At 42.6% G+C, this 143,682-nt stretch overlaps 3 protein-coding genes and 1 long non-coding RNA gene across 7 annotated transcripts; 2 read left to right on the top strand and 2 right to left on the bottom strand.

The window, feature by feature from the left end:
• Positions 1–1,376: 1,376 nt before the first annotated feature.
• On the bottom strand, positions 1,377–26,659 carry C15H11orf88 (chromosome 15 C11orf88 homolog). The gene is made up of 6 exons (XM_003253116.4): positions 26,376–26,659; positions 25,834–25,875; positions 25,276–25,346; positions 4,591–4,650; positions 3,937–3,989; positions 1,377–1,636 (listed from the first exon to the last, which is right to left on the bottom strand). The coding sequence occupies exons 1-6, from the start codon at positions 26,599–26,601 to the stop codon at positions 1,579–1,581; spliced, it is 510 nt and encodes a 169-aa protein (XP_003253164.2). The 5' UTR covers positions 26,602–26,659; the 3' UTR covers positions 1,377–1,578.
• BTG4 (BTG anti-proliferation factor 4) lies at positions 26,660–79,721 on the top strand. 4 transcript variants are annotated; one of them, XM_003253115.2, is made up of 6 exons: positions 28,967–29,172; positions 42,704–42,902; positions 43,360–43,497; positions 44,085–44,283; positions 46,183–46,334; positions 79,567–79,721. In XM_003253115.2, exons 2-6 carry the CDS (start codon positions 42,730–42,732, stop codon positions 79,574–79,576), a joined length of 672 nt encoding a protein of 223 aa, XP_003253163.1. In that variant the 5' UTR covers positions 28,967–29,172; positions 42,704–42,729; the 3' UTR covers positions 79,577–79,721. The 4 variants fall into 4 exon arrangements, with proteins under 4 accessions (XP_030684880.1, XP_003253163.1, XP_030684881.1 ...); XM_030829020.1 differs by lacking the exons at positions 28,967–29,172; positions 79,567–79,721 and adding an exon at positions 26,660–26,719 and having other exon boundaries at positions 46,183–46,682; XM_030829021.1 differs by lacking the exon at positions 79,567–79,721 and having other exon boundaries at positions 46,183–46,682.
• A 10,939-nt stretch (positions 79,722–90,660) lies between these two features.
• LOC100597467 lies at positions 90,661–95,918 on the bottom strand. The gene is made up of 6 exons (XM_030829013.1): positions 95,848–95,918; positions 93,659–93,834; positions 92,899–93,020; positions 92,175–92,300; positions 91,385–91,506; positions 90,661–90,751 (listed from the first exon to the last, which is right to left on the bottom strand). Exons 2-6 carry the CDS (start codon positions 93,684–93,686, stop codon positions 90,727–90,729), a joined length of 423 nt encoding a protein of 140 aa, XP_030684873.1. The 5' UTR covers positions 93,687–93,834; positions 95,848–95,918; the 3' UTR covers positions 90,661–90,726.
• Positions 95,919–128,957: 33,039 nt separating this feature from the next.
• On the top strand, positions 128,958–132,905 carry LOC101177348. The gene is made up of 4 exons (XR_179445.3): positions 128,958–130,777; positions 131,104–131,225; positions 132,167–132,310; positions 132,407–132,905. It is a non-coding gene; the product is annotated as an uncharacterized LOC101177348 (long non-coding RNA).
• Positions 132,906–143,682: the final 10,777 nt, after the last annotated feature.

Below are 143,682 nucleotides of genomic sequence, written 5' to 3' on the forward strand. Positions count from 1 at the left end.
CAGGTAAACTAATGCTTGCATTGGCCTGTTGAACACATTCTCTCCCTCTGGGCAAAAAGATTTATCAGCATGGAATCAGAAGGAAAAGAATTAGTTATATGATTTAATAGTTTAGGCTTTGATAGCCTGCTGTGTCCACCTTCATGACAAAGACCTCCCTGCCAGGCAGACAAATACATCAACCAGACAGGGTACCTTTTATTCTTGCTGGTGCTAGGATGGGGCTGCCAATTTATAACTTTAAAAATTTTCCTTTCCTAGGCCTGACTACCTTCCTTTTGTTCCAAACATTTTTCTTCAAGTAGTGTTGTGCCAGAACCTTGTCATTGTCCCCTAATATCCATTCTCCACTACTTTTGGCGATAGAATCCCTGAATTTTAATTAGACAGAAGCCCCCTCCCCGTTTTCTAAAGACGATTTCCAGCCTCCCTCACAACCTGATGTGTCCTTGTGATTAAGCTCTGACCAATGGGCCACCCAGTCTTCGGTTGGCACAGTGGATGGGGGCTGCGTCTTATGAAAGCTGTGTCCAAGAGTTCCAAGTGGAGGCCAGCAGTGATGGAAATGGTGGTCCTAAATAGAGCTGCAAACTCTGGGTAGCCCTCTTACCCTAAATATATGTTGCTTACCCAAGAGTCAGACTCCTGAGATTTCATCATTGGTAACTGATTTCCTTGGATTACCCATTGTTCCTTTTATTCAGCCTTCTTTTAAAATGCAAATATTCCTGGGTGGATAATAAACATATTGCTACTAAAGCCTTACTATAAACACACTTTCCAGTTCTTTCTTTCTGACAGAAGGGGGCCTGGATTATGCTAAGATCTCTTGAAGGAGTGATGGGGAAGAGCATCTAACCCTGAGTAGGACTGCCATTTGGACAATGCAGAAGGGACAAATCCTTAATCTTTTCTTTTCCATTACATGGCAAAGGGAATGAAAGTGAGGGGGTTGGCACTGGGTTTACGTATGTGTGTAAAACATAGGCACGTGGCGCCAGTTATTCTCAGAGGTAGAAGCAACTCATTTCTGACTTCAGACATGTTCCAGAAATGAAACAAACCAAATTTTGCTAAGTGGTTTTCTTATTAAAGCAAGTAGACTTGAAGTTTTCAAAACTGCCCTTTCATTCCTATTTCCTGATTGTTTTTACTGGTGGTCTACAAGTTAAGACACATAAAGCCCCTGTTTCTTGCTTACCTGATATTCATAATATAGGTCTAGAATAGAAATTCTGGAAATACCCTTCAAATGAAAACAAGATAAATAGGAATTTGAGAATGTGGTAAGATGAAAGAGATGTATGATGTGGTGTCAAACAGTAGTACCCAGTAAGTAAATGGACACAAATATTCAATAGCTGGTAGAATTCATAGAAGTCTGCATATTTAACCTTTAGTTCTTTATTTTAACACAAGTACTCACTAACTGGTAAAATTCCTGGAAATCTGCATATTTAACTTGTATTTCTTTGTCTACTATAATGTTGCCGGTGATCTCGATGTTCCTGATCTAAGAGAAGGTTGTTTCCAAAGTGAAGGTATAAGTGAGCCATCCTCTGCCATGTGTCAAGCAAATCAGTCCAAAGCTTTGACTTCTTCTTGGTCCTCTTTGTCTGACTCTGATACCACTTTCCTGTTGGTAGTAATATCAGTCACTTCCAGTACATAGAACTCTGCCATTGTGAACATGATGTAGCATGCAAACAACTTTTGAAAGTTCTCCCAGTAAAAATTCGCTGTTGTGGATTCTATGTGTTGGGTTTTGCAACCAAGTATAAACTTGTATGTGAGAGAAGTGGTTATGATACTGTGAAGTGTGGTTTGGAGGTACAGGAGCCCTCCTACCCTAAATGTGTTTTATTTGTTCGAGAGTGAGACTCCTGAGATTTCATCATTGGTAATTGATTTCTTTGGTTTACCCATTATTTTATTTATTCAGACTTCTTTTAAAATGCAAATATTCTGGGATGGATAATAAACATATTGCTACTAAAACCTTACTATGAACACATTTTCCGGTTCCTTCTTTCTAACAGAAGGGGACCTGGATTATACTAAGAAGACCTGTTGAAGGAGGGATGGTAAGGGGGAGTCTGTGTATGTAGGGGAGTTATTTTACAATTGTGTCTAATAGAATAGTTTTCGAAGTTTATAAATTAATGTATAGTATGCAAACATCGCTTTCTAAATTGGCTAACATTGAATTACATGATATTTTTCAACTAAACTTTTTGTTATAAATATTTTCTGAAGTCCAACATGTAAGCAGTATGCTGGCACTTTGGGTGACCCAATTCCTCATGGAGCTTACAGTATAGTTACAGACAATACAAAAAATACGAGAAAAGTTAAAGAATGAAAGCAATAATAAGAGTTAAATAATTATAAAATATGGGCACAGAGTAATGCATGATTAGTTGCCCAAAGAATGTACAAAGAGTAACTAGAGGCCAGGCACAGTGGCTCACGCCTGTAATCCCAGCACTTTGGGAAGCTGAGACGGGTGGATCACGAGCAGGAGTTCAAGACTAGCTTGGCCAAGATGGTGAAACCCTGTCTCTACTAAAACTACAAAAATTAGCTGGGCATGGTGGTGGGCGCCTATAATCCCAGCTACTCGGGAGGCTGAGGCAGGATAATTGCTTGAACCTGGATGGCAGAGGTTGCAGTGAGCTGAGATCGCGCCATTGCACTCCAGCCTAGGTGACAGAGCGAGACTCCGTCTCGAAAAAAAAAAGAGTAACTAGAAGAATTTAATAGTAAGAAGATAATCACAGCAGAATAGAATGAAATTCAAGGCTTCAGGATGCAGGACAAAGTTAATTTACAAAAGGAATTAAGTAAGCATTTAAATTATTAAGAGAATTATCTGTCCAAGCTGTGAAATGTTTTATTAGGTGAGTCAACATGGGTAGTAGCAGGAATGTTCTGTAAAAATACATGCAGAAATCTAAGGCACCCAGACATATCTATTGATGCTATTTAAGTAGCAGTCTTCATCCACTTTTGGTATTGTTAAGTCACTCTTGACTGGGCTAGTTTTGCTTCATCTGTAGAAGCTAAGTCAAATTGTCTGGTTAAAAAGCGAGAAATTAGGTTGCTGAGCATTGTGTAGATGATATAGCTAGGTGATTAAATGATCTTTCTATTTTTTTTTTCCAGAAGTTTAAAAAATTAGTGTAGACATAGTCTTTCTTCTTTAAGGGTATTACTTTGATAGCATTAAAGGCAGTTAGCCTCAATACCAATGAGAGAAAAATCAAAATTCTATCACTTTCTGTTTCTACCTGAATGTAGTATCAAAATAAATATTTGTCAAATTAATGTTGAGTTAGCCACATTGGTTTTTAGTCATAATACAAAAATGGAGAGATTTCTTATTAGGGATGCGTTAGTGATTAACTGTTGCTTGCTTATTTCCTTTAAACTCTTCTAGACTGTTAAACTGTTCCTAGTCCTGCTCTAGCATTATTCCAGAGATAAGGCTACTCCCTTATCATTGAGAGTTTGCTACATGAACTTAGTTTTAGCGACCTTAGCCCACTCAGAGCTGGTGAGCTACAAACACCTGCTGATTCACTAAAGAAGTGGGCCAAGTGTGGATAGGGGATAGTGGAGTCAGGAGGGCATGATGGTGGGTGAATATAGCCCAGGATGAGAAGGGAGGGACAGAGAATGTGCACAGAGCTTCAAGGCTGAGCTGCTTTCCATTTTGCACTAACTTATGCTTGCATATTCCACAGACAGACAAGTTCGTACACAGGCTTTAATAGCTATGCGGAGAAGAAAGTTTTTTCAAGGCAAGAAATCTGTAATACACAGGGGTGGGTTTCTAGAAGATTTAAGGGTAAGTGGCAAAGTAAGAAAAAAGAAGTGCTTCCCTACACAGTAAGTTGAAAGGTAAGAGAATATTTTTGACATAGGTAAACTTACTTTGCTTTGTGTTCTTTGGCTTTTGGTTTATACGGAAGGGAAATCAGTTCTTTCTGAAACAAAACAAAACAAAAATCAAAAAGGTAAAATTTTACTTCTTGCACTGATTGCAATTTACTCATTTGAAAAAAAGCTGAGGTAAAATCATCACAGAGTTTATAAAGACTAGCTTCTTAAATCTGGAAACTGTGGGGTCAGAAATGTTGTACATTAGGGAGTTTGGGGTTTATTCAGGAGTGTTTGTTTTGTACATCCACAAGTTTACATGATACTATTACTATTTTTATTAGGTTTGTTTCTTTTCATTTAACATTTATTTTTGTATGATCTAGGCAATCTTAATCATTGTAAACAAATATTAGCACCGAAATAGCCCATGTTAATATCTTACAGCTTTATAATATGTGAACAGTAAACTCCACTGACAATAATACCTCATTTCTTATGCCAGGAGGGCTGCAAACTCTGGAGATAGCTTTGATTGATCAAGGGTTGCCAAATTATGTAATGTCTATACCTTGCCCCACTCTGGTATATCAATGGCTCTGGACTATAGCTAGCTAGATTTAAGGGTTCAATCTATAAAACCTCTGCAAATTTGCCACAATTCATCCATTCAGATAGATTATCCAAATGCCTCACTATTGGTCTCACCGTGATCCTTTCTTCTCTTTGTTTTCTTAAGAGTTGGAGAATCTCTTCTCTTGTTTTAGCCTGTTTAAAGAAAGAAAAAAGTGGGTGTCTTGATTCAATAATAAAGACTTGTGCCTATGGAAGGTAGAATTCTTCCATTTTCATCTTGTATTGGCAGAATTTTAAAATATTTTTTCCTAAGATATATTTATACATTTTTGTTTGTGGCAAAATCCTGTTTTTATTCAAGACAATGCTGCTTTACAAAATGCTTTTGTAAAATATTAAAATGCTACAAAATTTTATTGTGAAATAATAAAATGCTGCTTTACATAATTGATCCTAAATGGAGGGATTTTTTCCCCACCTAATAATGACTAACTTTTAAAAAACAACTAATATTTATTAAGACCTTACCACATGAGCTATGCTAACAGCTTTATAGACATTATGTCATTATTTTCTTATAATAACTCAGAAGTTTGACACTACTATTACTCCATTGTATAGGTGAGGAAACTGAAGCTTAGTAAGGTTAAATAACTTACCCAAGCTATTAAGTGGCAGAACCGGATTTGATCCTAGCTCCATTTAGCAACAACGTTCAAGCTACTGACCATCACACTAAATTGCCACTAATGGTGGCAAGAAGCAGGATTAGCAAGCTCAAACAGCATGCCGCTTGCACAGGGCAATTAAACCTTATTCCTTCATCTCTCCTATTTCTAGCTTAGATCTTGAGACCTGCACATTCTCAGGTAAGTTTTCCTAAGTGCAAAAAACTGACTTAGTGCAGGCATGAAGATTTATCAATATATAAACTATAAAAATAGGCAAATATGGTTCCATTTTTTTTTCACAGAATTCATCTGTATTAAGTTTTGGAGATAGCCAGGCAGAAAATCACATCTGGTGTATTTGAGAACAAAAGAAAAGCCTGATAGTCTAACATCTAACAAATAAAACTTGTAACTTCAAATGGCCAGATAAAATCACATAAATTCTGTTTAGATCAAGCTGCAAGAAAGAAATAAGAAGTGAGAATAGACACAGATTTGTCATAGCCAGGTGCAGATTCTGTCATCTATCTAAATTTATTGAGCACCTTCCTAGGGCTGCTGTAACAAAGTACCACACACTGTGTGGCTTAAAACAATATTTATTTTCTCACAGTTCAGGAAACTAGAAGTCCGAAGTCAAGGTATTGGTAGGGCCGTGCTCCCTCTGAAACCTATAGGGTTTGTTTGCTTCTTTCTAGTTTCTGGTGGTTTGCTGGCAAGCTGTGGCATTCCTTGGCTTGCGTAACCCCAATCTTTGCCTTTGTTGTCACATGGCATTCTCTCTGTGTCTCTGTCTTCACATGGCAATTGTCTTAGGAGGACTCCAATCAGACTGGATTAGGTGCACAACCTACTCCACTATGGCCTCATCTTAACTAATTTCATCTGCAAAGACCCTGTTTCCAAATAAGGTCACATTCTGAGGTACTGCTGGTTAGAACGTCAATGTAATTTTTGCATGTGGGGGCGCATATTTCAACTCATAATATAAGCGCCTATGATGTAACATTATGTGCTAGTGGCTGAACATAACACAGTTTCTGCCTGTAAGGTGACTGCAGCCTTATGTAGCAGAAGACAGTAGTTTCAAGTGTGCTATGTGGGGTTAATATAGGGTACAATGAACAAACTGAAGATCAAGGACCCTTAATTAAGACAAAGGTGTGTATGTGGAGTAGGGGTGGGGACTCAGAAGACGTCCCAGGAGAGGTGATGTCCATGCTTTAGACCTGAAAGTGGTAGTCGTCAGATAATGTTGGAGACAAGATGGGGAAGAAAGCTTTTAAGGCAGAGGAAACAGCGTGTGCAAAGCCCCAGAAGGTGCTGGGTGGCTAAGTACTTCTTCAGGGCGGTTCCCCAGTCCTGATGGCTCATCTGCTAAAGAAGCTAGAAACCTCAGGCGTGATCCATCAAGACACACAGAGAAGGGGCCCACGCTGGGCAGCTGTAATCAGTGTCTGGGCTGGTGAACTGGGTGCCTTGGCTTTGCATCATTCTGTTTAAGTGGTATGAATCTTGCCTTTTATAAGCCTACAAAATTTTAATTTTATTTATTTTGAGGTAGGATTTCTACGTTTTACTTGAGTTTTAGGCACCATATATCATAGTTACTGAAAGAAAAAAATTCAGAGTATGTTTGAAAACTGTTTCACAATATCTGTCAACTTGCATAGATTGAGTAAAATAATGTCCTTAAAGACCTGGGATATTTTCAATGCAGGTATCCAATGTTAGTTTCTTTTCCAACTTTTCCATTACACATGTATTCAATCAGTATTAATTGCTGTCATACTGTGATTACATAGCACTTTATACCTTTATTATCGTATTGATCTTACTGTTCCTGCTTTATCTCTTAGTTGCTACCATGCCTCTTTCAGAACCTTACTCATCTCTTTATCCTTCCTTAGAGCTTAGCAGTGCTTTGTATGTGATACTCAATGAATTTTTGTTGAATTGAGTTGATTGAGTCATAATGTATGAATGCAATCATTGTACTGTGTAATCCACAATTATTGGCCTAAGCAAAAAACAAAAAGTTTTGGAAACTGAAATTAAACAGTGGGTAAATTTAGTTTTAAAAATCCCCTGTGAACAAAATTATATGATTATTTTCCGTGTAACTATTGGGAAATCATGGACAAGTTATATTGTCCTGTGCTTCTAATATAGAAAGACAAATATTTAGTTACAAGATTCAAAAATAATAGTAGAATAACAAATATATTCATTCATTTTTTTCCTTGACTTCAAGTTCTTTTTTAATATAAAAGACTTTGGTGCCTTTAAATATCACATATCACATAATGCACTATAAACAAATATTTCAAATATGAGCTGATTTCTGCTTCCTGGACATGTTTCCTGGAAATAAATAACAAAACTAGTGTAAACAATTGTGTCATCTAAACAAAAACCTTGTGGAATATTCTAGGAAATCTCTGCCAGGAAAGCTAAATACAATTCAGTGGTAAGAGAAGATCCTTATAACTTATATTATTAGTAAGGAAGCATAACTTACTTCTTAATTTCATATCGACAAAAAATTTTCATTTCTAATTATAGTGTTTTGGTTGGGCTTGTTAATGGAATTTTATAAGACTTTATAATTATTCAATTAATTGTTAATACAAGGGGGTCAGAATTTATATTTATAACATCTTTAACCATTGACTATTGACTTATACTTATATATTTTATTTATGATTTATATTTATACTATTCCTGAAAAAATAAATTGTGAAATAATACTGATTCCAGAAAATTAGGATGTGATATAACATATACATTTAATGTCTCATAGATGGTTAATGAATTTTAGTGTCACCTCAAGAGTTAAATTGTCTGGTTCTCTCTTTTTGGCTCTTCAGAGCCAAACGACTTGAGTGGCAATATGTATTAGTGGAGTCAAATACATTTGGTTCGAATCCCAGTTCCGCTGTGTGTTGAATAGCAAGTTCTAGCTTAACTCTCCCGCCTGGTTCCTCCTTTCCCCACCGCAACTATGCAGTAATCACTGACCTGTAAGTTAGAGCTTTGTGATCTTGGGTAAACCAAAGAATCCACAATCCCAGTTGTGGATTTCTAATCTGTGAGGAAGGTTGTTGTGAAAATTGGAGATAAAAATTGCTTAATGAAATGCATGACATATGGTGAATATTTAATAAATGGTAGCTATTATAACACTATTATTATTAGAAAATTTTTCTTTCAGTGCTTTTAAAATCTTGAAAAAAGTAAGAAAAAAGAGGATAGATTGTCTGCTTTTTGTGTACAGGCATGAAGGAATTCTTACGATTCAACCTTTGACCTATGGGTCAGTTGGTGAATACAGTTTGAGGGAGGAAAGGAGAAACAAGGAGAGATGTTAAAGATATGATTTGTTATTAAATATGCTGTGCAAATTCTTCTGACCACGAATTTTCTGGTGTGTTATCAACTTTCTTTTCAGTTAATATTCAATTATGAAAAAAGCTCTTAATAAACACTAGACTTTAGAAGAAAGGTCCTTTCTTCTCAAGACCTGGTTCCCATATACAAACTGCATTTCTTTCGTGGATTGTGATTGAAATTTTTGGACTGAAACATTCATCAAAAATAACACCAGGGGCCAAGTGTGGTGGTTCACGCCTGTAATCTCAGTATTTGGGACGCTGAGGCAAGAGGATCATGAGGTCAGGAGTTCGAGACCATCCTGGCCAATAGAGTGAAACCCCATCTTTACTAAAAATACAAAAATTAGCTGGGCTTGGTGGTGCTTGCCTGTAGTCCCAGCTACTCAGGAGGCTGAGGCAGAAGAATTGCTTGAACCCGAGAGGCAGAGGTTGCAGTGAGCCAAGATCGTGCCAGTGCACTCCAGCCTGGGTGACAGAGTGAGACTCCATCTCAAAAAAAAAAAAAAAAAATTAGGTAGTGTTTTTCTCTGATTATCTATCTACATAGCCAGAAGAAATTTTCTCTTGATTACCATAATATGAAAGCTGAATTACTGAATATAATTTTAAAAATGTCTTACAAGAATATTGAATTGATTCCAGGATCAGTTCTTTGCTTAGATACTTGGCAATCATCTCAACACATAGAGAATCAAAGAACTCTTGAAATCAGTATGGGATAGTAGTTAAGCCCCTTGGCTTCACCGTCAGATGGACCTGAGTTCAAACCCTTATACTATAGTTTAGATGTGTGACCTTGAAAAAGTCACGTTATAGCTTCAGCTTCCTCATCTGTAAAATGAGGGCAATCATTGTGCTTTCAACAGAATTATTCTGAGGATTAAATAAGAATGTGAGTAAGATGCAATGCACACAAAATATATTTAGTGCATGCAGTTAGTTCTCAAAAATATTATGTAGGGAGATGAGCAGATATTTGGAGAGAAAAAAACATTAAGAAGATAGACTAAGAAGTACTGAGGGAAATGTTTTAACTCAAATGAGAATTTAAAAACATTTAAAATTCTTTCCATGGATTCTAAGTGCAATAGATGTACATGGTATAGGCATCAGAAAATCTGAAAAAATACACAAAGGAAATGATGTTTATGTAAATCCAACTGCTAAATCTAAAATATTAATATAAGTTTTAATATTTTAAACATGTAAAAATTTCAGAAGACCCTTAAAGAAGCTCCAAAATAAATAATCTATGGACTTAAAAATAATTCATCAAAAGGAGAAAGGCAGCTAAAGAAGCTGTGGGCTAGCTTAAAATGATTATAACACAAACATTATGCACAAAAGACATGGAATCAAGCTAGGTCCTCATCAACAGTGGACTGGATAATGAAAATGTGGTACATATACACTATGGAATACTATACAACCACAAAAAGGATCAAAAACATGTCCATTGCAGCAACATGGATGCAGCTGGAGGCCATTATCCTAAGTGAAATAAAGCAGGAACAGAAAACCAAATGCCACATGTTCTCACTTATAAGTGGGAGCTAAGCATTGGGTGCACATGGACATAAGCATGGGAGCAATAAACACTGAAGACTACTAGAGGGGTTAGGAAGGGAGGGGCACAAGGGCTGAAAAACTACCTATTGGGTACTATGCACACTACCTGGATGACAGGATCATTCATACCCACATCACACAATATTCCCATATGTGTGGGAACAAGCCTGCATATGTACCCCCTGAATCTAAAATAACAATTGAAATTATTTAAAAAATTATACACAGGGATGAAAAGAAGATAGCAGTCCACTTAAAAATAAATAGAGACATGGAAGTAGGAATGAGCTTAAAGATGCTTAATGATGGTGATAAGCCTTGCTTGACTGAAGCAAGGTGTGTGCTTTGAGGACTAGAGAGATGAAGGGTAGGATAGGTTAATGGGATGTTGAGAACCTTGACATAAAGATACCTCTGTTTAAACTTGATTTAATAGAAAATAGGCACTATGTTTTTTACCTCAATATAATGAAGTTAGAAATAAAAACAGTTAACATAAAAAGACCTCATACACTGGAAATTAAAAAGCATACTTCTAAATAATTGATAGGACAAATTAGAAATCTGAATAGAAATGTAAAATATTTAAAATGGAATAATAATGAAAATACTATATAGCTTATAAGATGCAGCTAAAATAGAACATTGAGGTATATATTTATAGCTTTAAATTTGTATATTAGGAAAGAAAGTGGACAGTTAAAGTGAAAAGAGAAGGAAGTTGAAAGGAAAAGAACTAACCCAAAGTTGAAGGAAGAAGTAATAAAAATCAACTATGGATAACTAGAAAATAAAAATATGGTGGAGGGCAATAAAGCTAAATGTTGGTTTTTTTTTGAAAAGACTATTAAAATAGATAATACTTTGGCATAATTACTTATGAAAAAAGATACAAATGATTAGAAATGAAAAGAGGTAATAACTAGAGCTACAGCCGAGATTAAAAAGGTGTTAAAAACACTATGAGTCTTTTGCACCAGTAAATTTGAACATAGAGATGAAATGAACAATTTCCTAGAGAAAAAAAAACCTACCAAAATAATTTAAGAAATAACAAATAGGCCAATTTATCTACCCAACACAAAAAGTAAACGGGCAAAAAACCTATAGGCTTATGCAGAGTAGGACCATCTTTATCACCTCAACTAATTTCAGTTACCATTGGCTAATCAATTGGGTTCGTCTTGGGTTAACTTGGGTATAGTCACTGTATTATTCATCGCTTCCAATAGTGTCTCAGCTTCAGTAATTTAGCCTTTTCATAGGTTTCCGACAAGTGTTGTAAAGCCAGTATATGGTTGAGAATTCCTTTCCCAGTTGATTTTCAATGGGGTTTTATTTGAGACCACTTCTAGACTTTCAGAATCATTATGATGTTCATCTCTTAATCTATACTTGCAGAGGGAGGCATTATGATAAATGTAATTACTTTTTATTTATCTGCAAAGGTTTAATTAACTTTGCCCACACATTTCTGCTCTGTCTTTGAAATTTCAAAATATAGCTTCAGTGGTAATTTTTCTTTTTCAGGCAATAACTAAAGATATGATTAAGGGGGCTGGATGCGTTGGCTCATGGCTGAAATCCCAGCACTTTGGGAGGCCGAGGTGGGTGGATAACAACGTTGGGAGATCGAGACCATCCTGGCCAACATGGTGAAATCCTGTCTCTACTAAAAATACAAAAATTAGCTGGGCGTGGTGGTGCATGTCTGCAGTCCCAGCTAATTGGGAGGCTGAGGCAGGAGAATCGCTTGAACCTGGGAGGCGGAGGTTGCAGTGAGCTGAGATTGCACCACTGCACTCCAGCCTGGTGACAGAGTGAGACTCCATCTCAAAAATAAATGATTAAGGGAAAATAATATGAGTCTCATTTTAACACTATGAGCAAGCCAATCTTGTGTCTTTTAATCAGGATGTGGATACTTGAGTGATCATGCCTTTAGTAATCTAGTCATCATCCTTTGAGAGTTACCCTTTTAGTCAAAGCATTTCCATTTAATGCTAATGCTTATTTTGAACCTGCTAAATTTTTATTTTTCAATCATGGGTTTGGAAAAAAAAGGAAGAGGGGGAAGCAGAGAAGATAAAAACAAACTTTCACTGAGTAACTACTAGATGTCGGGCCTTGTGTGAGTTCCTTATAAGTTATCTCATTTTATCTTTATAGCACAGTGAAGTGGGCATTGTTATTATTATTACCTCTTTACAAGTAGAAGAAACTCAACCACGTAAAAATGAACAACTTTTATCAGCGTGACTTAACTAACTAGTAACTGGCAGAGCCAAAGATTCAAACTCATTTCCAGTTCTGTTGGACGTCATTTCCTGTGCTTCTTTTGCCACACTTCAAACACACAGACTTCAAACACACACACAGACTTCAAACACACACACACACACACACACACAGTGACAGAATGGTTTCTTCATTCCATCTTTACTCTAAAAATGGTTAGCATCAACCATGCTGAAGAAGAAAAATAGAGTCTCTGCTCTCAAAGAAACATTCTTATTCTTGTAGAAAATACATGCTTATAGGAATACAGCAAGTGGAGCTAATCCAGCTTGAGCTCAGCCTTGATCACAGTTAATTTACTTATTTGAAGGTATCATGTAGCTCTTTGCAAAATGTGGCTAAAGGGTAAAGATAGTTGAATTATAGTGGTATTTATAAACTGAGGAGCTTTCTAAGATCGTAGTGTAAATGAAATATTTATGCAAGGATTTTAAATTATAAATTAATTATAAAATGGGAATTACATTCCAAATTCAGAATATTACCTAGGCAGAGCCAAGGTTCTATGGTTTAACAGAAATTGAGAACACTATCTGATTTTTATTTCCTTGAGGCTCCAGAATTTAATTTTTTTTTTTGAGACAGGGTCTTGCTCTGCCACTCAGGTGGAAGTGCAGTGGCACGATCAGGGCTCACTGCCACCTCCACCTCCTGCCTCCTGGGCTCAAGCAATCCTCCCACCTCAGCCTCCCAAGTAGCTGGGACCACAGGCACATGCCACCACGCTTAGTTAATTAAAAAACGATTTTTTTTTTCGTAGAGATGAGGTCTCCCTGTGTTGCCTAGGCTGGTCTTGAACTCCTAGGCTCAAGCCAGTCTCCCACTTTGGTCAGCCTCCTGAAGTGCTGGGATTGCAGGCATGAGCCACCATACCTAGCCTTAATTTTTAATTCTATCCCAGTGATTGAGAGTTAACTGTCTATAGGTGTGCTAGGGAATTTCAGTTCATATTCTGCAAGAATGTCACTCCTCAGTGGGTTCCATTTCATTTTTATGTTACAAATGCAATCATGAGGAAGGTGAGAATTATGATTGACTTGAGGTTTCTGTTGATTTGTCATTTTAAAAAGTCTCATATTTGGGCCTGGTTTCAAAAAGCGGTATGCACCTTGGCTTGCTGATTTTGATAACAGAGTGCTTCAACTATGAATTTACTCTATGAATTTACTACCATTCTTTGTGCCTATTAACTGAAATCTGCTATGTTGATTCTACAACTACCATATAGGAAATTTATATCTACTCTAATAGTAAGATACAGAACTGTTGGACCTCTAATTATCTACTATGCACTTTAAAAGACAGGCTGAATAATCAGTGAGAAGGCTTTCCCCAGTATAATCTGATTTTAAAAGATAGACCTAACTATAGTAATCTATGGGAGTGGATGGAAGATGTTACAGGATTATTAATCAGAGAAAGGAAGAATGCTGACTTGCAGGAGAAAGATGCAGATCTAAGCATCTTTCTATACCTCCTGGAAATTGCTTGATCTTGGCTCAGTTCCTAGGTCTGACCTATATACTTTTCATTTGAAAAATAACAACTTACTAAAATGAGAAAAAAATTAGTCATTACATAAGAGGGAGTCAATACAATTTTTCTTAAATGCAGATTTCAATCAAGTATGAATTTATCTGTTGTGAGGAAGAAAAAATGTGTATTTTCTTGGTTCTGTTACATATATTTTCTTAGATCTGTTACATATATTTTACCAATAATAATTGCCTGAAGAACGTACATTTTAAAACATTCATGCACACACAAAATGCATGCAGAGCAGAAGTATAAGTGATGTAAAAAACTGCTTTAATATTGCTTTAAAACGCACTTATTTTAAAAAAGTGATAAGTGAGATTTGTACTTTAACATTGAGAAAATAGCATAAAATGAGCATTGCATTTTAAAATTCAACAAAGTATACATATATTGAGGATAACTCTATATGATTGAATTATATGTTATTGATGATTCAATTTGCAATAATTATCAAAGCTTTTCCTTAGCAAAGACTACTGAGTCTTGAAGATTTTCATTGTTGCTGGTTATACAGATATGATGAGTGGGTGAATGATACTGACCTCATCTTTCAGATATGTCTTTCCTGTTCTGCCCATAATGACTTAAGAAGGAGAGGTTAGGGATTCCCCACACAGATGACCTCAAACTTCATCTCTGGCTCATACTTCTTCTTTGAGTTTCTAGCCCATATATTCACAGGCTTGTCTGACAGTTCACTTGCTTTTCTCAAAAGCATCTCAAACTAGGCAAGTCTAAACTAAACTTGTAGCCCCTCCCCAACAAAACCCCCCAAACCTGATCTTCATCTAATGTTTCCTGTTTCAGAGAATGACACTACCCATCCTGTTATGCAAGCAGCCAGAAAACTGAGTTATCTTTGATACTTTGCTGTACCTCACCTCCCATATCCAGTATATAACCCTAAATACTAGTTATTTTACTTCCTAACTATCCCATCAATCTATCTGGTCTTTCTCATCTACCTGCATGATCCTAATTCACATCGCATCACCTCCTGACTGAAGTTTTGTGATGGCCTCCAGTCTGGTTTTTCCACTTCCGCTCTGGCCACTTTCAATACATTCTCCATATTACAGTCTTCCGATCTTCCTATCTGTCTCAAGCAAATGTGATATTCTCATTCCCCAATTTAAGCCCTGCAGTAGCTTCTTACTGTTCTTACTGGAGCCTAACCTTCCTCCCACATTAGCACATTGGCCATTCAGCTTTTGACATGCACAGTGCCTGTTCCCAGCACAGGGTCTTTGCACATGCTGTTGTCGCTGTCTGGAATGCTCTTCCAATGTTCCCCCCACCACCTCCTTCTGACCTAGTTAATGCCCACTCTTCCTTCAAATCTCAGTCTGGTTAATCTTTGTAGAAATCCTCCCTGATTCCCTTGATTGGATCAATACCATCCTATTAAATTATCCTAACATCACTGTAATTCTTTCAGAAATATTTATCTCCCTGATTAGACTCCAAATTTCATATAAGGGCAAAGTTCGTATCTTTGAGCCATTTCCCATTTGCCCCAAGAACACTGTGCTGGCAGCGACCTGCACTTCTTTTTCTAAATGGGAAATGGGTTAAAACATGTTTTGTTGTTGTTGTTCATCATTGTATGCCAGTGCCTAGCACAATGCCAGGCACATAGAAGTGCTCAATAAATATTTGTTGAATGAATCTTGCACAATTCTTCCAAACAAAATTCTCCCATCTTTTGGGCCCATGATTCATCTTACCGTTTATGTCTTTGCTTGGCCCTTCTTGCTTGAACTTGACATTGCCTTTTCAGTGTTGACCTCTAACTTGCCTAGATTTCTTTTGAAGCCTACAGAGTTTTCAGTTGCTTCTGGCCAACATTCTATAAAGTTCAGCTTGGCTCCATGATTTCAGTGCAGAGCGCCCACATGTCTGGAGTAAAACCTAAACAATGTCCAATCCAACCTCACACATACAGACTAATGTCTATACTTATATTACCAGCTATTTTATCTATTGGCAGCATTTATGACCAGAAACTCCAGAGAATGCAAAGATAATATATAAAATGTAACCACAATTAAGAACTACCGTTATATTTTTAGTTATTCAGTGCTCTAAAAATGTGTCCTTTATAATGAAAGTTTCAAAGTTTAGATACCCTATCCTAAATAACTTTTAGGGTTTTTTTTTTTGAAACAAATTGCTAAATTACTTTTACAACGAAAATAGGCACATTTTCCTGTCCTGTGTGGTGGCTCATGCTTGTAATCCCAGCACTTTGGGAGGCCGAGGTGGGCAAATCACTTGAGCTCAAGAGTTCAAGACCAGCCTGGGCAACATGGCAAAACCCTGCCTCTACAAAAAATACAAAAAATGTAGCTGGATGTGATGGTGTGCACTTGTAGTCCCAGAAACTTTGGAGGCTGAGGCTGAGGTGGGAGAATCACCTGAACCCGAGAAAGTTGAGGCTGCAGTGAGCCGTGATCACGTCACTGCACTTCATTCTGGGTGACAGAGGGAGACCTTGTCTAAAAAAAAAAGAAAAGAAAAAGAAAATATGCATATTTTCTTTAAAAACCTATTCATCAAAGCTTATATCAACAATAAAATCAACTGTTTGTAAACTGATTTTTGAATATTTTTTTGACTTGGCCAAGAAAGTCAAAATAATCATAGTTAGATCAATTTGTCTCCTATATTGATGGTTCTAAACTTTCTGGGTTTTCTACATATGGCAGTAAAGAATGACACAAGCATTTAGCAATGTGATTGGAGTTGGGGGAAGGGTATATGCTTCTAGGACTTTGTTTTCTTTCCTTCTTTTTTTGGCCAAGCCTCTCTTTGGTACCAAAGTTCTAATATATGGAATATTATCTTGTCCCCTGTGTCCAATTCCTAGTCTCAATTTCTTGTCTAGCATTCCAGATTCTCTGGGACAGGGGTTCTGCTCTATTTTCCACTCCTGACCCTACATTCCAATGCCCATGGCAGGGCTTCTCTTACATGCTGTTAAACCTTGGCATACTGTTTTTAAACGTCTATCAAATTTTTCTGGAATCACTTCTTTTGGAGAACATGCAATGCTCTGCTCATCTACTGTGACTTTCTTCTGTGACCTACAGAGCACAATGTACTTCCATTCTTTTCTGTTGCTCCCACATCCTTTTGTTCAACTGACTACATGTGTGTTCAGCACCTACGAGTCTGTGAGGCCTCTGCGTCTTAATACTATTCTTGCAAGTTTTCCTATTAAATGAATACTTTATATGACATCTAGCTCAAGGAACTGGGCTATCATGCAGAATTTGGCCCAGACAAGTTAGATAATCCATTTATTCATTCATAATATTTATTTGGTATGTCAGGAGATCACCTATTTGTAAGGCTCTGTGATTATAATGTCAAAAAAGCCATGGTCCTTCACCTTAAGAAACTTGGAACCTACAGGAGAAACAGATCAATGACACCACAGTACTATATTTCAAGGATGATGACGGGGATACCCAGGGTCCTAGAGAATTAAAGAAAGAGGCATTTATATCAGACTAGGAGATATGTGAGAGTGAGAAAAGGCTTGACTATGACTATTGAACTGTAAACAGCTAAATGTAGTTATTAGCTAAATGGGAAGAAGTGAGAGAAAGGCATTTTCAGGCAGAAGAAACTGTAAGTTTAATGTTACAGAACACCTTGGTGGGTTCTTGGAACTACAAGTGGTTCAAAATGGCTGTAATATGAATTGCACTTAAGGGTAATGGTGGGTAGATGAGGCTGGGGAGGTATGGCAGAAGGCAGATAGTGAAAGTCTTGGTATATTAAACTGTGATTCAACCAGTTTTAGGAGTACAGTTGATTCTCATTGTTTGTCATAGTTATGTTCTAGAATGTCACCGCAAACACTGAATCGGTGAATACTAAACCATTGTTCCTAGGTTCCTGCCAGCTGCTGGTCATAATGTTTCATCAATGGAACAATACATAACCTTGTTTTATGTGTGTTTCTGTTTAAAGACACCTTAAAATATACTGTTGATTTATCAATATTAAACTCATGGTAATAGCACTCTAACTCATGCCTGAATAAAGCTCATCTAATGCATATATTTTATCCATAAGGCACATCACAACCTTCTTGCACTTAGGAACATTAGCACTTTAAGGCTGTTTTAAACAGCAAAGTCACCAAAAAAGAGCACAAAAAAAAAAAAAAAAAAGAACACTTAGCATGAAATAACAAAGACTCTTGTTTGGAGTTATGAGAGTGAAACACAAAGGCAAAACATCACCTTGTTCAAACTCAGCTGTGAACGTGTGTGTTGAACAACTCATTTTTTTTTCTTTTTTTTGAGACAGAGTCTCACTCTTGTTGCCCAGACTAAATGGCGCGATGTCGGCTCACTGCAACCTCCACCTCCCAGGCTCAAGTGATTCTCCTGCCTCAGCCTCCCGAGTAGCTGGGATTACAGGCGTGCACCACCACGCCCAGCTAATTTTGTATTTTTAGTAGAGACGGGGTTTCACCATGTTGGTCAGGCTGGTCTCGAATTCCCGACCTCAGGTGATCCGCCCTCCTTGGCCTCCCAAAGTGCTGGAATTACAGGCATGAGCCACCGTGCCCAGACTCAATTTTTTTTTTTTTTTTTTTTTTTTACCACATTCTGCATGTCTGCAAATGACCATGCAAGTGCCATGGGTATTGATTTTAGCGTTGTAAATAAACTATAGCTAGTAGGCAAATTTGCACATAAGGAATCCATGAATAATGAGGATCTACTATATTGCCAATATAGTGGCTTGGGAACTGCCCAAGTGGCTTGGGAAGAGGCAGCTAGACAAACGACTGTATCATCCGGCTCTGAGGCTTTCTTGACCACACTTTATGTGACTAGAATACATTATCACAGAAAATGACAAAATGAAGTAAATATAGATACATCAATCATTTATTATCTGGTTCTGATATAATTGCCTAAGAACGTTTTCATCTTGCCTTAGATAGAAGCAAAGTACAAAGGTGGATAATGACTTTAATTTCAGATGTGCCATGGTTATTGTCTGAGTTACCTGATCTACAGAATCGTTCCAGTTCTTCAATAAACTCGATTTGATTTGCCCTGCTGCTTATAAAGTGTTTACTAATTTGAACAATAAGGATTCATGTAACTGGAACCAAATTAATAGTTCTGCATTAATTTAAAAAAGGAAAAATGTACATGATCCTTTTTTGCTTCATTTTGCATTTAATAGTTTCATTTAATTACGTTTTATACAGATAATGAGCGTGGATCCTTCCCCAATATTATCTCAGCATTTAAAGTGTTTTCATCTTGTTCTTAAGGTGAAATGTATAGAAGATATAATACACAGATCTCTGGAAAAAAGAGAAAGAGATGCATTTGGAGAATGTCCCTGTGGAACTCTGAGGCTGGGTCTATATGGGACAAATGAATTCAGCATTTTTTTTCCTACTCTTTGCAGAGCAGGGCTACCCCGTAGGCAGTGTGCCCAGAGTAGCCGAATTCAGCTGTTTGATCCCAAATCTCATTCCTCTTCCAATTATGATTTTACGGACTGTAGATGTTACTAAAGAAGATTTAGAGGGGAACCTCATCTGTCAACTGAAAATGTTCCCCAACATTGAATAACTTTTGAAAACAAAGTGGTACTTATGGGTGATATAAAAGCATAAAACATATGTATATTAATATCATCTTTTAATTATCATTTACTATCAAAATATTTGCTTGTTACTATAAATGCACAGTCTGTTTTTATGACTCTTCCAGTTGAATGCCTTGACAAATTAGGAAGAGAAGAACAAGAATTTAAATGACTAAACAACTTTTATTGGTGAAGGGGAAATCCACCACTTCCTATTGGTATTCCTTTTATTGAGGAAAGGAATTTCATAAATATTATATTAGGGTGGGAAAGCAAAATCAAAAGCCAGGTAACACTTACTGGGAAATTTTAGGTTTGTCTCGGAAGCCAATCCCTATCATTTTGACACAAAAGAGGATTTTCTTTTATCTGAGCATCTTGGCAATGACACTGAGGAAATTCCCTACATTTTTGCTTTGGTTCTCTGAAGTTGACGTATAATGATTCAAAGTATCCCTTTCACTACTTTGAAAGTGATAATCCAACAGTTGATAATGCTAAAAAGTTTTCCACTTTCATGACTCAGTGTCTAAAAATACAACCTTTTGAAGTTCTAAGATTTTTTTTTTTTCTTCTGAGAATACAGATTGCAGTTCAATACAAGTAAGTATTAGCTAAATGGGAAGAAAAGGGAGAAAGGCATTTCCAGGCAGAATAAACTGTAGGTTCAATGTCACAGAAAAATGAAACACCTTGTTGGGTTCTTGGAACTACAAGTGGTTCAAAATGGCTGCAGCATGAATTTCATTTAAAGGGCAATGTTGGTAGATGGAGTTCCAAGACCCTCAGTGGTTGCCTGCAACTCCCGATGCTACCGAATCCTAGATATACTATGTTTTCCCTTATATATACTACCTATGATAAAGTTTAATTTGTAAATTAGAGACAGTAAGAGATTAACAATAACTAATAATAAAATAGAGCACATAACAATATACCGTAATAAAAGTTATGTGAATGCGATCTCTCTCTCGGCTACTAAGTCACTAACAGGCACGTAGTGTCTACAGCATGGATCCACTGGACCAAGGGATGATTCATATCCCAAGTCGGATGGCACAAGATTTCATCACACTCTTGGAATGGCGAGCAATTTAAAACTTATGAATTATTTATTTCAAGAATTTTTCATTTAATATTTTTGAATCATGGTTGACTGCAGGTAGCTGAAACCAAGGAAAGTGAAATCATGGGAAAGAAGGCTACTGTCATGTTCTCATCATAGCATGACTTGCTTCTTCTGGTTCAAGGAAGTGACATATAACAAAGTTTTGAGGAAGACTTATACTATGGACATTATTGGTTGTGTAGAATGTGTAATAGAACAGATTAAAAACCCATACCCAAATAAGGAGCATACCTGGGATATTGTTCTGCAGATTGCATATTTTTCCTGTAAAAACCTTTGGTTTATATTCATTCATGTTAAAACTTTGATTACAGATAATTTCCAAATCTGTCATTTACATATATGCCTTCAAATACTGCTCTGACCTCTTCTTCCTTCTCCCAGCAAATGAATTATTTATAATTCTTTTCATAAAGGGATAATCAGCTAAAGAGCTTTCTTAAAGGTGGCAAAACTAAAAAGCAAATTAGTTTTATGATTTCAAAGAATTAGCTGACTATCCACTTATTATAATGTTTTCAGACTACTTTAGAACTCTCAGAGGAGGAATGATGGTCCAGTGTGGGGCTGTGAGGTTTCCTTTATGGACAGAGTAAGCCATTTAATCTTGACAGGCTCAATTGTTTTTGATTTCCTGCCATGGATATCCATCACAGAAATAGCAGTTGTGATTAATAGCATTTTGATCACTAACCAAAATCATTTGTTATAATGTATACCTGGAAAATATTCCAAAATGGAGAATAATATTCAAGTGCAAAAAACTGTAACAACTGAAAAATCAATATCCGTTGAGGAGAGAGGGTTAAAAAGGTACTTTCAGAGAGAAATTAATTTCTAGATTTTCATTAATTTTAAGGAGAAAGTGGAAGAATAAACCTTAAAGAGAATTTATGGGTAATCTTTTTTCCCAATTTAAGATGAAAATTATACCTGGAATTTACTTATCAATGTATATGTTCAAAACATGTAGAAGATTCTCTTAAATAGATCATTGTAAATGTTTTGTTAGTTAAAAATTTACCCTCCCCTCATCTATTTTCTAACATCAAGCTAAAAATTCTAGAATGGTGGTGGCAGCAACGCAGAGACAACATTATCGTTTTAGGAAAAAAAGTGGTATCCAAAACCAGATTCTGTTTCAATAATTACAGGGAGTTACGTTTCCTCCCATTATATCCATAACCCATGAGATAAAGCAGAACTAGGGAGAGGTGATGTGCTAACAGATTAGATTTTGGGAGTATTCTTGTAAAGATTATCAGCCTAGAAAAATTTGCCAGATGAGTCTATGTGGAAAAGCTAAACAAAATTGAAATATCAATATATAGGGCCTTCATTACTCTTTAATTCATTTAATTATGCATTTATTTATTCAATAAACAAAGATTTACTGAGTTTCAATAACCAAAAAGGCACTAGGTTAGGCAAATAAGACATGACCCCTGCCTTTATAGAGTGCATTTGTTGAGGGTAAACTGTGGCCAGGCGCTTCACATACCTTACATCACTCTATGAGGAGGATATTAAAAAAATTATTTCTCTTTTTATATATGAGGAAGCTGAGCATCCCAGGAGTTAAACCACTTGCTCAAGGTCAAACAAATAGTATGTGGCAGAGTTAGGCTTCCAAACCCATCTTGTTGTCTCCAAAATCTACTATACTATGGTGCCTGTAATCTAGCAGGAAAGAGAGAAACATACACAATTACCTACAATACACATCAGAGACTGTACAAATACTATGAGAAAGGATATGTGGCTTGCCGTGGGAGCACAGAGAAGAGATCTATTCATTCTGCTAGTCTCTGGGTAACCCCTGAGAAGGCTTCACGGAAGCTGGCATTTGAGTTAGGCCTTGAAGGTAAATGGGGAAGAGCATTTCAGGCAGACACATGAAAGTGCACTGCAGAATGAAGAACCAGCTTATAGTTCCAGAGCTGGAAACAGTGCTTCTCACATTTGTATTCATACCACAGTTTTGAATTTTAGAATATTTGGCAGCATACGTGAACAATGCCATAGTCAGCAATCATTATGATACAATGAATCTATTATGGGATTAATTTCATGGACTTTGGAGTAAGGATTGCAGGCTTGGAATCTGCTCTGCTGCTTACCAGTTGTGGGGACTTTGGAAAATCATTTTAAGCCTTGTTTGGCCAAATGGTGATAATTATAATGGGCTATTTTAAGGAGTATATGAGTTGATGTATGTCAATTGCTTAGTTTAGTGTATAGTACCTAATAGACATTCAATAATTGGTTGTTATGAACACTAAATTATGTTATCTCACTATATCTATAAGACAATTCAGTTATTTCAGGATTCTTTTGGTTGCCCTTTTGTATTTTGGCATTGTTCAAATTGAATTGTACTAGATAGTGCTGACTAAGTTTCCCCATATACTAAGAAGGCACAGTTTAGTAACTTCTCTTTCTTTCCCACTGCCTTACTGTTCTGTTAGGCCTCTTGTCTTCTACTGTCAACAAATGGAATCATCTTCTATATTGCAGTGCAGGACCACTAGGCTTAATGAACAACTTGGCAGATACTATGCATGTTTAGGTATAATAATAATATACTTTTCCTGTTCATCACTTTGCAAGCATATATTTGAAGGTGTAAATAGTGTTCCTTGGCCTGCATGGTTGAGATCCAACTATACAGAGTTGGGGTGAGAGCATAGGAGAAAGTGGGGAGAGTGATAGGAGAAGACAGGTTAGGGTTGGATTGGAAAGGAATTCGAACATGCTAAGGAGTTTGTCCTTGATCTTGTAAAGGAAATGGGCAGTCATGGGGAAAAAAAAAAGCAGGAGGGCTAGTATAATCATATTTGGATTTTAGGAAGACAACTAATACATTGTGAGGGATTGCTTTGCATATTCTTTGTCTAACAAACTATAAATCCTTTAAAACCCAGCACCTTTGGGAAGCTTTCTTGATTTGTTACACTTGATTTTGATGTCTCTCAATGTGTTCTCATAGTATTATGTGCATACATCTATCATGATGTTATAATATATAATAATTATTGACTTTAATTGGCTGTCTCCTCCACTGGATTGTAAACTCCTTGAGATAAGGGACCACATCTTATCTTTGGATCCCCAGCAGCTAGTATAGTACTTGCAGGTTCTCAATAAATATCTGTGGAATTTAGCAATTAAGACGAGTTCATAGAAGGAGCCAAGACAAGGAAACCAGTTCCAAGATTATTAGCCTAACAGTCTATCAGCATAACCTCCACTGGTAATTCACATCATATTGTCTTATTGTTTGACAAAAGCTGATAGAAATTTATAATAGTTTGTCTTTAACCTTTTACTTCTAATCCTTTCCTAAAATGAAATAAAATGAAAATTAAATTCCAAAAGCACTGAAGTTGACTTTTAATGACTTTTAATTCACTGAAAATTAGGCTTTTCCCCTCCCTATAAAGTCTGGATATAAATATACAGTACATAATATTCTAAAGAGAGAATAAAATGCTGACTATTTCTAATTACCTAATTTGTTTGAGGGAATCACCAGTAGTCCACAAAGTGAATTAATGTGATAAACAAACTCAAATGCATTGTTTTGTAATTTATGTAGAATTCCCGATAAGTCTTTCAGAGTTTGCCAATATGTCCAATGATTAAAGATATTCAGCCAAAATGAATCCTCTATTTTTGCTTTTACAGTATAGGAACAGTTACAGGAGTATAATTTATCCATTAATCAAACTAAGTGTTTCTATAAATCACTGTATTAATTGCTGAGTTAAAGGCCATGCCTGTATCATGAAAAGCAAACAAAGGATGTTGCCAAAAAGAGAACTGCTCAGCTGATTTGACTACACCAATGTGTTTAATTCCAGCCTTCAGTCAAAACAGGTCTAGATGACAGACTCATTCCTCTGATCGTTTAATTTTGACCTATTATGACAATCAATTCTATTTGATTTTTCCTGTTCTTATGATTTTTTTTTAAGACAGTGTCTCACTCTGCTGCCCAGGCTGAAGTGCAGTGGTGAGATCATAGCTCACTGTAGCCTTGAATTTCTGGACTCAGAGGATCCTTCTGCCTCAGCCTCCCAAGTAGCTCGGACTACAGGTATGCACCAGCAGGCCTGGCAAACAAAATTTTTTTTTTTTTTTTTTTTTGTAGAGATAGAGGTCTTACTACGTAGCCCAGGCTGGTCTTGAATTCCTGGCCTCAAGGGATCCTCTTGTCTGGGTCTCCCAAAGCACTGGGATTGTAGGTATGTACTACTGCACCTGGCCTCTTATGCTGTTTCTGTTCTTAGAGCACTGTATATGGTTGGGGACCTTACTGGATGGAAAGTGTGTGCCTCTACCTCTTTCTATTTCTCTCTGGTTCTGTTGTTCCTATACATTCTTGGGCTTTTGCTGAGATTGATAATAGCCAATGTTGAAAAGAATTTCTTAATTTTCAATTAAAATTCTCATAAAGGTTTCCTTAATTTGCTCAAGCTGATGCACTAGAAGTAGCAGATTTTTTAATATACATGTGTTTAAAAAATCAAGATTATTTAGAAATTTAATGATGATCAGATGACCTTCTGAAATATTGGCCTACCTTTTGGAGATACTTTACTTTCTCCTCAGATTCCTGTATCTTTAGGGCTTCGGCAAAGATGTCTCTATTTTCTAGAGGGAATAAAGTCAGATTCAATCTGAAATAATTTTATTATGATTTTATACTAAAATTGATATAAAATTGGACATGGGTTGAAAGGGAATACATAGAGTAGGAAGGTAAACAAAAATACATGTGGTGTATTGGAACTTTATAAACCAGATTTGCAAACAGTTGGAGACTGAGTTAATTAGCTATGGCTGCAGGGAACCTCTAATATCTTTAGAGGATGAGTAAGCTTGAGTCCAGAGACAAGAAAAAGTCTCAAAAGAGAACATATCTGCAGGATCAGAGATTCCAATTTCCACATTTCCTGTTCAAACTGTTAAAGGAATTTAGGCATTGTCCTCTGGATAAACAGGGTGGTCCCTGAGCAGGGACTTAGATGTGCAATTAAGAAAGTTATACCACAGTGTAAGTAGTACCCTTGTACTTATTGTCTATTTCCTGATGAACCTAGGAGTCAGAATGTTGAAAGGCATAAAACTTGGTACTTACTGTTACTCGCAAGGTGAAAAGACTGCGAGGAGTGACTGTTTTCTAAAAAATACAAAAGGGAAGTAAAGAAATCATTGGAAAATCCACAACCTTAAAGGCGTTTGAATTTTTTATACTATAACAATTGCATAACAGTTTCCACATCCTAGGCCTCACTAAGGGCTCACAGGTCCAGGAAGTTCATTGGTAATGTTGACTCCACCTTCATCTTTCTCCAGGGCTGTTCGTGTTTGAATTCAACTGTGTAAACTATCCTTTCAGCCAACACATAGCATTTCCTCAGATTATTCTATACTGTTTACCAAATAGACGCCATAATTTAAGAGAAACTTACGTGTTTTTAGATGTAACAGATATACCAGTGATCCTTTTCGGGTGGAAGGGTTGCTGGAAGGGTTCAGGAACTATTTATACCTGCATTTCTATGTACTTATAACTATTTGTATATACCATTGCAGTTTCTCCTGGAAGGGGCTCTGATACCTGCAGGCCGGTTACGGTGGAGGCAGATATGACTGACAGGAGGCCGCTACTCTACTCACCAGACCCTCTGCTCCTCCCGGGCCGCGCCACCGGCAGACGCTGACTGCTGTCTCTGCGCAGCACCAGCTGAGATTCGCTAGGGGGATACATCGACGCCGAGATCCAGAACTGCTTAGCCAAGTTGACATCTTGTTCCGAGGAGCCGGCAAATACCAGTAATCCCGGGGGGCAAACTTCCTGGGACTCCTTTCGGCCGCTAGGTTCTTCGCTGGGTACCGTTTCCATGGCAACTAAGGACGCTTCTCCAAACGTCCTCTCCCCTCCCCCCGCCCCGCCCCCGCCCCGCCCCTCCGAGAACCGCCAAGTTGGTACCAGCCCCTGCCGGCAGCCCTCGGTTTCCTAGGTAGGTGTTGGGATCTGCCACGCGCGTGGGGGCCGTTGGAAGCCCACCCCTGCGGTGATCACGTTTTAGGACCAGTCCAAATCTTGGATATGGGAGAACCAAAACATCAGCTTTGGGTTATGTCCTGTCGGAGTCAGTGGGGGAGTACTTTAGCTTCTTATATCCTCAGTGGGCCTGCCACATCCTCTCCCCTCCCCTCAGAAAGATAGCTAAATAAACTTTAAATTCCTCAGCCCCATCGTCCTAATCCCCACTTCCAAACCAGATTGCCAGGGACAGCACCTGCTAGGTGGAAGTTCTGAGAACGTTGCGTTGGAGAATTCACGCCTGAAAGCCTAGCCCTTGGGAGCTAGAGGCCTGAACTGGGCGGATACGTGCCCATGTGTACAGTTTCTGTGATTTTAAAATTCTGAATCCTTTAAATCTTAGGAAACAAGCTGGATTTAAAAGGTAACTGCATTTACTAATCACTCCCACTAAAAGTTGCATAGACTCCAACAGTTGTAAATGATTACTTAAAAGAAGGGATATATCTTAATGAGTGAACAGAGTCCCTTCATAGAAAAAAGAAGTATGAAAAATTTTGTTAATGTATTCTTATAAAAGTATTAACAAGTCTGTGTGTATGAGTAGCTTTCCCGGGAGATTTTTGTCATGGCAGGAACAACTTAACCACTTCATTGATAGAAAAGTTAAGATTACTGTGGCAGGAACTGAGATGGACATCATAAAGCCAATTTAGCAAAGGAAATGGACACATGGCAATAACCACAATTTATGTCTTTATGGCACTTTATTCTTTCAAAATATTACTAACAATATAGTCTCAAGAAGTTAATAATCACATGTTCATATAATAACATACATGAATCAGCTAAGAAAAAAATCATATTCCCCATTATATCTAAAATTTTGGTTAAGAGCCTGAAGGAATATTGAAAAAAAAAACACCCCACATACATACACATTACATACATTGTAAACTTAGTAGCTAAAATGTTGATTTTTTCTTTTGGCCGAGCAATTAATAGGCAATGGATGAAATCAGCATTTTCCAACACCCCTCTACTCCACACACATTGATGATGCACAGGCAGCTCATTTGGATGAATTCCCAAATCTTTTTACCTGGCCGTGTGGTTAGTGATTGGTACTATTCGCAATCAGCTAACTACACTGCCTAGTAACTAGACTCATAGAAAAAACTGCAGTCTCAAGTTGGTACCCCCACACGTTGTGACAGGCAATTCATTGGCTGAGTTGGAGCTCAACTGAGTTGCTAGCTTGGTGAATACTCTACTAGACAATGGCAAATAGGCACAGTGAATCATAGCATACAGTATTAACCGTTACATGGGTGAAGGGGCTTCACCTCCAGGGATTTTGCTTTGCTGGTATGAGACTTGTTTCATCTTCTGCGACTCCTGGAGAGAACTAACAGTTTAACTGTATCTGGAGAAACCGCGGGTTTCCTCGCACTTGCAGCGGGCGCTCGCGGGGCAGGCTGCGCAGGACCCACGCCGACGCCGCGCTTCTCAGGCATCTTCTCTCGAAGGCTGCGGGCTGCCCGAGCCGGCGTCTTCTTCCCAGCCGGGCGGCGGTGATGCTGTGCCTTGTTTTGATGGCAGTGGAGTTAGTGATTGTAACCACTACAGTACAATCAGCTAATGACACTGCCTACAAACCGAGCACCGGGCACCCGCGGCTGCAGCTCCCGGACGCTCCGCAGCGCCGACGCGTGGTCGCGGGGTCGGGGCCGCCTCGGACCCCATTTCACTGGGGGACGCCCTACCATGGCTGGGCGCGAGCGGCCCCCGAGGACACCCCTGGGCCCAGCGGGACCCCCGCCGGCCTCGCAGCACACAGCACGCGTAGTTGGGCCAGTGGGCGGCGCTGCCGGGGACGACCCGCGCGCTCCTAGGCCGGGAGCCGCGCCCCGACCCCGGTGACCCCCGGGAGTGCCGGGCCTCCCCTTCCCGCAGCCTCCCGCTCCTCTCAGGGCCCTCCCGCTCAGGTTCCCCTCGCTTTTCCTTTCCCCTTCGCCTCCTCGGCCCGGGCTCCCACTTCCCTCACGCCAGGCTTCAGTTCCCAGCCCCAAACCCTAGAGCCGGCTCTCTCGACCCCGTGCGCCCCGCAGCTCTGAGCGGCCGAGTGACTGTGGCGGGGGCGACCAACCGTCCTTGGAACCCCGCGGGCCGAGGGGCGGGGCAGGCGCGAGACGGGGCGGGGGGGAGGGGTGGGGGAGGGGAGGAGGCTGAGAGAAGGGGCTGTGGGCGGTCCCTGAAGGGCCTCCAAGGGAGACGCCTAGAAGATGGAGGCCCAGATTCTTGAGACGTTTCTCTTTCTGATCTAGCAGGAGGGACAAAGAGCTCCTCCACTCCCTCATTCCCCAAGAAGCCCCCCAGTCAACCCAGTTTCCGTGACCATTCCGCCCTGGGAAAGCGGCTTCCCAGGTACCTCAAAGTATAGGTTTGAATTTTCCAAATGGAGGTGGGCGGATGCCTTTGAGAGTCTCATCTGCACCTTTGTGCTTTGTTGGGGACTTGGCCTTATACTCTTAGAGGGCCATGCAGCGATGCGAAGCCTGGGCCTTCTAGTCAAATAGTGAGCCAGGCAGCTTGTTAGTTACATCAAATCGTGGTCCTCTTGAGATCAAGGCCATACCATTCAAGACAGTATATATATAATAAATTACTAAACTAAGGACTGATAGAAATACAAGGGAGGCCCTCAATGAGAGCTGTAATAGGTCAAAGAAGATTCCCAGGGGAGGTGAGACTTGAGTAGATCCTTGATGCAAGAGTACCTTTGGATATTCAGGGTTAGGGCTGTGGATGCCAGAAAAACAATATCTTGTGACAGTTGGGCAAAAGGGACAGTTACAGAGGACTTCTGGGAGATCTCTGCTGATAACTTTCCTTCCCCTCCTTTGCCTGTAATGAATTAATCAGGAGAGGATAAGGAATGTTCTCTTTATCCTCACCTTGTGAAATTCAGCTGGAAGCAGCCTCCCCTAGAAATATGGTCTTCATGCACCCAGTATAGAGCACTCATTGCTGACACCAAAGGCTTAGTTCTAAATTAGTTTCTGCAAAAGAAAACTTCCCACCTATAGATTGATTCCCTAAAACCAGCAAATGTTCTCATAGATGCCACAAGTAACATGAACAGGGGCAGGTCATCTGGATCATTCAATACAAACTCCAAACTCACACTATTAAAACAACTAAAGAACTGCCCAAGGATGTTTGAATAAGTTACAGCATTTTCTTTGCATATGAAAGACAGCACTTTTTTTCCAAATGCATACTTTGTTCTGTACACCCCAAAGTGAAGGGAAAGAAACCAAAATATAAAATATATAGCACAGGAAATGATAATTGTAAAAATTAACTTGTAGAATTAAATTGTGAAAGACATAGCCATCTACAATAACTGTATTTTGTATTCATCTTATCTTTGCGAGGGGCACAGTGTTTTAGCACACATTACATAAATGACTCACATTCACTTAAATATACATACATGAAACTAGGAGCAAAATAGTCTTCATTCCATTAACAATATGCAGACTTAGAGAAATCTTGGTTAGGAGATAGTTATAAAAACGATTCTCTTCTACCAAATTGTTAGTCACTTTTACCCAATACTATATCGAACACTTCTTCCCAATTGTTGTTTTATGATTATTATTTGCATCTTAAATATCTTACCTGAGCTGGATTGCTGCCATCGAAGGCAATGGTTGTGTTAGATGCCTTGAAAAGTAGGTTTCTACAGACTTTTCTTCAAAAGTAATAAAAAATGAAACTCATATGTAAAAGTCATGAAGATGCATTGCCTACTGAAATAACTTTTTAAAATGAGTTTATTTTCTATGTAGTACAACTAAAAATTTAAATAACGACAAAAAAATGTGTGTGGCCTAGTTCTGTTGAAAAAAAAAAAAGAATGCTTGTTCTTAGGGTTGCTGTTGATTTGGCCTGCAGTTACTAGAGAAACTCCAAGGATCTCATTCCCTTTATGGTTCATGTCTAGGCATGCCTGGAGACCAGGGAGACCCATGATTTAATCTAAGTAAGAATGCTTGTGGTGTTTTAAATGCCCACACAGAAGATTGCATTTGTTTTAGACAGTACTAGGAAGGCACCTTTCAGGGGAATTGTTTACTGTTTTAATTTCTGTTCTTTTGGTGATTAGGGAGATGGAAAAGGAGCTGTCAGGAGAGACAAGGTTGATGACTAGGAGGAAGTCAAGAAGAGTGTAGAAAACAAATATCTTCTGCTTTAGCTTTGGCACATTTATATTGACTTAATTTACCACTTCTAGATACAAGACGAGATTGATGGGAATTGGGAATTAGAAAAGGTGGAGACAGGCCAGGCGTTGTGGCTCACACCTGTAATCCCAGTACTTTGGGAGGCAAAGGCGAGCAGATCACGAGGTCAAGAGATAGAGACCATCCTGGCCAACATGGTGAAACCCTGTCTCTACTAAAAATACAAAAATCAGCTGGGCGTGGTGGTGCGTGCCTGTAGTTCCAGCTACTTGGGAGGCTGAGGTGGGACAATCGCTTGAACCTGGGAGGCAGAGGTTGCAGTGAGCTGAGATCGTGCCACTGCACTCCAGCCTGGGTGACAGAGCAAGATTCCATCTCAAAAAAAAAAACCAAAAAAAACAAAAAAGATGGAGACCATGGAGACAACATATCCCTCCCTTCAATACATACAAACTTACCGTCTCCCACAGCTTTTGAAGGATGTTGGAAGAGGAAGAAATGAAGAATTAGACTAATTAGACATTACTGGATTTTAGCAGCTTCTTTTTAAACCTGTTTTTTTTTTTTTTTGAGATGGAGTTTTGCTCTTATTGCCCAAGCTGGAGTGCAGTGGCGCCATCTTGGCTCACTGCAACCTCTGTCTCCTAGGTTCAAGCGATTCTTTTACCTCATACTCCTGAGTAGCTGGGATTACAGGCGTCCACCACCATGTCCGGCTAATTTTTTGTATTTTTAGTAGAGATGGGGTTTCACTATGTTGGCCGGGCTGGTCTTGAACTCCTGACCTCAGGCGATCCACCACCCCCACCCCGCCCTTGGCCTCTCACAGGGCTAGCATTACAGGAGCGAGCCACTGCACCTGGCCTAAACCTATTTTTTTAAAATGCATATTTACTCATAGGAAATATAAAACCATATCTTGGTTTATGGATCAATAAATGTCAGATTATTAACTTTCTTGATAGTATACCTAGAAACTAGTTTATATGTTGAAGCAAGACTAAATTGAAGTCAATTCAGTGCCTTTGAAGAACTAAAAATCATTGAATCTATTTATGGGAGAAGATTTTCTTTGGAGCTAAAATGAACTGCCAGCAGTTTTTATAATTCCATATTTCTAGTTCCATTTCATTGTACTCTCATTAGTAAGAGTGCACCAGATTCTTAATTAGCTTCTTGTTTATGTTTATTGATTAATCAATACTGTGGCTTTCAGTATAAAATGTTAATTTATCTTTCAGGTAAATCATAAGCAGTCTAACAAAATAGTCTTTATAATTAAAGTTGCCGGAGCTCTTAGGTATGGCTTCAGTAGGAGCAAACAGGTTGCATATTTTCCATCTTTAGAGAACAATCTCTAGGGATTTACGTGGTCTAGTTGGTGAGATGGACAATGTGTGTATATATAGATAATTAATATGTTAATTATATTAGTATGTAATATGAATATATCTTAATATTAATATAACATAGTAATAGATTAAGAATACATGTTTGTGTTATATATTCTATTTATATTATATATAATTATTTAGTATCAAGATGGTTACATGAAAAACTGCTTCAGGAATCCTGATGACTAATACAAACTTCATTATTGCCAATATTTAGGAAAAAGGAAAAGGAAAATTGTCAAAGGTTAGGACACAGAGAAGGCTATATGGAAAAGATGAGATTGAGCTGAGCCTAGAAGCAAAAATACTAGAGATGAAGAGGGAATGTTTTGGTAGCAGGAGCAATTTGTGAAGGAAAAACACAAGCAAATCTATGGAGATTGTAATGTATGAGGCCAATTGGAAGAGCAATGAGAACCACTGGGGAAATAAAATTAAAGAGGACTTTAACATTTAAAGTCCTCCATGATCCTACTTACCTGCCTGCTTATACGTTTCTATGAAGTTCACCAAAAAAAAAAAAAAAAAAGCCCAGGGAGTTTCAATTTCATTATTCTGCTCGAGGAGCCCCAGATGTATACAATGTGTTGTTTTATAAGGATTCATAAAGTAGCATAGATTGGAAGAGGGAGAGACAGAGGAGACTGAAAGACCATTTAGGAGATTAGTAAATTTCAGTACGAAATTTACTAATGTAGAAAATACGGGATGAAGAGAGAAACTTTGTGAAGGAAACTTTGCATGACTTGGTTGGTAACTGGTTCAAGTGAACAAACAGAATAAGATTAACTTCTAGACTTCGATGACAAGTAGAGGTATTGAGGGGGAAAATCTAGTCAGAGAATAATTGTGATTTTAGGTGTAGGCATGTTTAGTTTTAGGTCATGGAAGAATATTGTGGTGGAGTTAGATACGTGGAGTTAGAACTCTGGTAGCAGGCCAGAACTGAAAAGAGATTGAAGCTCTTTTATCCTCTTGATAGTTGAAGTCACGAGGAGTTCTCCAAGAAAGGTCTGCTGGCTGATTCTTCATTGGCCTGCCAGTCCCTGCTATCAAGGACGCCAGAGTAGGTGATGACAGTAATGTATTAATCTCGAATTCTATTCTAGAGAATAGAATGAGGAAAACAGAAGGCTCAGGATCAAATCTGAGAGGATCCCTCTCCTCTTTAGGGGCTGACAGAAGGAAGTAAATCTTGGGAAGGGTTGCCTACAGGAAGCAGAAGAGAGGACTCTCACAAAAACCAAGCTGTTTTAAAATTCATACGCTTACGAATTCAAGAGAATCTGCTGCATTGGCACCACCACATCACAAAGGTTTGGTCAGTAGAGAATTAGACATAGGCAGCAGATGATTGGATTGGCTCTTCCAGATTTTTTTTGTCCAGGGCTTTATTCATTGAGTCAATGAAGGATCAATGATCTTCTCTAGGCTAGAACTAAACAGATGAACTTTCCTGGCCTTGTCCCATTACTGATTGGCCTCTGTCATCTCTCTTAAAAAAAATAAAAAATAAAAAAAACTCCAAGAAAACAAAAAACAAAAACCCTCAGGTAGATTTTCAGGTTTATAAAAGTAATTTTAAGGTTTCAATAAGCTAGTTAGTAGTCTGCACAGTTGAAGAAAGTTAATAAACTTTCCTCTTCTTAAGATCTCTAGGGTGTATTCTGTAACTCTATTAAGCCAAAAGGAGAAAACAGACTGATTATCCTGTTAATTAATTGATTTACAAGAATGAAAATACTTTATGCCATCCTCTTAAACATCACTCTGTATCTACTTATTCTTGTTTTTATTTCCACTGTCCTCATTTGGCACTTAAGCTTTTTTTTTTTTTTTTTTTTTTTTGAGGCGGAGTCTCGCTCTGCCGCCCAGGCTGGAGTGCAGTGGCGCGATCTCGGCTCACTGCAAGCTCCGCCTCCCGGGTTCACGCCATTCTCCTGCCTCAGCCTCTCCGAGTAGCTGGGACTACAGGCGCCCGCCACCATGCCCGGCTGATTTTTTTATATTTTTAGTAGAGACGGGGTTTCACTGTGGTCTCGATCTCCTGACCTCGTGATCCGCCCGCCTCGGCCTCCCAAAGTGCTGGGATTACAAGCGTGAGCCACCGCGCCCGGCCAAGCTTTTTTTTTTTAAAGTGGGAAACTTAGTTAAAAATTTTACATAATCCTCATTTGTTATCTTTATTTCCTCTATATTCATAGAATATATCTCAAGGATTTCATCATGCTTACATTTAGTAAAGTTCACATTGTCCTTCCTGCTCTTAGCTACTCTATAGTTTGTTGAAATCTCAAGCTCAAATTCTACTTCCTGGGTAAAATCTTCCCTAGTACCTTTAGTTCTTCCTGATCCTTTCTCTTCTCTAATCGCTTTGACACTTAATATTGTCACTCTAAAATTAGTATGTTCCATTAATAAGAGAGTATTATTCTATATTCTAATTGTATTTTGAATTCAGCATTTTATTATAATGGTATAGAGTGCTGATACATTTACACATATTTATTATGTTAGTATAGAGTGTTGTACATAGGAACATTTTCTTACACTCTGAATTATTTTTAATGAGTTATCTTGGTTTCTTTTTTTAAGGGGTACATATTCTTGTTTGTTACATGGGTATTACATGCATAATGTTGGGTGTTGGGCTTCTGCTGTACTCATCACCCCAATATTAGGCACTGTATCCAGTAGGTAATTTTTCAACCCTCCCCACCCCCCTTTGGAGTCCCCAGAGTCTATTTTCTCTATTTTCATTTCCACATGTACCATTTCTTTAGCTCCCACTTACAAGTGAGAATATGTAATATTTTATTTTCTGCTTCTGGGTTAGTTGACTTTGGGTAATGGCCTCCAGCTCCATCCATGTTGCTGCAAAGGACATGATTTCATTCTTCTTTTATGATTGTGTAGTATTCCATGGTGTATATATACACCATAGTTTCTTTATCCAGTCAACAGTTGGTAGACATGTAGGTGGATTCCATGACTTTGCTCTATTTGTAAATGGTGCTGCAATAAACACACAAGTACAAGTATCTTTTTGATATAATGATTTCTTTTCCTTTGGGTAGATACCCAGTAGTGGGATTGCTGGGTCGAATGATAGTTCTATTTTTAGTTATTTGAGATATCTCTATACTGTTTTCCATAGAGGTTGAATTAATTTACATTCCCACCAACAGTGTGTGAGTGTTCCCTTTTCTCTGCATACACACCAACATCTGTTGTTTTTTGACTTTTTAATAAAAGCCATTCTCACTGGAGTGAGATGGTATCTCAATGTGGTTTTAATTTGCATTTCTCTGATGATTAGTGATGTTGAGCATTTTTTCATATGTTTGTTAGCTGTTTATATTTCTTCTTTTGAGAAATATCTGTTCATGTTCTTTGCCCCATTTTCAATTGGTTTGTTTTATGTTTGTTGAGTTGTTTGAATTTCTTGTAGATTCTGAATACTAACTCTTTGTTGGAGGTGTAATTTGTAAATGTTTTCTCCCATTCTGTGAGTTGTCTTTTTATCCTATTGATTATTTGTTTTGCTGTGCAGAAACTTTTAGTTTATGTACTATTTCTCTATCTTCGTTTTTTATTGCGTTTGTGTTTGGAAACTTCATCATAAATTATTTGCCTAAGCCAATGTCCATAAGGAGTTTTCCTAGGTTTTCTTTTAGGATTTTTATAGTTTCAGTTTTTATAGTTTTACATTTAGGTCTTTAATCCATCTATAGTTAATTTTGTATATGTTAAGAAATGGGGAATTAGTTTCAGTCTTCTGCATATGGCTAGCCAGTTTTTCCAGCATCATTTATTGAATAGGGTGTCTATTTCCCATTGTTTATTTTTGTTGACTTTAATTGAAGATCAATTGGTTGTATATATGTAGTTTTATTTCTAGGTTAGAGAACCCCATACTGTACCATTAATCTCTGGGTTTATTTTTGTACCAGTACCATGTGATTTTAGTTACTATAGCCTTGTAGTATAATTTGAAGTCAGGCAATATAATGCCTCTGACTCTGTTCTTTTTGTTTGGGAGTTCCTTGGCTATTTGGGCTTTTTTTGGTTCCATATGAACTTTGGGATTGTTTTTCCTAATTCTCTGAAAAACAAGATTGGTAATTTGGTAGGGATTGCATTGAATCTGTAGATTGCTTGGGTAATATGGTTATTTTAACCATATTAATTCTTCCAATTCATAGCATGGAATGTTTTTCCATTTATTTGTGTCATCTACAATGTCTTTCATCAGTGTTTTGTAGTTCTCCTTGTAGAGATCTTTCACCTCCTTGGTTAAATGTATTCCGAGGTATTTTGCTCTTTTTTGTGGCTATCCTAAGTGGGATTGGATACTTAATTTGGTTCTTAGCTTCAATGTTACTGTTTATAGAAATGGTACTGATTTTTGTACATTGATTTTGTATCCTGAGACTTTACTGAAGTTGTTAGTCAGACCAAGGAGTCTTCTAGAGGAGTCTTTAGGGTTTTCTAGGTATACAATCATATTGTCAGTGAACAGAGATAATTTGACTTCTACTTTTCCAATTCAGATGCCTTTTATTTTTTTCTCTTGCCTGATAGCTGTGGCCAGGACTTCCAGTACTATGTTGAATAGGAGTTATCTTGGTTTCTAACTTGAAACGTTATGTATATATGTATGTATTTTTTGTGGTCTTTCAAATAATGCCACTTAAACTGTGAATGCTCAGTAATGCAGATAGAAAATACAAATTAGGAAGAAGCTTGTGGCAGATAAAACACTTGCATAGTATTATTGGTAAAGGAATTTTACTTTGATCAGGCTACACTGAAATTAATTTCTTTTGAGTTCAAATCAACATTGTATGGCTGTAGAATTTCATTAGATAATGTTTTGGGAAATGCAATTTTGTTTCAGCAATTAATGTAACTTCCTTTCATGTGGCTTGACCATAATGGAACTGAGTTTATGTGTGGGTTACAGAATCGGTTCATTGTTTTATAAAATAGTGCTACTTTCTTGCTGTTGTTAAAAAAATACTTTCTGTCAGAAGTGGACTTTTGCTGAAACATCTATATCTTTCCCCTCTTTGGCAATAACATGTATTTGGGATGGGTGAGCCTAGGGATATAACTTGTAGTTTAGGGAAGGAAGCTAAAGAAATGAAATGGGGTTATAAGACTGGTTATTACATCACAAGTCCAGCAAATTTAATATTCAATTCAGATGATATTTTAAAATTACTTTGTCTATTTTTAAACTTTTATAAGCATAAATATTTTCATTTTATAGGTGAAGTTTAGCTAAAACCAAGAAGACAAATGTAGAACCAGATTTTCGAGTTTTACGTTCATCGATGATCTTTGGGGCTTGACTATTCCTTAGCCATCAAGTTGAATTTCCTCGTTTTAAAATGAAGAATGCAATTCTAGAAACTATTACTTGTACAAGGTCATGTCAGTCATATTCATGTTTTATACCATTTGATTCTCTGTTACAGGCATAATAGGAAATAAAATATGTCTATATTTCTTCACTGCCTTTCTGTTCTTCATCCTCACTCCAAATGGCCAGAACCTCTTATTTCTTGTTTTCTGTGGTTCTTCACCCAGACATAATCCCCTCACCCAAACAGAACACCATCCTGTTGCTCTACTGTGGATAGCTCATTGGACATTTTCAAAAAGATACCCTTGAAAGACAAGGCTTTAAGCAAGGGAACAAATGTCTTATAATGAGAATTTTAGACATGACACAAGGATAGTGGGAGAGTTGTTCCAATTTCAGCAGTAATTTTCTCTTCTACTTAGCTCTGGGATTGGCTTAGGCCAGACCAGCTTGGTCTTTTTGCTAAATTCTAACATCTTGTCAGTGGACATCACTACTTGGGTATTTAATTGCCATTGAAAGCTCAGTATACCTCAATCTGAATGAATCACCATTTGTTTTATACTGACTCTTCCACTGAACTTCATTCTTTCAATGATAACATTAATCTCTTGGTTACTAGTGTTTGAAACTTGGGGTAAATTTTGAGTATTTAATTTCCCAAACTTTACATCCAATTAGTCACTTGTGTATATATTTGGTTTCCCTCTCTAGATGATAAGCCTCTTGAAAGGAAAGTTGAATTTTGTTTTTACCCCCAGCCCCACTAATACTTAGTGTCTGTGAAGTAGGTGGTCAGTAAATAGTCACTAAGTGAGTGTTAATTAAAACAGAAGGTGTAGTTGTCATTAATGTAAAGGAGGTGATTTAAATAAGGTGTTTCAAGTCATAAACAAGTAACGGAAGGAAATCTTGCATGATGTTTACTTTTTATTTGATTGTTCTTTCCTGAAATCTAAGTACATTGTTATTCTACTGTTCTATTCATAACTTTCAAGGCCTGCCTGGGCCTGTTGCAGAAAATAATGCTAGGAGAGGGTTCAAAACCTCATTAATGTACTTCACCAACTCAAAGTGCAAGGGAACAGTTTGTCATCGGGAAGATGAAGTAATAAAAGAGTTATAAAAACACCTGGCATCCTTCTATTATTGTAAATGCAAACTGACCATTCGAAAAGAAAAAAATTTTTGTGTTTGTTAATGCATCTGTTGCCTTTAGTTCAGAAGCAAAATTTCAGCAGTATACAAGGAGTTACCCTAATTTTCAGCTTTGTCCCTTGTAACATAAATTTTAAAAAATAATCTTTGCAAAAGTTACCGTAGCAAATGGCTAGAAAATATGAGAATAAATGATTCAAATTTGTCCTAATAATCTGTTAAACTTAAGGCATTATTAAGCAATCAAAAGTGTAAAATAAGCTTAAAATCTTCTTCACAGCTGAGGCGGTATCTATCTTAATGATTTCCACGTTTGCTGCACATTAGAATCGCTTGGGGAACTTTTAAAAATCCTGATGTGCAGGTTGCACTCTATACCAATTAAGTCAGAATGTCTTGGCCGGGCATGGTGGTTCACACCTGTAATCCTAGCACTTTGAGAGGCCAAGGAAGGAGGGTTCCTTGAGCCCAGGAGTTCAAGACCAGCCTGGGCAACATAGGAAGACCCCATCTCTATTGAAAAAAAAAATGTCTGGGGTAAGGGATAGGAGGCAGACATTGGTATTTTTAAAAGATCTTCAGGTGATTCCAAAGTGCAACCGTTTAGGTACCCCAGCCACTGAGGAAGAGGAATGACAACTACATCATGGACAGTTGAAACAAAGAAGGTACTATGGAGTTGGAAGATTATTAAGGTCCTACTTTCACATTTGTTTATTTTAATGTGTTCTGGGTACATAGTAGATGTTTAAATATTTACTAAATTGAATTAAATTAATCTTAATTAAATCTTAAATCATATTCTTAGATATCAAGATGCTCAGCCTTCCATTGCATAGTCTTTTTAAGCAGTTTTTAAAAATTGATACATAATAGTTGTATGTACTTTGGGGGTACATATAATATTTTAATACTTGTATACAATATATAATGATCAAATAAGGTAATTGGGATATCCATTACCTCAAACATTTATCTTTGTGTTGAGAACATTAAAAATCTTCTAGCTATTTTGAAATATACAACAATTGTTACCTATAGTTTCTCTACTGTACTAGAATAACTAGAACTAATTTCTTCTATCTATTTTTGTATCCTTAACCAACTTTGATAATCCTTATACTTACATTTCTCATACCTCTCAAGCATCAAAGACATTACAATAGCCAGCACACTACCTAATATATGTATTTCATCTCAGTTCATCACTAGTGAAAGTTTTTTTTAAATTTTTTTGAGACAGGGTCTTTGCTCTGTTGCCCAGGCTGGAGTGCAGTGACACAATCATAGCTCATAGCTTACTGCAGCCTCAAACTTCTGGCCTCAAGTGATCTTCCCACCTCAGCCTTTTGAGTAGCTAGGGCTACAGGTACATGCCACACCAAGCTGACTTTTAAAATTTTTGTAGAGACAGGGGTCTTACTGAGTTGCCCAGGCCAGCCTCAAACTCCTGACCTCAAGTGATCCTTTTGCCTGGGACCAAAGTGTTTGCATTTCAGGCGTGAGGCCCTCTGCCCAGCTCAAGAACAAGTGCTTTAATGTTATCTATTATAATCTTAATTACAACCTTATGAGTTCACTATTGTACCTCCCATTTCACAGGCAGAAAATTAAGTTGCCCAAGGTTACACAGATGGTGAGTCCTAAAGTTGCAATTCACACCCAGGTCTATCCGATCTTAATGCCCATATTTTTGAACTTTGTATTGTGCAGGAATGGAAAGATATGACAAAATGATAGCATTAATGAAAAAGAGTACTTGCAAGTTCAATGTGAGTCTGTGGTGTGATGCCATTGCCAACAAGGTAAAAGCCACCTGAGGTTGTGTTCTGGAATACAGTATTCAGAGGGAGGGAAGCAACAGTCCCATGCTAGTCTTTAGAGGTGGAGCACACCTGGAGCATTGTGTGCAAGCTGGAAAAAAGAGGATTACTCACACACCTGACACTCATTGTGATGTGAGTACTCAGCATGGTGAGCTGCATCTGTAGGAAAAACTCTTCAGCTGAGACTATTTAGGCACCACAAAGAGAAGGCTGAGGGAGGCTGAGTAGTAGTATTTGAAATGTCATCATGTGGTGGAACATTAGACACGATTGGTGTAGTTCCAGAAGGAAAAACTAGGCTGCACATGTAGGAAAATCAGAGGTAGATTTGGCTCCACACAGAAAGGAAGGTCTGGCTGTTATTTGAAGCTTTTTAGAAATGAAATGGACTTCCTTGTAAGACAGGGAATTCCTTTTCACTAAAGAAGAAACCGAATGATCACTAATCCTGAGCGTTAAAGACTTAACGTATGTCAGGTGTGGTGCTTCTTAACGCTTAGTGGGTATTAGAATCACCTGGGGGAGCTTGCTAACTACTGATTACCTTGAGAAGAGTTGCTTCAACAGATCTGAAATAAGGTCCAAGAATCTGAATTTTTAAATTTATTTATTTATTTTTTTTGAGACAGAGTCTTGCTCTGTCACCCAGTGTGGAGTGCAGTGGTGTGATCTTGGCTCACTGCATCTTCTGCCTCCTGCGTTCAAGCAATTGTCCTGCCTCAGCCTCCTGAGTAGCTGGGACTACAGGTACATGCCACCATGCCTGGATAATTTTTGTATTTTTAGTAGAGACAGGGTTTCACTATGTTGGCCAGGCTGATCTCGAACTCCTGAGCTCAGGTGATCCACCTGCCTCGGCCTTCCAAAGTGTTGGGATTATAGGCATGAGCCACCGCACCCGGCCAAGAATCTGAATTTTTAACAAGAAACACAGTGAGTCCAGATCACATGGTCACTGACCCACCCTTTGAGAACTGGTGAGGTTAGATTAACTCAGATCTCTTCCACTTATCCTACAAATAAACACTTTAGTAAAAAATGTGTAGTCAACATAACGACTGCTCAAAGTTGTCTTAACAAGTTTTGTAAGAAATCTAAGGCAAAATTCCTTAATATGTTGTCAGCTAAGTTAGAGATGACATCATTGGAATGTACGATATTAGGATATGGAAGGAGAACACTTGATTCTCACTCTGTGTTATGAAAGATAAGATTATATAGCAAAATAGAAAATATAGATCCAGTCTGAAAATTTTAAACACTTCAAATAGAGAACCCACTCCACTTATGCCAAGGGGCAATCGGATGGAGACCAGATTGGCATATGAAAAAGCTATATGATCATTTCAATAGGCAGCACCTGTGTAAGGTGAAACACCCATCAGCCTTTAGGGCCCAGGCTTATATAAACTTCAGCCCCAAACTGACGAACAGGTGTGGGTGAGAGTTGGAAACTTAAGGGATAGTGCGGTTGGTCTTCTAACTCTCACCCACTTTTCTTGGGTGCTGAAGAGCTTTTGTTGGCAAGTATAATGTGTTTGATTATTCTTAAAGCATGCAACTTGTGAGCCACATTTTGGAATTAGTCTCTCCTGAAATATTTTGCTCTGTGTTAATATATCTTTAAAAAGTGATGCTTGAGGTAATTACTGTCCCATATCAGGATCTTTTTTAAGTTGTGATGATGTTTCATTTATTACTTCAGTGCTTTAAAATTTTAAAAAGACTTTTTTTTTCCCTTTGAAAACCTTTAAAACTGGGCTATTTGAGGAATTGCTGTTCTTGGCTGTTATGTTGATTGATAGTGTTCATGTACTTATCTAGTTTACTAAGGACTTCTTTCTAGCAAATTTTCTCAGCTTTAACTTTAAGGTATGTAAAATTTCCAAATGGCAGTTAAATATTGATAATAAGTTAAACATTTCTATTTCTTCTTGTTTCCTTTTAATGATTCAGACCTCCTTATCTATTTTTCTTGAATCATGAGAGATGAAATTGCAACAACAGTTTTCTTTGTCACAAGACTGGTGAAAAAACATGATAAACTAAGTAAACAGCAAATAGAAGACTTTGCAGAAAAGCTGATGACGATCTTGTTTGAAACCTACAGAAGTCACTGGCACTCTGATTGCCCTTCTAAAGGGCAAGCCTTCAGGTGAGAGATAGTATGTGGGATGGCAAAGGGAAACAATCACCAAGCAACCAGCCGTCTCCTAGGAAAATGGAGTGATCTTGTTTTTTGCATTTAAGTAACGAAAGTTTTATGGGCTCGAGTTCATTTGTTTGAACGTGGAATTGAAAGGAGGAGACATAGTAGATGACACTGTGGCTGGAAACAACAGTGCAAAGCCCCTTATGTGAGGTAGATTAAACAATTTCTAACTTGTGTTTGCCATGAAAGATAACTAATTTTGTGACTTAGTGATGCAATATACATTCTGAGCCACTGTATCAAAAGTTGATGTTGTCTTATTTGTAAGAGTGGAGGGTGGAGGAGGCTGAGGGGAAGGTGGGGATGAGGTGGGAGCTATGTGTATTGGAACAGTATGTGCATAATGTGATTCTCCTGCTAAAGTGTCTGTCATCATGTCTTCATTTCGCTTTTTAAAAAGGTGCATCAGGATAAACAACAATCAGAATAAAGATCCCATTCTAGAAAGGGCATGTGTGGAAAGTAATGTAGATTTTTCTCACCTGGGTCTTCCGAAGGAGATGACCATATGGGTAGATCCCTTTGAAGTATGCTGTAGGTGAGTAATCTCATAGTCTGTGTGCTGTGTGATACCTGGAAACCTTAAGTTAGACAACTTTACATGCCTTCATGAAAGATGATGCCCCAAAGCCTTGAGTTAGCAGCAGGGATACTTCTTGGTTAAGATTTTAGATGCAAACTGCTGTTAGATAATGCAGACTTCTATTCAAACTGGGTGAGGTGGAAAGCACAATGATTTTGCAAAATATTTGAAATGTGGCTTTAATCACTGCACCTTATTATAAACTATAGATTGGTAGCAGTATCTATTACAAACTGTAGTTGATAACAGATAAGTATTATAAGCAATATCAGAAAGGAAGAAGAGTTATCTACCATGGGACAATTCAGTTCATTAACTGAATCAAAAGAAACTAGTCTTTGTTTTTTTCTGAACAATCAACCAAGATAGCTCTTACAGAAGATCCTCATTTATAACAGTGTAGTAGGTGAAGGTCATAATGTCCTTCAACTTTTTAAGGCAATTTCTTTTAAAATAAGTTAGCATATTTTCTCCAGGAAAGATTGGAGATCTTGTAGGAAGTTGAATCTCTAATTGGTACTTAAATTTCTTTTCCTACTTAGGTATGGTGAGAAAAACCATCCATTTACAGTTGCTTCTTTTAAAGGCAGATGGGAGGAGTGGGAACTATATCAACAAATCAGTTATGCAGTTAGTAGAGCCTCATCAGACGATTCCTCTGGCACTTCCTGCGATGAAGAAAGTTGTAGCAAGGAACCTCGTGTCATTCCTAAAGTCAGCAATCCGAAGAGTATTTATCAGGTCAAGCGTGTTCCAGTTCTTTTCTATACCTTTTTTCTATCTAATTCTAAAAAGAATGCACTCATTATGAAACAAAGAAGCAAAAAAACATGGAAAGAACAAAACTGTAGATTTTTAAAAGCCAGAATCTTAATATTTTGGCAAAACTTTTCCTGTCTCCTTCACTGCACAATGTATTCCCTACACTTGGCTGAGCTTTTAGGATCCACATAATCTTTTATTGTCCTATTTCTTCATACGGTATTTGAAGACCACAGGTTTTCTTCCACTTAAATTCCTACAGAATCAAAGATTAAGATTAGTGGGCTTTTTATTTTTTTTTTTGTCAATTGAAAATACCATGGCATTTATAGAAAATTTGGATTTAGGAAAGGTCAAAGGCCTATAAATTCTGCCACTAGAGCAGTTTTTCTCAACTATTTTTTTTCTTCTGTTTAAACCATAACCCATTCCAAGATATGCATATTTACATTTAAAAAGTTTCATGAAACAGTGCTTATCTTTACTAGGAGCAATGCTCCCAATGCTCCCAATACTTCCAATTAAATTCATTTGATTTCAAGCATCTAAATTGATTTCATGACCCACAATTTGAAAAACACTGATCTAGAGAGAATTCATTAACACTGTATGTATATATTTGTTTGTATGTTCTCTTAATCACCTATGTATTAAATGTTAAAGCAATTAAAATTTTAATATTCATTTGCCTCCCTTGTAACTTATTATTGGCAGGTATTCTAGGCTGTTGCCACATGGTTGTAATATTTTTTAAAAAGCTGGTAACTTGTATAGTGATGCCTGAATTTTAGGTTGTTTCTTGAGATTTGACTCTCAAGCACAGAACTACTGGGTCACTGAGTATGAACATTTTACTGGTTTTTAATATGCAGCCGAAACACCATATAGAAAGTTGTATTTATTTGTAGTCTCACCAGCTGTATGTAAAAGTGCCCACTTTGCATTTTTTTCTAGAATTGGCTATTCTCATTTAAAAAACAGATAATTTGATTAACATGATATGCATATGTAATACAGTATTAGTGAAATTAAACATTAAAAATTTCCATGTGCCCAAATGTTTTCGCACCTACTGTCCTACAAGTTTTCTTACTCACCCATTCATTATTTGAAGTTCTAATGTATTATTGTAGGTTCTTTATATGCCAGAATGATTTTAACCCCTTGTCATATTTCTGGCAAATGTTTTGTCCCTAGTTTTTTAAACTATGTGTGTTATTGATAGTTTCTTGGAAACAGTGACTTTAAGTAAAACGATGTATGACAAAGCCGATTTTTTCCTCAGTGTTATAACCAAACAATGTTATTCAAAGACCTGCTATATGTCATTCAGCTTAAAATTAGTTTCCAAGAACCTATCGAGGTTGTTGAGGGAAGGATTTATGGTATTTGCCCTTAATTCTATTTTTATTTTTAGAAAGGTCTTCTTCCATTTGGGGATCAGACCTGTAATTAGCTATATTCTTTTACAGCAATGTCTTTGCAAAGTGTGATCTGTAAAACATCTGTATCCGTCATCTTAGGTGTTTAAAATGAAGATTTCTAGGCTGTGGCCCCAGAGATCATGAACATGCATCTCTTGGATTGGGCTGGCAGTGGTGAGGTAGGGATGGAAGAGGGACAATTCAAGAATAAACATAAACTTGAATAAGCATATTAAAAAGTTTTTAGTTGAATTAATTTTTTAAAAAGTTACAGTATAAAGTGACTTATGTTCACGCCAAGTGCTAGGAATTTTTTCAAAGACAGTTATGCACTTTCAATTCTATTCATTTGTGCTCCCTATGCTTTTGAAGTGCCTGACTTTTGAACTATGGGTTCATATTTAGTCCTTACAGCTACCTTATTAGAGATCTTTATACTTTTTTTTTTTTCCAGGTTGAAAACTTGAAACAGCCCTTTCAATCTTGGTTGCAAATCCCCCGCAAAAAGTATGTGGTGGACGGCCGTGTTGGCCTCCTGGGAAACACGTACCATGGCTCGCAGAAGCACCCTAAGTGTTACAGGCCTGCTATGCACCGGGTGGACAGGTACCACTGGGTCAACACACACCGATGACGCAGCGACTGGGCATGTGGTGGGCGAGAGCTCAGAGGAGTGCCTTTATTCTCTCTAAAATAAAAATGAATTTAAGGTTGAGAGGCCCATGAAACAAAAAATGACCGTATTAGGGACTAGGGTACACAGTGGTAAATCCTCTCATACAGATCATGACTGTTCTTAGCTCTACTTTTAATTCTTATTTAATTTTACATGAAGTTTTATGTAACATTAGTGAATGTACCCAGTAAGGTAACAGAATGAAGATATTGACCTGTAATAAGACTCAATGAATTATGAAAAGTAATGGTGTAAATAAACGTACAGTGTTTTTAATACTTCTTAGTTTGTTGCAAGAAAAACTTTTACAAGTTTATTTTTTGTAAAGAAGGGGTCTCCCTATGTTGCCCAGGCTGGTCACAAACTCCTGAGCTCAAGCAATCCTCCTGTCTCAGCCTCTCAAAGTGTTGGGATTCAGGCCTGAGCCACCGCACCTGGCCACTATTCATTCTTTCTCCCCTCACCCTCTACCACTTGCTAGAGGGAAAGTTGATGACTCTGCAGTCCATGTCTCTACAAATTTGATAGCAGTGAGAATTGTTTAGGCTGCTACTTGTTGATGTCTATGGTATGAGGAAATGCCCATTAGGCTGTTGCTGGTGAATTTTATCTTTGCTAGATTTTATAGATTTTAAAATTAGGGAGGGAGATTCTACAATCCAGCTTCACTTTATTAGCCAAAAATAGTTTGACTCTTCTGAATTCTGGGTCTCTAGTTGTTAGAAAATTCTCAAAACCTTGTTGACTGGACCCATTCCTACTCATGCTGTTTATTCTCAGCCGGGTCCTTGCTGTTGTTTGGCAGTTCCTGTTAATCTCCACTTAAGCTGTATTGTAGCTGTCTTCTCAATCTTTTTACTCCACCTTCCTGTGCTCTCAGCAGGGGACTTGTTCTTTTTGTTTTCTCCTACTTCAAAACTTTATCCCTCCGTTCTCCTCTCTCATCTCCATTTTAAGGCTTTGCTCTTCTCCACCTGCTTGTATCTTCTCCCTGCATCTTGGTTTTCTTGCTGAGTTTCTGCTGTTAGGTGGTTCGGGATCCAGGAAGCTGGTAGCATTGGAGCAGTCACAGCTTGGTTCTCTTGTGAGTAGACTTGTGCTTTGGGCCAGTGGGTCTGAATGGATACAAAAAGTTGTGACCTTGAGTCCCAACTCGGGTATGACATGCCAGCAGTCATGCTAGTGCTGATGAAGGGGGAGGGGAGCTTGATTCTAGCCTCATTACTTTGGGTGCAGCTCTTAGTAATCATTTTTTCTTTTTTTTCTAGAAATGATGGTTCATTAGGGCACATAGCAGCATTGTTTTGCTGGACAAACTCACCTACCCTTAATGGCATATGAGGTCAAGTTTCTCTGCTGAAAAGTGAGTTTGACCTCTCTTGAAGAGCATTCTACTACAGTGTGGGAGTTGTTGTGAACCTCCCCAGATTTCTCTCAAGGCAACCACAACACTAGTTTACTGGCCCCTCAGCAAACCATCTCCTGGAGGTGGTTGTGATGTTTGCCAGCCTTCATACGTGTGTGGGTGAATTCTGGTCTCCAGAAAATGGGCAGAAACAAGACTACCAGCAATGGGTGTAAGTATTAGGCTTTAGGATGCTGGCATGTATGTGAATGTACTTTAGTTTAATCCTTAAGCATCAGGTTAGAATTTCTGGTAACATTTCATTTTCTCTGCCTCCCTTCTACCCTTGTGCAGGCAATTGTCATTAGTTACCTGATTATTGCAACAGTCTACTAACAACAGTTAACTGTTTCTGGTCTTGTTCCCTAGCCTAAGGTAATCTTTACTCTCCAGTTTAAAATGTTTCAATCAGGAAAATATTCAAATTCTAGAATATGGCTTCTGGTCTTAATGACTTGAGTTCCTGCATATCTTTTCAGCCTAACCTCGACTCTTTTGGACTCTGTTTTGTTTGTTTATTTGTTTCCTTTGAGACAGAGTCTCACTTTGTTGCCCAGACTGTAGTGCAGTGGCGAGATCTTGGCTCACTGCAACTTCCACCTCCTGGGTTCAAGCGATTCTCGTGCCTCAGCCTCCAGAGTAGCTGGGACTACAGGCGTGCGCCACCATGCCAGGGTAATTTTTGTATTTTTAGTACAGATGGCATTTCACCATTTTGGCCAGGCTGGTCTCAAACTCCTAGCCTCAAGCAATGTGCCCACCTTGGCCTCCCAAAGTGCTGGGATTACCGGGGACTCTGGTATTTGACTTCTTGATTGGGATACTTCTCACCTTGCCTCATTGTTCTCCCTTCCCTCTTGATCTTTGGGTATCACTTGAGATGCTACCTCTTCCAGGAAGACTTCCTGATCCCCAAGTCCAGTTTACAGTCATATGTTAGAGGTTCCTTACAGCATTCTATGTTAGGGGTTCCTTACAGCATTCTGCCCCTAGAAAAGCACTTATCTATTATAATTGTTTCATAGTTATCAGTATCCTCCCAATAGACTGAGTTTTCAGAGTACAGATACCTCACATTCCCATTTAGTGTTGGCATATAGCAGTGTTCAGATTTATAGACTGAATGACTTTATTGGTGATTAAATGCTTGCCTAATATATAATCTGATACACAGCATTAAATAATGCTTGTTGGTTGATCATTCTCTCAGCGGAGTAACAAGTGTTCTAGGCTGGGCATGGAGAACTAATTGCTGTAAAAATCTGAAGCTGTTTGGTCTTTACATGTACAATTTAGTGGACTAAAAAAAGAAAAATCAACCATATATAATAGTTGCTAGATAAAAAATGCAACATAATATTTGGATATGACAGAAGAATGAGTGATTTTTCAAGAACCTTTACACAGAGGGTTTTATTAATAAAGTGTCCCTTGTAGTTTGCAAGGTTGGTTTAAAAACATTTCTTCCAGCCAACAGAGGTGACACTGTACCGCTGAACCCCATGCTGCTGATGGACACTGCTGGACAATCACAGTGTTCTGATTTGGGTTCAGAGATTGCCTCATAATTCTTGTAGCACAGTACTTGAGATGACCATTATAATTAATTGTTCCAAATTGGTACTCAGGAAGAAGCCAATTCCACGATGTGCTAGGGTTTGGCTCAGAGGCAGCCATCCATGAGCATATGATCCCTGTGTAATCCTTTAGAGCCTCTCAGGAGGCTCTGAGCAAATTGTTGGGGAAAAAATATAATCAACTATATATTTTTACTGTTGAAAGGGGCCGGGCGGAGACCAAACTACACCGGTCGCGGTCAAGAGATCTTTATTGGAGGTATCGAGCGGCACCACGCAAGGAGAAGGAAGAGAAGAGAGAGAGGGCTGCTGGTGTGCTGGGTTTTATATCCCTTGGGCCTACGTGGATTGGGCTAGGGGCGGGCCCAAGGGAAGGCGGGAGATGCTTCTTTCTGATTGGCCCTCCTTTGGTGGGTTCAGACAGTGCCCAGTCAAGGAGGGGAGAAGAACCTGGAACTAGCCCCATCTTAAGGTACGGCACCATTTTAAGGTACCCCATGTTACCTAACATTCCTCCCTTTTTGTTTTCTTAAATGGGGGAAAATGGGCATCGTGGTTCATCTGGCTGCTTCCTGCTGAGTGGGGGCGCTGTGGGGAGGGGGCACAGGGAGAACTGTCAGGGTTGTGCATGGGGTAATGTTCCTTGTAGGTGTAGATCCTCCAGTGCCATGAGCCAGTTGAGGGGCAGGGATGGGTTGGCGATGAGCCAGCTGTTGGCGCGGAGATCGTTGAGAAATTTGTGGAATCGGTTGGTGGTTGTCATGACTGGCTTGGGTTAGCAGGTTGTGAGCCCGTCTGTGGAATCTCTCCCATCCTCGGTGGTGACGAAAAGTTGGTAGTTTCTGAGGAGAAGCTGGTTAAATGTTTGGTTAGATATGGAAGAGAAACTTAATGAGGCAGGGGAGTAGTGCGCAGAAAGCGAGGATACCCATTGGGGGGCCTAAAAAGGGAAGGAGCCAAGCTAAGAGGGGGGTTTTGAGGGTTTCCCAAAGGGAGGGAGTAATGCTAGCATTCATTAGTTTATATTTTATCTGATGTAGGTTTTAATGCTAGTTTCGATCACTTGGGATTCATTAATGTAATAACAACAGTCCTCCTGTAAGAAGATGCAAGTACCACCTTTTTCGGCTGTGAGTAGGTCGATGGCGTGGCAGTTTTGAAGGGTGACCAGCTTGAGATGTGATTTGTCATTGGAGGGTGGCTAGAGACTGAGCCGTTTCCTCAATGGCTGTCTGCATCTGGATTTGGAAGTCTGAAAATTGGGATACGCTGTATCCTAAAGAGGTGGCTCCTAGTCCTGTATGCAGGGGCCAGGGATAGAGGAATTAATGGATTTGTGTAAGGAGCCATTACACCAAAAAAAAAAAAAGGCCGTCTGGAGCTGGAAAGTTGGGGGCGGTGACAGTTTGTTTGCATGTTACATTGTGGGGCGATGGGGGGTGGTAGCTGGTGTTGTAACAGGTAGGAATAGGGATGCTGAGGTTGGCAAGGAGGGGGACATGGGAGATTACAAAGCTGGTGGTCGGGGGGGAGGAGTTGCTTGTGTTTATGGAGCTAGATAGTGGAACCGCAGCAAGAGGGGGTTTGTTGATGTTTGCACATAAGAAACAATTGGAAGTAGGGACCTGAGAGGTGTTGTGTTAATTTCGGCTAGAACCTGTTGGGAGTCAGTTTTTAGGGTATTTAATTCATAACACAGCTGGTCCAGGGACACTCATAGTTTTGGGGCCATTCAGTTTTACAGGCACTGAGGGATTGTTGGTGTGGAAAGCAAATGGCAAAGTGGAACATGTGGAAATAAGGGTCCTAACCGCTATCTATCATGGTGAGTTTAGGGAGGGGAAGGTCTACTGAGGATGCGTCGATGGAGCATCGGGTGTAACTGATGACATTGGTGTGTGACCTCCAGTTAGCGTTGTAGGTTTCTTTGAGGGTGAACAGGTAGTAGGGTTGTGAAGGGGGCCTGTTGGCGGAGGAGGGTCCGTAGAAGAAGATGTAAGAGGTGGAGAGCCAGAAGAGCGGGCTCGGAGCAGGCATGAGGGTGGCAGCTTACGCCTTAGGAATAGTAGGAAGGGAGGGCATTTTAGAAATGTGAACTTTGAGGGGGTTGTGGGGTATGGGCATGCCTGGCTTTAGAGGGGTTTGTGGGTTCATGTTTAAGGAGAGACAGGCAGGAGGGTGGCGGGATTGAGGGGTGCACATGTTTGGAAAGTTACAGCAGAATCGTGCAGGAAGGAAACTAGGAGAGACAGTACGGCAAGGGGGAAGGGTTTGTAGACTTTTGTAGGTCAGGAGTTCCTTGAGTTGATGGGGGAAGGTAATGACAACAGCTGCCTTAAATGTTAATTTATTTGACTCTTGAAGTAGTAGGTAGGCTGCAGCCAGGGCCTGAAGGCAGGGGGCCCACCCTCGCATGGTGGGATCTAGTCAGCCGGCAGGGATGCAGAGCCTCCCATGGTGAGAGAGGAAGGGGTATATGTATATGGCGGCTGGCTGAACAGGGTGTCCCCTATTAGCCGATGGCCGTGTTGCGAGTCAGAACCTTCGAGCTGGTCGTCACCAAAACGAAAGAACTGATGGGCCTGTGTAAGGCCAAGGGCTGTGGGTTACCTGGTACCAGGATTTTTTGAGTGAGAGAAGGGAGGAAACCCAGGCCGGACGAGTGAGGAGGGAAAGGAGAAAACTCAGTTCCCTGTGGGCCGAGTTCGCTCTCAGAATTGTTTGCATAGGAATGCAACTGCCGCCAAGGTGGGTCCGTGCATCTGACCTAGGACTCCAAGAGCCAAGCCATTGTGCTCATGTACATATAGAATGAAAGGTTGTTGTAAGTCTGGAAGATGTAGGGCTGGGGCTTTGAGTAGTGCCTGTTGGAGTGACAGGAAGGGCTGCTTGACTGTGGCCTCTACAGGCTCGGATAGAGTACCTCGGGAGAGATCATATAGGGGCTTTGCTAATAAAGAATAGTCGGGGATCCAAGTTCTAAAGTAGCCTTCTAGTCCTAAGAAGGAGAGTATCTCTTGTTTAGTTTTTGGGATGGGAAGACTTCTAACGAATAGGGAAGTGGTGTCAGTTTGGGAGGCGACTAGAGATGGACTGCATAAGAGGAAATCATCTACATATTGGAGGAGGTTTGACTGGGGAAGATTTAGTTGTTTTAAGTCTGAGGCAAGAGTTTGACCAAAGATATGGGGGCTATCTCTGAACCCTTGAGGGAGGACTGTCCATGTGAGTTGTTGTGATTGTTGGGTGTCTGGGTCGGTCCAGGTGAAGGTGAAAAGGTCTTGTGACTGAGGGGAGAGGGGAATGGTGAAAAAGGCATCTTTAAGATCTATGTCTGAGAAATGTGTGGCACTAGGAGGAATAGAGGATAAGAGCTGAGGTCTTGGACGAGGCGGAATGTACCATTGGGTTTTTTTACTGCTAGAATAGGGGTGTTAAATGGAGAATGGGTTGGCCTGAGGAACCCTTTTCTTAAGAGGTCTAAAATAATTGGTTGTAATCCTTTTAGGCTGGAGATGGGGAGAGGATATTGGGGTTGGCTGGGGAAGTGGTGTGGGTTTTTAAGGAATATTTGTACGGGAGGACAGAGTGCTAATGAGGGGGTGGTGGTGTCCCACACTATGGGGTTGATGCTGGCTGGGAGCGAAGGCAGAGTAGGAGCAGGAGTTTGATCTATGGAACTTGCCACCAAGGCAATGAGTGAGGTGGATTGCGGGAGGGTGATTGGGTTGAAGGTGATGGAGGTTTTAAATTTAGAGAGAATGTCTCTTCTTAACAAAGGGAGTGGGCATTGTGGGATGACTAGGAATCGATGGGAAAAGATGTGGCTGGAGAAAGTGCAGGAGAGGAGAGGAGTGGCTCTTGGACGTATGGTTTGGCCTCCGACCCCGACTATGGGAGATCCAAAGAGGGAAGTGGTGCCCCCAAATTCTCTTAAAACTGAGAAAGTAGCTCCGGTGTCTAGGAGAAAGGTGATGGGACGTCCATCCACTGTTAAAGAGACCCCGGGCTCCTGTGTGGTGATGATTTGTGTCGGGAAGGAAGTCCCAAGGCCCCGTCAGTCTTGAATGGCCAATCCTAGAAGATCGGGATTTGGGATGGTGGCCGGCCTGGCCCCGCTTCGGGAGCCGGGGCAGTCTATGCCCCAATGGCCAGATTGGTGGCATTTAGGACATGGCCAGTTGGGGGGCCTGGGATTTGGGCACTCTCGGACCCAGTGCCCTTCCTTTCCGCATTTGAAACAGGGCCCTGGGGGCTGACGTTGGGATGGATGGGCAGACAACAACTTATGGCCGTGTGATCGAGGGGAGGCTTGAAGGGCTTGTGCCAGTAACTGGTACTTTTGCCTCTTTGCCTTCTCATCTCGATTGTGATACACCTTAAACGCTGTCGCTAAGATCTTGGTTTGAGGGGTGAGGGGGCCTTTGTCCAGTTTTTTTAGTTTACCTTTGATATCAGGAAAACTCTGAGGAAAAAAATGGGACATGAGGAGTTGCCTACTGTCTGGGGTTTCAGGATCTATGTTGGTGTATTGGAGTGCCTGTGTAAGGCGGTCTAGAAAAGCGGACGGGTTTTCATTTTTAAGCTTGGATGAGGTATTGGAATTCTTTGATATACTCCATTTTGGGTGTTATAATCCCACTTGGGCTCATGCTCAGGTACTGCCTGCGCTCCTAGCGGTAGGGCTGGGGTTGTTTGATGAACCTCATCTGCATAAGTTTGAGCTTGTTCCTAGACTTGCCTATGCTCCTCAGGGAGGAGGGTGTTAGAGAGCATGGAAGGTAAGGCTATAAGCTTAGATGAGGTAAGCAGAATTGGAAGTGTAGGAGCCTAGGCATTTTTCTATTTGTGATAAGTCAGCCATAGAAAACGGGACGTGGACTCAGACAATACCTTCAGCTCCTGCCACCTCTCTAAGGGGGGCAAGGATGGGGGGGTGTGAGTTTGAGTGAGTGGTGGGGGAGCTGAAGGCCGGGGCTGATGGGGTAGGTGGTTGAGGGTGTGTGTGGGGGGCAGTGGGAGGCTGGGCAACTTCCAGTTGGGTGGCGGCTGGAGGGTGCGGCGGAGGGTGGTGGTAGGAGGGGTTCGTCAGCTGGGTCGAAGTCAGGGGCAGAGGGAGAGGTTGGCGGTTTAAGAGTGGCAAGGAGCTGCTGCGGTTTGCAAGGGAGACAAAGGTTAGGTCTATCCCGTAGGAGAAAGAAGCCGTGGATATATGGGATCTCTACCCATTTTCCTGTTTGCTCGCAATAATTGTAGAGATCCTGGAGAATGTTAGGATCAAGAGACCCATAAGTGGGCCATTTGCTTTGGTTGTCTAGGGGATATGTGGGCCAGTTTTGCTATTTGGGGTCTACCATGGCCTTAGGGGCTTGAGGCGAGGCGCTTCGTGGGGTCTCCTGCCTGCCTAGAGAGGTAGACCCCAGAGGGGAAGACTTATTGAGACGAGGCTGGTGTTGGGCAAACAGCTTGGCGAACAGGAGAATGAGCGAAGACCAGCCGGGGTCTGGACTGAGCCTGAAAGGGATCGGGGTCCCACCAAGGGGGGTGAGGAGTCCCGATCCGAGTCACGGCACCAATGAAAGGGGCGGGGCGGAGACCAAACTACACCGGTCATGGTCAAGAGATCTTTATTGGAGGTATCAAGCGGCACCAAGGAAGAGAAGAGAGAGAGGGCTGCTGGTGTGCTGGGTTTTATGTCGCTTGGGCCTACGTGGATTGGGCTAGGGGCGGGCCCAAGGGAAGGTGGGAGATGCTTCTGATTGGCCCTCCTTTGGCGGGTTCAGACAGTGCCCAGTCAAGGAGGGGAGAAGAACCTGGAACCGGCCCCATCTTAAGGTACGGTGCCATTTTATGGTACCCCATGTTACCTAACAACTGTGATTAAAAGTAGTCAATATACTTGAAAAGCCCCTAAATATATTAATTGTCATATCTATTAGTCTATTTGTATAGTAACCAAATTAGATCTTCCTAATCTACATTTTGAAAATTTTCTGTGATGAATATGTAACACTTATTTTTCTTTTCTTTTGTTTGTTTGTTTTTTTTTTTTGAGAGCAGGTCTCACTCTGTCATCTAGGTTGGAGAGCAGTGGTGCAATCGTAGCTCACTGCAGCCTTGACTCCCTGGCTTGAGTGATCCTCTTGCCTCAGCCTCCTGAGTAGCTGAGACTAAAGGTGCCTGGCTAATTTTTGATTTTTAGTAGAGAACGAGGTCTTGCTATGTTGCCCAGGCTGGCTTTGAACTCCTGAGCTCAAGGAATCCTTCCACTTCGGCTTACCGAAGTGCAGGGATTACAGGCATGAGCCACTGTGCCTGGCCTTCTCTTTATTAAAAAATTTTTATCTTGTAATTATAAATTCACATGCAATTTTAAGAAATAACATAGATCCCATGCATTCTTTTACCTAGTTTTCCCCCTTGGTAACATTTCGCAAAACTTTAGTACAGTATCACAACCAGATGTTGACATTGCTTCAGTCAAGATACAGAACACTTCCATCACCACAAGAATTCCTCTTGTTGCCCTTTTATAGTTGCACACACTTCCTCCCACTCCCATCCCTTTCTTAACCCCTTGGCAACCACTAATCTTCCCCCTGTTCTTTTAATTTTGTCATCTCAAGAATCTTATAAATTAATCATACTGTAGGTAACCTTTTGGGATTGGCTCTTTTCACTAAGCATAGTTCTTTGGAGATTCATCCAGGTTGCTGCATGTATTGGTAGTTTATTCCTTATTGTTGCTGAGTAGTATTCCATGGTATGGATACATCACAGTTTAGCCATTTACCTGTCAAAGAACAACTGGATTTTTTCTGGATATTAGGAATAAAGCTGCCACAAACATTTCTGTAGACAATGTGTGAACATAGGCATTTATTCCAGAGAAATAAAAACATATGGGTGCAATTAATGGGTCATATAGTAGTTGCATGCTTAGTTTTTAAAGAAACTGCCATTTTATGTTCCCATCAGCAATGTATGAGTGATTCAGCTTTTCCACACACTTATCAGTCTTTGGTATTGTCATAATTTTTTATTTCAGCCTTTCTGATGGGTGTGTAGGATATCTTAGTATGGTTTTAATTTACATGACCCTCGTGGCTAGCGATATTGAACATCTTGTGCTCATTTGGCATCTGAATATCCTCTTTGCTGAAATATCTGTTTAAGTCTTCTGGCCATTTTCTAATTGAGTGTGTTGTTTATTTTTCCACTGAGTTTTGAGAGTATTTGATATATTTTAGACACTGGTCCTTTGTCAGATGTGTGGCTTGAAACTATTTTCTTCCAGTTTGTACCTTGTATTTTAAAAATTTCTTTATTTTTAATTATTATAGGTACATAATAGTTATATATGTGGAGTACATGTGATGTTTTGATACAGGCATATGATGTGTTATAAATCATGGTAATTGGGGTATTCATCAACTCAATCGTTGATCATTTCTTTGTGTTAGGAACATCCCAATTTCACTTTCAACTATTTATTTATTTATTTATTTATTTATTTTTGAGATGGAGTTTTGCTCTCGTTGCCCAGGCTGGAGTGCAATGGCACGATCTTGGCTCACTGCAACCTCTACCTTCCAGTATCAAGCGATTCTTTTGCCTCAGCCTCTCGAGTAGCATGTGCCTACCACCAGGCCTAGCTAATTTTTTTTTTTTTTTGGTATTTTTAGTAGAGATGGGATTTCACCATGTTGGCCAGGCTGGTCTCAAACTCCTGGCCTCATGTGATCCACTCACCTTGACCTCCAAAAGTGCTGGGATTATAGGCCTGAGCCACTGCACCCGGCTACTTTCAGTTATTTTAAAATGTACAGCAACTTATCGACTATGGTCATCCTATTGTATTACTAAGTACTAGATCTTAATTATTTTAACTGTATTTTTGTACCCACTAACAATCCCCACTCACCCAACCCCTCCCTGCTACCCTTCCCAGCTTCTGGTAACCAACCATTTTACTCTATTTACATGGGTTCAATTTTTTTTCACTCCCACGTGTGAATGAGAACATATAATATTTGTCTTTCTGTGCCTGCCTTATTTCACTTAATGTCCTCTAGTTCCATCCACGTTGTTGCAAATGACAGGATTTTACTCTTTTTTATGAAGGCTTTTGTTCTTCATAAATGATAGGATTTTATTCTTTTTTATGAAGGATTTTATTCTTTTATATGGTTGAATAATATTCCATTGTGTATATGTACCACATTTTCTTTATCCATTCATCTGTTGATGGATACTTAGGTTGATCCCATATGTTAGCTGTTGTCAATAGGGTTGCAATAAACATGGGAGTGCAGATATCTCTTCGATATACTGTTTTCCTTTCTTTTGGATATGTATCTAGCAGTGGGATTGCTGGATCATATGGTAGTTCTATTTGTAGTTTTTTGAGGAACCTCCATACTGTTCTCCATAGTGGCTGTATGAGTTTGCATTCCCACCAACAGTGTATGAGGGTTCCCTTTTCTACACATCCTCACCAGCAACTGTTATTACTTGTCTTTTTGATGCAAGCCATTTTGATGGGGTGAGATGACATCTCATTGTAGTTTTGATTTGTGTTTCTCTGATTAGTGATGCTGAATATTTTTTTCATATACCTATTGGCCATTTGCTTGTCTTTTTTTTTGTTTTCTTTGAGATGGAGTTTCACTCTTGTTGCCCAGGCAGTAGTGCAATGGGGTGATCTCAGTTCACCGCAACCTCTGCCTTCTGGGTTCAAGTGATTCTCCTGCCTCAGCCTCCCGAGTAGCTGGAATTACAGGCATGCAGCACCACACCTGGCTAATTTTGTATTTTTAGTAGAGATGGGGTTTTTCCATGTTGGTCAAACTGGTCTCGAACTCCCAGCCTCAGGTGATCTGCCCACCTCAGCCTCCCAAAGTGCTGGGATTACAGGCTTGAGCCACCGTGCCCGGCCTTGTTTGTCTTCTTTTAAGAAATCTATATTCAGTACCTTCTAAGCCAAATAAAAACAAAGAAAACAAAAGAAATGCCTATTTGGATTTTTTGTCCAAAAAAATTGAATTGTTTTTCCTATTGAGTGGTTTGAGCTTCTTACATATTCTAGTAGTTAATACCTGTCAGATGGGTAGTTTGTAAATATGTTCTCCTATTCTGTGAGTTGTCTCTTCACTTTGTTGATTATTTCCTTTGCTGTGCAAAGCTTTTTAGCTAGATGTGATCTCATTCATCCATTTTTGTTTCGGTTGCCTGTGATTTTGAGGTCTTCCCAAGAAACCTTTGCCCAGACCAATGTTCTAGAACATGTTCCCAATGTTTTCTTCTAGTGGTTTCATAGTTTCAGATCTTATATTTAAGTTCTTAATGCATCTTGACTTGATTTCTACATATGGCAAGAGATAGGGGTCTAGTTTCATTCTTTCGGGTATGGATATCCAGTTTTCCCACCACTATTTATTGATGAGACTGTCCCTAGTGTGTGTTCTTTGCACCTTTGTTAAAAATGAGTTGACTATAAATGCATGGACTTATTTCTGGGTTTTCTATTCTGTTCCATTGGTCAATGTGTGTGTTCTTATGTCAGGTACCATGCTGTTTTGGTTACTATAGCTCTGTAGTATAATTTGAAGTCAGGTTATATAATTCCTTCAGTTTTGCTCCTTTTTTGCTTAGGATGGCATTGGCTATTCTGGGTCATTTGTGATTCCATATACATTTTAGAATTTTTTTTCTATTTCTGTGAAGAATGTCATTGGTATTTTGATAGAGATTGCATTGAATCTGTAGACTGCTTTGGGTACCATGGACATTTTAACACTATTGATTCTTCCAGTCCATAAACATGGAATGTCTTTCCATTTTTTGTGTGCTCTTCAATTTCTTTCATCAATATTTTATAGTTTTCATTGTGGGTATCATTCACTTTTTTGGTTAAGTTTATTCCTAGGTATTTTATTTGTAGCTATTGTAAATGGGATTAGCTTCTTGGTCTCTTTTTCAGATTGTTTACTGTTCGCATATAGAAATGATACTGATTTTTGTATGTTGATTTTGATATCCTGCAACTTTACTGAATTTATTTTTCAGTTCCAATAGATTTTTGGTGTGGAGTGTTTAGGTTTTTCTAAATATAAGATTATATTGTCTACAAAGAAGGATAATTTGACTTCTTCCTTTCCAATTTGGATACCCTTTATTTCTTTCTCTCATTTAGTTGTTCTGGCTAGGGCTTCCAGTACCATGTTGAACAAAAGCAGTGAAAGTGGGCATCCTTGTCTTGTTCCAGATCTTAGAGAAAAGGCTTTCAGTTTTCCCATTCAGTATGATCCTAGCTGTGGGTTTGTCATATGTGGCTTTTATGATTTTGAGGTATGTTCCTTCTATACCCAATTTGTTGAGTATTTTAAACATGAAGGTATGATGAATTTTGAGTGCTTTTTCAGCATCGATCAAAATTATCCTATGACCATTTGACCCAGGAATCTCATTACTGGGCATATACCCAAAGGAATATAAATCATTCTATTATAAAGATACATGCACGTGTATGTTTATTGCAGCACTATTCACAATAGCAAAGACATGGAACCAACCTAAATGCCCATTAATGATAGTCTGGGTAAAGAAAATGTGGTACATATATACTATGGAATACTACACGGCCATAAAAAGGAAAGACCATGTTTTTTCCAGGGACATGGATAGAGCTGGAAGCCATTATCCTTAGCAAACTGAGAAAGAAGCAGAAAGTCAAGCACTGCATGTTCTTACTCATAAGTCGGAGCTGAACAATGAGAACACATGGACACGGGGAAGGGAACAACACATACTGGGGCCTGTCAGGGAGGAGGTGGGGGGAGGGAGAGCATCAGGATAAAGAGCTAATGCATAGGGGGCTTAATACTTAGGTAATGGGTTGATAGGTGCAGCAAACCACCATGGCACATGTTTACCTATGTAAAAACCTGCACATCCTGCACATGTATCACCAAACTTGAAATAAAATAAAATTATTTTAAAAAATCAATGAAAAACATATGGTTTTTGTCTTTGATTCTCTTGATGTGATGTATCACATTATTTTTTGCATATGTTTAACTATCCTTGCATCCCTGGGATGAATCCCACATGATCATGATCATGATGAATACTTTTTTAATGTGCTATTGAATTCAGTTTGCTGGTATTTCACTGAGGATTTTTGCATCTATATTCATCAGACATACTGCCCTGTAGTTTTCTTTTTTCTGTTGTATCTTTGTCTGGGTTTGATATCAGAGTAATACTGCCCTCATATTATGGGTTTGGAAGTATTACCTTCTGCTCAATTTTTTAGCCCAATTTTTTAGAATAGTATGAATAGTATGTATGTATGTATGTATGTATGCATGTATGTATTTATTTATTTGGAGACAGGGTCTTACTCTGCCGCCTAGGCTGGAGTGCTGTGGTGTGATCTCGGCTCACTGCAATCTCTGCCTCCCAGGCTCAAGCAATCCTCCTGCCTCAGCTTCCTGGGTGCTGTGACTACAGGTGTACACAACCATGTCTCATTAATTATTGAGTTTTTGTAGAGATAGGGTTTCACCATGTTGCCCAGGCTGGTTCTTGAACTCCTGGGCTCAAGTGATCCACTCACCTTGGCCTTCCAAATTGCTGGGATTACAGGCATCATAGTTCTTTAAATGTTTGGTAGAATTCAGCAGTGAAGCCTTGGTCCTGGGCTTTTCTTTGATAGAAGCAGTAGTAAAAAGCTTTCTATCTCATTACTTGTTATTTGTCTATTCAGGTTTTGGATCTCCTCAGGTTTCAATCTTGACAGGTTGTATGTCTAAGAATTTATCCATTTCTTCTAGGTTTTCCAATTTATCAATGCATAGTTGTTCTTCTGTGGTATCAGTTGTAATGTGTCCCTTTTCATCTCTGGTTTTATTTATTTGGTTCTTCTCTCTTTTTTCCTTTTTAGCTATCTCCTACAGGAAAGATCTTTTTTCTTAGTCTGGCTAAAGTTTTGTCAATTTTGTTTATCTTTTCAAAAAACCAACTTTTCATTTTGTCCTTTTGTATTTTTTTTTAAAGTCTCAATTTCATTCACTTCTCTGATCTTTCATTTCTTCTACTAGTTTTTGAGTTTGGTTTGCTCTTGCTTTTCTAGTTCTTCAAGGATGCATTGTTAGAGTGTTTATTTGAAGTTTTTCTTATTTTTTGATGGAGGCATTTATTGCTATAAACTAGCACTCCTAGTACTGCTTTTGCTGTATTCCATTGGTTTTGGAATGTTGTATTTCATTTGTTTCAATACAGTTTTATATTTTCTTAATTTCTTCATTGACCTCATGGTTGGTTAGGAGCATATTTTAAAATTTCCATGTGTTTGTATAGTTTCCAAAGTTCCTTTTGTTATTGATTTCTAGTTTTATTCCATTGTGGTTGGAAAAAGTAGTTGATATGATTTCATTTTTAAAAAAATTTTTGAGACTTGTTGTGTGGCCTAACATATGGTCTGTCCTTGAGAATGTTCCATATGCTGAGGAGAAGAATGGGTATTCTGCAGCTGTTGGATAAAATGTTCTGTAAATGTCTGTTAGGTCCTTTTGGTGTACAGTACAGATTAAGTCCAGTGTTTCTTTGATTTTTTGTTGGGGTCATCTGTCCAATAGTGAAAGTGGCGTGTTGAAACTCCCAGATATTATTGTATTGAGGTCCATCTCTCTTTGGCTCCAGTAATATTTTCTTTAAAAATCCGGGTGCTCCAGTGTTGGGTCTATATATATTTATAATTGTTATATCCTTTTGTTGAATTGACCCCCTTATCATTGTATAATGACCTCCTTTGTCTCTTTTACAGTTTTTGTCTTGAAATCTATTTTATCTGACAACTGTAGCTTCTCCTGCTTTTTTGGTTTCCATTTGCATAGAATATCTTTTTCAGTCTATGTGTGCCTTTATAGGTGATATGAGTTTCTTGCAGGCAGCATGTAGTTGGGTGTTTTAAAAATTCCATTCAGCCACTGTATGTCTTTTGATTGACGAATTCAGTCCATTTAAATTTCGGTGTTGTTATTGATAGGTAAGAACTTATTACTGCCATTTTATTTGTTTTCTGGTTGTTTTGTTGGTCCTCTTTCCTTCCTGTCTTCCTTTGTGTAAAAGTGATTCCCTCTGACAGTATGTCTTAATTTCCTTTTTTTGTGAGTGTATCTCTCATAGGTTTTTGCTTTGCCATTACCATGAAGCTTGCAAATAGTATTTATTAACCAATTATTTAAAAATGGTGACAACTGTGATTACAAAGAAAAGCAAAGCAAAGATAAAATTAAAACACTACACTTGAACTCCGTCTCCTCCCTACCCTCTGCTTTGACTTTTTGTTCTCTTTATCTTTTTATACTGTTTATCTATTAAAATGTAATTGTAATTATTTTTGATTTGTCTTTTAGTCTTCCTGTGAAAGATATGAGTGGTTTATATGGCACTGTTAGTGCAACTATACTGTTAGCGCAACTACAGTGTTAGTGTATTTATTTTTCTGTGTACTTACTATTACGAGTAATTTTTATATCTTCAGATTACTTCTTTTTCATTAACATCCCTTTTTTTCAGATTGTATAGTTTTCTTTAGATTTCTTGTCAGGTGGGTCTGGTGTTGGTGAAAGCCCTCAGCTTTTGTTTTTCTATGAAATTATTTCTCCTTCATGTTTGAAGGATAATTCTGCTAGATATGATAGTCTAGGTTAGACTTTCTTTTTTCTTTGGCACTTTGAATGTCACTCCACTCTCTTGGCCTGTGAGATTTCCATGGAGATGTCTGCTGCCAGATATGCCAGAGATCCTTTATATGTTATTTGCTTATTTTCTCTTACTACTTTTAGGATTCCTTATCCTTGTTCTTTAGGGGTTTGATTATTGTATACCTTGAAATAGGCTTATTTAGGTTGAATCTTTTTGGTGTCCTATGACCTTCTTCTACTTGGATATTCATGTCTCCAGGCTTGGAAATTTCTGTCATTTCTTTGAATGAACTTTCTACCCTGATATTTCTCCCTGTCTCCCTTTCTCTGTCCTCTTTAAGGGTAAGAACTCTTAGATTTGCTGTTTTGAGGCTATTTTCTAGATCTTGTAGGTGTGCTTCTTTTTTATTCTTTTCTCTTCTCTGACTGTTTCCATGTAGCCTGACTCAAACTCACTAATTCTTTCTTCAGCTTGGTCAATTTGCTGTTGATTCTGATGCATTTTTCAGTTCATCAGTTGAATTTTTTAGCTCCAGAATTTTTGCTTGATTTAAAACAAATTATTTCAATCTTTTTGTTGAATTTTCTGAAAGAATTCTCAATTCCTTCTCTGTTATCTTTTTATCTATGTTGCTGAGCTTCCTCAAGATGGTGATTCTGATTTCCTGTTTGAAAGATGATATCTTCATCACTGTGGGATTGGTCACTGGTGTCTAATATAGTTTATTTAGTGAAGTCATGTTTTCTTGGATGTTGTTGATGCTTGTGGCCATTCATCAATGTTTGGGCATTGAAGAGTTAGGTGTCCCAATCTGTGTAATCTGGATTTATTTGTACCTGCCCTTCTTGAGAAAGCTTTCCACATATTAAAAGGGGATTGAGTGTTGTGATCTAAGCTTGCGGTCACTGCAGGTGTATCAGCACCGGGATGTACCCTAAGCACAGGAATGCTGCAACTTCTGCTGACTCCTCGAGGAACTGCCTTGGTGGGCTGGGTTATTTTGGTTCTTGTGAAGGTGCTTTCTTGCATGGGTAGTTGTTCAATTTGGTGTTCCTGTGGGGGGATGCTTGCTAGAGGGTTCTATTAGGCCATCTTGCTCACACTTCTAGCTTGTGTTTTTATCCTCTTAATGACATCTTTCACAGATCAAGATCTTTTAATTTTGATGAAGTCCAATTCATTCGTTTTTCTCTTATTGATCATGATTTGGCGTCAAGTCTTAGAGCTTTTTGCCTAGCTCTAGATCCTGAAGTTTTTTTTTTTTTTTCTAAAGTTTTATGTTTTACATTTAGTTCACCATCTATTTTGAGTTAATTTTTTGTATGAGATACCAGACTTAGATTAAAGTGCTGTTTTCCCCTCTATGAATATCCACTAACTCCAGCACCATTTGTTAAATGAAAAGATTATCTTTCCTCCATCGAATTGTTCTTGCATCTTTGTGAAAATTCAGTTGAGTATATCTCTGTGGGTGTATTTCTGTGTTCTGTGTTCTTGGCCTGTGTGTTTATTCTTCTGCCAACACCACACAGTTTTGATTACTGTAGCTGTGTAAGTCTTGAAACTGGATAGATTCCTCCCACTTTATTCTTTCTAAAAATTACTTTAGCTATTCTAGTTTCTTTCCCTTTCCATGTACATTTTGGAATGATCTTGTCTATATCTATGAAAAATCTTGCGGAGATTTTGAAAGGTATTGTATTCACCTTATGTATCAATCTGGAGAGAAAGGATGTCTCTACTATGTTGAGTGTTTCAATTTATGAACACCATATGTTTCTCCATTTATTTAGATCAAGTTTTTCCTTCATGTGTGTGTGTGTGTATGTATGTTATACAACTCTTGTACATGATTTTTAGATTTATATATAAGAATTCCATTTTTGATCAATTATAAATTATGTTATATTTTTAGTTTCAGTATCCATATGTTCATTGGTAATATATAGAAATACAGTAGATTTTTGTATGTTTTCCTTTTATCCTTTCTAGATGTTGCTGAACTTACTTATTCCAGAAATTTTTTTTTATCTCTGTGTAGATTCCTTGGGATTTTCTGTATTGACAATCATGTCATCTGCATAGGGATAGTTTTATTTCTTTCTTTCCCAATATGGATGCATTTTATTTCTTTTTTTTGTGCTTTTCGTGGGTGTAACTTTTGGCTGTATGTTGAATAGGAGTGCTGAGAACAGACATCTTTGACTTGTTCCTTTTTTGGGAGAAAGCAATCCTTCACTATTAAGTAGATACTCATCAATTTTGTAGATACTACTTCTTAAAAAAAATCAAATTGAGAAAGGTCCCTTCTAATCCCATGTTTTGAGGGTTTTAATCATAAATGGATGTTGGATTTTGTAAAATGCTTTTTCTGCATCCATTTATATAATCATATAATTTTTCTTCTTTAGCCTATTGACATGTGGATTACTATGATTTTTTAAAAAAAATACTGAACCAGCTTTGCGTCCATGGAATAAACCCAACTTGATCATGGCATGTAATTCACTATATATATTGCTGAAATTTATTTGCTAATATTTTAAGGGTTTTTACATTTATATTCATGAAATATATTGGTCTACAGTTCTAATTTTTTGTACTATTTTTGGTTTTGGTATCAGAGTGATATTATAAATATATAGTACAATATGTAATTTATTATATACATACTATAAACATTTCATAAAGTAAATCAGAACGTAATCCCCTTCTATTTTCTGGAAGAAATTGCATAGAGTTGATGTTAATCCTATTTTTAAATGTTTGGTAGAATTATATTATGAAGCTATCTGGGCCTAGAGACTTCTTCCTTGGAAATCAAAAAATTATAAATTCAATTTCCTTAATGGTTTTAGGATTATTTAAATAATACATGTCATATTGGGTGAGTTGTAATACTTTGTGTTTCTTAACAAGTTAGTCTATTTTATCTCTGAAATTTATGCATATAGAGTTGTTTATAGTGTTTCCTTATTATCCTTTTGGTGTCTGCAGGTCTGTAGTGGTATCCCTACATTCATTCTTGATATTGGTAATTTGTGTCTTTGCTTTCTTTTTAATTATCAGAGGGTTTAATTCTAGAGGGTTGTCAATTTTATTGACCTTTCCAAAGAAATAGCTCTTTGCTTTATTGTGTTTTTTTCTCTTGTTTTGTGTTTAGTTTCATTTATTTTTGTCATTACTTCCTTTCTTCTGCTTGCTTTGGGTTTATTTTACTCTTTTTCTAGATTTTTGAGGTGGAAGCTAAAATTGAGTTGACACTTTCCCTCTTTTCTAATGTATATACTTAGTATTATAAATTTGCCTGTCAGCACTGCTTTAGCTGTGTCTTGTAAATTTTGATATGTTGTATTTTCTTTGATATTAAGTTCAATGTATCTTTTATTTTCCTAAGACTTCTTTAACCATTGGATTATTTAGAAGTATGTTGTTTAGTTTCTAAGTGTTTGGAGATTTATCTGTTTTTGTTATTTATTTCTAATTTGGTTCTATTCTGGTTGGAGAATACACTCTGCATGTTTTCAATTTAAAAAAAAATTGTTGAGGTTTGTTTATGCCCCAGGACATGATTTTTGATGCATATCCTCTGGGCACTTGAAAAGAATGTACATCCTGTTGTTGTTGGGGGGAGTGTCCCATAAATGTTAATTAGATAATGTTGATTGATGATGTCGAGTTCTTTTATATCCTTGCTGATTTTCTGTCTAGTTCTATAAATTGCTGAGAGGAGGTATTGAAGTCTCCAACTATAATTGTGATTTGTCTGTTTCTCTTTGTTTCACATGTGTTGCTGTTCTGTTGTGTATGTAAGCATTTAGGACTGCTATGTATTCTTGGTAGATTGACCCTTTCATCATTATGTAATGTTCCTGTTTCTGGTAATCTACTTTGCTGTGATGTCAGCTTTATCTGATATTAATATAGCCATTCCTGCTTTCTTTTGATTAGTGTTTGCATAGTATCTATTTTTGATCCTTTTGCTTTCAATATGCTTATTATATTATATTCGAGGTGAGCTTCTTGTAGATGGCATATTGTTGAGTCTTATTTCTAGTTCACTCTACAAATTTCTGTCTCTTAACTTGTGTTTTTAGACTATTTGCATTTATTGCAATTATAAATATGTTAGGCCTTGAATTTACCACTTAGTTTTTGTTTTCTGTTCTTTTTCATTTCTCAATTTTCTTTTCCTTACCTTCTTGTGGGTTACTTGAACACTTTTTAGAATTTCATTTTGGCATATCTTTAGTGTTTTTGAGCATATTTCTTTGTATAGCTTTTTTAATGGTTGCTCTAGGTATTGCATTATATGTATGTAACTTGCCACAGTCTACCAGTGTTATTTTATAAGTTCAAGTAAAATATAAAAACCTGACTTCCCTTTGTCTGTTATCTTCCCCCATTTATAATATACTTGCATTAAATATTTCCTCTACATATATTTAGAGCTATAATAGACAGTGTTATAGTTTTCACTTCAACTGTTAAACATAATTTAGAAACTCAAGAGAAGGAAAGTCTATCATATTTATCCATAATTTCACTTCCTGTATTCTTCCTTCCTGATGTTACAAGTTCTTTCTTTTGTTTCCCTTCTATTTACAGAACTTCATTTAGCCATTCTTTTAGGTTAGGTATGCTTGATATATTCTTAGCTCTTTTTTAAAAATAGAGAACAGGGTCTTACTCTGTTGTCCGGGCTCATCTTGTACTCCTAGGCTCAAATGATCCTCCCACCTTGGCCTCCTGAAGTGTTGGGATTACAGGCATGAGTCACTGCACCTGGCTTATTCTTAGCTTTGATTCATCCGAGAATGTATTGTTTCTCCTTCTCATTCTTAAAGAATATCTCCCCTTTTATAGAATTTTGGGTTGACAGCTCTTTTCATTCAGCATTAGAAAAATATTGTGCCACTTCTTCCTGGCTTTCTGGTTTCTGATGAGAAGCTTGCTGTCATTCCAGTTGTTTTTCCTCTAGTGGTAGGGTGTCATTTTTCTCTGGCTGCTTTCAAGATTTTTTCTTTGCCTTTTGTTGTCAGAAATTTAATTATGATATGGTGGTGTGGATTTCTTTGGGTTTTCCTGTTTGGGATTCATTCAGCTTTTTAAATCTGTGGGGTTATGTCTCTTTCCAAATTTGGAAAGTTTTCAGCCATTCTCTGAGTATTTTTTTTTCAGCCTGCCCCTTTCTTTTCTCTTTCCGAGTCTTTGATTACTTGAATGCTCCATCTTTTGCTATAGTACCATATGCCCCTGGTGCTCTATGCATTAGTTTCCTCAGTCTTTTCTCTTTCATTCAGATTAAATAATTTTGATTGTTCTATCTAAAAACATTGGTTTTTCTTCTATCCCTTCCATTTTACTGTTGAGCCTATCCACAAAGCTTTATATTTTAGTTTTTACATTTTTCATTTCTAAAACTTTCATTTAGTTCTGTCTTTTATTTTTTTGCTGTGACTTTACCATTCATTGCTGAGACTTATTTCATTTGTTTCAAGCATGTTCATAATTGCTTGTTGAAGCACTTTTCTGATGCTCCTTTAAAATCTTTGTCATAATTCTAACATCTTTGTCATATTGGTGTTGTAATCTGTTGATTAGGTTTTCTCCTCACTCTTTGTTTATTTTTCTGGTTTTTAGTATGATGAATGATTTTTGCCAAACCTGGATACTTTTGATATCATGAGATTTGGGATTTTATTTAAACTTTGTTTCAACTGGTTTCCTTTGACCCTATTCCAGTGGGGGAGAGAAGGGAGTGCTGCTTTGCTACTTCCTAGTGGAAGCAAAAGTTTGGGTTTCCTTCTTGGCCTCCATTAATACCCAAGAAAGGGTCTCTCATTACTGCTGGACAGGTATGGAAGTTCTAGCTCCTTATGTGGCTTCCACTAACACTGTGGCCAGGGTGGCCTCATTATCACTGGACAATGGCATAAGCCCTAACTCTCTACTTGTCCTCATCTGATTCCACTACAGCAGGGAGGTGGTGGTGGTGGTGGCAGCCACGGGGAGGGGAGAGGTTATTATTGCCAGGTGTGGGGATGTCCAGACTTTCTATGTGGTTTCTACTGATACCATGAGGTGGAAGAGGGTTTGAACTACCCTGTGGGGATGAAAATTCCCAGCTCTCTGCTCGGTCTTCTCTGATACCAACCTAGCAGGAGGTTGGGATGACTTGATCCATCCTGGCAAAGATAGAGCTCTAGACTCCCCATTCAACTTATGCTGGTGTGGGTGGGGCCAGTTTTTTCTTGTTGCTTTGCTAGTGTATAGGATTTATTGTTAAAGTTTTCTTTTTTGCTGCACTGTCCCTTTCCTGGTCCTTTGGCTAAAGAGCAGGGTTTTGTGGTCTCTTTTGGTTGGTTGCCATTGGTATTTATGGGTTGCTGGCTTCTTTATTTCCAAGTCTGGAATATATGATGGGGAAAGAAAATCTGTAGAACTTACCTCCATATCTTCCCTTGGAATCTGAGGTTCCCTAGCCAGTCTGCCTTCTTCTCTACACCTTTCAGAGTCTTCTCTTCTTTCTTTTGTGTATATTGCCCAGGGATTTTAGTTATTCTTAGTGGGAGAAGTAGAGAAAAAACGCCTATTCCATCTTCCTCAAAGATAGAATTCTATGTATCACTTTTGAAATGATAAATCTTAAGACAATTGAATATATTTTTGGAAAAGGGTCTTTTTTGATAATAGTTGGTAAATATGTCTTCTACATTTATTGAGGTTTTCTTTTCTGTTTTCTAGTCAGTGGGCTGTGTGTGTGTGTACACAAGCTTGTTCCTTAAAGATAACTAGAATGTCCATTTTAAAAAAGAACTTGCTATTGATTTGATTCAGCAATAAAAATGCATAATGCAGCAGTAAGGAGAACATGATCCCTGTCTTGTAATCTGTGGCATTCCCATTAAAAAGCATGTGCTTACTAAAAGCCTGTGGCTGTTAGTGTATTAATGGAAATAAGATGGAGAGCCCAAGAAGTCAGCCAGGAAATTAATAGGACCATGTCCTGGTAGATGCCTTGATCAGCCAAGAATGAGGAATATAGAAAAAAGGTCTTTAAGTTCTGTACTACTTTTTCTTTGCCACCTCTCCCAGAAGCCCTGGACTCTTGGCTTAACTATCCTAAATAGTCTTGTGTGTCTGGCTTAATTAATCTTCACTCTGCTTTCTGGGAAATACATTTCATAACTTATGTGGGTAGCTAAATAAAGTTCTTGAAGACACATACCCAATATTAATCAAATCAAACTAAGACTTGCCTTCTTCTCAAAATACTAGAGAGTCTTTAATCTTATAAAGTTACACATTGGTTTGAGGGTGTGCTCTGTTTAAGAATTCCCTGTTAATGGAATAAATGGGAGGACAGCTCCCTCATAGCCGCTCTTATGGGCAATGACTATTTCACCATTTTATTAGTATCTGTGCCATGAAAGCACGATTTCAATCAAAATGGTAACTAATGAGGTATTTTTAAGGCTGTCTAATTTGGTACTTACCTGATGACTAATCTAACTATGTGAGCTGAATTAAGATGACTAAGTAGCCAATTCTAACAAAAAAAAAACAACCTCAAAATAGAGGAGTTAGATGTAGTGACTTGATTCTGAGAAGATGTTCCTGATGGCTTGATTTAAAAATCCTTGTTTAACTTAATTGTAAATCTTCTTTTCATGTTATTTCAGTGTTTTTATTTTATTTTCTTGAAAGTAATCTACCATTAGTATTTTCATCGGTTGGATTGACAGCTAAATCCTCAGCCATGTATGGACATCTCTTAATTATGACAAAAGACCTGCAGAGCTAAAAATGTTGAATACCAGATGGACACTGAATTCATAAATTAGTTATCATTCATTATCTACCCAAATAATATTTTTAAAAAGAAAGATTTAATTCTTTAGTAGTCTTATCTTCCTTGCATTGCTTAGGAGACTTGCTAACAAATGTTTTATTGTTTGTGTGTGTGTGTGTGTGTGTATGTGTGTGTGTGTGTGTGTGTGTGTATCTATTCTGGTACTTCTCTTGGTGCATGATATGGTTTGGCTGTGTCCCCACCCAAATCTCTCCTTGAATTGTAATAATCCCTATGTGTTAAGAGACCCTTCCTTGGGGTCGAGTGGAGGTGATTGAATCATGGGGGGTGGTTTCCCCCATACTGTTCTCGTGGTGGTGAATAAGTCTCACAAGATCTGATGGTTTTATAAATGGGAGTTTCCCTGCACAAGCTCTCTTGCCTGCTGCCATGTAAGATGTGACTTTGTTTCTCATTTGCTTTCAGCCATGGTTGTGAGGTCTCCCCAGCTATGTGGGACTGTGAGTCAATTAAACCTCTTTCCTTTATAAATTATCCAGTCTGAAGCATGTCTTTATTAGCAGCATGAGAACAGATAAATACAGGGCACAATAAAGAGAATTATCCATGTGAGAAGCACTTTGAATTTCAAGCATTGGCTTTGTAATCTGAGCAGGCTTTTGAGTTGAAGTTTGTATTTGGATTTTTTTTTAACCTAAATTCATGTGAGGGTGTTGTGTCTCCTGATCAGCACTCCAAAACTTCACTTTCAGATGACTGCTTATCTCTTTGTGGTGTTTCAACCAGGGCCTCCAAAGTGAATTTTGTGTGACATAGCCTATATTTTAAGTACACATTCTAGATCACCAAATATTATATACATATATCCATCTACTTTGTGATTCAGTAATAGACAACCTTAGCCTGATTGAATAATGACATACACAAGTTTTACATTCCCAGAAAGAGTTTTAGTCAATATCTTTAATAAATATTTTAATAAGATATGTGATCTAATGATCTTTTAGTTACACTGAAAATTTCAGTCACAGTGAGCAGGGGTCCTCAACTTCTGTGGCAAATATTAGCCCCTATTATATATACACCTAAAAACTATGTTACACATTTATGTGATTTACCATAAGTATTATAGATTTTCCAATAATTCTTATCAATGTCATCAGATGTTGTAGTGATGTATTTAAGACCTTTTAATCATGCAGACTGAAATGAGATTACCATTTTTTTTCTAGATCTAAAAATAAAATGGAAAAAGATAAACATTATATAGTTATTTTATAAAAAGACAGTCCACAAAATGGGGGAAATAGTTGCAGAATAAATAATTCCTACAAATCAACAAGAAAAAAATAGGCACAATCTAATGGAAAATGGGCAAAAGACTGGATTAGGCACTTTACAAGAGAAGGTATCTAAATGGTATATCAATATGAAAGATGCTCAGTTTCATTGGTCATCAGGGAAATTTAAAACTACATTGAGATACCACACACAAGAAAAATGAAAACAGTAAAAAGATGTAAAATACTAAGTGCTGATAGAAATGGAAAGCAACCAGAACCCTTCACTGTTGGCAGCAGTAAATAGTTTGGAACTCTAGTTGGTGGTATCTACTAACACTGAACATATCCATGTCCTAAGACCCAGGATTTCTAGTCCTAAGTATGTACCTGGCTAAATGTAGTTATGTATCATCACCAGATATGCAAGACTGTTTTGTAATAATCCCAAACTGGAAAATACCCACATATGCATCAACAGTTGAATGAGTAAGTAGTAATGTATCCACACAATGGGATAGTTTACAGCAAAGAGAATGAGCAAACTACAACTACCTCCCACAATGTGGATGAATCTCAGAAAGTGGAGCAAAATAAGCAATAAAGTAACTCATATCTTATGGTTCCATTTATATGAAGTTCATGAATAAGCAAAAACTATTGATGATGTTTGAAGTCAGGATGGTGGTTACTGTATCTTGGAAGAAGTGACTAGAAGGAGGCATAAGCTGCTTCTGGAGAACTGGTAGTGTTCTATTTCTTGATCTGGGGCTGGTTATATGGGCGTATTCACATTGGACAACTCATTGAGGTATAAATTTATTATCTATTCACTTTTAAAGCTGTTATTTTAATAAAGGTTTAAAAGTTTTCATCCCAGACACTGGCAATAACTTTAAATAAAGTGGATTGGGGCCCAGGAGGAGTCAGTGCCTGGTTATTTCTCTAGGTTGCTAGTTTCTGGTCTTGATCTTGACATGATAGGTCCCCACTGTGCATGAGGAAGATGAAGACTTTGGGGTTCTCTCTTTGCTAATATTATCCATTGACCTTACAAAATATTAGTGATGATTTGGAGCCAAAACATTTGATTTTTAAAGATACCACATTTTAAATGCTTAGGATTAAAAATAAGCCTTTGTAAAACAGCAGTTGGTATCATTGTGGTGTAGTGGAAGAAACCCTGAATGAGAAGACAGTGGACCCAAGTTCTAGCTACTTTTTGTTCTCCTCCAGCTTGATGAATGGGGGCAAGTCTAATCCTCAGTTCCTTCTCTCTAGGATTAATATGTTACCCGCCTAAAGGGAAAGGGATAAACTGTGCTTTAAACTACAACTTTTTTACGATTTTCATTTTTCTGGTGTGTGGTATCTCAATGTAGTTTTAAATTTCCCTGATGACCAATGCTCTATGCTCTCTTGGATCCTTTTTGAAATATAAGATCCACCCTCTGTTGTTATGGGGGAAGCTCTTAAAGGAAGTGATGCCACTTATTCATACCGTCACTCATTTCCAACCTTTTATTCTGTGGACATGTTCAATTATAAATATGGCCCAAACACAATCATAAATAATAGTTGGCATATAGCTATTTGTTATCTTAATGCCATTGATCATAAGGGCATCTCACCTTATCTTCACTCCCAAATTGATTTCTTGGTTTTCTTAGGATTTGTTGTTCTGCAGCAAGGATGCTTTTTAGGAAATGTTCCATATTGGTGAAAAGCAGAAGATCTTTGTTTCTCTGAATATACTGTAGAGAATGTGGAAGACAGAGTTAATACTCTTGTTACCATTTATTTTAAGTGCCCTTGGATCTTGTTAGCCACAATGTGGACCTGGGAGTACTATGTACAATTTTGCTTTTAAATTAAAGCAATATCTCTTCATAGAGGGTGGTTGGCAGAGGACTAACATTCCAGCTCCTCAACTATTGCTATGTCTTAGGCAAGTTTGGTGTTTTTTTTTTTTCCTTCACTTTTAGGCCTCGGTTTCCTCATCCATAAGTTAGAAATAAGAGCAGCTTCCACCTTATAAGAGCATGAGAAGATTAAGTGAGATGATGTATGTAAAACTCTCAATCATAACATGGTATGTAGTACATGGCAAGCATGTAATAAATGTTTGCTATTATCTGTCTTATAGTTAGCTCAGGTAGATTGTGGTTTCAGTGTATTGCATCAGGGCCATATACATCTACTTGTTCATTAACACAGTAAATACATCTCAAGCCTACTGTGAGCCTGGCGCATGGCCTACATCAGGAAATGAAACAAACCTCTCTGCCCTCATGGAGCTTACATTCCAGCTGAGGAAGGAAAGTAATAACAAGTGTAAGTAAATTATGTAGTGTGTTAGGAAAGGATATAGGAAAAATTAAGGGAAAGCTGCTGAGTAGGGGGAAGAGTTGAAAATTAAGATTGGATAGTCAGGGTAGGCCTCATTGAGAAGATGATATTTGAATAAAGATAAGAAGGAGGTAAAGGAGTCAGGGGTAGAACAGGATTGGCACTAATTGGGGATGAGTAACTCTTTGCTCTGGGAGCTGTCCCATGCATCCCTGTTTAGCAGCATCCCTGTCCTCTCCCCACTAGTTGTCAGTGGCAACTCCTTCTCCTGAGTCATGACAATCAAAAACATCTCTAGGTATTTCCAAATATCCCCTGGGGGACAAAAATTCCTCCTGGTTGAGAAACACTGCCCTAGTGGAAAGAGTATTACAGGCACAGGGAACCCTTGAGAGAAGTGTCCTTAGTGCTTGAAGAACAGTGAAGAGGAAAGTGTGGTTGGAGTTGAGTGAATGAGGGGAAGAGTAGTAGGTAAGAGAGTGAGATATAAGGCCTCATGACAATATTATTTGGCTTTTGCTCGGAGTGAATTGGGGAGACATAGCAGATTTTGAGCAGATCCAATTTCCATTTTAAAAGGATCACTTTGCTGTGTTGAGAGTAGGCTGAAGAGAAACAAGGGTGGACTTGAGGAAGCCATTAGTATTACAGTAATCCAGGCAAGAGGCAATGGTGGCCTTTGCACAAGGGTGGTATTGTAGTTGATGAGCCGTGGTCAGATTCTGGATATGCTTTGAAAGTAGAACAACAGGATTTCCTGATGGATTGGTTGTGGGTGTGTGTAACAGATGAGTTTCAAGGGATGCTTTGGCCTGAAAAACCTGAAGAACAATTTCTATCAGTTGAGATGGGAGAAGGTTTTGGGTGGAGCAGGTTTGGAAAGAAATTAAAAATTGGGTTTTGGACATGCTGAGTTTGAGACAGTCAGGTGGAGATGGCCAATAAACAGTTGGAGGTATAGGTTAGAGAATTGGGGTTGAAGATAGAAATTTGAGGATCATTGACATATAGATGAGATTTAAAGCTAGAAGACTAGAAGAGACCTTCAAGGGCAGAAAATACAGACTGGAGAAGGGGACGGGACTAAGTTCTGGCCCTCCAACATTAAGAGGCCAGAGAAAAGAGCGGGGATCAGCAAAGAAGACTGAGAAGGAACAATCAGAGAAGTAGGAGGAAAACCAGAGGAGGCTAGTGTCTTGGGAGCCAAATGAAGAAAATATGTCAAGGAGGAGAATGTGGTCAGATATGTCAAATGCTGCTGATGGATGAGCACAGAAAATGGACTGTTCTCTGTGATTTGTGGGAATTGGGGTCTAATAGAATTCTGTGGTCTAGATGACCAACATCATTATCAAACCCACAAAATAAATCTGGCTTAGTAACTAATAGAGATTCAGTGATGGAGATATGTGTATGGGACAATTACTTAGCAGGAATCAGGAAATCTAGAATCTAGTCTCAGATCCACTACTACAAATAGCTTTATAACTTTGGGCAAATTCCTTATCTTCTTTTTCAATAATGTGGCTAAAAGTATAGACAGTACCTACTTTGCAGGATTGCTGGGTGGATTGAGTGACACTATATATAAAAGTGGCTTTGAAAATTATAGTTTGATATAAATATTGAAACATGATATGCTCTTGTTCATAAGAATGAATTAGCCTTTAGTGCAGGATGATATTTTTCTTAACATAGACATAAATTTTATGATTTTTATTAATAGTTAAAATGCTGAGATATTTTCAAAAAAGTGTTTTATTGTATTTTTTGAGATAGGATCTCACTCTGTTGCCCAGGCTAGAGTGCAGTGGTGTGATCATAGCTCATTTCAGCCTCAGCTTCAAACTCCTGGGCTCAATGGATCCTTCTGTCTCAGCTTCCTGAGTAGCTGGGACTGCAGGTATGTGCCACCATGCCCGGCTAATTTATTTTTATTTTTGTAGAGATGGGGTCTCACTGTGTTGCCCAGGCTGGTCTCAAACTCCTGGGCTCAAGTGATCTTTCTGCCCCGGTCTCCCAAAGTGCAGAGATTACAGGTGTGAGCCACTGTGCCTGGCAAAAGTGCTTTAACAGGATATGAAGAATATCATTATCAAGCTTGCACAGAAAACAGCACACCATAAGTTTGGGTAAACATGCTGCCACTTGGGCATCTAAACTTAGTATGAGTCACAGTTTTACAGATGGGATTCTACTTAATTATTGATAATATGTTAGTGAGACATGAAGTTAGCCCACATTTGTACTCCTTATGACTCAGTCATGTAACTACTATCTGCCCTGTAGGATAGGATTTTTATTGTCATGAGGCCAGGTGCCATGGTTCATGCCTGTAATCCCAGCACTTTGGGAACACTGAGACAGGTGGATTGCTTGAGCCCAAGAGTTCAAGACCAGCCTGTGCAACCTGACAAAACCCTATCTCTACAAAAAATTATGAAAATTTGCCGGGATGGTGGTGTGCACCTGTTTGGAAGGGTGAGATGGGAGGATCGCTTAAGCTCAGCAGGTCGAGGCTGCAGTGAGCTGTAACGGCGTCACTGCACTCCAGCCTGGGCAGCAGAGCGAGATCCTGTCTCAAAAACAAAACAAAAAATATTGTCATATGTGGCTTGAGGTCAGAAATATCTGAATACACTGAGGCATTTACTCTGTGAAGAAGTCCATTTTAGTCAAGACCATGTGATACACGTGATAAAGTTAGTTACCTCTCCTAGTGATTCTCGCTCCAAGGGAGATACATACTTCATTTCAATGAGTTTAGACAGAAGATCTCTTTCTCGGTCAGAGATGGGCTGCTTTTCCAGCAGGATAGCACTTATGCTTTGGTCAAGTTTACTGTCCCTGGAAACCGCTGACATTCTCAGTGTGATAGATAATGCTTCCCTGAAATAGGTCTCCAGGCCCTTGGTCAAGGGAAGAGAAGGCAAGGGGGACAGATCAGTAGGACTTCCAGACAATTGCTATTAAAGCTTTAAAATAATAGTTGAAAGAAAAATGGGGCTTGAGAGTTCTCATCTTCACTTGCCCTCACCATGGGTTGTCATTGTCTTTAGCAGTTCTGGTGCGGTTTGTGTGTGAACTGTTAAACAGTCACAGAAAGCTGAGATGCTGTGCTCATAGGAAAACCACTTCCGTGAAGCAGTGGTACGTGCATTTTGTCATATGCTGCCACGGGAAATCTGATTAGGAAAATCCTCTTCCTGGCCAGGCAGGAGGAACCAAAGGCCACAATGGGACTCAAGTAGATTTGAAATGTTGCAAAGCCTAAAGCATTTATTCTCCTGGGGAACGGGGTCTGAGTCACAGAGAAAGAGAAGCAAAATGCCCTGTACATGTTATAAATACCTTGTAAAATGACCCCAGAAAGGCAAGGCCGGAGTCCTGGTGGGGTTCCCCAGCAGTGATGTGCGCCAGGCAGCAGATCAGCAGCAGAACAAAGCTTCCCACAGAGGCCAAACATTCTCTCCCAATGAACAGTGTGTTTTCAGCACTCTGAGAGGAGAAAACACCCAAACACAGAGATGTCCGCCACTGGGAACATTCCCACCACCCATTTCTTTCTCAGGGTTTATGGCACATGGTCTAAAACAATGCTCTCTGGCCCTAATGGAAATTTGCTGAAGGGAAGATTCAGATGACCAGGGAAAAATTGTTTGAGTTCAACTCTCTGAATAAGTCATTTGCTCCACTGTCTCCCAATTTTTCCTACTGCCTCCATCTTACAGAAAACAAACTTAGAAATTCAGAGTTACTTGTGTATCTCTTTTGTCAATATCCTCCAATAGCTGTTTCCTTAAGCAGTGGTTTTCAAACTTTTGTGTAATAAGAATCACAAGGGGATGATTCTGTTCTCGAGACCCATTCCCAAATTCCTGGTTCTGTGGGGTCTATGTACTTCCATTTTTCCCAGGTTCCCCAAGTGGTTGGTTCAGGAGGTCTAAGAATCGCAGTTTGAGAATCACTGCCTTAGAGGGCTCTCAAGGCTTTCTTCATCTTCCATGCCTTTATTGTAATCAAGTTTTCAAATCGCGCCTCTCTTGCCTATTGATTTGAAATAACTCTCTTGTTCATTCTTTTAAGGGACAGTAGGTTGGCATGAAAAAACTTCAGGTAGTTTGGAATCAGACAATCTGAGATCTATCCTTTGACTCAGCTGTGAGTGGCAGCTGCATAGACTCATGGTTATAAGAATGAGTTTTTGGTGTCAAACACACCTGGGCTCGAGTCTTAACTCTTGCTCACTCTGTGATCTTGGGGAAGTTACTTAGCCCCTCTGGGCTTCAATTTCCTAATTTCTAAAACAAAGATAACAAAAGTACCCCATAGTGTTGTGAGTCATAAATGAGACCATGCCTGTAAGGCGCCTGGCTGAGTTCCTGGCACACGGCACTTGCACCACAACCTGAGTTTGTTTACCCATCCATAAAATGGGATTAAATTCTGGTCTATTTCATCGAGTTGCTTTGAGGATCAAGTGAAATAATGTGTGGAGAGTACCATATGTGAGTAGTTTCTGGTTTTATTAAACCCCCCAACAACCTACTAGTCAAGTATAAACCTTTTTCTAATCCTCCAGTATCAAGCAGTTTCTCCTCTCAGAATTGTTTAGCAAAAGACTGTCATCAGTGTTTAAGGCAGTTACTAGCAAGGCACTTCCAATCTACATATCTGAAGAACTGCCAGGACAGGAACAATTTAGATCCTTTTCTGTAGAAAGATGCTGATTGTGCAGGATTTCCTGAAGCTGGAACCATGACTCTTATAGGAAATACCAGCCTGGAACCTCTGGCTTTGATAATGACAGAGATTTATTAAAGGGTACCAAGCTATTATGCTTCTCTGGGCACAAGCCAGAACATACTCATTTTACTGATTAGAGAAAGCTCTTACACTGTGACATTTATTATGCCTTAGCTAAATGACTTATTTCCAGGAGGGAATAAAATATGTCAGGATTTTAGAAAAAAATTATAAAATTTGTTCTTTTTGCTTTCATTTATCTGTACTGGACCCCAGAATTTTTTAACCCACATCTGGGAATGAATTTGTGGCACCTGATAGAAGAGGCCACCCTGGAAAGCACTGCCTTGGGCTTCCATGGCAGGAAGATGAGAAGCAATCTTCAGGGTGATTTCTGGAGCCTGAAAAGAATAAAAACAAAACCAAACCTATCCTTTTGCTAAAAAATTCTCATGCATCTCAGCTATGTAGCATCAGCCAAATTGATGAGAAGTAAACGCACTGGGACATTAAATTGCAACAGGGTAAGTAGGCTTAGTATGCAGGAAAATGGAAGACTATTTAACTGCATATTTAATATTTATGCTAAATATGACAATCAATTTACTACTTTTCTAAATAGAGGTTGACTAGACTAGAGGGCTCTTGAGCCATAATGCCTAGATTTTAACCTCGGCTCTGCCTTTTTGGCTGTGTGATCTTGGGTAAGTTTATTTAACCACTGTGTCTCTTCTGCTCAATTTTAAAATAAGAAAAATAATAGTATCTGTGTCACAGGGTTTTTTGAGGATTACATGAGTTAATTAATGGAAGTTATTAGAATATTTTCTGGCATTGTAGAAAGTGACTAATTCATTCTACCTGTGATTAATATCATTCGAGAGATTAGACTTTAGATTGGTAAAATAACTCCCATAAATCCCCTTAAAGGAGAGACTAGAAAGTTTGCTGTTCTAGGTGCTTAATCCTAGGGAATATCTGCCATCTCAAAGGCTTCTTCCTGGCTACCCTGACCTTCTAGGCTCCATGAGTAACTGCTCCATAGAGAGGCCAGAAACAAGACTTACATGAAGCTGGGGGATGAGGAGGTGCAGGATGGAGAGGCCATACTGGTAAACCACAAACTCCCTGGCAGAAAGATCAGTGGGTTGCACAGTTATCAACTCTTCCTTCTGCACTGTCTGAGGTTTTAGAAGATCCTGCAGAGAGCTCTTTGGGTCTACAGAGATCAGGAGAAACCAGTAATAATTTCACTAACTTTTCTGTACAATAACGATATGTTAACAACACAACTCAATTTAGGAAAAGGTTTACTGCAACCATCTATCATCCATCCATCCATCCATCCATCCTCCTGTGCTATATATGCAACATGCTACAGGGTCTTCTGTCCATCTTTATGGAAAAAATGATTGAGTTTCAGTCAATAGGAACAGAGGGGCCAGGACAGAATGAGGGTCCACAGAAGATGGCAACAGATTTTCTTCTTCTATTTCCTTGAGTTGTTTGGAGCATTAAATGTAATATACTCAGAATAGTGTCTAGTACATAGAAATCATTCAGCAAATGTTAACTATATTTAAGAATCTTACTTCCCTACAATATCTGTAGGGAATGTCTAATGGGCCTTGAGTATTTAAAATTTCTATTGTCTTTTTATTGTTCTTGAGAGAACAGTAAAGAATGGATTGGTAGCAAAGTTTAGGGAAGACTGCTGAAGTAGCAGTCAGAAGACCTGTGTTCTGGCCCAGGTTCTATAAGACCCCAACAAAGTCACAACTTCTTTGAGCATCAGTTCTCATCTATTAAAAAGTAATTAATAATCTTCTATCTTCTAGAACTAGAAGATATAAACAAGATAATGTATATAAAATTACTCTCAAAATTATAAGGCCAGTATAATGGCAAGACAAAGAAGGTTGAAGTGGGGCTGGGAACCCTTAAAGGAGAGCCCATTTCTCTGCCATTCCCTTCCTAGTTTCACCCAAAGAAAGGAGGAATTAATAATGAGATTGGTCAAGTTTTCTGGAGTCAGTAAACTTTTTTTTCTGGAAAGGGCCAGACAGTAAGTATTTTAGGCTTTGTTAGCCAAGAGCCAAAATTAGGGTTCAAAGTTAGTGTTCCCTTTCCTCATGGTAGAAGCGTGGCCTCATTCTCCTACAAAGCCTTCTCTTGCTTCTCTGGTCCGGAAAAGCAAGTGATCTGCCCTTCTGGGAGTTCACCAAAATGTGTAACCTGCATCTTCTTTTGGCACTGCCTTTATAGTGTTGAACAACTTTTCATTTGAGGAAGCAAGCGAAGAGCACAGGGTCTGTGGAAAGACTCTTTGTGATTGAATTCCAGCTGAACTACTCACTAGCAATACGATCTTTGAATACTTTCTTGACCTATCCAGGAGCTTCAGTTCCCTCATCTATAAGATGAGTAATAGTACCTACTTTACTGGGTTCTTGTAAAAAGTAAATGAGTTAATACATCTAAAGAGTTGGAATAGTATGTGGCATATTATAAAGCACTCCATAAAATTTTTATTCTTCTTTTGTCATATTTTCTCTAATCATTTTAAAATGTAAAATCTTTCTTAGCTTGTGGGCCATGCAAAAACAGGTAGCAGGTTGGAGTTGGAGGTATGGAGTGGGCCATAGTTTGCGCTTCCCTGCTCAAGTTCAGGGGTGTTCATGGTGCTGTGCTTACCTGGAGCCCTGGATTGTGGTCTACTGAAAGGCACACATTCATTTTCTGTTACTTCTCTTCCACTTGGGAGGTGCGTGAGTTGAAACAGACCTGGCTCTTCAGGTTAGGCAAGCCACGTGCTTTCTCGACTTCCAATTCCAAGGAGTGGTATTCGTAAAGAGATTTCGGGTCCCTTTGGGGAACGAGGTCTTCTCTTTGTTCATTTCTTCTGTTTTTTCCCCTTTTCATTTTTTCCCTTTCCTGCCTCACACCTTTACATTAGCTCCTTCTAACATGTGGCTGGCTGGTATGGGGTGAAGTCCCAAGATTTAGATTCATGTTTGGTGGGGAAGGCAGGGGGCCTTTGGAAATTCACTTTTGGAAATTTGCTCAGTTATAGCCATAAGGGTACTTTGATTCCTATTTGTTATTCCTTATATGGGAAAATCACTTGGGGAACTTTAGTGTGGGGGTAGAGAGAAAGAGATGTTTGGCAAGGCAGGATTCTAACATTCCTAGATCCCGGGGGTTACCCCATCACATACCTTCAGTGCCCCCCATGAGAATCCCAAACAGGAGCTACAAGGGAAAAGGTTACCTGCTTTGTGATACACTTGTTTTTGCAGTTCAGCTTCTTCCTTGTGGGCTTGGGACCAGATGTCTCTTTTCTTCAGGATGGAGAAGAATGGTGAAGTCCAGATGATGTCGGCTTTATCTGTATCCGAACAGAGGGGAATAAAATAGTTATTGAGGTGAGGGCCTAGAGTTGTGGCCAAAGCCAAAAGGAGCCAGCTGTGTAGCATTGGTTGTGACAGGCAGCCTCTAAGATGGCCCCAGTGACCCCCTAATGTGTATCCATGCCCTTGTGTAATTCTCTCCCCTTGCGTGTGGGTTGGATCTAGTGGTTCATCCAAATGAATAGAACATGGCAAAAGTGATGGGTTGTCATTTCTGAGATTAAGAATCAAAAAGACTGTGGGGCTGGGAACAGTGGCTCATACCTGTAATGCCAGCATTTTGGGAGGCTGAGGCGGGCCGATCACTTGAGGTCAGGAGTTCAAGACCAGCCTGGCCAACATGGTGAGACCCTGTCTCTACTAAAAATACAAAAAAATTAGCTGGGCGTGGTGGCACGCACCTGTAATCCCAGCTACTCAGGAGGCTGAGGCAGGAGAATCACTTGAACCTGGGAGGTGGAGGTTGCAGTGAGTAGAGATTGCACCACTGCACTCCAGCCTGGGCAACAGAGAGAGACTCCGTCTCAAAAAGAGATGTTGGCTTCCACTTTGCTTGCCCTTTCTCACTCTACGGCCTTCTTGCTCTGAGAGAAGCCAGCTGCCATGTTGAGAGCTGCCCATGAAGTCCTTGTGGCAGGAATTGTTGTCTCTGGCCAACAGCTGGCAAGGACTTGAGGTCTGCCAATAGCCATAAGAGTGAGCTTGGAAGTGAATCCTCTAGTCAAGCCTTGAGATGACTGCAGTCCTGGCCCACACCTTGAGTGTAGCTTGTGGAGACCCTGGGCCAGAGGCACCCAGCTAAGCTGCACCCAGATCCTTGGCCCAAAGAAACTGAGAAAATGTCATTTTAAGCCACCAGATTTTGGAGTCATTTCTTACATGGCAATTGATAACTAATGCATTGGGTTCCTCTAATGTTCATCCTAAAGAACCTACTGGGGACACACACCTATGGTGCTGGGAATTCTAAGTGTAGCATTAGGACCTATCAAAACATGGCCAGGATTGGCAGCAGAAGGCAACACTAGAATAGGGACCAGCCTGACCTGTTTCTGGCCTCTGATCCTCCAGCCCTGGAGCTCCTACCAGCGCTGCAGTGAGCTGCTTCAGGAATGGGATCAACAGGGGGCAGGCAGCAGCCCGGTCCCTGAGAGAAGTGGTGACTGTTCCATAGAATATGTCTCCAGGGTAATTCTCCAAACACACAGGGCTTCCTGAGGCAATCATCTAGGATGAAAAAGCACTGAGTTCCGTGCTTGGTCCCCGCCTGTCCCACGTGGTTGCCTTGGGAGTCTCCTTCTGAGGCCCCCTATCAAAGATGGAAATACAGATCTCCTTAGCCAAGTCCAGTCCAGGGATCAGTACCTGGGTGTGCAGGAGCTGGAGGCGGCTCCACTCCCGTCAGTACTGCAGCTGACCCAGGGCCCTAGCCAAGAAGTTGTATCTCTCCCTCACCACCCCCTGAAACTCATCAGAGAGACGCTGAACCACCTAGAACACAGGGAACGTAATGGCCAAGTTAAGATGAGCCTTCTTTCTTTCTTCTCGCTCCCCTTCTGGCACATCCACGGTTCCTTGAGCCCACCTACCCCTGAATATTACATTGCCCCGAAGAGCCACATCTGATGACATGGGAGGATGTGCTCATCACATGTGGGGCCCTTGTCAGCCTCAAAGCCTCACCTTCCTGGGGTGGTTCCAGACCTGTGGGCTCTAATTCCTGCTTTGCTGCAGCTGCATCTCCTCCTCCTTGCCCTGCAGCCAGCCATCTGCTTGCCTAAGCTTTTCTGCTGCCTGCCCTAAACTCTGCAGGACCTTCTGCACACCCAGCACCACCTGTGCCTCCTGCTCCCACTCCTCTCTGTCTGCTGCAAATGGCAGAGAAAAGGGCCACATGGCAGCGACCACCACCAGGGGTAGGGAGGAGAAGAAAAGACAATAGATTATCGGAGTTGGGAAACCTGCCGGGTAAGAGCCAGGGTGTGGCTGAGCCTGGGAGAGCCAAGCACATTCAGAGGGCAGAAGGGGCTCCCCATGGGGCAGCTATCTGTGGTGATGCACTCCCTGGAGATTTTTGCTGTGGGGATCTGAGCCTAGGAGATGCTTTCCCACCTTGAGAGAGCAGGCCCCGCTTTGGGCTGCTGTGTGTGCTCAGAGCCCTGGCTCTTCTCTGCGTCTCCTGCAGGTAGCGGGACTCAAGGGCGTGGCAGGCCTCCTCTGCAGCCCTCAGCTATGTAGGACAGAAGGGACAAAGGAATGGGCCTTGGAGGGGAAGGCAGGAGTTCTGGGTGGGGCTCCTGTTGGCTCCTCCTCCCCTACCTCCATCCTGCTTAGATCTTTAGGGGTGACTGAAATCTTGGGCCTGGGGCTGTCTTCTCTGAGATGGATTTCATTCCCATGGGTGGGGGAGAAAAGGACTCCAACTTTCAAAGAGAAAACTGCAATCTTGGCAGATGGGTGGGGACGGTGAGGTGGTGCCTCTGGGCCTCACCTGCTGCTCAGCACCATTTCCTGCTGTGAAGTGGAGTTCCTGGTTCAGGTGCCCCAGCTGTTCCAGTAGCCGCTCCTCCTCCTGTTCTGGCGGCACCAGTACTGCTCCCGGGCTCTCAACTCCCACTCCAGGATGTCCAGCTACAATATCCAGCCTGTTTAGGGCTTACTGGCTTTTTCTGCTCATGGCCCCACGTGGTCCGGCTGTAGATCCCCAAAGCTTCACAGGACAATGGTCCTCCCTGACCTTGGGTATCCATGACTAAACTTGGTGAGGCCATCAACTTGGTTTTATTTTATTTTTTTATTTTTATGTTTTTTGAGACGGAGTCTCGCATTGTTGCCGAGGCTGGAGGGCAGTGGCGCAATCTCAGCTCACTGCAACCTCTGCCTCCCAGGTTCAAGCGATTCTCCTGACTCAGCCTCCCTAGTAGCTGGGATTAAAGGTGCCTGCCACCACACCTGGCTAATATTTTTGTAGAGACGGGGTTTTACCACGTTGGCCGGGCTGTTCTCGACCTCCTGACCTCAGGTGATCCTCCCATCTCTGCCTCCCGACAACGTGGTTTTAGCTAGAAAAATAACCATACATTTTCTTCAAGTTCCCTGGTTCCTCCCTCCCTCCTGGTGGCACCTGCTCCAGAGTCCCCCATGCCTCCTGCCCCTACCCTTCTCTTCCGAAGCCCAGAGGAGACAGGCACGTGGAGACAGGCACGTGGCGGCAGGAAATTGTTCTCACCCCCCTGATATCGTGAAGACATACTGACCTGTGAAACAGTGGTGTCAGGGCTAGAATTGAAATTTCTTGGCTTCTAACAAGAACCTTTTATTTATTGCATACCTTTTATCACAGTTTCTGAAACGTAACTAGACTAAGAATGTATGGGGGCCCTAAATCTTTTTCATTTTGGTGGAGATCTGCCAATGGCTGAATTACTGCAATAACCTCCTGATGGGGCTTCCTGAGCTAATCTGGCCCAACTTCCATCCATCCTCTGCACAGCTGCCAGGGAGAGCTTTCTAGAACGCTGACTGTACATACACACACATAAGCATAAAAATAAATGGGAGGAGGTGTGCCAACTTTTGAAGTGGCTGGGTTTGGTGGGAGAGACGGGGAGAGGTAAAGAGTGCCTGGATGGGGACGCCATGGGGTGTTGACTGTGGGTAGAGGAAGAGGAATAGGCAGGAGAGCTTTTGCTTCTTCACTGACATACTTTAAAAATGTATGAGTGACTTATGTTTTGTATTGTTTCATATTTTCTAAATTTTAAAGTCTTGCATTTATATTTGATTATATCCCATGTCTGAGAACCCTTCAGCAGCTCCCTGTGGCTTTCATAATAGAAGACACATTTCTCATACTTGCTGCCTTTGCATTTGCTTTCCCTAAGGCTGGAGTGACTTTCTCTGCCGTCTCTCTGCTGCCTGCATTACCTCATTTGGGAAGCCTTGAGCTCTCCTGTGTGTGTTGAGATGCTCTCCCCTGAGCTTTCCTAACACCCTTGTGAACCACCCACTGTGTTTGGGACCCATGGCCAGCCAGTTCCTTGGGAGCCCTATCTAGTTGTCCTTGTATCTCAATGCCTAACATGTTGCCTGGAACACAGCTCTCAATATGTAGTTGCTGAGTGAATGAATGAATGAATGAATGAATAAATGAATACAATAAACCCCCCTACATACCAGACCAGGGTCTCTCACTCCCCGAGGTAAGGCCTCCAGCATCTGGACAATGGGCACCACCACTCTGGCAGAGGGATCTGTTTGAGCTCCAATGACGGGACCAGGCTTCCCAGTCCAGGGATCTATGGCTTGAGCCCCAATCGAGATTGGGGTTAGACCTGTGGGATGCCAAGACCACCACTGGCTTTAAAAACCAGAGATGGGGAAGGAAGGAAGGGGCAGTCATAGGAAGAAAGACGCATGGCAAAAAAGAAGCCAGAAGAGCCCCTGACCTCCTTTTACCCTTCAAGGGGCTCTAAGCTGGGTTATAGGGCTCCTGGTGGCCACAGCCCTGGCGTGGGGGTGGGTGGTGTGTTTCTGAAGTGCTGGTCTTTGAAAGGACCCAATAATCTAGGGGAGGCATACATGATTTATGGACCTGGGGTTTTGGAATCTCTGGGCACCTTTAATTTTGGGTCTCAGCAGCCCTAGCAGAAGATCAGAATGACCCCTTCCCTTGGCTCATGGGTACCCCTCCTGAGCTTTAGGGGGTTTTCTCTCCCATAAACTAAGTCACATTCCTGAGCTCTCAGAGGTCCCAAGTTCTCTCGTACCTTTGCCATTAGTGTCTTCCATTGAGCCTGCCAGGGGTGTGGCATCGCCAGAATTCTCATCATGCTCCATGCCCAGGATAGGCACCATGAGCCCTGAGCCCTCAGGATCTGGGATCTCCATTCCATACAGGGTTGGGACCCACAGCTCTGTCCCAGGATAGCGCATCATTCCTAACACCGGGGGAGAGGGAGTGAAGAGGAGGAGTTGAGGGTTAAGCATCACCCTGAAGTCTTTCCAGGTTCAAAGTACTACATCCCTGACCAGAGAGGCTTCCCTGCAAACACTGCATTTGTTTTCTTTAGGCTCAACTTAGCATTCTGAATTCAGAAAGGAAGAAAGGACAATGCCCTAATGGCCTGTTTTGGAAGAAGCGAGTGGGAGTTGAGTGGCATCAGACCTTTTGAGAAGCTGAGAACAACTTCTAAAAGAAGGGGGCTTGTATTCTTGAGCACCTGCCATTCCTCAGAATCTGAACTCAGGGCTCCGTAGAAGTTATATTTCACTCAGTCTTACAACACAAGCTATAAAGTATGCACGATTTTTTTTTTTTTTTTTTTGTGATAGAGTCTCACCCTGTCACCCAGGCTGGAGTACAATTATGTGATCTCAGCTCATTGCAACCTCTACCTCCTGGGTTCAAGCAATTCTTCTGCCTCAGCCCCCCAAGTAGCTGAGATTACAGGTTCCCACCACCATGCCTGGCTATTTTTTGTATTTTTAGTAGAGACAGGGTTTCACCATATTGATCAAGCTGGTCTCGAACTCCTGATCTCAAGCAATCCACCTGCCTTGACCTCCCAAAGTGCTGGGATTACAGGCGTGAGCCACCGTGCCCGGCCAGTATGCATGATTTTACTCTTCCTTTTAAAAGATGGTAAAACGTGGCAGGGAGGGGTTAGTATTAATAACTTGTCCAAGGTCAAAGAGTTAAGAAATTGTGGGGCAGGTCTTCAAACTCAAGTCAATTCTGACCTGGTTCTTTTTGTTTTGTTGTTATTTGTGGGAAAAGGGTAATTTCTAGAAAGAGTGAGATAAATGCCAGGAAGATGCCACTCCTACTTCTCCTTGCCTTTCCTTGTATCAGGGCTGTCAGGCGGAGGTGGAGTCGTGGGATGGGCTCCTTTCTTGCGTTTATTCGTGGGAAGTGGAAGATTGCTGCAGAATGAAGGTGAGAAGGGATTGAGGACTCAGGAGATTCAGGCTTTGCAGCTAGAGGACCCCAGCTGGGCAACTCATTTAACTCTCTGAATGTCAGGTTTCCCACTCTAAAATGGGTGTCATAGCACCTGTTAGTGGTGTTTCATGAGCCATGAAGTAACAAGAGAATGTACGCTCCATAACATAAACTCAATGGCATTGGCAAGAAATGAAGACAGGGATGCAGTCAAGCACTCATGGGGTAGGGGTATGAAGTCATGGAGTTCCTTCTCTCTTCCCTTGGTCACGCGTGTGCAAGGCCAGTAGGGCTGCAGCCCTGTCCCTGAGCTTATGGGCCGAGGAGCATCAAAGCACCAGGTCATTCTGGGCCTGAGATATCGGGGCCTGAGAGCCTCTGGCCCAGATTTGTCCATACCTATCCTGCCACCACTGGCTTCAATGTCATCTGCTGCCGCCAGCTGCCTCTCCAGCCTCTGAGCCTGCTGCAGAACATGGTGCAGAGTCAAGGCCAGTGCCTGTCTCATGTCCTTAATGGCAGCCTCCAGAGTTTCCTGTACACCCGACTCTGGACTCTCCTGGCACTGCTGGAGCACTGCAATCACTCGCCTCTGGGCCACTAGCACATTGGTGTCCAGCAGGGCCTGTGGCCCTCCCATATGGGGCAATGTCTGGCCCTCTCGTCAGGAAGCCCCCCTGGAGCCGGACTGTCTTCCCCCTCAGTGGCTCCACAAAGCTGTCACCAGGCACCATGAGGTTCCCCGAAGCATCTCGCAGCCCTCTCAGTACAAGTAGCTGACCTGGAAGCAAGAAACCAAGAGGGCAAGGTTGGAGAGGGACCCAGCAGGGATGTAGGCAGGTGTGGCATAAGGGAAACTAGGGCACAAGGGTGGAAGTGAGCTGCGGGAGGGAAGGAGGAGGGGGTGAGGGAGGAGGCAGGGGGTGGAGCATGGTGGTGACAGGTGGAGAAATGGTCCTTTTTGATTGAAAAGTGTCCATTAACTTTATAGAACTACCTTGCATCTCTTCCCCTCCTCAGGGGCACCGGAGTAGAGATGGGGAAGGGGAGAGGGAAGGTTGAGGCTAAGAGGCAGAGTGAGGGTGGAAAGAGGGTGGTGGGTGGAGTTTGCAGCTCAGACCAGAACATGGAGAGTGTAGGGGGCTGAGAGGAAGGGGACTGGGAGGCCAGGCCAGGCATGGAGGAGGGAGAGGGAGGACAATGCCGAGGCCTGCCGGGAGACCTGTGTTTTCATCCAACCCGACTCCCAGGATGGGCGAGATGCCTCCTGTGACTGGATCCTCCATGGGGGCCCCCCATCTCCAGAGGGGCCAAGGTCTTGGTGAGAGGATTGCAGTATGTCCCCGCAAGAGTGAGCCACTGCCTCGTTTGAGGGTGCAGAGTCACAGCCAACATGGGCACCTCGATGCCTGTGACGGGGTCTGTCATGAGAGCCCCCAGCGGGGACGTCTTTTTGGCTACAGGACGGGCAGGTGCGTGGCTGGAGGGGAACCTGTGGTGGGACTGGTTGGGTAGGGCACATAAGGCAGGATGGCAGCTTCTGATGTTTGGACGCCACCTGGACAGGGATACAGGGAGCTGTTGGTACCCTTTAATGCACCAGCCTCCCTCAGCCCTGCAGAGCACGGACAGAGGGGCCTTGGGACCTGCCTCCTTTTACCGTGCAGCTCATGGCACCCTCTGTATCCAGCAAGAATGTCAAGGCGAGGAGGGGAAGGAAGTATTTACTACTCTGCTGGTCACCAAGCCCCGCTGTCCAAGGAGAGAGCCCTGCTTCCTGTGCTGTGCTCCCCGGGAGCTCATTCCTGAGAGTCCCAGCAAGCCCTGCCACATCTCTGAAGCCCAGAGCTGAGCTGGGATAGTCAGTGGGCCAGGGGCTCACCGGCATTGGTGTCCACAGTGGGCACCAGGTTAGCTCTCAGCAGATCATATCCCAGGTGTCCAGCCTGGGGCAGCACCCGCCCAGTGTCAGGGTGGATGAAGTAGCCAGGGGGTATGGAGCCTGCGTGGCCGCTGGCTGGAAGCATCACGCAGTTGGGGCCAGGGACCATCAACTTGGTGACGGGGTTCACACTGATGCCATCAGCACCAGGAGGGCCTGCTGGGGCTGCAGGAAAGCAAGCATTGCCTGCTCAGCCCTGGGCTGGGGGCCGGGGGGAAGGGAACATGTGGGGACTCCCTTGGCTGGTGACTGGAAGGAGCTGGTGAGAACTCCTCCCCAGCCTCCACAGACATTGTGCTCCTGAGGGGCAGGGGTCTCATCTTTGCTGAGTCCAGGGCAGGATTCCACGTGCCATTGTGATATCATTGCGCAGGCCAGCAGAGCCTGGAAGAGCCTTGGAAATGGTGGTGACAGGCTACAGGGGGGCTATGGGATTCCCAGGACTCAGCAGGCCTGCGAGTCCCCAAGACAGGTTCATCATTTCCCAAACTTGGCCATTTGCCTTCATCTGCCAGGCTTTTATTTTCAGGAAGTGCCTCCGGATCTATAAAGCTATGACTTGCCATGGCTTTGTTTCTTCCTTGGTTCTTCCCACGTTGGAGGCTCCTTCTTCTTTTGGGCAGGCACTGCATGAGAAGCCCCTCCCGACCTTGGGGTGTCCACTGTGTTTTGCCGTCTTCTACATCTCCTCCCCTGCTGGGTGTCTGGGGGTGGAGCTGGAGTTTCTACAGGGCTGGTCGCCCTGATTCAGAGCCAGGTTTCCTAGGGGGCCCTGGCTGAGGCTCAAGCAAAGCTCACCCGGCCGCAGTAGCTCCGCCCCAGTGCCGGTGCCCAGAATGCCCCAGGCCGTCAGGCGGTGACCCTCCTGCAGCACCACCTGGGACAGGTGGCCCAGCACAGTGTCCAGCCAGGGAACTGCCCTGCAGGGGCACAGGAGCAATCAGGGGTGGGAAAAGGACGTTTTGTTTTGGCCAGTTCTGGGACCTCATGCAGCCACACTCACTCCTCCCCATTTCATGTCTCCCTAAGTCTGATCCAGGTTGGCCAGGTCCACACCTTTCTGGGTTCTGCCCAGCCGGAGAGGACTTCTCTGACCCGGAGCCCCTCTGTGCTTTCAGCTGCTGCTGAGCCTCCCTCAGCGCCGAGCAGAAAGAGGCCCACTGCTCCTGCCTCCCAAGGAGGTCTTGGCGAAGGAGCTTGAGTTGGTGATGAAGGCTGGCTGCGTACTCGCCTGCCAGGTGCCTCCTCCTGCTGGCCTCCTCTTCTGCAGCCTGGGAAGCTGCCTCAGCAGCCTGGGTCAGAGACAACCCTGCCTGCTCACCTGCAGGCACTACAGCCACCAGGGACAGCAAGCTCGGGGACACCCCGCTCACCTTGGGAACTCCAGAGTTATTCTGGACAGGCATGGCAGCAGCGGCAAAGGGGGTGAGAAATTCCCAGAGATGGTGGGAATTGTAGGTAAAAGCTTTAGGGCCAGGGAGATGGAACAGATTGGGGAGGTGCTGAGGGAGGGAGCCTGGACCTCACTGAGGGGAGGGAGTTGTGTTTGGGCACAGAGACCAGAGAGGAAGGCGTGAACCAAGCCCACCTGCTGCTGCTCCCTCTGCACGCTCCCCAGAAGCCGGTTAGTGGAGGCTGAGAGGCAGCGCCTTGTTCCCCACAGCTGCTGGAGAGAACGGGCTTCACCCAGAAGTTTAAGGTAGAGGAGTTTGAGCTGCGAGAGAGGGTGGATTGAGCGTGTGTGAACTCTGTTCCTGGAGCCACCCAGCCTCTCACTGTTGTGATTGCAGTGCCCCCTGCTGCCAACAGCTGGAGAGACACCAGAACCCTTCCCCGCAACCCCCAACCCAGACACTTGGAAAGAATGAATGAGGATGGACACAGGCTCGTCCCAGCCAGTCTCAGCACGCACATTCTGCTGGGGAAGCCCTGGCCCAGTTTTGGTACTTGGGCTTCTAGTGTATTCTTTTTGCTTCTAATGCCTGTCATCTACTGGCATAAATTTGCTCACCTAGTTGGGCTACCGAGCACTAGGGATGGAGATCTAAGAAGGAACTCCAGTGGTGGCCTTGGTAGAATCCCTATTACTGGTCTGAAGCCCTAGGTTTCATGAAATCAGTTCTAATTTTAATCTGAAATCCTCTATCTCCCCTTCCCATATACTCTTCTTTATTCTGATTTTTTAAGGACTCTATGTCCCATATTCTTTGGACTCTATGTCCCATAACCAACTGTCCTGAAGAGGAGACTCTTTCTAGCCCCATATGTTCCTCCAGTCTTGGGTAGAAGTGTTGCCTGGAGCTGCCAGTTACCTCCTCCTTGGTCTGGCTGAGTTTGGCTGTCACTGACAGAGACTGCCTGAGGAGGATTCCAAAGAAGGCCTCTGTGTCAAACCACTCCAGGTCCACCTGCTCCTCAGCTTCCCAGCTCCCACCTGTGGGGGTTGGGGGGGGGAAGCAGGATTATCCTCCTGAAATGCAAATATGAGCTTCCCTACAGATCTTCCATGCATCTTCTTCCTATAGAGCCTCAACAATCCAGGCACAGTCTTGCTACTGAAAGTGCAGTTCTTGGGTAAGGAGCATCAGTTAGAAATGCAGAATCTCAGGCCTCATCCCAGACCTACTGAAGCAGAAGATCCCCAGGAAATTCATATGCACATTAAAGTTCTAGGAGCACAAACAAATCCCAGTGCTGCTGTCTGAGGACCATGCTGTGAGTAGCAAGGATAGAAGGGGAACCCCTCAGCGTAACATATAATAAATACCTTCTGCAACTTGCTCCTCTAGGTAGTACTGGTGACTGTGTAACTTGGCCACTTTGTACACGGTTATACTATGTTTCTTTTGGAAAGTGTGCTTAGGTGTCTCTTTCCTCCTCTATATTGCCTATGCCTAGTGCCCGGCAGTGTCTAACATACAGTAGCCACTCAGTAAAGATTTTTTGAGCAAATCAGTGGATGAATGTAGAGGAACTGAGCATTGAGCAATCTTGGAAGATGGAAAAAAGAAGCAGGAGCTGGCTAGTTGAATTTGGGAGTGCCTCTGGGATTCTAGCCCACCTGTCACTCACCAGGACCCCCCCTCAACCCTGGGGGCATCAGAGTCTTGGTGAGATGGGCGTCTTCTCATTGACATTATCCCAGTTCTTGGGGAAGTGGAGGCATCGAGGTTGTATTCTTGCTGATGTCTCCTGAAGGTGGGGTGGGGAGCAGCCTTCCGATCCCAGCTCAGGCTGTGACACTGAAACTACGGAGTCCGTAATGGGAGTGGGAAGGGAAGGGCGAGCTGAGAGAGCAGCATTCTTCCTGAAGACTCTGAAAGGAGGCAGGTCGTACTTTGCCATGGTTAGGGAGCACCTCATCCTCTCTTGCTTGGACTAATTGCTTAGGTCTCTGTCGTTTTTCCCCCTCTGATCCATCTCTGTCCTCCACCCTACTGCTAGAGTACAAATAGAAGTTGGACCAGGTTTTCTCACTTGCTGAAAATTCTTATCCCTTGCCTAGGGGTTAGAGTCCAAACTTCTTAGCAGCGCCTGGAGACCATCCCATTTTAGTCTCCCTCCCAGTTCCAGCCTTATCCTTGTCCTCACACCTCAGCTCCAGTCATGGGAAACCCCGTTTGGTTGCCAGAGAAGTTGTGTGTTGTTTCATGCCTATGTCCTTGCTGTGCTCACAATACTCCCCTTCTCATCTCTGTTCCTCCTCCCCAGTGCGTACCCCCTCCTCAACTCACCAACCCTCTGGTAGTACAGGGACCATGTTATATTAATAATTCTCCTATTTCAAACCTCATTCAGGGATCAACTCTTCCGGAAAGTCTGTCCTGACCCCCACTCCCTCCAGGGAGAACAGTCAACTCCTGCCTTGGTGTGCACTCTGGACACGCTTTAGCTAGCTCCATTATGTCTGCTGACATGTATTTGTTTCAAGCCCTGGAGACTTGAAACTGCACCTTTGTCACCTTTGCATCTTAGCAACTATTAGAATGCTTATCATAAACAGGACTGGAAGACCCACTTATAGGGGACTGGAGAGGTGGTCTTGTGGAGTGGTTAAGATGTCGCTTGTCCGGCTTTACTCACCATCAGAAGCAGGCAAAGCCCCAGGAGCAGCACGATCTCCCCCAGGAGTCCTGGCCAGCCAGACCTCTTCAGGGACTGGGGGATCCTGGCGATGCCAGCCTGGATGAGATACTTGGGAGTTGTGGAGGCAAAGGGCCCTTTCCCAAAGCACTGGCCCCCTGGCGGGAGGGCCTGGACATAATGGGTGGAAAGAAATCTGTTCGGTCTTTGTCCCACTGTCTGCCAGAGACTGGCCAGGAGACAGAGTGGGACCCATGCCAGCCAACGCTGACCAAATAGTTGGATGATTGTGTAAACCTGGGGGCTGGGAGGCAGAATCAGAGTTTTCCTGGGAAACTTGTTCATATCAGATGACTCAAATCAGATGACTATCTGTATGAGGGAGCTGTGTGCATGTTCTGGGACTAAGCCAGTACAACCTCTTGGACGTTGTGCTGACAGGGAGATACTAAATGCTGTGTGTGGCACAAACAGCACACCTGGATCAGTGTGGTGGTGCAATGTGCAGGTCACACAGATAAAACCATGCGTAAATGGGCTTGGCAGATGGGGGTGGGGGGGAGACAAAATGGAGGATTGGGAAAGATAGCCAGAGGTCCTAAGCCGCTCAATGCCATTGATGTCCCTGAATACACACTTGTGTTCCCATCCTCCCAACCTTCCCCTCCTTGCACAGCACATGCTGGGTTGCTGTGGAATGAACTTTGGCATTCCAGGACCATGTGTTAGCATTGCGGGAACCTGAAACTGACAGGGACATCAGGGCATCTCCTTCCCTGCAGATCTGTCTGAGCTGGTTATGAGGCAGTATTTATTTATTTTTGAGACGGAGTTTCACTCTTGTTGCCCAGGCTGGAGTGCAGTGGCGTGATCTTGGCTCACTGCAACTTCCACCTCCCGGGTTCAAGCGATTCTCCGGCCTCAGCCTCCCGAGTAGCTGGAATTACAGACGTGCACCACCATGCCCAGCTAATTTTGTATTTTTAGTAGAGACAGGGTTTCTCCATGTTGGTCAGGCTGGTCTCGAACTTCCGACCCAGGTGATCTGCCTGCCTTGGCCTCCCAAAGTGCTGGGATTACAGGTGGGAGCCACCACACCTGGCCTGCAGCAGTATTTTTTAAAGAGAGGGGAAATAATGGGATAATGTCTTAAATGAGGCAAATTATCATAGACAAACCATCTTCTGATGTCAGTTGCTGCTCAGATGAAAGACATAAATGCCCGGCTGTTGGAACTGCTGCAGAAAGAGGCTGAGGCTTTGCTCATAGAGCTGGGACTCCTCAGCCAGGGCCCGAGCGCCCCCAGTCAAATTGCTACAGTGTGTTATAGAAATGGCCCTTGAGGAGAGAGAAAGGAGGGAATACGTTGCCTTTGGGAGTGGTGGCTGATGCAGGGGCATTTCCTCTCTAGGGCCTCCTTGATGATGGGGCTGTGGTCTCTGGACACTCACAGGTCATACTCTGGGTAATGCTCATGAGTCACCAGGAAGGCCAGGGTATCATTAGCTTGGAGGCAGACTGTGGGGTTTCGGCTCTGGGGACAGCAGATCCCCAAGATGTGTGGAGTTGAGGCTCACTGACCAAGAAGAGGCCGGATGTCCTTCCCTAGACTTTCCTAGGTAAGATTCAGAGAATGAGGGAGAGCCGCCACTCTTCAGATGGGTTTGTGCTGGGACCTGGGAAGGGTAGGGGAGGGATAGGAGGGGCAACAGGTGAGCTGCGATGCCCACCTGGATCCTGGTCTGGACACCTGGGATCCCCGAGGGGAAGGCCTAGGGAGTGTAGTAGCTCACCATCTGGTCTGGTCAGGCCCAGGAAGCCAAGCCCTAGAACAAGCAGGGATCCCTCTGACCCTGCAGGGACCGGGGTAAGAGTTTTCCCAAGAGCATGTATACAATCAGTAGCTGTTCAGCCTGGTTTGCACATGGTAGCTTCAACTTTCTGAAACATTGAAGGGGGTCAGAATTTGCATGCACTTCTCACGGAGCCCTCCTTAGGGGAGTGGTTGCCTTGTCAAATCCCAGCTTCTGGTCACGGGACAGAGAACACGCCTGGGTAAGGACAAGGCTTGCATGTGTGTGGCCCCAAGCCGCAGGCCTCCCTGTGGCCTCCATCTGTCCAGCTCTCTTACCATCCATCTTGACCACATAGAGGGGGACAGACTTCTGCCCTAGGTCCAAGTTGCAGAGATGGCCCACAGCACGTGTTGAGGAGGCCAGTCCAGAAGGTAAAAATCCTGGAAACAAAAAGAGCCAGTGTCAGATCTTCCCTCAAGACATGGAGTCACATACTTGCCCAGTAGGAAGGGAGGGTGAACACAGCCCCTTCCCTGAGCTGTGTCTGAGTGTCCTGAAAGGACACAAGGGAGGTGGGGGTGGGAATAGTTCCAAGAACTCAACGGGGCAGGGGCAGCCTGGAGTCATGACCTCTTGGACAGTGTCCCTCTTCTTTCATGAACACAATGATCTCTTATTCGAGGAGTTTTGTAGGATGAAATAAAATCAACAAATGGGCTTTGCTCTGGTTCTAAGCCTCTGATGTTGGTGAGGTGCCAGTGATGTGGGCCAGGAAGCAGCAGCCCCTGGACCCTGCACATAGGCATGTCCTGCATGCTCCCTCTTTGGAGGCAGAAGTCATAGGCCCTGGCTCTGCATGAGGTAGGACCTCAGAGTACTGTACCTGACTCCCCATGCCTTTAGTGACAGAAATCTGTGGGATGCTATCAGGGCAGCGAAGCTGCAAGATGTGTCTCTGTCTCTCTGGGCACAGAGGACTGCACATTCCGCTTGACTGTTGTCCCCAGCACAGGCAGAGCCCCAGGCTTGGGTCATGTCCACGGGCATCTCCTGGTGTGGCACACACCTGCACAAAGACTCAAACTTCTTGGGGACACCTCCCTAGGGAAGGTCTTCCTCATTCTCTCCAGCTGCTTCTAGGAACTGCCTGAGAGTGCAAAGTACTGACCTCTGTATTTCCAGAGAGGGGCCATGGAATGAGCCCAGTGGCTGGAAGGGTGGGCATTTGAATGGGAGGGTGGAGGGGCAGGAGGCCAAGGACATAATAGATGGGCATTCTCCTACCTCGTGGACACAGTGGTCATTCCACTGAGCCTTGGTCAAACATAGCCCCTCCTGATTCCAGGTGGTTCCGCCCTTGCAGCTCCTGTGTTTCCACTGGACACAGCCCATTGGCTCTCCAAAGTCTCAGTGGCCAGGGAGGCAGGGGCACCGACTGTCACTGGGCTGGGGGTGGGGAGGGGGAAGGAGGAGTGCTGGTTCATGTTGGTTGGTTAATACTTGGTTGTGGTGAACCATGCCCAGGTTTTTGGCTGTGACCCTTTTGGAAATGGGCCAGAAGACAAGGGCAGGGGAGGGGAAATGAGCAATAAACAGGGCAGAGGAGGAGTCAGGGGAAGGAGACCAGCCTGTTCTGGTAAGCGTCTGGCCGGTGCTATCATTTCAATAAAAAAAGAGACTTGAGACATTCAGCAAAGGAAGAATTCACACGCACATTTGTTGGCTTACAGAGAGTGTTCCAGTTGGAAGGGCTTGGGCCAGGATGTGTTTTGGAAGTGATCGTGGCAAAGAACAACATAAAGTCTGTCATTGTCTTGGAGAAGGGGAGCCAGGTTTAGCAAATGAAAACACAGGGCACCCAGTTAAACTTGAATTTTAGACAATTTTCTTTTGGTATAACTGTGTCCCATGCAATAGTAAAAAAAAGTTTGTTATTTATCTGAAATTCAAGTTTAACTGGGTACCCTGTATTTTATCTGGCAACCCTATCCCCAAGTCACTTGGAAACCTGAGCCAACCCTGGTCAAGTTACACCTGAGCTGAGTTTGACTTGAGACCAAAACAGTCCTGGAAATGACGCCTGTCCTTGGGCCCCCCTGCCAGAGGACATACCTGGAAAACTCGCCCAGGCCCCTGGCAGACACACGTGTCCTTGCCCTTCTCCGGCTGGGTGGCCTCTGAGCCACAGGGGAAACAGGCATCCTGGCTGGGCCAGGGGTTGAAGAACCGGGGAGGGCAAAGGTGGCAGAAGGAGGCGTTGTGTGGTCCTGCTCCGGAGAGGAAAGTTCCCGGGGGACAGGGAGCAGGTGGTGAGTTAGGACAGAGACTACCTGCAGGGGGACAGCCATGCAGTAATTAGGACTAAGACTTAGCTTCTAGGAGCTGTGGGTCACCCACGATCCCACAGGGGCCCAAGTGGACCCCTGACAGTGTTCTTCTCCCATTAGGGGGCTTCTGAGCCCTAGCCCAGCCCAGGTGTCTCATAAAGCCAGCATCTTCCCCCAGAGCTGTTTTTCTGTTCCTCCCTCCTCAACTATACCCCCAGCCCCTACCCTCTCGGCATCCTGGTGGGTCTAGCTCTTCTTTTGCACAGGGCATCTCATTCCCGCAGTCCTGAGGGTTCTCCATGCTCAGGCATGTGGCACTCTGGAGGGCACAGCAGAAGACAGCTATGGAAGCCCACGTCACTGGGGTGCCCTCAAAGGGGAGCATCCTCACTCTTGGGTGGGGTGACAGTGGCAGAGAGATAGGTAGGCACAGAAGTGAGAGGGTGGACAGATGCTGAGAAAGACTGCTGGGGAGGCAGATGGAGAGTTAGAAGGGAGCAAAACACAGACGCCCAGTGCCAGCAACACTATGAGAAAACAAGATGAGGGTGGCGGAACAGGAGAGGCACAGGGACATGCGGACCCAGGATCCCAATGCAGCGAGAAATGCCCAGGAAGGGCAGCCTCTGCCACCCATGGGAGCTCTGGGATGCACTCACTGAATATCTCATGAAGATGAAATCTGAGATATGGATCCTCTGAGCAGCTTTGGCCTAGACAACTTAAGTGTCTCCACTCTCTTTTTCCTACCTCCCTGTCCTCCGGGAACTTTCCTTTCTGGAGGAATGCCTCCATCTGCCGCCTCTGCTCTCCACGGTTCTTCTCTATCTCCTATCTCCTTTTGCTTCCTAGAGAAGCTGGTGGGGTGTGTGTGCATGCGTGTGTATAACTGGGCTTAGTGGAGGGCAAGGGACATCTCAGTTCCCTTCTTCTGCAAGGCAAAGCCGGCCAGATTCCTTTAAGTACTCTCTGTGTGTGAAATGCTGCAGGAGAGATGCAAAGGAAATAAAACCCGAGGCTTCTGCCTTTGGTGTGTGTACAGCCAGGTTTCAGAGACCCATATGGTTTTGGCTTTAGAAAGGATGTTGGAGATTATTTAGTTCTCTTCTCCCAGTTTATAAAGGAGAAGACTGCGGTCCAGAAAGACTGAAAATTCAGGCAACCAGCCAAGTGCTCTTAAAGAATATGCATACCCAGAAAAGCTGGAAACTGTAAAACTGCCAGCGAATCCTTGGATAACCACATGATGTGTCGGATAAAGCATTCAGTAGGTGGTGGAGAGAAAGGCTCCAGTCCTGGCCTTGTCATTAATTACTTTTCAAAAGGGCAGAGGTGGCAGAAGGAGGGGTTGTAGGGTCCTGCTCCAGAGAGGAAAGTTCCTGGGGGACAGGGAGCAGGTGGTAAGTTGTGACAGAGACTACCTGTGGGGGGACAGCCACCCAGTAATTAGGACTAAGACTTAGCTTCCAGGAGCTACATTCTTTTTTTGTAGTAAGTCTTTCAAATCCAGAGTGCATTGGGATATGCAGCATATCTCAACTTGTAGTAGCCCCATTTCAAGTGCTCAGTAGCCATAGGTGGCTGGTGGTTACCATAATCTTCAGCACAGGCTGACTTCCTCCCACAAAGCCACTTCTCTGCTGGGTGTTCCAGGCCCCTGAGTGTCCACCCTCCTTCCCTGCACATCTCAGTCATCTGCTTTGCCTTTGTTTGTCCAGATGGTGGCACTGTGAGCTTGCAGGAAGTGGTGAGCAGGGCGTGGAGGAGTCCAATGGAAGGAGAAGAGGAAATGCTGGTGCAGGCGAGGATGTGTGTGTGTGTGTATTGGTGTCATGATCTTAATTATTTTTATAGGAAGTAAGATTAGCATCTGTGTAATGTTTTGTAACAATTCCAAAACATTCCTGTCCCTGCCAATCACCTGAGGATCTTTTAAAGACAGAGATTCTGATTCAACAGTATGGGTGATCTGGGGTGGGGCCTGAGATTCTGCCTTTCTAACAAGCTCTCAGTGAAGGCCGACCTCACTGGACCCTGCTTTCAGTAGCAAAGTTTTGCGAGGAACTTTGATATGCACCACGCTTTTTGGTACTCACAACTACCTTGTGAGATTGACATTGTAATGAACCCCATTTATTGTGTTAAGAAATGGAGGAGCAAAGAGATGAAATCACTTGCCTAAGATCATACCAGTAATAGGAGATAAGGCCGGGGTAGAGCCCAGGTATTCTTGCTCTGAAGCCTGTTCGCTCCATATCAATCACATACATTTCCCAGGTAGTAGAAAGTAGGTTCACCTTGTCAACCGTCCTTCTGCTGTGGGTAGGTAGGTGGGAAAGCTTCCTATTGCTCTGAGGTCTTAAGGGATATTCTGTAACCTTGTGGTCTCTCTATCCTGTTTCTGTTATAATCATGGCCATTAGCTCTCTGCATTTCACCCCCCTTCTGTGAAATTCATCTCAAAGGTAACTTCTTACCTGGTGAGTGGGACAAGGAAGTTGTACTTGGCTGGTGAAAGGTCCTGGGGGCCTAAATAGGTTCAGATTACTCCAGCTGACGAGAGTAGTAGAGCTGGAAGGGATCCTAGGGGCCATGTCCTTCAGCTCTTTTATTTTGTGGATGAAGAAACTCAGACCCAGAGGGAGGAAGTGTCTTGTCCTGAGTCAACACAAGACAAGATGGAAAATTCCCACAAGGTCAGGTCACTGGATAGGATTTCTAGGAATAGCAAACCGGAAAAGACTAAAATAGAGTTCAGGTTGCTCTTCAGGTTGAAGTTTAAATTAAAAATCAGATCCTAATTAGAGAACAATTGTTCTTTGCTTTGAAATGTCTTGCCTCAGAGTCTTTAGCAACTGGGAATATATTGCGCCTAGAATGTGGCAAAATATTTAATGAACCTCTTTCCTAGGCTCAGTCCTGTGGGAATCCAGAGGACTGCCCTCATAGGGCCACATATATAACAAAGGAGGGCACGATGAAAGATGTGGAACTGAGCTGAAAGGGCTCAGAGGATCCCTGGACCCTGTTGGCACGATACACAACAGGAGTGGAGGTATAGATGCTGGGGGCCTTGCTGTGAATCCAGCCTCAGGGAGGTAATGCCGCTAGTCTTCCTTCCTGCGTGAACTCCCAGACTGCATTAACCGCCAGATTAGGGAAGGGAGCGTGTTCATTCCAACATCTCATTTTAAAGATGAGGAAACTGAGGCTCAGAGAGGTTTGGGATTTTCACAAGGTCACATAACTGGTTGATGGCAGAATGAGGGCAAGTCCCCAATACCCATCAGTACTTTTCTCACAGTACTGTACCACGAGGGCAACCTCAACCTTAGTACAGTACCACGAGGGTAGCTGTTGGGCTCCCCATCTCTCTTCTTCACCACTGCTTCTTCAATCTCCTCACCAATATCTATTGTCTTTGTCCTCTAAGGCTTATGTCCTATTTGTCCTGTTTGACAGGGAAGGTTATGGTTTTCAAAAACAAACTTTCTTGGTTGACAGTTGCCTTGGAGAGAGCTTGACCACTCCCCTGCCTCTCACAGAGGAATCCCCCACGCCAGCTGTCACTGCTGCCCTCTCCTGCCTTTCTTTCCTAACGTCTTCGGCCACCCTCTTTCCACCATTCCTTTTTCTGTTGCCTTTCATCCAGTTCTGAAAAAAATCTCATTTGATTCCCCTACCTCTTCTTCTATTTTTTAATTTTTATTTTTTAAATTTTTGTAGGTACATAGTAGGTGTATATATTTATGGGTTACATGAGATGTTTTAATACATCTCATGTGTCAAAAAGCATATCCTTTGAGTCATGAACAATTCAGTAACAATCTTTAAGTTAGTTTAAAATGTGCAATGAAGTTATTATCGACCATAGTCACCCTGTTGTGCTGTCACATAGTAGGTCTTATTCATTCTTTCTATTTGTTTTGGTACCCATTAACCATCCCCACCTTCCCTCCCAGCCCCCCCCACCCACCCTTCCCAGCCTCACATAACCATCCTTCTACTCTCTATGTCCATGAATTCAATTGTTTTGATCTTTAGATTCCACAAGTAAGTGAGACATTACTTCTTAGGACTCTCCTGTTTCTTTTCCCTTTCTCTCCTCTGTCTTCTCTCCCCTCCCCTCCCCTGCCCTCCCCTCCCTCTCCTCTCCTCTCTCTCTGTCTCTCTGTCTTTCAGTCACACACACATACACACACTGTCTCTACACACACACACACACACACACACACACACACACCTCTCAGGGTAGTGGTTTGAATTAATTACACTCAGTTCATGGAACATTCTCATTGCTGGTGTGGTTTGGGCAGGAAACTTCTCCTATTTTGTTCATTTATTTTTCTCCATTTATTCTCATTTCTATCTCCCCATAGAAAATAATTCTGTTAAACCAAATGTGTGTCTGTGAGTTCCTGCAAAGCAGGCATCATTTAGGCACATGTCCGTTTTAAATGCTTGCAGAGGTGGTTGTGCTGTCTCACCCTGGTTTCTTATTCCCCTCTCTGCACTGTTTTAAATACTCACCTGTGTTGCTAAGCGTCCTTGAGTTGGAGGCTTCTAAGTGAGGCTTCCTGCTTCATCTATGCCCATACCTAAAGACCACACTTTCTGATTGCTGCCCTACACTTGTTGCACCCAGGTCCTCGTCCTGTTTCCCTCAGCTCTCTGACTTTCACTATTTCCCCAAACTGCCTTCTCTCAGGACCCTGGCAGTGCCCCCAGGATGTCACTTTCAGTTCTGATTTTACCTGACTTTCCACTGGTCTGACAGGTGGGGGACAACTTAATTTCCATGATCCCAAAGTCCCTTTTGTCTCTCTTTTTTTTCCCTCTGTTTTTAACTGTTATGTAAGTTTTTCCTAGAATGTGCTGATATATTTTTTGAAAAACTTTATTTTTTAAGAACAGTTTTAGATTTACAGAAAAATTTCAAAAGATAGTACAGCTTTCTCATATACCTCACACCCAGCTTCTTCTCTTATTAACTGCTTACATTAATATGGTACATTTGTTATAATTAATGAACCAATACATTATTATTAACTGCAGTCCATACTTTGTTCTGATTTCCTTAGTTTTACCTATTGTCTTTTTCTGTTCCAGGATCATATATGACATCCAGTCATCATGTCTGCTTTGCCTACTCTCAGTTGAGAGAATTTCTCAAATTTTCCTTGTTTTTGATGACCTTGACAGTTTTGAGGAATGTTGGTCAGATGTTTTGTAGAATGTTCCTCAATTAGGATTTATCTGATGTTTTTCTAATGCTTGGACTGGAGGTGTGGGTTTTTGACAGGGAGACCACAGAGGCAAGGTGCCACTTTCATCACGTTGTATGAAGGGTACGTGCAATCAACATGATGTATCACTGTTGGTGTTGACCTTGATCACCTGGCTGAGGTAGCGTTGGCCAGGTTTACTCCACTGTAGAGGTTACCTCTCTTTCCCTTTCCACAGTATGCTCATTGGAAGAAAATCACTATGTACAGCCCACACTTAAGGAGCAGGCAGTTGCCTTACCCCTCCCGAGGGTGGAATTACGTTTTTTTGAAATTAACGTAAGTTAATCGAATGCAAGTTATTTGAGATTCTTCTGCATGTGAGATTTGTCGCTTCTTCATCTTTATTTATTCACATGAACGTTTATTTATATCAATATGGACTTATAGGTATTCATTTCATACTTTAGATTTAGATTGAGAGTTTTTTTTTTTTTCCCTCTCTTTCAAAATGATCCAGTGCTGGTCGTTGTGAGCTCTGCCAGTTGGCTACTGGGTCCTTTTGACATACCTCATGATTGTGGGTTTTTTTTTTTTTTTTTGAGTACTTCCTTATATTTTTGGCACTATAAGATGCCCCAGTCTCATCTCATCTTGTGTGTGTGTGTGTGTGTGTGTGTGTGTATATATTTTGAAACGTAATCTTACTCTGTTGCCCAGGCTGGAGTACAGTGACTCGATCTCTGCTCACTGCAACCTCCACCTCCCCGGCTCAAGGGATTCTCTTGCCTCAACCTCCTGAGTAGCTGGGACTACAGCTGTGCACCACCATGCCTGGCTAATTTTTTGTATTTTTATAGAAATGGGGTTTCACCATGTTGGCCAGGCTGGTCTCAAACTCCTGACCTCAAGTGATCCGCCTGCCTCGACCTCCCAAAGTGCTGGGATTACAGACGTGAGCCACCACACCTGATCTCATCTTCTATATTTCCTGTCCCAGTCCTAGAATTGGCCATTTCCCCAAGGAGTTCTGGTTCCTTTTTATTGGAGAATGTTATTAGAAACCAAAGTCTGGGTGTTAGCTATGCTCTGGTCTCTTATGTTCAAGTCACTTTTCTTTCTTTTTTTTTCTTTTTCTTTTTTTTGAGATGGAGTCTTGCTGTGTTGCCCAGGCTGGAGTACACTGGTGTGATCTCGGCTCACTGCAACCTCCACCTCCCAGGTTCAAGTGATTCTCATGCTTCAGCCTCCTGAGTAGCTGGGATTATAGGCATGTGCCACCATGCCTGGCTAATTTTTGTATTTTTAGTAGAGATGGGGTTTCACCATGTTGGCCAGACTGGTCTTGAACTCCTTACCTCAAGTGATCTGCCCGCCTCAGCCTCTCAAGGTGCTGGGATTACAGGCGTGAGCCACCACGCCCGGCCCAACTCGCTTTGCTTTTCCCTTTCTGTTAATGCTTCTGTCCCCTGCCCATCAACCGTGGGGGTTTCCCAGGATTAATCACACATTCAAGTCAATAACAAGGAGTTCTTACCCTGTACGAGAACTTCATGAGATCGAAAGCGAGGCACAGTCACAGAGTTTACAGTCAGGCGTGGGAGAGGCATGGATATATTATAAACAGCCCAAGAGCAGACAAGGATGGAGAAGTCAATCCATAAGGCATCTCTAAGGATCTCATGACTAATTCAGACTGTGGGATCTGGGAAGTCTCTGAGCTGAGAGTTGAAAGAAGAAGGGTGGTGCATTCTCTGTGGTCTGTTCCCAAGCCCATAAAATCTCCCTTGACTCTGGTGCCCAAGAAGCCATCTCTCTCTCTCGAAGGAGCCGCTGCTGATGCTTTAGTTTGCTTCCTTCTTCCTCCTCAATACTCCTTCCTTCCTGTGTGAACATGAGCAGACCCTGTTCTCTCCCCTACTCCCCAGAGCCCTGAGATATACATTATGAGATATTCTGTGCTAATATTTTATTTCTTAAGTTAGGTTGTGGGTACATGGGTGCTTATTATTGTATTCCTCATTCCTTTTTGTATGGCTTGCATATTTCATGCTAACATTTGAAACATATTTGTGAAAAAGAAAGAAAAGAAAGCTGTCTCTGGCCTTGGCCTGTGTGACCTTGTGCCCTCACTCCAGGAACCATGGCTCTGCCAGATGACTGCCACTCCCAGCTTAGAGCCAGGGAAAGTGCAGCCGGTCTGGGCCAGATGGGTCTGCGGGTGCCTGTCTGACCAGGTATTGCATACATGTTGATGTGACTCAGTACCTAAGCAGTGTGGTAGATAGTCACCTATTGCCTCCTCACTCTCCTTGTCCCCCATCTCCATGACCCACCTCTGACTTCTGTAGAGCCTCAGAGCTGCAACATAGTGACAACCCTTCTCTACAGCAGGTGCTTGTTGCTGGTGCCATTCTGCAAGGGCCGGATGGGACAAGTCTGGGGCATTCCCCCTGTCTTGGGGCAGCATCTTTGCCTCAGCACTGACCTGACTCAAGCTTCCTTATCTCCCACCTAAAGCTACCTGTGAACAAAAACCTGAAAAGGGCAGATCTAGGTCTGGCAGCAACTGAGAAAAACCAAAGGTCCTGCCAGCAGCCAAGGTAGGGAAGAGGCAGGCCAAACGGGGTCAAATGGGGACACCGCCCAGGGATAGGATATTGGTTTGAGTCTCTGGGGAAAGAATGGAAAGGATGTCAGCTCCTAGTACACGCAGGCTGGTAACTGTGATGTTCTATTTGCAAGGATGGGTTATTTAGACATTGGGGCCAGGAAACTCTGTCACTGAACTAGTTACAGGGGCTGGTGGCTTCTGAAAAAACCTCTTTGGCTGGTGTGACAGATTAAAGATGTTGCAATTTCTTTTCTTTTGAATCTGCTTGACTAATAGAATGTAGCAGAAGTGCGATTCTGGGATTTTAGAGCCTAGGTCATGTGAAGGCTTGAAGCTTCTGCACAGTTCTTTTGGGACACTCTCTGGGAGTCTTGATCTGCTAGGCTGGAGAGGCCACGTGCAGGCCCTTTGCTCAACAGTCCCAGCTGAGCCAAGCCTTTTAGCCATACTCACTAAGACACCAGCCATGAAAATGAAACCATCTTAGATCCCAGATCACAGAGTAACCCCAGCCAATGCCAACAGAGCAGACCTACCCAGCTGAGCCCTGAATAGATTTCTGAACTACAGCACTGTGAGATAAAATAAAACAACCGTTGTCTTAGGCTGCTAAGTTTTGAGATTGTTTGTTACACAAAAACAGATAACCAAGGTGGCCAGGGCACCCCTATTCAGGCCACCAGTTCAATGACCAACTTCCAATTCCCACATCAATATGAGAGATGCGGGATCATGGCTCATTCTCAAAATGACCGGGCAGAGGAGCTGGAGCCAAAACTTAAAGTGCTGAGCATGTCTATAGGCTCTTTGCCTGGGATGGCTCTGTGACTCCTATAAATGAAGTGCTGAAGTAAATAGGAAAACTGACCTAGGAACGGCCTCCAGATGATGAGGCAAAGAGTGTAGAAACTGAGAGGGGGTGTGAGTCTGGGAGGGGAAGTACGAGGGGGCTGGACAGCATCTGGAAGAGGAAGGTCCTGAGAGACACATAGGAGGGAGCTGGGATTTGGGAGGAGGACTTGGGGATGAATGTTTCCATAAGGGAAGCAGAGGGCGGTGGGGGGCACTGAGAGTACAGGCAGCCTTGAGCTGGTGTCTGGCCAAGGGTTGTAGCAGTCCTTGGGCTGACGTCTTCTCCCGCTCCATCTGTGGCTGTTCTGGGCTCTCTTTAAAGAGCCCTTCTGGGCATCCAGATGAGCTCACACAAACAGTGCAGGTGCAGGTCTGGCCCATAAACCACAACAACTGGGGCCTGTGCTGCCACAATGCGCTGGGCAAAGCCTCCAGAGGCGGAGAAAGGGCAATTATTTGTTTAGCATCATCAGCAAGAGTTCCAGAACCCGTCAAAAGCAAAGCAGAAACTTTTGTATTAAGGAGATTAAACTTTAAACTCAACTGAGAAGGCTCTGCTGTTTGAGTGGCTTTGTTGTGCCTGGCATTGTGTGATTATATGCAAATCACCAGGAAGCCTCCCTGGGGTCCTGACCGCAGAGGCTTAGCTGCCCAGCGGGTGGGTGTGCGGGACAGGGGACAGCCTGCTTTCCCTTAAGTTCAGGGAATTGGGGATTTGAAAATTTGTTTAATGTGTTGGCCAGAGGTTTCTGGTGGATGGATAGGACAGCAGGGACAGAGGTGCCACCGGGAAGGTATAAATGGAAATCTAAGACAGTGTCCAGTTAGGACGGGGGAGGTTCTCATATCCAGGGACCCCCTGACCACATCACGCCTTCTTTAGCATCCTCTCTTTTGAAGCTTAGGGTAATGTATGTGGTCACCAAGGAGATGAGGAAATGTTTTGGTTTTCCTGTGGCCATTCAGAATAAGGACTTGGGATTATCCTGAGTTTATTGATCCAGAAAATGTTTAATGTTTACTCTTGGCAAGGTGCAGAGCTAGGTGCTGGCAGTGGTGGGTGAGAACGGAGATGAATAAAATATCTCTGTTGTTGAGGAGTTTACAGGGAAGATGTTTACCCAGATAACTAAAATACCTGGCAACATTTGGTAAGCACTGGGGGAAACGGCCCATCAGAGTGCCTGGCTTCGGACAGAGGCTAACTAAAGGGGTCGAGGAAGGTTTCACAGAGAAAGAACAGAGTCAGGCCAGAGGCGGAGGCTGCATGAGCCGGGGAATTCCTGTTGAGAAGGGCAGGGTGCAGGCTGGCTGTGTGGCCTGGCTCACCTGGTGTCTCAGGGGCTGTGGGGAAGACAGATTGTGCATACTGGGGCCCAAGTTCCAGGCTAGAATTTGGCCCACACAAATTGGAGTCAGATGTCTAACCCACAAAGTTAGGTCTAGGGACTCTGGGACCCTGTGTCAGCACCTGCAGAACTGCCATCAGGGTGACGCCAGAGACCTCTGTGTCCCGTCTGTTGATGCCTCTGTGGCTGCCCTGGCAGCCCCCTTCCCCTCTTCCTTTAAGCAGCATCCACAACTGCTTCTCAGCCCTTAAAAATAGGGTCAGCTTGGACATCTCCAAGGCTCTACTTCCTGGTGTAGAATGTTGTGTAGCACAGTCAGAGTCATAGCTGTCAGTTCCCCTCTGCTGGGGGGCTGTGGGCCTGGCTGGGGTCCTGCAGATCTGAGTTGAGCATGAGAGTGGAATGAGCTTGGTCCTTGGGCTGTTAGACATGTTGAGGATAGAGATCATTAAAGATATGACCAGGGCTGAAAAGAAAACCCAGGAAGGCTGAGTAGCTAAGCTATCAACACGAGAAACTGGGCAGAGTAGCAGAAGCAAGTAAGAGACCCCAGGATGGAAACTGCAGAGTGTCGCCTGAGAGTAGAGGGAAGAGCCTGCCCCTGAGGTGCTGGGTAGTGGCGGGGATGCGATGGGGATGCAGGTGGGGGTCTGGGCACTCGCTGTTGTAGCTCTAGCCTCAGGCAAGGCGGTGAGGACGCTCAGAGGCTCTCTGGCCCCTCCAGCCTGCAGTGGCTGTTTCACTGGCATTGGCCTAACCTTCTTGCAGAGGGAGCCACACCAGTCCTCAAGCTGAGCACAGCTCTTGGGCCCAGATTGGAGCATGGCAATTTGGGAATGAGAAACAATAGCTTTAGAAATTGAGAAACTCCATCCCTTTCCAGCATCCCCCTCACCCCCCAACCCAGTTCCTGGCAGGAGTCCCTGGATTCATCTGGGGTTTTTCAGGGGTGGTAAAAACTGAGGGTTATTTTTGCTGAGGAGTTCTGAGCACTGGGGGAGGAGAAGAATGATCTCCTCCATTCCACAGATCAATACACTCCTCCCGTTTTGCAGGAAGCTTCTGGGAGCAGGGGGTCTCTGGGCTCTGAGGGGGTGTAGTGGATGGAAGCCAAAGAAAAAATTGCTCTTTGGAACACCGTGTCCTGTGCCCCGTCAGAGGAGCAGATGTTCTTCTGAGGGTGGGGGCTGCTGGGGGCTGCAGCAGGATGGGAGCCAGGCAGGAAGAGTTCCAGATGATGAGGGAGTTGAAAGGAATTTTGTAAAGATATTGTCTGCGACTTGGGTTGGATAAAAGACTCCGCAGACAGGGCTGTTCACCTGCTAGGCTTTTGTTCTGCCCTGCAGCGTCTGCCTGCCACACAGCCCCAGGGCAGGGTGATGGTGGGGCGGGGTGATGGTGGGGAGGGCATGCTGTCTGCCATCTGCCGGAGAAATACAACAAACACCCACACGCGAGCCAACGGAAACTCTCAGCAAAACAAACAGCGCTCGCTCGAGGGCGCCTTGCCTGGGTGTGTGGACTGGAGGGGCAGGCGCGGGAAGGTGAAGGGGCACCTGCCGGGGGAGGGGCTGGGCTAGCTGCCTGCCCCTGGGCCAGCAAGGTCAGATATGGTCTGCACCCATGTCTGCCTGGACCCCTCAGTCCTGTTAGGTGAAAGCCCTTTTTTTTTTTTTTTTGAGACGGAGTTTTGCTCTCGTTGCCCAGGCTGGAGTGCAATGGCGAGATCTCGGCTCACTGCCATCTCCATCCCCCAGATTCAAGCGATTCTCCCTGCCTCAGCTCCCTGAGTAGCTGGAATTACAGATGCCCACTACCACGCCCAGCTAATTTTTGTATTTTTAGTAGAGATGGGGTTTCGCCATGTTTGCCAGGCTAGTCTTGAACTCCTGACCTCAGGTGATCCACCCACCTCAGCTTCCCAAAGTGCTGGGAGTGCTGGGATTACAGGCGTGAGCCACTGCGCCTGGCCGAAAGTCCCCCATTTATCCAGCTGCCGGGTCTAAAAAACCAGGAGTTACAAAGCTGGAGGTGATTGTCACCAATTCTATTGATCACCAAATTCAGATAATCAGGGTGCTGGATTTGCAGCTACTGATCAAGCGTGAAATGAAGAGTAAGATGGATTAGGCTCAAGACCTGACTTAGCCATTTCTGTAGACACTTCTGTGAGCCCCTTGCTTCCTTATGTTTAAAATGGGGTGATAATAATGGCTAACCTGGAAAGTTGTTATGAGAATGGAAATAATATCTTTCAAAAGTACTTTGCAAAAAAATCTGGTGGTTATTAACATTTTCTTTGTGGCTGGCCATTTGGGTCACAGCAAGGCTCTGGGTATTTGCTTCTGGCTTTGTGACATGCAGAACACATCTGTGGGGGAGGTCCTCAGCCTGGGTGAAGAGCATTTGGGAAATCATGCAGCTTGTGGGGCTTGGGAGGATAAACCTTGGACTTAGAGCTGGGCTCTGAGGCCCGGGTCAGTGAGGAAAGTGGCAGGTGAGATGGCTTAGGGCGGGTGGGGTGGAGTTGTGTTTGATTGCGTGGTAACACTAAATATCTGGCTGTGGCCTCACCCCGGGGGTTGAGGTCTGGGCTGTAGATCTTCCCCAACATCTCTGCTCCCCTTGGGGATCTACTTTTCCCCCTTTCCTCAGAATCCACAGTGAGTGGCAGTGGGCATGAGTGTCCACAAACCTGTTGGGACAGGGTAGGCAGCTTGTTTGCTCTTCCCAGGGCCAAGCCTGGTGGGCTGGACCCAGAAGTATTATGTTACTCAGCCAAAGAATTCCTTTCCTCGCCTGCCTCCATTTATAAAGGGGAAACAAAACCCTGAGCGGCATGCTTTCGTGGTGCCAAGCCAAGTCCTCAAGTGTCATCTCTGGGGAGCTGCTTCCTCCCCAGGGCAGGGTGCAGCCTCCTGGGGAAACAACAGCCCTTCTTTCTCCTTCCCACCCATGGTGGTGGTGGTGGTTGTGTCCCCAGTTACCCTCAAGAGACCTTGGATTCTCTGTCACTACCCCTGAGTGCTTTCCTTATCCCAGGTTTGAGCCCTTGAGAATGGGGCAGGGCTTGTGGCTTCCCTTGGCCCCGTGGAGAACGGGACAGGGTTGCTGGGTGTCTGTCTCAGTTCCAGCTGGTGCTAGTGCACTCTGGCCAACAGAACCACCAAACACATCTTCTGTTTGCTTTGAGAACTTGAGATGGATTTTAGATCCTCCAGGGCACGTACTGCTACACTTCAGAGTTCTGGCCAGAACCGGGCAGCCCTGGGGAAGCCTGCACCAGTGCTGGGCGGGCCCTTCCGAGGTGTGTCGTGCTGGAGAGTCCCAGGGCCAGGTGAGGTCTTAACTTTAGAGACTTGTCAGGTGAGATCTTATTCTGCAGCCAGCACTGGGATGGCTGATGGAATAAGGGTCAGGCAGGTTGAGTGAAAGGTGAGAGGTGTCAATGAAGGCATTGTTCAGGGCTTGGGCTGGGAAGGACCTCTGAGATTCCCTGCCCTCCTTATTTCTTCCTGGATGGGTGGTCCTCTTTCTATCTATAGGAAGAGGGATTGCCAGGAAACTTGGATTTGAGACTGCCAATGCTACTAATTCACTACGGACAAACTTTTTTTCTTTTTTTTAAACAATTATAGTACTATTTATTGTTTACCATAGATGGTATATTTACATGGAGTACCTGACATGTATTATCTCACTTATTTATCACACTAACTCTTTTTTTTAAAGTATAGTGGCTTTTATTTATTTTTTAAAATTTATTATTATTTTTAAAATTATTATTATACTTTAAGTTCTAGGGTACATGTGTACAACGTGCAGGTTTGTTACATAGGTATACATGTGCCATGTTGGTTTGCTGCACCCATCAACTCATCAATTACATTAGGTATTTCTCCCAACACTATCCCTCCCCGAGCCCTCTCACAACAGGCCCCAGTGTGGGATGTTCCCCTCCCTGTGTCCATGTGTTCTCATTGTTCAATTCTCACTTATGAGTGAGAACATGTGGTGTTTGGTTTTCTGTCCTTGTGATAGTTTGCTGAGAATGATGATTTCCAGCTTCATCCATGTCCCTGCAAAGGACATGAATTCATCCTTTTTTATGGCTGCATAGTATTCCGTGGTGTATATGTGCCACATTTTCTTTATCCAGTCTATTATTGATGGACATTTGGGTTGGTTCCAAGTCTTTGCTATTGTGAATAGTGCCACAATAAACATGCAAGTGCATGTATCTTTATAGTAGCATGCTATATAATCCTTTGGGTATATACCCAGTAATGGGATTGCTGGGTCAAATGGTATTTCTAGTTCTAGATCCTTGAGGAATCGCTACATTGTCTTCCACAATGGTTGAACTAATTTACACTCCCACCAACAGTGTAAAAGCATTCCCATTTTTCCACATCCTCTCCAGCATCTGTTGTTTTCTGACTTTTTAATGATCACCATTCTAACTGGTGTGGGATGGTATCTCACTGTGGTTTTGATTTGCATTTCTCTGATGACCAGTGATGAGCATTTTTTCATGTGTCTGTTGGCTGCATAAATGTCTTCTTTTGAGATGTGTCTGTTCATATCCTTTGCCCACTTTTTGATGGGGTTGTTTTTTTCTTGTGAATTTGTTTATGTTCTTTGTAGATTCTGGATATTAGTCCTTTTGTCAGATGGATAGATTGCAAAAATTTTCTCCCATTCTGTAGGTTGCCTGTTCACTCTGATGATAGTTTCTTTTGCTGTGCAGAAGCTCTTTAGTTTAATTAGATCCCATTTGTCTATTTTGGCTTTTGTTGTCATTGCTTTTGGTGTTTTAGTCATGAAGTCTTTGCCTATGCCTATGTCCTGAATGGTATGGCCTAGGTTTTCTTCTAGGGTTTTTATGGTTTTAAGTCTTACATTTAAGTCTTTAATCCATCTTGAGTTAATTTTTGTATAAGGTGTAAGGAAGGGATCCAGTTTCAGCTTTCTGCATATGGCTAGCCAGTTTTCCCAACACGATTTATTAAATAGGGAATCCTTTCCCCATTGCTTGTTTTTGTCAGGTTTGGACAAACTGTTTCATGCCCCCACACCACAGTTGCTTCATTTGTAAGATCAGAAAATCAGATTGGATGATCTTTAAGGTCTCTTCCATCTTTGTTGTACGTTTTATGACTGTTTAGTATATTTTATATTGCGCCCATTGTTGACAATAGATGCTGGTTCACTAATGAATTCTGGCCACTATCTCCTTCTTGTCTTACCTCCAAGGCAGAGTCTGCCTTGCTTGGCCCAGTTAAGATGACAAGGGCTTCTACAACTACTTCCAGGGGAGACAGATATATTACTTGAGGTCAGGCATGGTGGCTCATGCCTGTAATACCAGTAGTTTGGGAGGCAGAGGTGGAAGGATTGCTTGAGCTCAGGAGTTTGAGACCAGCCTGGGCAACATACTGAGACCTTGTCTCTACAAGACCTTGTTTCTACAAAAAAGAAAAAAAAAGATATATTACTTGAGAAGTAGAAATAGTAAGATCTGGCTTCTGAGGAAGATGAAGGTTTAATTTTTTCACACAGTATAAAGCAATTCAAAATATTTCGTTAGCTCTGTTCTGTGCCACCAAGCGTATTTGTTTCCCTTCTATCTGGCAGAACAAAACTTTATTTGACCTGCTAGTTTCTCTCATGTCTGTTATTTTCTGTATTTTTTCTTTCTTTATTTTTTTGAGATGGAGTTTTGCTCTGTTGCCCAGGCTGGAGTGCAACGGCGCGGTCTCGGCTCACTGCAACCTCTGCCTCCTGGGTTCTACAGATTCTCCTGCCTCAGCCTCCCAAGTAGCTGGGATTACAGGCATCCACCACCATGCCCAGCTAACTTTTGTATTTTTAGTAGAGACGGGGTTTCACCATGTTGGCCAGGCTGGTCTCGAACTCCTGACCTCAGGTGATCTACCCACCTCGACTTCCCAAAGTGTTGGGATTATAGGCATGAGACACTGTGCTTGGCCTGTTATTTTCTTTAAATATTATTTAATTGTTGGATTGTAATTCCGCTTGCCGTGTGTTTGTTTGGTACCCACAGCCCACGTTTAAGTGATCTGGGAGGCAGGGACCAGGATCCAACTCCTTCACGTGGCTCCACAATGAAATACCCTGCCCATCAGCATTCTCTAAGAGTGTCAGCTACCTGAGGGCAGGGCTCTACCTGTGCTTTCTCCTTTCTCTCTAGCTCCAGGAACACACATTAAGACTCAGTAAATGTTTGTTGAATGAATAAATGTCAAAGGAATCAATAGTAGGTACTCATAAGTGCTTACTGATTTGCACTGATGTGCTTGTGCGCTCTGACTATTTTTTTGTAATTCTGACCTTCCTGACAGTCTCTTTGGCTCTGGCTATGTTTCTTGATATTTAGTTCTCTGGCATCTACCCTGATCCATGTCTGTATCCTCCACTGGGAATCCCAACCAAGCGTTGTGACAGCATCTACTACTTTCATTCTGGAGGCTGTCAAGTATGTGTCCCCAGCTCTGCAAGTTGCTAGAGTTCAGTTCTTACATCTCTGATTGGGTGCTGGAAGAAAACGTAGAGGTCATCTAATTAGATCTCTTAGCTAAACTTCCCATGCTTGCCCTCCACTCTGGTCATTTCCCACGCAGGACAGCCCATTTCACTGTGGTCCAGTCCCGGGGGTTGTCCTCCATCCCTCCTCTTGTCTAGATGCTAAGCCTCTGGACAGGGTGGGCCATATATTATGCGAATCAGTTAACTTCTGTTGATTAAACAGTGAATATTTGAGAATATGAAAAGCTTGAATATTGAACTTAGGTGGGAGGTATTATTCCCTAAGTAGGTTTTGGAGGGGCCTCTTTGTTGGAATCAAAATGGTCTGTGTTCAAATTCCAATTCTATCATTTACTGGCTATGCCCCTTTAGGAAAGTTACTTCTCTGGGTCTTGATTCCCTCATCTATGAAGAAGTGATAATGGCAGTGCCTACATCATAGGCTTGCTATGAAGATTCATGAGATACTGTAAATTCAGTGCTTAGAACACTGCCTGACACATCAAGGGCTCCAAAAATGGGAGTTATTGTTATGTTTATTAGGCTAACATTAATACTGAGCCTAAGGTTCTAGACCAGCCACAAAGCAATGTGTTGACCTGAACCCCCCATCCTTCAGTTCACCTCTCAATACAATACTGAACAATATAGCCCTCCTTTACTGCCTGGGTTAAGGTACACAAATATGTTCTGCCTTCAGATAAGTCCATTAATTTCTGCTTTTGAATATCAAACCCTTTCGTCACTGAGTTAGGCACTATGGGGGCATAGAAGAGAACAAAATTAATCACTGTATGTGAGACTATGCTGAGCTGCTTTTGTATACGTGGTGACTGCCTTCTTTTAATCTGGTAAAAAGAAAAGGCCGGTATGTATAAATGAATTAGAGGCAATATTAGCTCCATATGATGAAGGGCTGCATTGTGATGTGAAAACTCAATTGAGAGGCACTTTAATCTGGGGTTAAGAGGTTTTCGCATCAAAACAACCAAGATTCTAATCTTGATTCTGCCATTTAGTGGCTGTGTGACTTTGAGGAAGTTATTCAAACTCTCTGGGTCTCAGTTTCCTCATCTGGGTTCTTTTGGTGAGGACAAAATGAAGTCATGTGCTAACAATTGTTTGACACAGGAAAATAAATCTTGGGACCCCCCAAATCCCTAAGCCAAGGGAAAAGTCAAGCTGGTAATGGTGTCCTTGTGGTCAGACTAACCTACTTCCCATTTTATTCCTAAATAAGGTAGCTACAAAGATAAGAAGATACTTACCTCCCTTACAATTTGCCTACAAGGAAATTGCTTGTGGACAAAGGAGAGGCAGAATTCAGTCATCCCTCTGCGGCTCGCCTGAGACAAATGCATACCTGATTACTTCCTCTGCCCTAGTGTTTATGTAAAAATGCAGATACACTAAGCCAAACTAAATTGTGTATTCAGTGGAAGGCTAGTCAAGGATTCAAAAGAATGCAACCTTTTGTCTTTTATCTACTTCTAGCCTGGTAGCCTCCACTTTGAGTTGTCCCACCTTACTGGACCGAACCAATGTACAGCTTACATATATCAATTGATGTCTCATGTCTCTCTAAAATGTATAAAAGCAAGCTGTACCCTGACAACCTTAGGCACATGTCTTCAGGACTTCCTGAGGCTGTGTCATGGATGTGTCCTTAACCTTGGCAAAATAAACTTTCTGAATTGACTGCGACCTATCTCCGATATTTTGGGTTAACAACACACGACAATGCACCATAAGCGTTTACTATTATGATGTGCTTGCTGTTTTCAGCAGAAAGAGCTCACTGAGGCCTGTACTAATCAGAAGGGATAGGATTTAGGTACACTAAGACAAGGGAAAAACAAAACAAAACACCAACAACAATAACACAGACTCAGGAAAGCCTCTGGAGTGTTAAGGATGGTGGGATGTACAGCAGGACTTGAAGAAAGTGTATAACCTTGGAAGATATGAGAAAGCAGGTGGGATCAGCCGCAGAAGAACTGAAGTTAGGGAGTTACTTCTTTACGTTCTCCATTGTGCCTAGGAGGGTGCTTTGCTCAACAAATGCTTAGCAGTTGCTACAGAACTTCTTGGCCTAATTGTGTGGCCCCGTGTCTCTTATAGCTAATGAGTTTTGGGAGTTTACTACCTTTTTGTATTCTTCACTGAATTTCCTAAAACTGTTTCAAAGCTCCAGAAATGTCCCTTTTCCTATTAGTTTTAGATCTGCTCAACAAGTCCAGGGACGCCTTATCTGTTTACCAATTATAAACCCCTGTTTATGCCTGAGAAGATGCAAAGCATCTGTCTTCTTGGCTTTTACCTTTACCTTTGAGACACAAATGTCTGTCTCATTTTGGAATCAGCCTGATTTCATCAGTTGCTGTGTGACCTTGAGCAGGTTGCTTAACCTCCCGTGTTCAATTTCCTCATGTGTAAAATTTGAGTGACATGCAAGTTACTCATTTATTGCCTCTCAGTTCCAAGTTCGTCTTTTGGGACCTGCCCTGCAATACTGACTGGTCTCTCAAGGAGTCTCCTTTCTACCGAGCGAGTGTGATGTTAAGCTTTGTTAGTAGGGGTGCCTCCCTCAAAAGTAGGTTTTTGTGAGTAACTGCTTCACGGGTACTGGGTATTTTGAAATGTCTCGGAATTAGATAGTGGTGATGGTTGCACAACACTGGAACTATCCTGGAAGTCACTCACTTGTACACTTGAAAATGGTTAAAATGGCGAATTTTAGTGATATAGATTTTTACCTCAATTTAAGAAAAGTAAGTTGTGAAGATGGGACAAATTTGTGAATGGGGAGAGCTCAGAACAATGCTTGGAACATACATAGCGAGTGGTCTATAAATGTTACTCGTGATTGCATGTTCGCTTAATTATTTAGCTAGCGGTCTATCACCGGCCTTCCTTTTCCTGGAGCTAATGAGACCCTCACATTGTATTCCTGGTTACCATGAACCTGAGGCAGCCACGAAGCTGAAGAGCCTTGCAGAAATTCCTGCCTCTCACACTGGTGGACCCTGGTAGCCTGTTCCAGGAGTGGGAGTGGAATGAATGCCTGCACCCCCACTTCCCCTGAATGGCTCCAAACAGCGAATAGTCAGGGGCTGAGTAACTGTGTAGAGAAGTTCAGAGACAGGACCTAACATTGAGGTTTGTGTCCTAGGGCTCAGGGCCTCTGGGCTAGAATTTAATTTGGATCAGGAAGAACCTGTTGATACCTGATTGTTTTTCTCCCCAGGTTGGCTGTCAGTCTGCTCCCCTGGGGGGATGACTGTGTGGTCCAATGCCATAGTCCCCAGGCATTGGCAAAAGGAAGAGGTCCCTGACTGGAGGCTCTGCCCAACTCTGTAGGTCAGCAGGGCCTGCTGAGGATTGCAGGACAGAGATGCAAGGAAAAGCAGCAGAAACAATACGGTGGGGTTTGAAGATATCTGGAGGGACTGAATTGGGGGACTTTTCTTTGTGACGTCATCATAGATGATGATGGAGAAAGGTGTAGGGTCTTAAAAGGGAACTCGATTCCTTCATCTTCTTCCTCTTCCCCTTCCATCTTTGTGATAATCCTTGTCATTTCACAGTCTAGAAGACCAGTATTTCCATTCTATACTCTACCAAATCCCAGATATTTCAGGACAGGCCTAACTCAGAAATTTTCTGTCCTGACGTCTCCATACTTACCTACGCACTTTTTGGACCATTTATCCTAGCTCTTGGCGAGGAAAATATGGCCATTAGTCAAATCCTTCTCCCTATAACTTCATCCTTGCTTTGTCACAGCTGCTTGCTGGGGGCTTGTCGGTGAGCAGGAAGGGAGAATGCCACCGCCTTGGGCTGCCTCCTCGCAGAGCTTTATGTGTCCTCAGTCTAATGTTCAGGGTGGGGGGAACCAAAATCATGTGCCTTGTGATGTGATGCCTCTGTCAATCTATTGTCATATTCTATGAAGTCAACCCACGAAGGCTCAGGTAGCAAATGCCTGTGCACAAAGTCAGGGAAGTCAGCTGCCTGCTTTCAGGGACCACATTTGACTGACCCCTCCCCTTGGGGTAGCTGCAGCTTCTGGGTGGCATTGGTTTTGGGGTCCCCAAGCTGCCAGAGTATCCCTCTAAAGACTCCCCTGAGACCTCCCCTCAGACACAGTTACCAAACGTGTTTTTCATCTTTATTAATCTGCTCCTCTTCTCACGTTTCTCAGGCCACAGCTGCATTGTTATCTGATGGGCTCTCTGCCAGCCCCATGAAGCCTGACAGTTATAAAGGGTGGATTAGCGGCAGAAGAATATTTTTGGAAAAAAAATCTCTTTTTATTCTTCTGTTGTTTTATATGGAGTTGGCCATATATTGCCTGGGTGAGATCAGAGCAGTCCTTTGAGAGCGTGAGCAGAGGTCCCATGTCTGGGTGTTGGGCAGTGCTGGGTGAGCGGCCATGATATTCTTGACCGCCATGGGCCCCTCTCTCTAGGCCTCTACCAAAGGGTCCTGCTCAATTTCACAGCTCAGAGAGGTCTGTGATGTGGCTGCCTTTTTCCAGAAAGAAGAGCATCTTATTGTGAATGGATCTCACCTTTCCTCTAGTCTCTAGAGCTGAGATGAGTAGAGAACTGATCCTTTCTTAATGATTTCAATTTAGTAGCTCCACTTTGCTGAGGTATATTTAACAGCATTATGAGAGAAAAGAGATGTTCCAATAGAAAATGGAGGCGGGTAGGGACTTTTTCTTACCCACTTATGAAGAAACTCTGTCACTGAGATCATTCTAAGTCTCTTCAAGGAAATAATATCCTTTGTGGGGAGTTGATTTTCATTCTGTCTTTGTGACTTCAGTGGTGGGATTGTAAATCAATTGTGTTTGCAAAGACTGAGAAATGTTCTGATGGCGCTGGCGAGCTCTCAGGGAAGCTCCAGAAAACATGCTCTGTTAAGGCACATACACTTTGAGTAAACTCCGGGGCGATGTTAACTTTCCCACACCAGCCTGGGAGCTGGCTGTGCTAAACCTGCCCAGGCCTGCCTGCCTCTGATGCAGTGTGGCACAGGGGTGTGGTAGGGGGAGTGTAGGTGAAGAAGCCTTGGGTGCTGGTGAAGAGGGTGACTTCTAATCTGGTTTGTCTCATCCAGTGGTGGTCATCGTCTGGAATTCAGGCCGGTCCGGGCTCTGGTAGCAATGGGAAAACTGAGGAGTCAGGGTCTCTAGAGCATGGAGGGAGAGTCACTGTGAGAGGTGAGCCCAAGGTGTACTAGAGCTATAAGGGAACACTGCAGATTGAAACACCCTGTTCACCCACCACCACTAGAATGCAAACCCCTTTCCCTATCCTTGCCATATTTGCCATGCATATTTCTACAGTACATTATCTCTATTGTGTATTCTCCTTTTCTTTTGCAAAAGTAAGTGTCTTTCCAAAGAGCTTTGGAGACACGGAGAGAGAACCATGGGTGCTAGAGTCTTCTGCCAGGAGGATCTATACAATGTGTAGGTACAACCACTCTCAATCCAGTCCTCTTTTCTGTTTTTTTTTTTTTTTTTTTCATTTCCCTTCCCTTCCTTCTGTCACTGCTTTCGTGGTTTCTTGGCAATTCTCACCTCTGTCTGGCTGGACCACCCGCTGCCTCATTATGGGAAGACACTGAGCATACCCCACATGACCTCATCACCCCCCTCCTCGTCCCGCTGTGCTCCTCTTGACACCCTGGTTTTTGGATAATGACGCCAACATTCTGTAAATCACCTAGGCACTAGAGCCCAGGTCAGTTTCTCCTTTTTTTTCCTTTTTTTGAGACAAGGTCTGGCTCTATCATCCAGGCTGCAGTGCAGTGGTGCAATCTTGGCTCACTGCAGCCTCAACGTCCAGGGCTCACTTGATCCTCCCACCTCAGCCTTCCGAGTAGCTGGGACTGCAGGTGTGTGCCACCATGCCCAGCTATTTTTAAATTTTTTGTAGAGATGGGATGTCACTATGTCACCCAGGCCAGTCTCAAACTGCTGAGCTCAAGCGATCTTCCCACCTTGGCCTCCCAAAGAGCTGGGATTATAGGCATCAGCCACTGTGCCCAGCCTCAGGTCCATTTTGATGCTTTTCTTGCCCTTGCTAGTTCCCAAACTGAGTGTAGTCTGCTTGGCTAGTATCTCTTGCATTCGTACCCTATTTTTCTTCCTACCTACTGCTCTGATTTTGGTAATTATCTCTCATCTGGGTTACTACAGTAGTTTCTTAACTGAACTTTCAATATTTTCCCTCTTTCTTCTTAAGTTTTTCTTCTACTATTGGGCCAGATTAATCTTCTAAAAGGCGCTGATCATAACCTTGCAGCATTAAAAACTGTCACTAATTCTCCATTGCTAACCCCCAAGTCCCCAGGCTACTTAAATGGACAGCACTGGGGGCTTTCCAGTCTTTTTCGACCGTATCCTTGGAGGGACTATGAGCTCCATGAGGCCAGGGTTCCTGTGTGTTTTGTGTATGCATTTATCTTCGTGATCAGCCTAGAGCCTGCCTATGGTACACAGTGCCTGGCATGCAGCAGGGCCTCAATATCACCTGTGAACCCCCTACCCAGAAATGCTGCTACTGTCTTCCAGGTGTCCTTATTGCTTCTAAAAAATACTCTTCATTTTTTCCTACCTCCTCCTTTGCACATGTTCTGCCTGGAATGCATGCCCCACGATAAATGTCTGTTCCACGCCTACTCATTTTCCCAGGTCCAGCCCAAATGGCACCTTCCTTCATGTAGCCCTCTATGATTGCACGGAAGGACCTGCTCATCTGCTTTCTAAACTGCCATGGCAGTTTGTCCCCTGTCATGGCCCTTGATATCGTTCACATTTATTTGGGTACTTCTCATCTCTTCTCTAGTAAGGTTTGAGCTTCTTGGGGACCGGGCTTGTTCTTATTAAAGTACCCTAATATAGCCTGGCTCACTGCAACCTCTGCCTCCCAGGTTGCAGTGATTCTCCTGCATCAGCCTCTCGAGTAAGCTGGGATTACAGGTGCCCGCCACCACGCCTGGCTAATTTTTGTATTTTCAGTAGAGATGGGGTTTCACCATATTGGTCAGGCTGGTCTCGAACTCCTGACCTCAGGTGATCTACCCACCTCGGCCTCCCAGAGTGCTGGGATTACAGGCGTTAGCCACCACATCCAGCTTAATTTTATTGAATTAATAAACAAATGGTTAAGTGACCAGTAAATCTTTTATCTACAGGCTTGGTTTATTAATAACCACATGACCTTACCACTTAATGATGATGAATGACTTTGAGGCCAGTTAGCATTCAGTTTATTGGCCTCAAATAAATGAATTATTTGGGTGGATTAACCAACTCTAATAAATGTGAACAAATTAGCACTGTCATCTTACAGCAAAAATTATATTGAGGTGAATTCCATGCCAAGTTGTGGGGCAGGACGCCCGGCATTTTCCAGTTAACTCACTGTCTCCTTTCTCACCCCACGGTGTTCCTCTTGACTCCTTCGTTTTTAGATAGTGACACCAACATTTTGTAAGTCATCCAGCTCTAGATCCCAGGCTAGTTTCCTTGCATTCCTTGCCCTTGCTGCTTCCCAAATTGAGCATCATCTATCCATGTCACTCTCAGTATCCTGGGGCACTGGATTGTATCGACTTGGGCTGTGGATGGGAGATGCCCTAAAGATGAACCTGTGAGGGCCTTTAGTGTTTCTCTATAAGAGCTCTCTGAAGAACATGTTTCTTGTGATGGGCAGGATGGGAGAGGCTGGTCAAGCCTCTGAGCCTGTGCTCATTTCCCTTCAGTTATTTTGCTCCTCCATGAGGAGCAAATTGCTTCTGGCGCCACTGGTGGTGGTGGTTCTAAGGCTGTGGTGACCTGGGGAGGGTCTCTGTGGTGACTTAGCACCTGGGGAGGGAGAGGTCTGGCTTTCTCAGCCTCCTCTTCTGGCAGGGCCCTGAAAGGAGCTCAGGCCTCGGAGATTTCCTGGTTCCAATGTCCGTTCGTCTTAACAGTCCTCAGCTCACAGCTCCTCCAGAAAGTGGTCTTTATGTGTAAGGAGCTGAGTTTTCATCCTGGCACGTCTCTCATCTTTTTATGCCTTAATTTCCTCATCTGATGGTGACATCTATTTTTTGGGGGTGGTGGCATTGTTTTTGTGGATTAAATGTATGTCATATACTTTGAGAACCAAGCGTGTTATATTATTATTTATTGTCATTGATATCGACAGGTCCTTTGGAAGTTGTCAGCTTGGGCTCAGCTGCCTGTGGTGTAAGGGTGGGCAAGGTGTCTAAGAATTCCTTTGGGGAGGGTAGGCCAGCTCTCTGGGAGGTAGTTAGTAGGAATGCTTAACTGAATGGTTTGGTGAACATGATGCTTTGAGATCAGTGCATTGGGGACCTTGGAACACATGCCATTAGTCTGGCCCAGGCTGGGCTAAGGGCCTGTCCTGGGTGTTATTTCAAGTTTTGACAACGGAGATATGGCACTGATGTAAAAGGATTTGATTCTTAGGATCTTCCAGATAATGCTGCCCTTATTTGGGAGCAGTGGAGTTGGGGAGAGTTGGAAGGTGTTCCTAGAATCTAATTTCTAGGGGAGAGAGTGCCTCATTCGGTCTCCCGGGCCCGCCACCACAGCGAGCTCTCAGTAGGGGGAGCTCTGTCACTGCGGTGGCCCTTCTTGCTGACTGGGGTGGAGGGGCTATCTAGGGGCCTGAGGAGGGCTTAGGAGTGGCCAACAGGGGTCTCTTCTGCAGGAGGAACCTGAGGTGTCTGCTGAGGAGCAGCCAGGTCAGGAGTCACTGGCTACAGGGTACCCAGCTGGAAAAGAAATGGAAATGCACAGGGAGTCTCACTAAGGTGGGGGAAAAGAGAGAGGCGTGCAGCCTCACTAAGACCGAAGCTGCCACAGCATCTGCTTTATAGCCTATAGAATCCAAAACTGCCCTCCCTCTCCGCCCACGGCTGCTTTTGGGAATTGGCTGTCAGCTGGGGATGGGGGAGGCCAAGACAGAACTTGGAGTTCCTGAGTGTGTCCTATGGGTGTCTCGTGTCCATTCTCATTAAGCAGGGGAGGGACCTTGTCCTGTTTCTGGCCTCGGGAGTCACCCTGTCCTGTCCCTGGCTGATCCTCTGCACCTGAGGCACAAAGGTTCTAAATAGGAGCGTTGCCACGTGGTGATTCAGGTTAACTGTCTTCCTGTGCACTTGATGCCCAGACTCAGTCTGGGAAGAGAGGACAAAAAGGTCAAAGGACACATCCTTCTATTCCAGCCTGCGCTTGGTGGCCATGTGAATGTTAGGGCGATGGAGGCTGGTGTGCACATGCATTTCCAGGACTCTTGGGGTGGCAGGGTGGGGTGAGCACTATGAATGTCCATCTTGAGTGTCCAGCAGGAGGGCACGTGGGTGGTCTCAGAGGCCACGCAGAGCAGCCGTTTCTCATGAGCATGAGAGGAAGTCCAGCAGAAGTGTGTCAGTGTGGTCTTTTTCAGAACCACTCTGCCCTTACTTGGGACCTCTAAGATCGGTTTTTGTGCCTTGAATATTTAGGTTGAGATTGAGCTTGGTGCATGTTTGGCTCAGAGCTGGAGGAAGGATTTGCTGGGGCTCCCTTATGAAGGTCGCTGAGACCAGAAGACCCTCCCCTGCATCCTTTTGTTGTGGGATAAAAAGACTGGTTTGAAGCAGTTTAGGAGAATCCTATTGGAATGATAGATTAGAGATTCTCTCTTGGTGCATAGAGAAGGGACTGTTTTCCTGAGTTTCAGAGATGGGGAGAGGCTGACTTGCTCTCCAGCAGCTTCTGGGCCCTTTTAATTGCCGTGAGCTTGGTCTCAATGGTATCATGAAAAATTGCTGTGACCTGCCATGCCTTCTGCCTTTTTTTTTTTTTTTTTCTGATGGAGTCTCACTCTGTTGCCCAGGCTGGAATGCAGTGGCGTGATCTCAGCTCACTGCAACCTCTGCTGCCCTGGTTCAAGCAATTCTCTTGCCTCAGCCTCCTGAGTAGCTGGGATTACAGGCACCTGCCACCATGCCTGACTAATTTTTGTATTTTTAGTAGAGATGGGGTTTCACCCTCTTGGCCAGACTGATCTTGAACTCCTGACCTTGTGATCCACCTGCCTCAGCCTCCCAAAGTGCTGGGATTACAGGTGTGAGCCACCACGCCCAGCCGCCTTCTACTTTTTGTAAGCCTTATAGTGTTGCTGGGGAAGTTAGCCCCATTTTCTCTTTCCTGCAAGCTGGGCGGGTCTACACCTCTAAGGTGCAGACATCAGTTAATTGGTAGCCAGATTGGAGCCCATAGGGACATCCTGCCCTTCGGGAAACACGTGCAAACCTCAATTTTGTCTTTGCAAATCGGTTGACTAGCTCTGCTTGCTAGAAGCAAAGTAGCTCTCATGAATTGTCCAGTTTGGAGTTTTTCAGATCATGATGAACTCAGACACAAGGCCAGGTCTCCTCCTTTGTATGGAGGCAACATTAGGTAAAGGGGAGGGCTGAATGCTCAGGTTAGCATAGCTAATTATGCCATCTCATCCTCCCCCAAGCCCTTCTATGGCTCTGGCTGCTCTTAGAGATAAAAACCCTTTAGATAGTCTCTGAGGCCCTGCATGAGGTGCCCTCTCTGAGAGCTAGGCTCTTGAGATCCATCGCACACCAATCTCTGGACTCCAGCCACTTGGGACCTTGGTTCCTTGACTCTGTCATGCTCTCTCCAGCCTTAAGGCCTTTGCATAAGTTACTCCTTTTTCCTGGCATGTTCTGTCCCATCCCCATCCCATCCTTTTTTCTAGGTAATTTCCTCTCACCTTTTAGGGACTAGCCTAGGTGTCCCTTTCCCAAGGGAGCCTTCTGGAACCTCCAAGATTGTGTTCCATCATGTACTCTCAAAGCCCTTGGTAGCACTTATTACAATTATTAATGTTTTGAATTGTATAATTGATTCTTTTCTCTTTTCTCTGCTAGAATGTAAGCTTCATGAGGGTAAGGCCTGTTAGTTTATTTTTTATCCTGTCAACCACTCAGCATAATGCTTGGCACAAATTAGGTGCTCAATAAAAATGTGTTAATGAATGAATGAATGGGGTCACCAGGTTGCTACTGCAATCCCTCTGGCCTTCTACTAGACAAACTCCTATCTCAAATTGTTGAATGCTGTTTCTTGTTCTTACCCATTACAGGGGAGAACCACAGGTGGGCAAAGTAGCTCTACATACAGCTCCTGTGGCTTTTGAGGCCTAACTCTTGTGAGATGATCATGGTCTTATCTCCCCCTGTTTTCTCTCCCCCACAGTCTCTGCTAAGGCAGAGTCCACACCCTACCATGCCCACTGCCTTCTTCCTACTGATCCTTAGTCTTTTGGTCTTTGTGTAAAAAATGTGGCTTTCTCCAGGCAAAGCCCAGAATGCCACCTGGTCCAAGGAGCATTGTTGGCTATGATCTCCTCAGTTTCACTTCCAGAGCTGGCTGCTCAGATTGGTCTCCCCTGCTGTGGATGCAATTTCAGGATGAGATTGAAGAGCAGGTCATCTGGACTGCTGGGATGATTTTAAAGGAAACTTTAATATCTCCTGGGCAAGCCAGCAGCTGGTTTTTGCAAGTCCTCCAGGACTTTGCACCTTGAGACTTGGGTTCAGGGGCAGCTGAGAAGATAGACTATGAACTTTCCTTTGCCTAGAGAACTGGACTACAGCTTAATGGCTGGACCCTAAGCATCTCTAGGATACTACAGGTGTCCATTATAGATTCCTTTACCCCAAGCCACTTCTGGACCTGCCTGTCCTTGGGTGCCTGGTGCTGAGTTAGCAACACCTCCCTGCTGTCTTGGCATTGTGTGGCCAAACTAAGCCAAGTCTGATTATAATGTGTTGGTTCATCTAGAAGCTCACATCCTGTACTCTTTTCCCAATATGACACCCAATAGTGAAGAGTGACTCTGGGAACTGAGGCTGCTGAAGACTCATGACCCTGCAGAAGCCAACAGCAAAAGCTGTGTGGAGGGTGAAGCCATCCCGCTGCCAGGCCTCTCTCTCTGCTCCATGTCAGTTCCTGTCTGGCAGCACCATGGCCCTGGCTGGCAGTCAGAGACCTGCTGCTGGTGCTTGCTGGTGGCTTGGCTCTCTTCCATCTAGCCAGGGCATTTGGACCTTTTTTCTATGTTCTGCTTACGAGCTTGGGAAGCGAGCCAGTGGTTCTCCTTGGAAATTGCCTCCATCCGTGTCATTTCCCATCCTAGTCCCAAGGGAGACATGTTTCTTTCTCTTTTCTGCATTGACACCTTCTCTTGCCTTTGGCTCAAATACAGACACCTCAGGTAGTACCAGTGCTGTGGGGAGGCCAAGGGGCGAGCGGCACGTACAGGAAGTGGTGGTGGCAAAATATAGTTAAGTTCGGTTACCAGTGCTGGATGAAGCTTTGTATCTCTAGGGTTGTCAGTCAGCCAAGAAAGAAGGCAGTTACAGGCCTAATTCTTGGTTCCTGAACTGATTGGCTGTGGCTTTTATCAGGGACTCACTGGCACTTCTCTGAGCATCGGTGTTAACTTCTGTCATGGGCTGAATTGTGCAGCCTTCTCCTTCTCCTCCAAGTTTATAGGTTGACTTCCTAATCCCCAGTACCTCAGGATGTGACTCTATTTGGAGATAAGGTCTTTAAGGAGGTTATTTAGGTAAAATGAGGTCATATGAGTAGGCCCTAATCCAATATGACTGGTGTCCTTATGAGAAGAGATTAGGACACAGATAGGTATAGAGGGAAGACCATGTGAAGACAAAGAGAGAAGGTGGCCATCTGGAAGCCAAGGAGAGGAGCTCCCAGAAGAAACAACCCCGCTGACACCTTGACCTTGGACTTGCAGTCTCCACAATGATGAGGAAGTAAATTTCTGTTATTTAAGCCACCCAGTCAGTACTTTGTTTTGGCAGCCCTAGTGAACTAAAACAAACTCCTGCAGACATGGCAGAGAGGGTTTGCAGAAGGGCCAAGAGAATGGTGGTTTAGATGCTTCCAGTTTTCCCAGCTTCTCATGGACTCTCAAGTATCCCTTTGGCTTCTCTAGTTCTTTCTGCTTCAGGTAGCTACCAACCTCCTCTGGTTTTGGTGGTTAGCCTAAGTAGCTAGTAAATAGAGTGTTTCTACTCTTAATCTTATTTCCCCTTTATGAAAACCTTATGATAGGAGCTGCAGAATCTCAATGTCACCCAGCATGGTTGATCCCGCCCTCCAGAAGCTCACATTCTATGTGGAAGACAGACACAAGGATCACTTCACTGCAGCATGGGAGGTGCTGTGATAGTGCTCAGCAGGGGGCATGAACTAAGGAGGACATCTTGAGCCTACCTGAAGAAGAAGGTCACAGAAGGCTTTGTGGCGATGATGGCCAAGCCTAAAGTCTGTCAGTTCTTTGAGGACAGAGGCTGGGTCTTGCTCACCTTCCTTCACCCATGGCATCTAGTACAGCACTTTGCACATAGTAAGTGCTCATCTAATGTGTTGGGCGAATGGCTCTCTTAAAGTCCCTTCCAGCTTTATGATGCCATAATTCTGTGGCCTCAGAGGTCCCACAGCAGTCAGATGGCTTAAGGTGCTGCTGGCAGATGGCGTGAAGGTGAACAGACATGGGGTTTTATAATATGCAAAATCACTTATGAACAACTAAACTGGAAACCAGGGAGGAGAGCATAATGAGCTTCCTTTCTTAGCTTAGATTTCTAGGAGAATCCTCAGGCATAACAACAGGAACACAGCCAGTGCAGCTGCCCCACGTGGATGATCAGAGGCGATGTCTTACTCTCCACAAAGCCAAGTTTGGTCAAGCTCCTCACAGCTGTTTCCCACAGAGAGGAAATCCCCTAAGTTCCCAGGCAGTGTAAACTGACCGTGTGTTTATCAAATACACGCCATGGCCCAAAAACATGAAAACAATCCAGATGCATGAACCTGCAATGCAGCAGTGATTCAAGACACTTGGGAGTAGGGAGGAGAGCGTGAGTGAGAGAACACTTCAATGCCGAAGCAGAGTGGCTCTTCTCTGGAGAACACCCAAACTGATCTAAAGCCAAAGTTCAAAAAATAACAAACATGCAAGCCTTTTGAAAACAAATTGTGCCTAGATATCTTTGCAAGCTGAGTGGTCAACCCTCAGACAGTGCTATGAGGGAGTGATTGCAGATCACCCAGCACCCAAGGAATTAGGGGCAGCTCATGCTCTCCTTGTGTCCAAGGGCTCCGAGAGCTCAGATTAAAATTCTTACTGCCCAGCTTTTGCAAGATGGAACCAAAAGAGCCCACTTGTGAGAAGGCAGGGGATTGAGGAGGGTCCCCTCCTCCCAGTACGGACTGTGTGGTGCCTTCAGATGAGCTGTTTTGTTTCACGCTGAGCTGAGCTCACCTAGGCGATGACCTTGTGACAAGAATACCAGGCTGAGTCCAGATCAGCAAAGAGGGGACAGGAAGAGGAAGAGGAAGAGAGAAGCAAGTGCAGCCATGTGAAGCTGTGACTGACAGAAGCCAAGTCAGAACTGCTGGTTAACATAATTTTTAATCCTTCATCAGGGCTGGTAAAATGTTGACAAAGGAGAGTCCTTGTAGTGAATCTCTCAGTCTATTGAGAAAGCTGTTTCAGACCCAGGGACATAAGGCAGGTGTATTGGAGTCATCAGACTCTCTACAAAATATTAGTCATCAGCTCTGCAAAAACCGTGGGCTGCACTGGGGCGTGAGTCCCTCAAGGTTTAACTAAACATGGCAAACTGGGTGTACACAGACGTCCTTAATAGCTTCTGGGGATTCTGGAAAGAGCTGGGGACCGGCTCCCTCAAAAATCTACTCTAAGAAAATTCACTGCAGGCCCAGCGTGGCTTCTGACCTGGAGGATAACAATCATAATGGAAGTGCTGTTAAAAATAAGAATGACTATGAGTTATTGAGTTCTTGATCTGCTCAGGCACCGTGCTGGGCCTACGCAGTATCTCATTCAGTCCTACTAAGGACCATTACTGCCCCTTTCCTACCTAGGGGAAAAGGAGATTTAAAGAAGTCAAACTGATTTCTCATGGTGACAGTGTAGGCGGTGGAGCCAGAATACAAATGCAGGGGCTCCAGCCTCAAAGCCCGTGCTTTCTGCTCACATTGGCCCACCCAGGGAAGACACTGTCAGGACGTCCTGGGGGTTTCAGGCTGTTAAGGAATAACACCGAGTGACAGCCAAGGTGTACTGTGGATCTACCTGAAGCACCCAACTCACTCCATTCCATGGTGTGACTAATGGCATTTCAGATCTGTTTGTGCTCCGACCTGACCTCAGGAAGCCAAAGTCCCCTGAGGTCTGGGGTGTGTATGCTTGGGGACCCGAAATTAGAGGCACACCTACCTAGGATTGAATGTAACGATCTAATCAAGAAAACGTGTGTATGTGTGAGCCAGAGTGAGAAAACGAGAGAGGGAGAGAGAGAGAAAGAGAGGGAGAGAGAGGAAGAGAGGCCCAGTTTGTTATCCAGGGGACAGGAAAGGAACTGATGAAGGCCCTGAAGATTCAGTCCAGGCAACTCCATCTCCCTACCAGGCTCAACCCTCAGTACCCCAGCTTTCCCTTCCCCACATCCTCCAAGCTCTTTCCCCTTAACAGCTAAAGACACTCTAGGCTGCCCAGAATGAAAAATATCCTGGAACTTAACAACAAAGGAGCTGCCATGTTCCACTGTATTTCTTTTCTTTTCTTTTCTTTTTTCAGACAAGGTCTCACTCTGTTGCCCAGGCTGGAGTACAGTGGTTTGATCTTGGCTCCCTGCAGCCTCGACCTCCTAGGCTCGAGTGATACTCCTGCCTCAGCCTCTTGAGTACCTGGGACTATAGGTGTGTGCCACTGCACCCAGCTATTTTTTTTTCTTGATTTTTAGTAGAGACAGAGTCTTGCTATGTTGTCCAGTCTGATGGCAGACTCATGAGCTCAAAGGATCCTCCTGTCTCAGCCTTGCAAAGTTTTGAGATTACAGGCATGAGCCACTGCACCTGGCCTCCACTGTATTTCTAAACTGTGGGTCTCTGGCTCCTCTAATTTTCCCCCATCCCGTAGGCCAAGCCTCCAAGGCTGCCATGTCTTCCCCTCCCAGCTCTGCTCTGGAGGTCTGATTCTCTGGGAGGCTGTTGGGCTCACCATTGGGAAAGGCCATCCTTAGGTCACTTGGGGCCATAAGCAATACCAGCCTCCTCCTCCTGCCATTTTGCACATCAGGAGATACACCAGGAACCTCAGTGTCTCTCTTTCTCTCTCTAGCCTGGTCTCTGGGACCTAGGTCAGGAGGGCATGATGCTTTCAAATAGAAGAAGAAATCTCCAATTCTTTTGCCCTCCGTCTTTGCAAGCCCTATCTTCTATATTCACTTCCTCTGACTTCTCAGTAAACATTGGTTTGAAAGTGAATGGTATTATCAGCTGCCAGTTTACAATATAAGGGGGTCTGAAGAGGAATGAAGGAGAAGCAGCTTTGGAGGAAGGAAGAGTGATCAAAATTAGGTTTCCGTCCTTTTGGGTTGCAGGGGAAGGGGGGTGGTCAGTGGTAACAGTAAGCCAGTCAGAGGGCTTTGCAGAGCAGGGCTAATTCTGTGTTCTGCACTGGGTGAGGCAGGTGCAGTTGCCACCTGGGCTTCAATCTGGGTCCCAGAGGAGTTAGTTCATATCTTGGGGCCATCTTGCAACTGCAATCCCATTTTGAAGCCAGGTAGCAGAGTTTGTGCTCATAGTCATTTATTCTTTTTAACTGTTTCTGTCTTTTATTCTCCTTCTGTGTTTTCCAGAGCAGTCTTCTTCCCTCTCCCCAGCCTCCCCAAAGACCTGCAAATTTTGTTTTCTGTTAAGTGCTCATCTCCCCCGACCCCCTTACAGCTGGGGAAGGTGTTGGTATCTCCAGCGACCTCAGGCTTCAAGTTTCCTTCTAGGAGGTACCAGTTGGCTGCCCATGCAAATCAGTTTTGCCTGGGGATCTTGGAGAAGAAAGGGAAGCTCAGAGGAGGCACTGATCTTGCCCTGTGTTTTAGGGAAGCTGCTTTCACTGTTGCTTTCAAGTGACCCGGATCTCATTAAACATACTGATGTGGGGTGTGCTTCTGAGAAGGTGCCTGAGAAATGAACTTGGCTTGCTTGTTGCCTTTGAGGGTCTGTGGGAGAGAATCACAAGCCTGTCCAGATCTTATCTTCTCAGGAAGGGGCAGGAAAACAACACAGCAAAACAGCTGCCCGGACGAGAACACCATCTAGTGTCTTCACACCACACACCCACATTTGGTGGTTTCTGTTTCCCATGAAGATGAAAGAGGAGGGGAGAGGCGTGTCAGGGATTCCCTGAGCCCTGATAGGAGGGTTCAACTGGGTGAGGAAGGGACCATCAGGCCAACCCACGTAGATGGACCCACTCAGCTCTCAGGACTCATCTCCTCCACCTGGACCGCTCTCCCTGGTGGGGCATTGAGGGACTGAGGGCTCTGGTTTTGTTCTCTAGAAGAGGCGATCCATCAATAAAAATCTATTAAACATGCATTCTGCGTCCACCTTGTGGTGTGGGGAAGCCAATTAGATACAAGACCATCCTGGCCCATGTGCAACTTCATTAAACCAATCACCAATAAAGGAAAAATTAAGTAACATGTAACACATGTGCTCAAATCACACATGTGAGCAGTTAAGTGGTACATGACTAACTGGCAAATGAAAGACAGATTCACTCTCAGTTTGCTCCTACACTGACATTTCGCTGAACGAACGGAACAGTCAGAAGGGTAACACACCACTGCAGCTAGCTGAGGTGGGGGCGGGAAGGGGAGGGTCTTAGATAGGGCAGCGTGGCCTGGCTGGAGCTACCTCTACATGTCTCCAGTTGTAATATGAAGGACTTGTTTTCTGGATGGATTCAGGGCCAACTTTGCCATGTTTCCGGAAGGCTCTGGTTGTACCTTCTTGGAAGACATCCATCCTACCTGCTGTCATCTGTCTCCTTCTCTTCGATCAGAACCTACTGCTGAACCTTCCTCCATTGTTTGCTGTAACACACTCTGATATAGGCCCCCTGCTTCTTCCCTTCAGAATGATGTTAGCAGCAGCTTGTCCGCTATTGCCTTGGCCAGGATAAATTCTCACTGAAATGCTAATAGAAACGAATTGAATGGAATGGAAAGTAATTGGTTTGGGCAAGTCTCAGCTCTGTTTCTCACTAGGTATGACTGTGAGCCTCAATTTCCTCATCTGTAAAATGAGTACAAAAAGGATATCTTTATTGTATGATTGTTATGAGGATCCCAGGAGATAATGAATGTGAGGGCACCTATCACAGCACTGGGTGTGTGTTCAGAGTCTACTGCTGTGTGGGCATTCACCAAGGCCCATGCCAAAGCAGTGCTTCTCAAACTGGCGTGTGCATTCCGATCACCTGAGGAGCTTGTGAAACGTGGATTCTGATTCAGTGGAACTGGATGGAGCCTGAAATTCTGTATTTCTAGTAAGTTCCTGAGCTGGTTCAAGGACTACACTTTAAGTAGCAAGGTATAAAAGGACTTTGTGATTGGAATCCTGCATTTCCATGACTCACTCGAGTGCTGACCCTCCCCTGCATTGATGGTTTATGCTGACTCTTGCCTCCTCTGTGTTTGGAACCTTTTCCACCTCCTTCTAGTCTCTATTTCACTCCACCTCTGTTGCTGGCCTTTTTGGCACCTCAATCTACTTACCCCAGTGGCCTCTGACTCTGCACTTCTCTCTGACTCTGCCTTCTAGAGTGGCATTGCTCACACCGACTACCCGTCTTTACTGCTTCTGGTCTAGTGTCAGAAGACTCTCTTAAAATTTGCCTGAGGTAACCTTTGGATAAAGCCCAACCCATTTTCCTTCTCCCGTGGGCTTCCAGGAAGCTTACAATGAAGTTTTGTGTTGAGTTATAACATTCTCTCCCCAAGTTTTATGATAATGAATTAGTTTCTTCCCACTCACCATTCTTCCTTTATGACTTGGTTCTGACAGATTTTATTTTTTTATTTTATTGTAGGTGTTGCTATTTGCTAGCTGAGTGATCTTGGGCAAGTCACTTAACCTCTTTGAGATTCTGTTTTCTTTCCTATAAAGTGGGGATAATGAAGGTACCAACCTCGTAAGATTGTTGGAAAGATTAGATGAGCAAATATCTGTAAAGTCCTTAGAACAGTTTTTGGCACATAGTAAGCACCACACGAATGTTATTCATTGTTGTTGTTATTATTCTATAAACTGCCTCAAACCCTTTTGAAAGTGAAAATGGTATCATCATCGTCATCATCATCATCATCATCATCAGAAAAACCATGTCAGCATCAAAGTGGTATGCAACACACCATGAAATTATTGTATTACCCTGAAATACATAAGTTATGAGACATCTTTTAAGCTAGAAAGAAAGAAATTTAGGACAAATTAAATCAAATACAGTAGATGGTAAACTTTAAGAAACTAGTTTCTTGTATCCTAAAATCAAGTAGTTCCAAGATGGATTGAAATGAAATAGAATTTGTCCTACCCAACTGCGCCTTTGAACCAGAGCAGCCTACTGATAGGCCATATCATCTCCACATCACAAAGTGGGCTTTGAGCATTGCAGTCTTGACTGAAACAATTCTTTTGAACCTGCTCACTTCTTTTCTGCCCTGTTCTAGCTTTCTGGTCTATTGTAGCCCTGGACTCTTGGGCCTTGTCTCTCATTTCTGGTCCAATTAATTTCTTAAACCTAATCACTGGATTCAGCTGACCTGATTTGACACCATTGCCTTCTCTGACTTATCACATTTCTGTCTGCTTCAGGACACCATCCCACTGGATTTTGCTCTAGCTCCTAGGACTTTACTGGATGACCTTCTGGGGTTCTCATGTATCTGCCTCATACCTTCATGATTCCCTCAATGAATTTATCTTATGTCTATTCTGTGCCAAACACTGATATAAAGGCTAAGGAATATAGAAGTAAAAAAAAAAAACCCAACAAAAATCAGACAAAGTTTTGGCTACCATGGAGCTTCCTTTTTTTGTTGGAGGAGACAGACATAAATCAATAAATGCTATATACTCTATATTCTTAAAGTGTGATCCATGGGCCAACAGCAATGGTATCATCTGAAAGCTTGTTACAAGTGCAGAACACAACCCTATAGAGTCAGAATCTGCAGTTAACAAGATCCCTGGTTGATTTGTGTGCACATTACAATTTGAGACATGCTGCTTGTACAAGATAGTCTGTCCATGATATGAAGGAAAAGAAAGCAGGTTAAGGGATTAGAAAGTGGAGGTGGGGTGGAATGTGCATGAGTGCTATTTCCAACAGGATGGCCAGGGAAGGCTGCCTTGGTAAGACAGCATCTTCTCAGTGGCCCGAAGAGGGGAGGAGCATGCCAGGTAAATCTTTTCCCAGCAGAGGAGACAGTGAGTGCAAAATCCTCTAAGCAGGACCATGGTTGGCCTGTTCAAGGAGCGGCAAGGGGGTCAGTGTGCCTGGAGCAGAGTGAACAGGAAGAGAGTAGAAGGAGACAGGAGCAGGATGAACAGGAGGAGAGTAGAAGGAGAGAGGAGCAGGAGGATGCCAGATCATTAGGGTGCGGGTCAGAATGAGAACCTGAGACTCTGCCCAAGTGAGATGGGAAGCCATTGGAGGGTTTTAAACAAAGCAGGGGCATAGTTATGCCTTAAAAGGATCACTCTGGCTGCTGTTACTGTGGAATGACAAAATTAGAGGCAATAAGACCAGGTAGAGAAGGATCACGTTAATCTAGGGGAGAAATGATGATAGCTTTGGCTAGCGTGGTAATGTCGGCGGAGATGCTGAGAAGTAGTTGTATATTATACATATTTTGAAGGTAAAATTAATAGGATTTTCTGACAGGCTGGGTGCAGAGGATGAAAAAAGGAGGGAGGCCAAGGACGACCCCAAGTTTTTTGTCCGAGAAACTTAGATATGATTGCCATTTGCAAGAGGAGCTGATTTGATGGGGAAAATTGTGGATTTTGTTTTAGACACATTAAGTTAGAAATGCTTACTGGAAAATCAAGTAGACCTGTTGAGGATGCATTTGCTTACATGAGTTAAGGTTTGTGGGAGACATTTAAAGTAGGATGGACTTTAAGGATCTTCTACTTCATTTCACAGCTGAATAAACTGAGTCTGAGTGAGGTGAGGTGGCCTTGCCCAAGGGTACACAATGAGTTGGTCATAGTGCTTACTTTTGGTCTTTTGCACTCATTGTGTGCGATCTCTCCATGCATGGAGAGATAGCAACAAATTAGGTCAACAAATTATTAAGGACAATTTGTTTATTTGGAATTCCCAAACCTTATAGGGTTGTGGAAATGAAAGATAACCCATCTTTGATATTTCTTGCCAAAGCCTCATTCCTAGGCTAGAGGGCTCATGGGTTGGATTCTAGGGGCCATTCTTGAATCTCTAGTTATATCAGGAAGATTGCTTGAGCCCAGTAATTTGAGACCAGCATGGGAAAGATTGTAAGATCCCTGTCTCTACAAAAAATTAAAAAATTAGCCGGGTGTGATGCCGTGCACCTGTAGTCCCAGCTACTTGGGAGTCTGAGGTGACAGAGCCAAAACCCTGTCTTAAAAAAAAAAAGAGTTTCAGAAAGACCCATAGACTCATTTTACAAATGAGGAAGTTGAGGCTTAGAGCAGTTAAATGACTAATTCAAGATCCTATTGCAGGTTAGTAACAGACCTGAGACTGGAATTATGTCTTCTGACTTAACAGTGCAAAACTTAGGACTTGGAGTAGGAAGATCTGTCTTCAACTTCCATCATTTCCATGCACCTAAAGCAGGGAGAATGAGTCTCTCACCTTCTTTAGGTTTTCACTTCCCCAAGTATGTGACACTGTGCAAGTTACTTATCACTCCAATACATTAGCTTATTCATTTGTAAAGCAGAGTTAATCAAATGAGATAACTTACGTAAAATGTTTCAGGAAATTGCTTTTTTTTCCTACTATAGCACACAGCATTTCATATGCCAAAACCATCCAAAAGATAGGAAATCCCAATTGAACCCTTCATTAGGAAGAGGATACTGCCTTGGGAGAGTCCTGTGCACATGACTTATATCCCTAGTGTCTTAGTCTGTTTGTGTTGCTATAAAGGAATACCTTGAGATTAGGTAGTTTATAAAGAAAAGAATTTTCTTTGGCTCATGATTCTGCAGGCTGTAAAAGAAGCATGGTGCTGGCATCTGCTTGGCTTCTGGTGAGGGCTTTAGTGCTGCATCAAGACAGGCAGAGAAGGTCAAAGAGGAAGTGGGCACATGGGAAGACAGACCAAACCTCAGGGACATCCTGGCTTTATAAGAACCCACTCTCATGGGAACTAATCCATTTTCCCAAGAACCAATCCAGTTTCTCAAGAGCAAGAATTCACCCATTGCCTTGAGAATGGCACCAAACCATCCCACCACAGGTGATCCCCCCATGAATCACCAGCTCCTATTAGGCCCTGCCTTCAACACCACCACACTGGGGATGAAATTTCAACATGCGTTTCAGTGGAGACAAATTATATCTAAACCATAGCACCTATCCAGCTCCTTTTCCAGCTCCCATCATCTCCTAATGGAGTGATTTTTAAATTTTTCTCCTCTACCACCTCTTCTATCCCTCTCAGAGAAAATATATGCAGTCAGATTGGAGCTTCTTTGATTTTCTGTAACCACAAACATCTGCATAAACACCCATTCCCATCTCTTCCTCCTTCTGAAATGGCACTATCCCACTTTTTCCCTTGGCTAACTCCAATTCCCACTTCTTCTTTTCAACTCAACTCAGAGGCCACTACATCCTGCCCACATCCACCCTACATTAGCAGATTGGCTGCCGTCTTGTTTCCTCCCACAGCACTTTGTGTCTCCTTGATCATAGCTCGAATCCCATTGTCTTATAATATTTGCTTATTCGAAAGCCTCCCTCATTAGAAGGTAGGGATTCTATTTGTGACCCCACCTACCTGGTGCCTGGCACACAGTATGTTCTTGACAAATGCCTTTGTGTAGGTGAATGGGTGCACTGTGCTCACTTGGGTGAAGATGACTTCATTAGCTTATGTTGCCATCTCTCCCTGGTCTGAATTTCCTGGTGAGAGAAGAGTCTTCAGGTCATCCAGGATCTCTCTTTGCACCTCTCACCTTCAGGTAGAAATGAATGAAAGCAAAGGTGCTCTGTTTTGACTACTTTGCTCCAGCTGTACACCTGGTCTCCTGTTTGTCTGAAACCCTCTCTTGAATGGTGCAGGTGAGGACGCTGATGTCAGGGATGGCTGCTGGAGGAGGCAGGTGGTCCTGAGCCAATAGCCATATAGCTATAAGCTCTTGGTTTTCCCTGCAGTGAGTCTGCTCCTCCATTCATTCCCGAGCAGCCTCACCTGCTTCTGGGAACCTTTCTTGAGGTCCCCTGCATCTCTTCCCCAGGGCCAGTGAGCCAGGCCCAGGGGGCTCTAAGCAGGTTGTAGTAACAGGGATCTCACCAAACAGGAGACAAAAGGAAGTGGGAGGACGTAAGAGAAATAAATGAGAAGGAGAGGGGATGGCTTCCTGCTTCTCGTACCCCATCAAGTGTGGCCTCAGCTCCAGTGACTCAGCACAACCATCTCCACCTGTCCTCTGGGATTTGCATCTATGACATGGGCTTGGAGGCTTAGGACAGGGAAGGCTACATGTTCCACGGGCCTGGCTGAGGTGGAGAAGCCTGTGCAGAGTGGAGGAGTCTCAGCGTTCTTTCACTTGCACTAATGGAGCCCCTTTGCCCTGGCACTGGGCTCCGGCCATGGAGGCCTCTGTGCCCTCTCCATCCTAACCCTGACACTCCATACTTTTCCTGCCCTTCTGATTCTCATTGGAAGTCACATATCCTGAGGAATAAGGTACAGTGGTTAGGAATTTGGACTCTGGAGACAGCCCCACCTGGGTGCAAATGGGCTCCACCATGGAACTGCTCTGCAAGTTACTTACCCTCTCTGAGGATGAGCTTTTGCAGTCAAAAGGTGGCAAGTATCTGCTCGTAGGGTTTTGGGAGGACTGTGTTAGTTAATGCTTATGAGCTGGCTTTTAAGCTTTTGACAAATAGTGACTGTTATGCATTTTTTTTTTTTTTTTGATGGAGTCTTGCTCTGTCCCCCAGGCTGGAGTGCGATGGTGTGATCTCAGCTCACTGCAACCTCACCTCCCGGGGATTCTAGCAATTCTCCTGCCTCAGCCTCCCAAGTAGCTGGGATTACAGGTGCCTGCCACCATGTCCAGCTAATTTTTTGTATTTTTAGTAGAGATGGGGTTTCACCATGTTGGTCAGGCCGGTCTTGAACTCCTGACCTCAGGTGATCCACCTGCCTTGGCCTCCCAAAGTGCTGGGATTACAGGCGCGAACCACTGCGCCCGGCCCATTATGCCGTTTTTATAACTACATCTTTCTCTAACCTGCCTTATCAGAAATAATTCCCTTTCCATGGTGTTATTACAGAACTTTGTATTAATATCTAATCATTTTCATAATAGTATATATAATATATGTTAGATATGTTATATGACACATATATGGTATATATTATATATATATACTATATACTTATATGGTATAACTATAGTATATATACTATATAGTATTATAGTATATGCTATATAATTAATAGTATATAATAATATATAGTATATGATAATAATAGTAATAACTTTTATTAAATGCTTACCATGTGCCAGACACTGTTTTATGAGCTTTATATGCATTAATTCACTTAATCTTCTCAAGGTAAGTGTGATTGTTGTCCAAATTTTATAGATAAGCAACTAAGGCACAGAGAAAGTAGGTAACTTGCCTAGTGATCTGTAGTAAGAGCAAGAGTAGGATGTGAAATGAGGTAGGCAGGCTCCAGCATTACAGATTGTTGTACACGGGCTTTGCTACCCACCCCTGGGCTGTGAGTTTTATGAGGTGCACTGCCTGGGTCTGGTTCATCCTTGTAATCCCACCAATGCCTTGCTCCAGGTCTGCAGTTATTTGTGGAATGCCTGTACAAAGGAGATGCCATCAGCAGAATGTACTAGCTCTTCAGTGGCAAATAGCCCCAGGAGGGAGGATGCCAGCTTCCCAGTGCCTACTTACCAAAACCCTAGCCTCCTGCTCATTTCTGGTCCAACTAAATGGGCTATACCTGAACCTGGCAGCAGTCAGGAGATGTTTTTTCCCCCAGGGAATAGTGCCTATAGTGTACAAGGCATACTGTGATGGGAAAAAATGATGACAAAGATGATTAAAGTCAGAAAAATTGGGTCTCATTTTCCAAGGGATTCTTCTTGAAAAGTGAGCAGAAGTAAGACACTGGGCACAAGCATGAACTCAACTATGTGGTGGTCAGCCAGCAAAGAGAGATGGTGCTCAGTATCCTATCCAGTGGGCCAGCAGGGCTCTGCTGAGCCATCCACTCATCCCCCACTCCAGGCATGCAGAAGCTGACAGTCACCTGAAGGTCATCATCATCAAAAGACATTAGTGTGTAGCCAGGCACAGTGGTGTGTGCCTGTAGTCTCAGCTACTCAAGAGGCTGACATGGGAGAATGATCACTTGAGCCCGGTTTAGAGACTCTGTCTCTAAAACAAAAACAAAAGAACATTAGTGTGTATTGAAATAGGCATATGATTGTTGATTGTTAGCAAGTTACTTATGTCTTCTAATCTTAAATTGCATCTTCTCTGAAGTAAGGACACTAATAAAACCTGTTACACAGATTTGTTGGGAGAAAATAAAGCATCATACATTGCAAAGGGCAGTAAAGATATGTTATATCTGCAGAATGCTATAATAATTATCACTAAGTAAGGATGCTAGTAATAATAATATCTAATCTCTATACAGCACTTGCTGTATGCCAGAAACTCCTTTAAGTGTTTTATACATATTTAATCCTCACAACAATCTTATAGGATAAGTACTATCATTTATTTTACAAGTAAAAAAAGTAAGGCACAGAGAGTTTCAGTAGATTGTCCAAAGTTACAAAGCTAGCAAGTAGCATAGTCGACATTTGAAATCAGGCTTTGAATCTGTGCTAACTGCCACGCTATACTTCCTCTTTATGAAGAATGTGAGCATGTACATTTTATAAGCATAATTGCAGGTAGCCCTCCCTCCCCACTCCCTGAACTCTGGCTGCGGCAACATTGGGTTATTGTTCATACTGAGATCAATCCACCCCTGAAAAAGCATCTGGAGTCTGCTACAGATTCCAAATCTTGCCAAAGCTTGCCTGGTGTCCCAGAAAACGATAAAGAGGGTCAGTTTTGTTCTCAGTGAAAGGCCAGGTAACCTCTACAAACTCCCTGGGTTCTCATGGTCCTGACATCTTTTTTTTTTTTTTTTTTTTTTTTTTGAGACGGAGTCTTGCTCTTGTCACCCAGGCTGGAGTGCAATGGCACAATCTTGGGTCACCGCACCCTCCGCCTCCCAGTTTCAAGTGATTCTCCTGCTTCAGCCTCCCGAGTAGGTGGGATTATAGGTGCCCACCACCAGGCCCAGCTAATTTTTGTATTTTTAGTACAGACGGGGTTTCGCCATGTTGGCCAGGCTGGCCTCGAACTGCTGACCTCATGATCCACCCGCCTCGGCCTCCCAAAGTGCTGGGATTACAGGCGTGAGCCATCATGCCTGGCTGGTTCTGACATCTTAATGTCCAGCAGAGTCCTCAGTAGCTGAATCTGACTGCAGTGGAGGTGACTCCAGAAATCAGACTACAAATATGCATTAGGCACCCACACTATGACCAGCATAGTGCTGGGATGTGGGGGATGATGTATAAGAAGCAGGATTATGGTCTGTATCCACAAAGAGTTAGCAATTCGGTTGGGAAGATCCAACAGATGAAACCACAGAATAAGATAACAAGATAACATGAAGTGAAAATGTGATGCTTGAAATTGTTCGATATTGACAATTAGACCATGAGAGATAAAGGGAACATGCTGCTAATTGTATACCATTCAGTTCCTGGTCTTTATATCAAAGCTCCAAGTTTTCATGTCTCCCAGCATGAATGACCTGCCCTTTCTTCCTAGGGAAACAATTCCAAGAAAAAGGACATTCTTCACCCAGCAGCTCCTGCCATATTCACTGAGATGTGTTTTTGTATTTTCCTATGTATTTCTTCATCAGAGATAGTAGGTAAGTCAATCTGGGGTCTGTTACCCTTTGAGTAATACCTGAAAAAGTGAGGAGAGCAGAGGGCACTTGGGTCAAGTTGTTATGTCAGATGATTCCCTGCACCCTGTTTCATGGTGTGCTCTCACCTCTCTAGGGACATAGAAACTGCTTCCTAACCACTGATGCTTAGGTTGCTTCAGGTAAGTCATCATCTTAATTCTTTGGTGGGCTGCAGCCCTTTCTCCTTTAACTGGATGACATTGGGTAAGTTGCTTACTCTCTTTTGAATTTTAGTTTTCTTCACCTATAAAATGGATGTGTTAGTCCATTTTCATGCTGCTTATAAAGACGTACCTGAGGCTGGGCAATTTACAAAAGAAAGAGGTTTAATGGACTCACAGTTCCATGTGTCTGGGGAGGCCTCACAATCATGGCAGAAGGTGAAAGGCACGTCTTACATGGTGGCAGGCAAGAAAAGAGAACTTGTACAGGGAAACTCCCCTTTATAAAACCATCAGATTTCATGAGACTTATTCACTGTCATGAGAACAGCATGGGAAAGACCTGCTCCCATGATTCAATTACCTCCTACTGGGTCCCCTCCCACAACACATGGGAATTCAGGATGAGATTTGGGTGGGGACACAGCCAAACCGTATCAATGGATATATGAAAGTGTATGTGAGGCCAAGCTGAAATAATCAATACAGAGTCCTTACCATCATGACTGGTACATAATACATTTTTCTAAAATGATATTTTTGTTATTAGTTCTACTGCTAATATCCTCACATTGCTACCACCATTATCATCACCATCATCATTACCACCAACATCACCAATATCATCAATACTATCATCACCGTCATCATCTAACCAGTACATCCCATGTGCCATTTCCTTAGGACCTATTCAAATGACTTGTTGGTTAATCTGATAAATACCAAGCTCTGTCTGAGTGACAGTGGCTTAATTTGTCACCCACTCAGGAATATCTTTATTCAAGTTTGCGGGGGGCAAGGGAGTGACTTGCTGAAAATTAATTCTGACAGTTGTAGGCCCCATAGTGGGAGAGAAAGGAAGTTAGTTTTGGCTGAATGGACTTTTGGATGCTTCCCAGATCCCGTCCTCTG

This window comes from Nomascus leucogenys, chromosome 15, assembly GCF_006542625.1.
Source record: "Nomascus leucogenys isolate Asia chromosome 15, Asia_NLE_v1, whole genome shotgun sequence".
NCBI lineage: Eukaryota > Metazoa > Chordata > Mammalia > Primates > Hylobatidae > Nomascus > Nomascus leucogenys.

Bases quoted from the DNA above. Each gene is read 5' to 3' on its own strand.
- BTG4 (XM_030829019.1), top strand. From the start codon at position 42,730: ATGAGAGATGAAATTGCAACAACAGTTTTCTTTGTCACAAGACTGGTG. The intron at 42,903-43,359 runs GTGAGAGATAGT...CTTTTTAAAAAG, and splicing joins TCTAAAGGGCAAGCCTTCAG to GTGCATCAGGATAAACAACA. The intron at 43,498-44,084 runs GTGAGTAATCTC...TTTCCTACTTAG, and splicing joins CCCTTTGAAGTATGCTGTAG to GTATGGTGAGAAAAACCATC.
- C15H11orf88 (XM_003253116.4), bottom strand. From the start codon at position 26,601: ATGGAAACGGTACCCAGCGAAGAACCTAGCGGCCGAAAGGAGTCCCAG. The intron at 25,876-26,375 runs GTGAGTAGAGTA...TGTATTTTTTAG, and splicing joins CGGGAGGAGCAGAGGGTCTG to AAAACAGTCACTCCTCGCAG. The intron at 25,347-25,833 runs GTAAGTACCAAG...TATTCCCTCTAG, and splicing joins TTTTCACCTTGCGAGTAACA to AAAATAGAGACATCTTTGCC.
- LOC100597467 (XM_030829013.1), bottom strand. From the start codon at position 93,686: ATGCCCCCAGGGTTGAGGGGGGGTCCTG. The intron at 93,021-93,658 runs GTGAGTGACAGG...CAACCCCCACAG, and splicing joins AGGGTTGAGGGGGGGTCCTG to GTGGGAGCTGGGAAGCTGAG. The intron at 90,752-91,384 runs GTGAGCTTTGCT...GCTTTCCTGCAG, and splicing joins GGCGGAGCTACTGCGGCCGG to CCCCAGCAGGCCCTCCTGGT.